Source organism: Osmerus eperlanus, chromosome 7, assembly GCF_963692335.1.
Source record: "Osmerus eperlanus chromosome 7, fOsmEpe2.1, whole genome shotgun sequence".
Taxonomy (NCBI): domain Eukaryota; kingdom Metazoa; phylum Chordata; class Actinopteri; order Osmeriformes; family Osmeridae; genus Osmerus; species Osmerus eperlanus.
In genome coordinates, this window is record NC_085024.1 from 1,850,086 (window position 1) to 1,982,127 (window position 132,042).

At 45.0% G+C, this 132,042-nt stretch overlaps 3 protein-coding genes and 1 pseudogene across 4 annotated transcripts in view; 1 reads left to right on the forward strand and 3 right to left on the reverse strand.

Moving 5' to 3' along the window:
- Positions 1-39,015: 39,015 nt before the first annotated feature.
- hamp (hepcidin antimicrobial peptide) lies at positions 39,016-40,174 on the reverse strand. Of its 2 annotated transcripts, none has more exons than XM_062466483.1 (3): positions 39,880-40,174; positions 39,617-39,685; positions 39,016-39,459 (listed from the first exon to the last, which is right to left on the reverse strand). In XM_062466483.1, the coding sequence occupies exons 1-3, from the start codon at positions 39,964-39,966 to the stop codon at positions 39,361-39,363; spliced, it is 255 nt and encodes an 84-aa protein (XP_062322467.1). In that variant the 5' UTR covers positions 39,967-40,174; the 3' UTR covers positions 39,016-39,360. The 2 variants fall into 2 exon arrangements, with proteins under 2 accessions (XP_062322467.1, XP_062322466.1); XM_062466482.1 differs by having other exon boundaries at positions 39,617-39,688; positions 39,880-40,173.
- Positions 40,175-57,183: 17,009 nt separating this feature from the next.
- LOC134024063 (uncharacterized) lies at positions 57,184-111,748 on the reverse strand. The gene is made up of 17 exons (XM_062466465.1): positions 111,103-111,748; positions 107,718-108,422; positions 102,122-102,823; positions 101,071-101,775; positions 95,582-96,286; positions 94,494-95,198; positions 93,441-94,145; positions 91,278-91,979; positions 71,339-72,034; positions 66,942-67,079; positions 66,569-66,729; positions 66,389-66,453; positions 66,092-66,306; positions 65,760-65,998; positions 65,469-65,585; positions 61,508-61,655; positions 57,184-57,806 (listed from the first exon to the last, which is right to left on the reverse strand). Exons 1-17 carry the CDS (start codon positions 111,257-111,259, stop codon positions 57,490-57,492), a joined length of 7,182 nt encoding a protein of 2,393 aa, XP_062322449.1. The 5' UTR covers positions 111,260-111,748; the 3' UTR covers positions 57,184-57,489.
- Positions 111,749-123,280: 11,532 nt separating this feature from the next.
- On the reverse strand, positions 123,281-126,015 carry LOC134023776 (GTPase IMAP family member 8-like; annotated as a pseudogene).
- Positions 126,016-127,141: 1,126 nt separating this feature from the next.
- The window catches only part of tg (thyroglobulin), a 29,602-nt gene continuing 24,701 nt past the window's right edge, over positions 127,142-132,042 (forward strand). The window contains exons 1-10 of the mRNA XM_062466139.1: positions 127,142-127,210; positions 127,302-127,392; positions 127,620-127,728; positions 128,066-128,163; positions 128,372-128,560; positions 129,103-129,262; positions 129,532-129,638; positions 130,213-130,356; positions 130,714-130,896; positions 131,870-132,042. The exon at positions 131,870-132,042 is cut by the window's right edge and continues 880 nt beyond it. Of these exons, the coding sequence (XP_062322123.1) occupies positions 127,142-127,210; positions 127,302-127,392; positions 127,620-127,728; positions 128,066-128,163; positions 128,372-128,560; positions 129,103-129,262; positions 129,532-129,638; positions 130,213-130,356; positions 130,714-130,896; positions 131,870-132,042 (1,323 nt within the window). The remainder of the gene's footprint in view (positions 127,211-127,301; positions 127,393-127,619; positions 127,729-128,065; positions 128,164-128,371; positions 128,561-129,102; positions 129,263-129,531; positions 129,639-130,212; positions 130,357-130,713; positions 130,897-131,869) is intronic.

Consider the following 132,042-nt stretch of genomic DNA (forward strand, 5'->3'; position numbering starts at 1 on the left):
GAGCAATCCTCTTATGGCAGAACAATGTAATTTGGTGTGGGGGTGCCCAGTTATAATCTCAAGCATAATTGGGTCTTCATGGAGACAGTAAGGTAGCTTGGCAGCGGTGGGAGACACATCAGGATGCGGGGGGCTGGGGGGGGGGGGCAGGGTGGCGGTCTCATGGAGGGCTGGGGACAGAAGACAGGGGGGCAGGGGGGACAGGGGGGGTCTCATGGAGGGCTGGGGACAGGGGACAGGACAGGGGGACAGAGGAGGTCTCATGGAGGGCTGGGGACAGAGGGCAGGGGGACAGAGGGGGTCTCATGGAGGGCTGGGGACAGAGGGCAGGGGGACAGAGGAGGTCTCATGGAGGGCTGGGGACAGAGGGCAGGGGGACAGAGGAGGTCTCATGGAGGGCTGGGGACAGAGGGCAGGGGGACAGGGGGGGTCTCATGGAGGGCTGGGGACAGAGGGCAGGGGGACAGAGGGGGTCTCATGGAGGGCTGGGGACAGGGGACAGGACAGGGGGACAGAGGAGGTCTCATGGAGGGCTGGGGACAGAGGGCAGGGGGACAGAGGGGGTCTCATGGAGGGCTGGGGACAGAGGGCAGGGGGACAGAGGGGGTCTCATGGAGGGCTGGGGACAGAGGGCAGGGGGACAGAGGGGGTCTCATAAAGGGCTGGGGACAGAGGACAGGGGGGTCTCATGGAGGGCTGGGGACAGAGGACAGGGGGACATGAGCAGTTAGATGTTAGTAGTTTCCTCAGGCATGTTATTGTAATTAAGGGGAGGGTCTTTATTTACTATTGATTTCCCACGTGGAAACGTGAGACTGGCTGGGCTGGTGTGGTGGAGTGGCACTGCTTTCCACAATCTAAGGGCTGTTAAATAGCAATGCAAGCTTTAAACCAAGTCTTAAATGGATATGAGGTCAGATACTGACTGCGAGAGAAAGATGGGATAGAATAAAACATGTCTTGGCTTACAAGGACACTCACTAGCATATGACAGGGCACGTGCTGTCTGTTTAGCAGTCTCCTTTGCAGTGCGCTCGCGGGATCCAGTCTAGCCCGCACAACCCTTCGCTGTGAGGCGCGCGCATCCTTAGTGCGATAAAAAAAAAATATATCTCCCAAAGAAATGGCCTGTGAATCATCCCAATGCGCGTTATTGTCAGAAACCGTTTGAATCATTAGATTTCAGAGGAGAAAACAAGAGCGAACTCATGTCTGAGGCATACACTGGGCTAGGATCTCTACTGGGCTAGGATTTCCACTGTTTGTGTTTTGTGGTTAAGATACACACTAGAATTTACACTGTTTATGTGTTTTGTGGTTAAGATACACACTAGAATTTACACTGTTTATGTGTTTTGTGGTCAAGATACAAAGGGGCACTTGCAACCCTTCTTCAACTCGGCGCGGGAAAGTGAAGGTTACACAGCACCGCGCGTGCTCTGCCGCTCCTAGACAGCTCCTGCCTCTCCCGCGGAACACGCTACGGAGAACACTTCACCACTCTGCAGCCTGTTATGAAAGTCTACAACATCATGAGCTACGGGTGCCACACCGTTCACGTCGGGATGCGCCCGCCTCCCACGGAGCCGCGGGATGTTCCAAGACGAAGCAAACCTACTCCCCGTTAAAAAAACCTGTTTACATGCAACGTTCGTGGACTGAGTGCAAGCACGCGGCGCTGCGCATACAGGACCATGCTTCACGCATTCGCCCGTCACCACGTCCTCCCTCATTCTCTCTCTTTCTTTCTCTTTCTTTCTCTCTCATTCTCTCCCTCTCTCTCTCTCTCTCTCTCTCTCTCTCTCTCTCTCCCTGTCTCTTCCTCCCTCCGTCCCTTTCTTTCTCTCTCTCTCTCTCTCTCTCTCTCTCTCTCTCTCTCTCTCTCTCTCTCTCTCTCTCTCTCTCTCTGTCTCTCTCTCTCTCCTCACCACCACAAGCAAATGAGAATCTAGTGCACTGGAGCGCGCTGGAGCATACACATGATTCATATCCAGGTAGACCCCCATCACGAATCAGACACATTAGTATTCACCTCCCGCACCGTTACAGGGAGAAGAAACGGCTGATGCGGTCTGCATTGTGACTCGGTAACGGAAACGGTCTCAAATCATAGTACCCCAGCAGAACTTACCGTTAGAGATTAGAGCAAGGAGAAAAACGGCCAAGACGGGGCAGCCCATGTTGGAGTTCTGATTGGGGATCATTGTTGTTTTTGTTCTGTAGTGTCGTCGTAGTCCGCTTGTGTGGTCTTTGAAGAGTAAAGACGACCCCAATCTTTGGTTTTCCAAAGGAGAGACTTCTTTCACGTGTGACTGCACGAAACAAGACGCACGGTTTCCTCTGATGACCCCGCTAAGGTTACCGACGAAAGGGCTGTTGATGTTTTCGTAAAGAGACACCCAGTCATCCACAACTGTATTTGCAAAAGAAAATGCTAAAATATTCCATGCACAGTATTTCTTTTAGTTTTTGTTTTTTCGGGGGAGAAAATTAGTTAAACAGCACTCGAGTGCAGATTCTCAACACTCTGCGTCTGCAGACTGATGAATCAGACAAAAACGCTCTTACCAGAAAGATTTTGAGAGTATTTCAGTACAGTTCGTCCTTAATTAGGTTACTCTTGTCTTCCTCTGTCGGTATGCAGCGCGTCCTGTCGCTCCGCACTCAGTACAACGCAGGCAAAAACACAGAATACTGAAGCGGGCACAAAAAAATAAAAAACATGACTGACAGTTCAAGGAGAACTTCTTTCTTCCAATCAGCAGCACCAAGGAAGGGGGCGGGATGCAGTGATGTTGTACCCGGAGTGGGCGGCCAAGGAGGCACTCTGGCCAATCAGAGACGCAGGGTGGGCGGGGAAAGCGCGAGGCGAAGAACGGCGGTGATATGGCTTTGTGATTTATCACTAGCTTAGTGTTGCTGCAGTACTGGGAGAAACGGTCTGGAGGGGACAGAGATAGTAACTGCACAGCAGAGTCCAGAGGAATGGAGACGCAGCTGGATGGAGAGAGGAGGAGGATGGAGGAGGAGTGAACAGGATGGAGGGAGGAGGATGGAGGGAGAGGGATGGAGAAAAGAGGGTCCAGCGGGATGGAGGGAGAGAAAGGGGGAGGATAGAGTGAGATGTATGGGGAGAGGAGGAAGATGGGTAGAGGAGTTTGGAGAGAAGGGGGGATGGAGAGTGGAGGGTCCAGCAGGATGGAGGGAAAGAGAGGGGGAGGATGGAGAGTGAGTCATGGAGAGAGGAGGATGGAGAGAGGCTGAAGAGAGGGTTGGAGAGAGGAGGATGGAAAGAGGGCAGGGAGGGAAGGATGGAGAGAGTAGGATGGAGAAAGGGCAGGGAGGGAAGGATGGAGAGAGGGTAGGGAGGGAAGGATGGAGAGAGGAGGATGGAGAGAGGGCAGGGAGGGAAGGATGGAGAGAGGAGGATGGAGAGAGGGCAGGGAGGGAAGGATGGAGAGAGGATGGAGGGAGGGCAGGGAGGGAAGGATGGAGAAAGGATGGAGAGAGGGCAGGGAGGGAAGGATGGAGAGAGGATGGAGAGAGGAGGATGGAGAGAGGGCAGGGAGGGACCCCAGCATGGTCTGCAGGAGGCTGAGGTGGTGAGGAGGTGGGAGGGGTCGAACCTGCAACCTTTTGAGCTTCAGTATGTGAGTGCATGTTTGCATTTCTGGAACCCCTCTTTGTAAGTCCTACCTTCTCACGCACCTATTGGTCAATTATAAGAAGCTTGCAGCAACTATTTGCCAAATTCCTGCCTGTCGATCTCACCGCAAACATTGTGATTGGCATCAAACCGTTGCGTAGGGCTAGCTAGCTAGCCTGGTGCCTGAGTACTCAGAGCCAGCCAGCTGTTTAGTATGCTAATGTATGGAGATGTGCACATCACTACTCCCCCCTCTCTTGAGCCCCCACATTAATTGGCATGGCAAAGCCGGATGACTTCTACTTGTAATCACTGTCCCTCGGACAACTCCGTTGAGAGGAGGGAGGAATGGAGGGAGGGATGGAGAGAGAGGAATGGAAGAAAAGAGAGAGATAGAGACTTGAGTCCCATTGGGATTACTCTAAGAAATATGGTATTCCAGGAGGACAGGGGAGGAATATGAGAGAGGGAGAGAGAGAGGGAGGGAGAGAGAAAGAGGGAGAGAAAGAGAGAGGACGAAACAGAGGCAGAGTAAGGAAGAAGAGAGAGAAAGAAAGAAAGAGGCAGAGTAATGGAGAGGAGAGAGGGAGGGTGAGAGGAAGAGAAGAGAGAACTTAAGAGGCTGCGATCTTGTCATTCCCGGAAGAAAGACCACAGATAGAAAATGAGAAAGTGGATGGAGGGATCATGTGGAGGATTATGAACCGAGATTGATAGCTGCAAGAAAGGAGAGGGAGAGTGGTAGAGGGAGGAGGAGAGAGAGAGTGGGAACGAGGGAGAGAGGGAGAGGGAAGGAGGGAAGGAAGGAGAAAAAGGGAGAGGAAGAGAGATAAAAGAAAGGAGAGGAAGAGAGAGAAGGAGGAAGATATATTTCGTGACCTACAGTAATGCCTATTGTCACCTTCCTAGTTTCTGCCTCTGGGGTTTGTTATAGAGGTGTGAGCTGGATGGTCATTTCCCAAGTGAAGTGTACAAATAGTGTACGGAAGGTACAGCAAAGCAAAAAATCAGGGATCAAAAGTGCAGAGTTCTAACAGTGTTTCAGTGGTCAGAGTCAAGGGGTGGGCTGTATTTACCAGACACAGTGTAGAGTAACATCTCAGCTACCAGGCACAGTGTACAGTAACATGTCAGCTACCAGACACAGTGTAGAGTAACATGTCAGCTACCAGACACAGTGTAGAGTAACATGTCAGCTACCAGACACAGTGTAGAGTAACATGTCAGCTACCAGACACAGTGTAGAGTAACATGTCAGCTACCAGACACAGTGTAGAGTAACATGTCAGCTACCAGACACAGTGTAGAGTAACATGTCAGCTACCAGACACAGTGTAGAGTAACATGTCAGCTACCAGACACAGTGTAGAGTAACATGTCAGCTACCAGACACAGTGTAGAGTAACATGTCAGCTACCAGACACAGTGTAGAGTAACATGTCAGCTACCAGACACAGTGTAGAGTAACATGTCAGCTACCAGACACAGTGTAAAGTAACATGTCAGCTACCAGACACAGTGTAGAGTAACATGTCAGCTACCAGACACAGTGTAGAGTAACATGTCAGCTACCAGACACAGTGTAGAGTAACATGTCAGCTACCAGACACAGTGTAGAGTAACATGTCAGCTACCAGACACAGTGTAGAGTAACATGTCAGCTACCAGACACAGTGTAAAGTAACATGTCAGCTACCAGACACAGTGTAGAGTAACATGTCAGCTACCAGACACAGTGTAAAGTTACATGTCAGCTACCAGACAGTGTAGAGTAACATGTCAGCTACCAGACACAGTGTAGAGTAACATGTCAGCTACCAGACACAGTGTAGAGTAACATGTCAGCTACCAGACACAGTGTAGAGTAACATGTCAGCTACCAGACACAGTGTAAAGTAACATGTCAGCTACCAGACACAGTGTAGAGTAACATGTCAGCTACCAGACACAGTGTAGAGTAACATGTCAGCTACCAGACACAGTGTAGAGTAACATCTCAGCTACCAGACACAGTGTAGAGTAACATGTCAGCTACCAGACACAGTGTAGAGTAACATGTCAGCTACCAGACACAGTGTAGAGTAACATGTCAGCTACCAGACACAGTGTAGAGTAACATCTCAGCTACCAGACACAGTGTAGAGTAACATGTCAGCTACCAGACACAGTGTAAAGTAACATGTCAGCTACCAGACACAGTGTAAAGTAACATGTCAGCTACCAGACACAGTGTAAAGTAACATCTCAGCTACCAGACACAGTGTAAAGTAACATGTCAGCTACCAGACACAGTGTACAGTAACATCTCAGCTACCAGACACAGTGTAAAGTAACATGTCAGCTACCAGACACAGTGTAAAGTAACATGTCAGCTACCAGACACAGTGTACAGTAACATGTCAGCTACCAGACACAGTGTACAGTAACATGTCAGCTACCAGACACAGTGTAAAGTAACATGTCAGCTACCAGACACAGTGTACAGTAACATGTCAGCTACCAGACACAGTGTAAAGTAACATGTCAGCTACCAGACACAGTGTAAAGTAACATGTCAGCTACCAGACACAGTGTAAAGTAACATGTCAGCTACCAGACACAGTGTAAAGTAACATGTCAGCTACCAGACACAGTGTAAAGTAACATCTCAGCTACCAGACACAGTGTAAAGTAACATCTCAGCTACCAGACACAGTGTAAAGTAACATCTCAGCTACCAGACACAGTGTAAAGTAACATGTCAGCTACCAGACACAGTGTACAGTAACATGTCAGCTACCAGACACAGTGTAAAGTAACATCTCAGCTACCAGACACAGTGTAAAGTAACCACATCTCAGTTACCAGACACAGTGTAAAGTAACCACATCTCAGCTACCAGACAGTGTAAAGTAACCACATCTCAGCTACCAGACACAGTGTAAAGTAACCACATCTCAGCTACCAGACAGTGTAAAGTAACCACATCTCAGCTACCAGACACAGTGTAAAGTAACCACATCTCAGCTACCAGACACAGTGTAAAGTAACCACATTTCAGCTACCAGACACAGTGTAAAGTAACATGTCAGCTACCAGACACAGTGTAAAGTAACCACATCTCAGCTACCAGACACAGTGTAAAGTAACATCTCAGCTACCAGACACAGTGTAAAGTAACCACATCTCAGCTACCAGACACAGTGTAAAGTAACCACATCTCAGCTACCAGACAGTGTAAAGTAACCACATCTCAGCTACCAGACAGTGTAAAGTAACATCTCTACTACCAGACACAGTGTAAAGTAACCACATCTCAGCTACCAGACACAGTGTAAAGTAACCACATCTCAGCTACCAGACACAGTGTAAAGTAACCACATCTCAGCTACCAGACAGTGTAAAGTAACCACATCTCAGCTACCAGACAGTGTAAAGTAACATCTCTACTACCAGACACAGTGTAAAGTAACCACATCTCAGCTACCAGACACAGTGTAAAGTAACCACATCTCAGCTACCAGACACAGTGTAAAGTAACCACATCTCAGCTACCAGACAGTGTAAAGTAACCACATCTCAGCTACCAGACAGTGTAAAGTAACATCTCAGCTACCAGACACAGTGTAAAGTAACCACATCTCAGCTACCAGACACAGTGTAAAGTAACCACATCTCAGCTACCAGACACAGTGTAAAGTAACCACATCTCAGCTACCAGACAGTGTAAAGTAACCACATCTCAGCTACCAGACAGTGTAAAGTAACCACATCTCAGCTACCAGACACAGTGTAAAGTAACCACATCTCAGCTACCAGACACAGTGTAAAGTAACCACATCTCAGCTACCAGACACAGTGTAAAGTAACCACATCTCAGCTACCAGACACAGTGTAAAGTAACCACATCTCAGCTACCAGACAGTGTAAAGTAACCACATCTCAGCTACCAGACACAGTGTAAAGTAACCACATCTCAGCTACCAGACACAGTGTAAAGTAACCACATCTCAGCTACCAGACACAGTGTAAAGTAACATCTCAGCTACCAGACACAGTGTAAAGTAACCACATCTCAGCTACCAGACACAGTGTAAAGTAACCACATCTCAGCTACCAGACACAGTGTAAAGTAACCACATCTCAGCTACCAGACACAGTGTAAAGTAACCACATCTCAGCTACCAGACACAGTGTAAAGTAACCACATCTCAGCTACCAGACACAGTGTAAAGTAACCACATCTCAGCTACCAGACACAGTGTAAAGTAACCACATCTCAGCTACCAGACACAGTGTAAAGTAACCACATCTCAGCTACCAGACACAGTGTAAAGTAACATCTCAGTACTACAAACTACAGGTACTACAAAGTACATTGCAACAATAACATCTCAACTTTCATATCACAGACAGTGCAACAATGACATGTGAACTACAGTACTGTAGACCTGTGGTTGAGATGAACTACAGGACTGTGGACCTGTGGTTGAGATGAACTACAGTACTGTGGGCCTGTGGTTGAGATGAACTACAGTACTGTGGGCCTGTGGTTGAGATGAACTACAGTACTGTGGGCCTGTGGTTGAGATGAACTACAGTACTGTAGACCTGTGGTTGAGATGAACTACAGTACTGTAGACCTGTGGTTGAGATGAACTACAGTACTGTAGACCTGTGGTTGAGATGAACTACAGCACTGTGGACCTGTGGTTGAGATGAACTACAGTACTGTAGACCTGTGGTTGAGATGAACTACAGCACTGTAGACCTGTGGTTGAGATGAACTAGAGTACTCTAGACCTGTGGTTGAGATGAACTACAGTACTGTAGACCTGTGGTTGAGATGAACTACAGTACTGTGGGCCTGTGGTTGAGATGAACTACAGTACTGTGGGCCTGTGGTTGAGATGAACTAGAGTACTGTGGACCTGTGGTTGAGATGAACTACAGTACTGTAGACCTGTGGTTGAGATGAACTACAGTACTGTAGACCTGTGGTTGAGATGAACTACAGCACTGTAGACCTGTGGTTGAGATGAACTAGAGTACTCTAGACCTGTGGTTGAGATGAACTACAGTACTGTAGACCTGTGGTTGAGATGAACTACAGCACTGTAGACCTGTGGTTGAGATGAACTAGAGTACTCTAGACCTGTGGTTGAGATGAACTACAGTACTGTAGACCTGTGGTTGAGATGAACTACAGTACTGTGGGCCTGTGGTTGAGATGAACTACAGTACTGTGGGCCTGTGGTTGAGATGAAGTACAGTACTGTAGACCTGTGGTTGAGATGAACTACAGTACTGTAGACCTGTGGTTGAAATTAACTACAATACTGTAGTCCTGTGGTTGAGATGAACTACAGTACTGTGGGCCTGTGGTTGAGATGAACAACAGTACTGTAGACCTGTGGTTGAGATGAACTACAGTACTGTAGACCTGTGGTTGAGATGAACTACAGCACTGTAGACCTGTGGTTGAGATGAACTAGAGTACTCTAGACCTGTGGTTGAGATGAACTACAGTACTGTAGACCTGTGGTTGAGATGAACTACAGTACTGTGGGCCTGTGGTTGAGATGAACTACAGTACTGTGGGCCTGTGGTTGAGATGAACTACAGTACTGTGGGCCTGTGGTTGAGATGAACTACAGTACTGTAGACCTGTGGTTGAGATGAACTACAGTACAGTGGGCCTGTGGTTGAGATTGTGGTGGCAAGCTTTTTAGCCGAACAGGTGCGAAAGGACGAACGCAGGGAGTCTGTCCAAGTTTTCAGATGCAATGGCAAGTTTATTGATCAAGTCAGAAAGGCAACATACGTTAGGTCTCTCCGAACACAAGATAGAGAGCCTACTTAACAATTGAATACAGACAGTATTTATAGTGCACAGAACGCCCCTGATCTACATGGCAGTTTAGCCTGCCATGGTGTGATTATCTTCTAAACCCCTAAAATGTCAGTTTGCCCTGCCCTCTGTTCTTCGTACAAGGTCTGAGCTCTCGTTATCTCTTGTGAGCGTTTGGTAAATATGTGATGTTCTCTCAGTTTTCTACTGAGAGGCAAAAATGTCAACCCTATATCGTGGTGTTTCAACCCTATATCGTGGTGTTTTCCGCTCAGCTTTAACCTGAGGTGTCTTATATCCAGTTTTCGGCCTACCACAAGATGAAGTACAGTACTGTAGACCTGTGGTTGAGATGAACTAGAGTACTCTAGACCTGTGGTTGAGATGAACTACAGGACTGTGGACCTGTGGTTGAGATGAACTACAGTACTGTGGGCCTGTGGTTGAGATGAACTACAGTACTGTGGGCCTGTGGTTGAGATGAACTACAGTACTGTATGCCTGTGGTTGAGATGAACTACAGTACTGTGGGCCTGTGGTTGAGATGAACTACAGTACTGTGGGCCTGTGGTTGAGATGAACTACAGCACTGTAGACCTGTGGTTGAGATGAACTACAGTACTGTAGACCTGTGGTTGAGATGAAGTACAGTACTGTAGTCCTGTGGTTGAGATGAACTACAGTACTGATGACCTGTGGTTGAGATGAACTACAGTACTGTGGACCTGTGGTTGAGATGAACTACAGTACTGTATGCCTGTGGTTGAGATGAACTACAGTACTGTGGGCCTGTGGTTGAGATGAACTACAGTACTGTGGGCCTGTGGTTGAGATGAACTACAGCACTGTAGACCTGTGGTTGAGATGAACTACAGTACTGTAGACCTGTGGTTGAGATGAAGTACAGTACTGTAGTCCTGTGGTTGAGATGAACTACAGTACTGATGACAGCACCACACAGCAGACTGGGACACCTACATGTTTAATGATTGGTAGCTGTGGATGAGTTAGTGTGTTTAATGGCGTGTTTCCCCACCTAAAGGCACCTGAAGGCACCTGAAGGCACCCGAAGGCGACCTGAAGGCACCTGAAGGCACCCGACGGCGACCTGAAGGCACCTGAAGGCGACCTGAAGGCACCCGAAGGCACCCGACGGCGACCTGAAGGCGACCTGAAGGCACCTGAAGGCGACCTGACGGCGACCTGAAGGCACCTGAAGGCACCTGAAGGCACCTGAAGGCACCTGACGGCGACCTGAAGGCACCTGACGGCGACCTGAAGGCGACCTGAAGGCACCCGAAGGCACCCGACGGTGACCTGAAGGCACCTGAAGGCACCTGAAGGCACCTGACGGCGACCTGAAGGCGACCTGAAGGCACCTGAAGGCGACCTGAAGGCGACCTGAAGGCACCTGAAGGCGACCTGAAGGCACCTGAAGGCACCTGAAGGCACCTGAAGGCGACCTGAAGGCGACCTGAAGGCGACCTGAAGGCGACCTGAAGGCACCTGAAGGCGACCTGAAGGCGACCTGAAGGCACCTGAAGGCGACCTGAAGGCACCTGAAGGCGACCTGAAGGCACCCGAAGGCACCCGACGGCGACCGAAGGCGACCCGAAGGCACCCGACGGCGACCCGAAGGCGACCCGAAGGCGACCCGAAGGCACTGAAGGCACCTGAAGGCACCTGAAGGCACCTGACGGCGACCTGAAGGCGACCTGAAGGCACCTGAAGGCGACCTGAAGGCACCTGAAGGCACCTGAAGGCACCTGACGGCGACCTGAAGGCGACCTGAAGGCACCCGAAGGCACCCGAAGGCACCCGAAGGCACCTGAAGGCAACATGAATGGTAAATGGTGACTGTATGAGATGTGTCTGGAACACAGTCACCTTTTAAGGGGCGAGAAAAGAGAGAGAGCTTGAGTGTGTGGCCATCAAAGCTGTGAGCAGAGCTGTAATAGATGTTAGAATTTACTCATGTCTCCCTCTCTCTCTCTCTCTCTCTCTCTCTCTCTCTCTCTCTCTCCTCCCTCCTCTCTGTCTGTTTCTGTTCTCTCTCTCTCTTCCCCTGTCCTCTTCTCCCCATTTCTCTCTTCATTTACTCATCTCCTCTCCTCCTCCTCCCTCTCTCTCTGTCCTCATATCCTCCTGTCTACCAGGTTACGGTACAACACAGTGGATTGGATCGTCTTCTTGAAAGCAGGATCTTTGGAGCGGCTTTAGTTGTCCCTCGGGGGAAGATGTCCTGCATGAATAACAGGATTGGGAGACAGATATATCTCAGATCACACAATGGCAAGTGCTTCACTGTTAAGTATTGAGCTGGCTAGCTTATGAGCGGCTCACTCATCACCCAGCCCTCCTCTGTTCCCTGGCTGTCGTGCGGCTCAGCTCCATTTCTCTGTCTAATTCTCTTATTACTTCCAAACCCTCTCTCTGTCTCTGTCTGTCTTTCACTCTCTCTACCCCCCTTACTCTCCTCCTCCATCCTCCCCACCTCTCCTCCTCTCCCACACCTCTCCTCCTCTCCCACACCTCTCCTCCCCTCCTCCCCTCCTCTCCTATACCTCGCGTCTCCTCTCTTACACAACTCTCCTCTCTCCTCCTCGCACCTCCTCCTTTCCTCTCCTCTCTTCTCTTTTCTCCTCTCCTCCTTTCCTCTCCTCTTCTCCTCCCTCCTCCCCTCCTCTCCTCCTCTCCTCCCCTCCTCCCCTCCCCTCCTCTCCTATACCTCGCCTCTCCTCCTCTCTTACACAACACTCCTCTCTCCTCCTCTCCTCCTTTCCTCTCATCTCTTCTCTTTTCTCCTTTTCTCCTTTCCTCCTTTTCTCCTTTCCTCCTCTCCTCCTTTCCTTTCCTCTCCTCCTCCCCTCCCCTCCTCTCCTCTTCTCCTCCTCTCCTCCTCCCGTCCTCTTCTCTCCTCTCCTCCTCTCCTCTCTCCTCTCCTCCTCTACTCTCCTCCTCTCCTCCCCTCCTCTCCTCCTCTCCATCTATCCTCCTCTCCTCTCCTCCTGGCCTCTCCTTCTGGCCTCTCCTCCTTTCCTCCTCTCCTCCTGGCCTCTCCTCCTTTCCTCCTTTCCTCCTCTCCTCTCTCAGCACTCGTGTCTTGAAATGTGTTTAGAGTTGAAACCACGTTATTGATTCAGTCTGCGTCTGTTCTGCATCTCCGAGGCTGTGGGTTTAAAGATGGCTTCTCCGTTCCCCAGCAACAGCTGGGACGCAGGCTTTGCCCTGAAGTTGTGCAGTGTTAGGTTGCTGATTGGTGGAAAAATGAAAGAGAATTGATAAGAGTTTTATTAGTCGCCAACAACTCGCAACAACCTGGGAGTTTATCCAGCTCAGACAGTTACACTGTAGCTTTACTTAACATACAATATGCAGTCCCTTTAGTAAACTTACAGTATAGTTACTTTCTTGAACCTACAGTACACAGTATCTCTATTTATCCAACAGTATACCGTAACTTTATTCATCCTACAATATAGAGTCACTTTATTCATCCTTCAATATAGAGTCACTTTATTTATCCTACAATATAGAGTCACTTTATTCATCCTACAGAATGCAGCAGTTTTCTTGACCCTATTCAGCAGCTTTCTTGAAGTCAGGTGTTTGTATGCAAATCCCCTGAGAACAAACAGCAGTCAGCTGTTTGTGCAGAATAAAGAGCAGTCTGAGAGGGGGAGAGCTCCTGCCTGGAGTAACGTCTGAGAGGGGGAGAGCTTCCCCTGTCTGGAGTAACGTCTGATAGGGGGAGAGCTCCTGCCTGGAGTAACGTCTGAGAGGGGGAGAGCTCCCCCTGACTGGAGTAACGTCTGAGAGGGGCAGAGCTTCCCCTGTCTGGAGTAACGTCTGATAGGGGGAGAGCTCCTGCCTGGAGTAACGTCTGAGAGGGGGAGAGCTGCCCCTGCCTGGAGTAACGTCTGAGAGGGGGAGAGCTCCTGCCTGGAGTAACGTCTGAGAGGGGGAGAGCTCCCCCTGACTGGAGTAACGTCTGAGAGGGGGAGAGCTGCCCCTGTCTGGAGTAACGTCTGAGAGGGGGAGAGCTCCTGACTGGAGTAACGTCTGAGAGGGGGAGAGCTCCTGCCTGGAGTAACGTCTGAGAGGGGGAGAGCTCCCACTGCCCGGAGTAACGTCTGAGAGGGGGAGAGCTCCTGCCTGGAGTAACGTCTGAGAGGGGGAGAGCTCCTGCCTGGAGTAACGTCTGAGAGGGGGAGAGCTCCTGCCTGGAGTAACGTCTGAGAGGGGGAGAGCTCCCCCTGCCTGGAGTAACGTCTGAGAGGGGCAGAGCTCCTGCCTGGAGTAACGTCTGAGAGGGGGAGAGCTCCCACTGCCTGGAGTAACGTCTGAGAGGGGCAGAGCTCCTGACTGGAGTAACGTCTGAGAGGGGGAGAGCTCCCACTGCCTGGAGTAACGTCTGAGAGGGGGAGAGCTCCTGCCTGGAGTAACGTCTGAGAGGGGGAGAGCTCCTGCCTGGAGTAACGTCTGAGAGGGGGAGAGCTCCCCCTGCCTGGAGTAACGTCTGAGAGGGGGAGAGCTCCTGACTGGAGTAACGTCTGAGAGGGGGAGAGCTCCTGACTGAAGTAACGTCTGAGAGGGGGAGAGCTCCTGACTGGAGTAACGTCTGAGAGGGGGAGAGCTCCCCCTGTCTGGAGTAACGTCTGATAGGGGGAGAGCTCCCCCTGTCTGGAGTAACGTCTGAGAGGGGGAGAGCTCCCCCTGTCTGGAGTAACGTCTGAGAGGGGGAGAGCTGCCCCTGTCTGAAGTAACGTCTGAGAGGGGGAGAGCTCCCCCTGTCTGGAGTAACGTCTGATAGGGGGAGAGCTGCCCCTGTCTGGAGTAACGTCTGAGAGGGGGAGAGCTCCCCCTGTCTGAAGTAACGTCTGAGAGGGGGAGAGCTCCCCCTGTCTGGAGTAACGTCTGAGAGGGGGAGAGCTCCCCCTGTCTGAAGTAACGTCTGAGAGGGGGAGAGCTGCCCCTGTCTGAAGTAACATCTGAGAGGGGGAGAGCTCCCCCTGTCTGGAGTAACGTCTGATAGGGGGAGAGCTCCCCCTGTCTGAAGTAACGTCTGAGAGGGGGAGAGCTCCCCCTGTCTGGAGTAACGTCTGAGAGGGGGAGAGCTCCCCCTGTCTGAAGTAACGTCTGAGAGGGGGAGAGCTGCCCCTGTCTGAAGTAACGTCTGAGAGGGGGAGAGCTCCCCCTGTCTGGAGTAACGTCTGATAGGGGGAGAGCTCCCCCTGTCTGAAGTAACGTCTGAGAGGGGGAGAGCTCCCCCTGTCTGGAGTAACGTCTGAGAGGGGGAGAGCTCCCCCTGTCTGGAGTAATGTCTGCCATGGCTGAAATCTGTGACAAGCTCTGATGCATGAACACCAAGGTGCCATCCATCCTCACCACACTCTTAAAAGAAAGAGAAAGAGAGAGAGGGGTCAGATGGGAATCGGGCTATTAATCAGAACGTTGCCGGTTCGATTCCCGGCTGTGCAAAATGATGTTGTGTGTCCTTGGGCAAGGCACTTCACTCTACTTACCTCGGGGGAATGTCCCTGTACTTACTGTAAGTCGCTCTGGATAAGAGCGTCTGTTAAATGACAAAATGTAATGTAAATGTAATGAGAGAGAGGGAGAGAGAGAGACAGGGAGAGAAAGAGACCAGGGAGGTGAAAGTGAATGAGAAGATAGAAGCTGTGTTAAAGTACTCCTGCTCCATCAGAGGTAATCACACATGGTTGAGCTACATCTCTAAGCGTCTCCAGGCTAACAGCCTCGTCACATTCACAATCCCAGACGTTTACTTCACAGCCCAGGAACCGGGCTGAGTGCTCATGTTCATGTGCTCAGGCACACTGATCTGGCCACCAAGCAAATCAAACGGATTTCCACCTGTCATTAATGCAGCACTTTTTGTGACCGGCCAATCACAACCTTTTATCTGATATGAGGCGGGTTTAATATGATAACTGTGTTTGTAAACAACCAAGATGGCGTTACTCTGATTGGTTGCATCTATCCAACTCTATCCAGTTGCATCCAGAGGCATTTTAGTCTGCGCCTGTTGATAACGCCCCTTGGAAATCTAAATTAAACTGAGAGACACACTTGTGAATTGGTCTGGCAATGCCAGGCTGTTTACTTCCTGGATTTGAAAATAGATTTTTCTTTTTCTTCCCAGGCTTGGAGTTGTTAAGTGGTGTGGAATGTATGATTAACCGTTTGATTGTTTTGGCCTTGCGCTGAGGCTCATTTATCCCCGCCTGCTAACCGTTAAGCTCCGGCAGGAAGTAACAGGTTTAAATAGCACGACCAGGATGACCCCTTTTCACGCCCTGATTGGTCCAGAGTGAAATCATTAATCCCTGATCGGCCCAGAGTGAAATCATTAATCCCTGATTGCTGTGCGATCTTAGCCATTAACACACTGGCTCCATTTATGTATCGATCCCTTCATCCCTCCTCCAGCATCCCCCCCTCTCCCTCTCTCTCTCTCTCTCTCTCTGTCTCTCTCCCTATCTCACCCTCCCTATATCCCTCTCTTTCTCCCTCTCTCACACTGCATACACACCACACACACCAAACACACCACTCACACAACACACACCACTGCCACCTCACACACACACACACTACATGTACACACACTACATACACACACACACACACACACACACACACTACACACCTCACACTACACACACACCAAACACACACTACACACACACTACACACCTCACAATACACACACTACACACTCCCCACCAGTGCTGGTGAGAGGCCTCTGCAGGTTGGTCTGAAGGTCCAGCATCTGAAGGAGACATAATGTCAGCGTCGCCATGGCGCCAGGGCTGGTGGCAGGAAAAGCTAGTTCTGTCGTCAGGGGCAACTACATGTATTTAATAACATTGACTTGAGAAGCGCGTGTGGCGCAGACACACGGAGCTGGCCCTCCTCCCAGCAGATAACCAGCTTGTCATGTCAGATGCTCGTGTCTCTCTGATTACGGAGCCTGCTCTCGGCTCCTCAGTGTGTCACACAAACATGGAGAGATGTTGTTATCGGTGAGTTATTAAGACACATTACTGTAATGTACTATCTCTGTCTTGCTGTCAGACATACATAGAGTACGCACATATTCACACACACACACACACACACACACACACACACACACACACACACACACACACAAACACAGAGGTAGCAGGGGTTAACTATGTCCCAGTTAGAAGATGTTGAAACCTGATTGAGACATGATGCAATTACATGCATTTTCCGTATTAAACCAAGAATTGGTCTGTTAATTTAACAAAGAGAAACAACGCTCTGAAATGACAGAGCATCTTAGAGGAGTCAGATGTGATTTCTGTCCTCTGTTATTTATATATTTCTCTGGCATTTTCAAATGACCACTGGGATTGTCTGTCTGATTGTCTCTGAAATGTGCAGCGCTTTGATCTGCTGCTACTTTCAGCCTCTCAGCCTCTCATCCTCTCAGCCTCTCATCCTCTCAGCCCCTCATCCTCTCAGCCTCTCAGCCTCCCATCCTCTCAGCCTCTCATCCTCTCAGCCTCTCATCCTTTCATCCTCTCAGCCCCTCATCCTCTCAGCCTCTCATCCTCTCAGCCTCTCATCCTCTCATCCTCTCAGCCTCTTAGCTTCTCAGCCTTTATTTATCTCATCCTCTCAGCCTCTCATCCTCTCATCCTCTCAGCTTCTCAGCCTCTCATCCTCTCACCCTCTCAGCCTCTCAGCCTTTCATCCTCTCAGCCTCTCAGCCTTTTATCCTCTCAGCCTTTCAGCCTCTTAGCTTCTCAGCCTCTCAGCCTCTAATTCTTTCAGCCTCTCATCCTCTCAGCCAGGACCAGAACGGGTAGCAAAGCATGATGGGAGTTTTGCTTCAGCTTGAAGAAAAATGTCTCTCACTTCTTCTAAATTCAATGTTTAGAAAGAGAGAAAGGTATGGAGAGAGGTAGGGAGAGAGAGAGAGAGACAGGGAGAGAGAGAGACAGAGAGAGAGATCGAGAACAAAAGGTAGGCAGAGCTCAATCCACACAGAACCAGATAATGACAAGGTTATGATGGGGTCATGGGGGGTCATGGGAGGTGTGCTCATAAGCCCTCAGGGCGAGCGAGCTGTGAATGAATCTGCCTCTCTCCTCCTGGAGCACTCATAAAACAGCCAGGCAGGAAGAACACTCATGGTTGTTCTGGAAGATATTTCATTTTGTGGCTTTTGACACAAAACAACCTCACTGCCTTGCTGCAACCTCCCACAGATAGCGACACTCAATAAATAACTGAGTGGGATTTCCATATTATGTTGAAAGTGTATGCTCACCCACACATGTTGAACATTTCTACACTTGTGATTGTGCAGTAAAGCCTTCCAGCCCTGCCAACCCTGCCAGCCCTGCCACACTCCTCCTGACCTCCTCTCAACCTTCTCCTGACTTCTTCTTTCTCACCTGGGACCAGACAGCCTCACCTGGCCTCACCTGGGACCAGACAGCCTCACCTGGCCTCACCTGGGACCAGACAGCCTCACCTGGGACCAGACAGCCTCACCTGGCCTCACATGGGACCAGACAGCCTCACCTGGGACCAGACAGCCTCACCTGGGACCAGACAGCCTCACCTGGCCTCACCTGGGACCAGACAGCCTCACCTGGCCTCACCTGGGACCAGACAACCTCACCTGGGACCAGACAGCTTCACCTGGCCTCACCTGGAACCACACAGCCTCACCTGGGACCAGACAGCCTCACCTGGCCTCACCTGGAACCACACAGCCTCACCTGGCCTCACCTGGAACCAGGCAGCTGGCATGGGGCTCTTGTTAAAGGCCTTTAGTATTTACAGTAATTTAGAGAGCTCTGCCATGGAGATGCATGCTCTGCTGGCGCTCATCGCCTCCTCCTCTCCCACCCTCCCAGCACCCCCGCCCGTCCCTTCTCCCAGCCTCTGCTCCAGTCCTCCCAGCACCCCCTCCCGTCCCTCTCCCAGCCTCTGCTCCAGTCCTCCCAGCACCCCCTCCCGTCCCTTCTCCCAGCCTCCCAGCACCCCCTCCCGTCCCTTCTCCCAGCCTCCCAGCACCCCCTCCCGTCCCTTCTCCCAGCCTCCCAGCACCCCCGCCCGTCCCTTCTCCCAGCCTCTGCTCCAGTCCTACCAGCCCCCCCTCAAGCGGTGTCCTGGATATCTCCCATGCTCCACTGCTTCCATGTTGGGAGCCAGCCAGCAGTAAGGCTGACAGCACCACAGCCAGCCAGCCAACCAGCCAGACAGACAGACAGACACATAGCCAGTCAGCTAGGCAGACAGGCAGACAGACAGACAGACAGACATACAGACAGACAGACAGACAGACAGACAGGCAGGCAGGCAGGCAGGCAGGCAGAGGCAGGCATTGGTGTCTGAAGCGTGTTGGTGTGAGAGGGTTCAGAGTACTAGATGATGTTTGACATGTGTCATCTTCTGTTGGCTTCATTATGTCCCTCAGATCAGTTTGTGTGCTAGTGCTGCACATGGCTCACCCAGGTTTCTGATTGGCTCTGCTGCCCCCACCCCCCTGATGCTCTCATACCCCCTGCTGCTCTTATCCTCCCTGCTGCCCTCATCCTCTCTCCTGCCCTCATCCTCCCTGCTGCCCTCATCCTCTCTCCTGCCCTCATCCTCCCTGCTGCCCTCATCCTCTCTCCTGCCCTCATCCTCCCTGCTGCCCTCATCCTCTCTCCTGCCCTCATCCTCCCTGCTGCCCTCATCCTCTCTCCTGCCCTCATCCTCCCTGCTGCCCTCATCCTCTCTCCTGCCCTCATCCTCCCTGCTGCCCTCATCCTCTCTCCTGCCCTCATCCTCCCTGCTGCCCTCATCCTCTCTCCTGCCCTCATCCTCCCTGCTGCCCTCATCCTCTCTCCTGCCCTCATCCACCCTGCTGCCCTCATCCTCTCTCCTGCCCTCATGCACCCTGCTGCCCTCATCCTCTCTCCTGCCCTCATGCACCCTGCTGCCCTCATCAACCCTGCTGCCCTCATCCTCTCTCCTGCCCTCATGCACCCTGCTGCCCTCATCAACCCTGCTTCCCTCATCCTCTCTCCTGCCCTCATGCACCCTGCTGCCCTCATCAACCCTGCTGCCCTCATCCATGACCCATGCTCTGGTGCTATCACCTAGTTAATGGGCCTTTCCCCTCTCCTGTCCTCTTCTCTTTCTGGCTCTGTGGACCCTGTCTACCCCCGACCCCCCAGGGTTACACCTAACCCCCCGTAACCCCCCCGCCTCGATCCATTTCACACCTCTCACTCTACTGGGCTCACATCTCTTTTTCCTTTTTTCTATTCCCATCTCTCCTTGGCACCCACTCTCCCTCTCAGCCCTTCTCTTCCCTCCCTACCCCTCCCTCTCCTCTGCCTTTCTGAGCCTCCCTCCCTCCCTCTCAGCCTACATGTCCTACATCACCGTACCTCTGTTCTATTTTTACTCCTTTTCTTCCCTCTCTCCTCTTTCTTGTTGTGTCTTCCCTGCATCCCCCACCAGCCCATGCACTGGCATCCTCATGCCCATCCCCGTTCTCTATATATCTGTCTCTGTCTCTCTGTCTCTGCCTCTCTGTCTCTCTGCCTCTGTCTCTCTGTCTCTGTCTCTGTCTCTCTGTCACTCTGCCTCTGTCTCTCTGTCTCTCTGTCTCTGCCTCTGTCTATCTGTCTCTCTGCCTCTCTGCCTCTCTGTCTCTGTCTCTCTGCCTCTGTCTCTCTGTCTCTGTATCTCTGCCTCTCTGTCTCTCTGGATCCTTTTTTTCCATGTGTGTCCCACATGTGTTCATTTGCTTTTCTCTTCATCCCAAAGCACCTCCCCCCTCTACTTCCCTCCCTCCCCATTTCTCTCTCTCCCCCCTCAACCAGCCCCCTCCTCCCTTGCTCCCTCCCTTTCCATCCGCCCCCCCCCCCTCCACATCCCTCCCCCCCTCTTTCTCATCCATTACATTACATTTACATTACATTTATGCATTTAGCAGACACTTTTATCCAAAGCAACTTCCAAGAGAGAGTTTTACAAAAGTGCATAGGTCACTGATCATAACAACGAGATAGCCCCAAACATTGCAGGTAGCCAAACACGAAGCATACATTGTGAAACCAAATAAGTCCCAAAGGGAAGAAACATAAGAGCATGTAGTTAGACAAGTTACAATTAAGCAGCAAGAACCTCAAAAAGTGCAAGAGTGTACCTGTGAAAAAAAAACAAAAAAAAAAACAACAATAATATATTTCACAGCGAGTACAATAATTTTAAGACAGTTACAACAAACCAACAAGGGCCGGGTTTCCCAGATTCGTTAAGCTCTTAAGCGCTAAGAGCTTCTTAGGAGCGTTCTAAGAGCGCTGTGAAAGAAGGACGTGTTTCCCAGAGTCGTTCTTAGCTTAAGAAGATCTTTCACTAAGAAGGAAATGTAAGATCAGCCTGACCCACTCTTAACAGCCTTCTTAGCGACCAAACGCTCACTGCAGCTGCATCAGGGAAAGTTATATCTGACACTCAAAGGAATACTAAAACCATGCGTGATGATAAATGTGCGCCCACAGCTGCAGAACAAGAAAAATAATAGCATAAGAAGAAAAATAAAGATATAAAAATAAATAATTGCCCATGTGTTCCTGTAGCACATAAATAAAATGAATCATCATTACTATCACTCATTACGTTTTCACACACATTCGGCATATGCATATGAGTTTACATTAGCTATAAAAACATCAACAACCCTGTGGTATTTCACAGATATCAGGGAAACTGACAGGTGTAATTGAACTCGGCTGGAACCTCATCAAGAGAGGCTCCACCTGCTAGTCTATATAAAGGCGTTGCTGAAGTCCACGCGTGTGAGACACCATGGCTGCAATACAGCATATTCTCGCTGCTAATCAACAGCGTCGCCGTGCGCGAAGCCAGACAGTTTATATAAATGTCTATGTGCGTCAGCACTTCTCCCCACTGAATGTGCTGTCAGACCGGGCTGTCCAGTCCAAGTACCGGCTTCCCCGTGTGGAGATCCAACGCCTCGTCAGAGGGCAACCCGATGCAGTTTTGCCCTCAGCCCGGAGGTGCAGCTCCTGGCCGCGCTGCGTTTTTACGCAGTGGGGAGCTTCCTGGAGGTGGTTGGGGATGGCACCGGCCTCAGCAAGGCATCGGTGTCACGGAGTGTTGCAGCCGTGACACCGATCCTCCTGCGCCATGCCCGGACACACATCAGAATGCCCACCATACGGGACGAGGTCCGCCAGGTCCACCGTGGATTTCATGCCATGGCTGGGATCCCCCGGGTGATTGTTGTCGTGGATGGCACACTGATCCCAATCCACAATCCCTCCCTGGTGGATCCGTGCTGGATTGGGAGGAAACATTACGCTGCCTTCAACATAGGGTGCCACCCCCCTACTCCCAACATTAAACCCACTACCATCACACAACCCATACCAACTATCATGTAGGCTATAGGGCTTGAAAGCTAGGAAATGACGCAAAATGATCCACAGAACACATGGTTGAAAAGGAAAAGAAGTTTATTTAAAAAAAAGAAGAGAAACAGGGTGTTGTGTGTGATTTATGCGCTGATAAAGTGGTGGGTGATCGATTTGCCTGGCATCGATTGACTTAGTTTCAGCACCACGGCGGTGGGCAGCTCCCTCTAAGAGCTTCTTAAGAAGCTTCTTTGGCGGGATCCTAAGAAGGCAGTTAAGAACGCGTCTGGGAAACACCCCTATCTTAGCGCTCCTTCTTAGCCGAACCCTTCTTAAGAGCCTTCTTAAGTCCTTAAGAACGATCGAATATGGGAAACCCGGCCAAGAGCAACAAGTCTCTCAATAAGAGTCATTGTGATCCTGGAGGAAACTAACATCAGGTCCAGCCAATCATTCCTAAGTGCCGTTGTACTCCCGGAACAAGTGCGTCTTGAGCCTTTTCTTTCCCTCCCTCCCTCTGCCCTTTCCCCCGTCGTGAGGTGTTCCTCTCCTCCTGATCCTCGTGGTGGAGTTGGGCTTTGCGACGTTCTAACCTGACACAGAACCGTCGGAACAGAAACTTAGCAGGACAGAAATGTTCATTCTCTTCTCATTTCTGTCTCTCTCTGAAAACCTATTTTTTCTCTCCCATTTTTCCCATTTTTTCAACCCAGGGTTGGGGGGGGTGGGGGTGTGAGGGAGGGGGGTGTTCAGGCCTGCCAGACACAGGAAGAGAACGTTCAGGGAGATGAAGGTGAGATATGGAGCCATGGACAGATGATGAAACATCGCCAGAATCTACTCATTGCTCCCCATTTAATATTTCACTTATCTGTCTAATTATCTCTTCTTTCCTATTCCTGCCTCAAAGGCTACAGTGTGTGAGTCATTTGTGAGAATAGGAATTACAGTCGCAAACAACGAGCTACAGTGCTACAGAGCTACAGTGCTACAGAGCTACGGAGCTACAGAGCTACAGTGCTACGGTGCCATGGTGCTACGGAGCTACGGTGCTACGGAGCTACAGAGCTACGGTGCTACGGAGCTACAGTGCTACGGAGCTACGGAGCTACGGAGCTACAGTGCTACAGTGCTACAGTGCTACGGAGCTACAGTGCTACAGAGCTACAGTGCTACAGCGCTACAGCGCTACGGAGCTACGGAGCTACGGAGCTACGGTGCTACGGAGCTACGGAGCTACAGAGCTACAGTGCTACGGAGCTATGGAGCTACAGAGCTACAGTGCTACGGAGCTACAGAGCTACAGAGCTACAGTGCTACAGAGCTACGGAGCTACAGAGCACATACCTGATTATTTACTGCTTTGGTTCCGTTTATGTAGGATTTATTTTTCTTTTTCATAATGAGGCTAAACAAAACAAAAGTTGCCGGAAATACAAAAACTCATACAAACTCTACGCCTCTCTCTCCTCTGCCTATTTAAATTCAATTCAATTCAATAATGCTTTATTGGCATGAATGAGTGAGCATTTTTGCCAAAGCCATATAATATTGAACATATAAAAATAATGCTGCCTTTCTCTTTCTGCCTCTCTACCCTCTCTCTCTCTCTCTCTCTCTCTCTCTCTCTCTCTCTCTCTCTCTCTCTCTCTCTCTCTCTCTCTCTCTCTCTCTCTCTCTAAGTGAATTTGAGTTTGTAGTACCAGGTGTTGAGATAAGCTCAGACTCATTGCTCATTTCTTCCCCCTTCTCCTCAGCCCTCCTTCCCCTCCTCCCCTCTTCTCCCCATCTCGCTCCCCCTCTTTCCCTTAACCTCCCCCTCACCTCCGCCCTCCTCCCCCTACACCCCCCTCCCAGCTCGGTCAGCCTGTCGTCTGTCTGCAGCCAGTGATCAGAGGGTGGAGGAGGGTGGAGGGACGTGTCTAGGGGGGAGGGGGAGATCAAACACTTTAATTAGCGCTGGCTTGTTGGTGGTGCTGGATCCAGGAAGCATCCATGTGAGCAGGAGGGAACAGGCACACACACACACCTCTGCCACCCCCTTCCTCCCCTGGCTGACCTTGGGTCTAAGAGAGATCTGAGACAGACAGGCTGGGGGAGGGCTGGGGGAGGGTTAGGGGGAGGCTGGCTCCCCCAGCTGGTGGAGGCTAGGGGGAGCCCTACGTTGGAACAACACCGTTTTTCATACACACACAAGCACACGCAAACACACACAAGCATACATACCTGAAGACATGGTTTTGTGTGGGTGAGAACCTGGGTACCTGTGTGGTTGTTGGGGGGTAGAAGTATGTGGAAAGTGTGTATGTGTGTGTGTGTGGGGGGGGGGGAGGGGAGGAGCGGAGTGATCCATCAAATTACCTGAGGGCTCTGGACCGTGGCCAGGGCAACACACACACACACACACCCTCTCTCTCAGACACACACGCACACCCTCTCTCTCTCTCACACACACACACACACACACACACACAACTTCTCTCTCTCTCACACACACACACACACACACACAAACACTCTCTATCACACACACTCACACAAACGCACACACATAGCGCAAGCCTCCATCCCCTCCATTTCCCCTCCCCTCCTTTCTCCCCCTCTCCAACCCTCTTTTCCCTCCCTACTCTACCCCCCTTCATCCCACCCCCTCCTCTCTGATGAACATCAAGTGTATGTTATGATTGGCTGATGAACATCAGGTGTATGTCATGATTGGCTGATGAACATCAGGTGTATGTCATGATTGGCTGATGAACATCAGGTGTATGTCATGATTGGCTGATGAACTGGTTGAGTCAGTGTGTATTCAGGTGTGTTCAGGAGTGAGTGTGTTCAGGAGTTAGTGTGTTCAGAAGTCAGTGTGTTCAGGAGTCGATGTGTGTTCAGGAGTTAGTGTGTTCAGGAGTTAGTGTGTTCAGGAGTCAGTGTGTTCAGGAGTCAGTGTGTTCAGGAGTCAGTGTGTTCAAGAGTCGATGTGTGTTCAGGACTCAATGTGATCAGGAGTTAGTGTGTTCAGGAGTCAGTGTGTTCAGGAGTCAGTGTGTTCAGGAGTCAGTGTGTTCAGGAGTGTGTTCAGGAGTCAGTGTGTTCAGGAGTCAGTGTGTTCAGGAGTGTGTTCAGGAGTGAGTGTGTTCAGGAGTCAGTGTGTTCAGGAGTCAGTGTGTTCAGGAGTCAGTGTGTTCAGGAGTCAGTGTGTTCAGGAGTGTGTTCAGGAGTCAGTGTGTTCAGGAGTCAGTGTGTTCAGGAGTGTGTTCAGGAGTCAGTGTGTTCAGGAGTCAGTGTGTTCAGGAGTGTGTTCAGGAGTGAGTGTGTTCAGGAGTCGATGTGTGTTCTCTGTCTCCAGTGTGTGTTATCCAGCAGTGTGTGTCTCCTGGGGTAATAGACTAGCAGCAGAGTTTATAGAGGAACATCTAAAGGTCATGATGGTTTACATGCCCAGCAGTCAATATTGAATGATCCCTCGTAGAACAACAGGGAGAGGGGTGCAGGGGATTGTAGAGTGGGAGGTTAGAGGCTGGGTGGGAGGTTAGAGGATATGTTGGAGGTTGGGGGCAGGGTGGGTGGTTAGAGGCTAGGGGGGAGGTTTGAGGCTGTGTTGGAGGTTAGAGGCAGTGTGGGAGGTCGGGGGCAGGGTGGGATGTTAGATGCTGGGTGGGAGGTTAAAGGCTGTATTGGAGGTTAGAGGCAGGGTAGGAGGTTAGAGGCTGTGTTGGAAGTTAAAGGTTAACTGGGAGGGTTTAGAGGACAAAATCTCTGATTGGCTGAGAGAACCGCATCTCTGATTGGCTCTGGAAGGTTTGAGTTGGGAGACAGGTGACTGGAGAAAGAAGACATGCTAATGTGTTTATCCTCCAAATGGCATTATACTACTGAGGAGGGTCGGGAGGAGGGTCTGGAGGAGGGTCTGGAGGAGGGTCTGGAGGAGGGTCGGGAGGAGGGTCTGGAGGAGGGTCTGGAGGAGGGTCTGGAGGAGGGTCGGGAGGAGGGTCTGGAGGAGGGTCTGGAGGAGGGCCGGGAGGAGGGTCTGGAGGAGGGTCTGGAGGAGGGTCGGGAGGAGAGTCGGGAGGAGGGTCTGGAGGAGGGTCTGGAGGAGGGTCTGGAGGAGGGTCTGGAGGAGGGCCGGGAGGAGGGTCTGGAGGAGGGTCTGGAGGAGGGTCTGGAGGAGGGTCTGGAGGAGGGTCGGGAGGAGGGTCTGGGGGAGGGTCTGGAGGAGGGTCGGGAGGAGGGTCTGGAGGAGGGTCTGGAGGAGGGTCTGGGGGAGGGTCTGGAGGAGGGTCTGGGGGAGGGTCTGGAGGAGGGTCTGGAGGAGGGTCTGGGGGAGGGTCTGGAGGAGGGTCTGGGGGAGGGTCTGGAGGAGGGCCGGGAGGAGGGTTGGGAGGAGGGTTGGGAGCGGGCCTCACAGAGCCACACCTAGAATGTTCATCAATTCAGCTCCACAGTCTCCCCGGACTCTGCTAGCCAGAATGTGTTCACACTTTTCTTATTTGACCGTAACCTATTTTAGAATAAAGGTTCAATCTTCAACAGTTTCAACTTTTTATTTGTATTTTTCCCAGAAGAGCAGCTCTAGACAGATCTGATGTCGTGTCTAATCCCCACCCACCAAGTCTTGAACAATGACGGCTTGTCAATGTCACTTTTTGTCAACCAACCAATCACAGTCATTTATACTATTTACACATCCAGGATGTGGATAGTACATCTGTAGTGGACAATTGTAGATTTAGCCAGAGCCAGGATCCATTGTGCAAATATGTGCTCTTTTTATCCAGCCTCCTCCTGAGAGCAACACGTTCCCCTTGTTCTATTTGACATCTGTTTTACTTAAGTTATTGTTATAAATGTTGTTCAGTAATCTTGTTAACATGAAGTGTGGCGTGGGTTGTGTGGGTGCTGCTATATGTTTAACATTTGCCAAATTCATTCATTTAGATGGTGGTTAGCTCAAGCTCACCCCAGAAAAGTATCGATCGTGGTATCGATAAAGACTCGGATCGTTTAGCAGTCTCGAAAATTGTATCGATATCGATAACAATTAACGATCCCCATCCCTATCTATCACCCCTCCTGTTTGGCCTAGCTCTGCTGCTCTATCAACCCTCTTTCACCCCTCCTGTTCAGCCTAGCTCTGCTGCTCTATCACCCCTCTGTCACCCCTCCGGTCTGGTCAAGCTATCTGCTATTTCACCCCTCCGGCATGTCCAACACCATCTCTCTGTGCTGCCACAAGACTTCTCTATTATCAGACATGTACTCATCACACACACATACATCAAACACACACATATACATCACACAACACACACTCACACACACCACACGGACACACTCTCACACACAGGCAGAAACACACAGACACACACACGCGTATGCACGCACTCCCACATACACTAACGCATGCTCACACACACAGACACTGCTGGGTAGTTGTCATGACGAGGGGCTGGAGATTGTCTGGTTGTCATATTGAGGGGCTGGAGATTGGGTGGTTGTCATAGCGAGGGAATGGAGGTTGTGGTTGTGTGGTTGTCATAGCGAGGGGCTGAAGGTTGTGTGGTTGTCATGGCGAGGGGCTGGAGGTTGAGTGGTTGTCATGGCGAGGGGCTGGAGGTTGAGTGGTTGTCATGGTGAGGGGCTGGAGGTTGAGTGGTTGTCATGGCGAGGAGCAGGAGGCTGTTTTGTTGTCATAGCGAGGGGCAGGAGGTTGAGTGGTTGTCATAGCGAGGGGCTGGAGGTTGTGTGGTTGTCATAGCGAGGTGCTGGAGGTTGTGTGGTTGTCACAGCGAGGGGCTGGAGGATGTGTGGTGTAGTGAGGTCCACAAGACCACACGGAGCCAACATCTTGCCACACCTGAAGAGTGATTCAATCACATCAGAATCAGCCCTTGTGACACCCTCAGTATGCTGATTACCCACCAAACGCCGATGCAAAGGAACCATAGAATGGGGGGGGGGGCCTCCCCAATCTACCTAATCAGCCCTCCTGCTAGCTTGCAAGCTTCAAAGGGCCTGATTTAGACAACACGTCTCCAGCGACCATTTGCTATCCGTTTCGGCGGCGATTTGAACAAAGAACATACCTTGATCAGAACTTTTGAGGAAAGTCTTGAGACTTCACCTTTACCACAAGAGTACAAGGTGGAGAATTATGAGAGGGATATTTGTGTTATGCTTGTTACTTTGTTTTAATGTTGTGTTCACTGAAATCTTGATTCTAGTAACAACTCCTTCTTCCTGAAAGATAACCACGTCATTCTTGGTATCTACACGAAGCTATCATAATAAAACAATCATTCAACTATATTTTGTAACTGTACCAAGATGTCCAGAACAATATTTGAACCATCGAATGAACCAGCCAAAGATCAGATCACACCTTTGGTAGGTGTGAAGGAAGGAGGGGGGAGTTGAGAACCCAGCTTCCCCCAATCCACATCTGACCCCAGACGGGTCCTCCCTCGAACTGTATAAAGCCCTAAGATGACCATCAATCTCTGACTCCAGCGAAACCGACCATGGCATGAACGCCATCAGGATTGGCGTTCCAAAGGACGTCGCCAAGCTTCTCCTGAGATTCAACTTCATAGTGAACGCATCACTATCGGGACGTTTCAACAGAAGGACCAAAAACGCAATTCCAAATGCGACTTCACTGAGATCCCGCAGACTCAGTCACATGACCCAGCGCAGCCGCGCTGTGACTTCAGATTCTTCAAATGGACCTTTGGCGCAAACCGCCCTCAACATCATTGATCAACCCCTGATCAAACGTAACTATGGCTAACGCTCTTTCCTCCTCGACATGGCATTGGCGTGAGCTCTGTTTATGATTTGTAAGGATGTAATCACTGACTGTACAATTTCTGCCTTTCTTTAAGTTAGACCATTTCATTCTGTTCATTGAAACCAATCTCTCATATCAAACCCATAATCCAACTTTTCATAAGATCTGTTTACCTTACTTGAATAAATTCATTGTAAAGATATTTTGACGTGCGTGTTCACTGATGTTACGATTGGCTCTACTCTTAGAACGAATTCATTCCTTAAGATTAGACTGATTATTACGAAGGCTATTATTTAAATATTATTCAATAAGGTTTCCTCTATCCCTTTAACAATAAGAGGTGGTGCCCCAAGAACTACATACTTTATTATAAATTAAGTATTTCTATCTTTAAACGAGCAAACCCCGCTACATAATGGCGCCCCGTGTGAGGCTAAGATAGATTGAAATGAGCAATCGTAACTTTTGTGAAACGAACTGTTAAAATAGAGCGAGCTCTAACTGTATGTAGCACCATGTATTTAATACTACTGTGCCTGGGCTACAGTGGCTGTGTGCGTATTCAATTGTTTTTCGTGAAATAGCTGCTAGTGTGTGTGTGGGACCAGCTAGCTCAAAGGAAGCGGCTAGGTTTGACCGGAGGTACGCGCGTGCTCAGAAACACCGCTGCCCCGACATTTACGTTGTAATCTGCCTCGGCCAGCTCTTCACGGAAAGTAGCATAAGAGCCTTTACTATAGCCTCTATTTTAATAGTGTAGCTATTTGGTTAAGTGAATTAACCAACCAACTAATACGTTGGTGCACATGTCTAGTTCAGGGAAACAGACAGTAGTGCTTAGTCCTGAAGGACTTTTGTTTAGAAGCAACTAAACAATGCAGTTTCTACACGTAACCTATTATGCCGCCACGATAGCTTGTCGAAAAGAGCATTGACTATTCCCACAGCTAACTGTGTTTTAAAATAACAGTGGTTGCCAAACTAAAGTTACATTATTAGATGCAGTTCATCAATGTGGTTTAGTTACGTTGACTTCAAGAAGCTACTTAGTAACTATAATTGTGTAAAGTATGTACTATAATTACCTTGTACCTTTATTTGTTATTTGTATACGTCTTTGGCAGTCAATTGTAACCATAACCTAAATGAGTTTATTGAAACTAGTTTGATTTAAAAAAATTGGAAAGCCGACAACTTTTCCCTCATCTAGACCCCTAGTCACAAAGCTTCAATTGCTACGGCCATTGTAAGCCACTTCAAGTGCCTCTTTTTGTTTCAATAATTTCCTCTCAACCTTTTTCCTATGTCATGTCATAGCTTAATCACTCATAGCCATGCCAATGTCTGGGGAGGGGGGGTGACATGCTGTTACGCTGCTGTGGTCTTTCTTCTCTTGTCTTCATGTCAACAGTTTCATCGACGACGGTCTATGAAAGTTGACATCCGGGGGGATGTAGTGAGGTCCACAAGACCACACGGAGCCAACATCTTGCCACACCTGAAGAGTGATTCAATCACATCAGAATCAGCCCTTGTGACACCCTCAGTATGCTGATTACCCACCAAACGCCGATGCAAAGGAACCATAGAATGGGGGGGGGGGGCCTCCCCAATCTACCTAATCAGCCCTCCTGCTAGCTTGCAAGCTTCAAAGGGCCTGATTTAGACAACACGTCTCCAGCGACCATTTGCTATCCGTTTCGGCGGCGATTTGAACAAAGAACATACCTTGATCAGAACTTTTGAGGAAAGTCTTGAGACTTCACCTTTACCACAAGAGTACAAGGTGGAGAATTATGAGAGGGATATTTGTGTTATGCTTGTTACTTTGTTTTAATGTTGTGTTCACTGAAATCTTGATTCTAGTAACAACTCCTTCTTCCTGAAAGATAACCACGTCATTCTTGGTATCTACACGAAGCTATCATAATAAAACAATCATTCAACTATATTTTGTAACTGTACCAAGATGTCCAGAACAATATTTGAACCATCGAATGAACCAGCCAAAGATCAGATCACACCTTTGGTAGGTGTGAAGGAAGGAGGGGGGAGTTGAGAACCCAGCTTCCCCCAATCCACATCTGACCCCAGACGGGTCCTCCCTCGAACTGTATAAAGCCCTAAGATGACCATCAATCTCTGACTCCAGCGAAACCGACCATGGCATGAACGCCATCAGGATTGGCGTTCCAAAGGACGTCGCCAAGCTTCTCCTGAGATTCAACTTCATAGTGAACGCGTCACTATCGGGACGTTTCAACAGAAGGACCAAAAACGCAATTCCAAATGCGACTTCACTGAGATCCCGCAGACTCAGTCACATGACCCAGCGCAGCCGCGCTGTGACTTCAGATTCTTCAAATGGACCTTTGGCGCAAACCGCCCTCAACATCATTGATCAACCCCTGATCAAACGTAACTATGGCTAACGCTCTTTCCTCCTCGACATGGCATTGGCGTGAGCTCTGTTTATGATTTGTAAGGATGTAATCACTGACTGTACAATTTCTGCCTTTCTTTAAGTTAGACCATTTCATTCTGTTCATTGAAACCAATCTCTCATATCAAACCCATAATCCAACTTTTCATAAGATCTGTTTACCTTACTTGAATAAATTCATTGTAAAGATATTTTGACGTGCGTGTTCACTGATGTTACGATTGGCTCTACTCTTAGAACGAATTCATTCCTTAAGATTAGACTGATTATTACGAAGGCTATTATTTAAATATTATTCAATAAGGTTTCCTCTATCCCTTTAACAATAAGAGGTGGTGCCCCAAGAACTACATACTTTATTATAAATTAAGTATTTCTATCTTTAAACGAGCAAACCCCGCTACAGTGGTTGTCATAGCGAGGGGCTGGATGTTGTGTGGTTGTCATGGCGAGGGGCTGGAGGTTGAGTGGTTGTCATGGCAAGGGGCTGGAGGTTGTGTGGTTGTCATAGCGAGGGGCTGGAGGTTGTGTGGTGAGGGTCTGGACGTTGGGTGGTTGTCATGGCGAGGGTCTGGAGGTTGGGTGGTTTTGTGGTGAGTGGTCTGTAAAACAATGACAAGCCATATCTGTGCAGCCCAGGCACTACTACACTGAGCTGTTAAACTGTAACAGGAGATAACAGCCCTGCACACACACACACAGTTCAGGATGATTTGGAGAGGTAGAGAGCCCTCCTCTTGTTTGGCTGACTGTGTGATGGAACAGGGGATTCTCCCTCCTGGGTAAGAGGCTACCCCTGTTCCAACGCCCCCCCTCCCAGGGGAGATAAAGCTGGATAACTCTGACGTGATTTATGGGAATCCAACATTCAGCTACGTGGAAAACAACACACCATATTTATATCCTGCTTTGGCTTGAGGTGTTGAAGGGTTTAGGCTTAACTGAGTGTATGTGTGCGTGTGCATGCATGTGTGCGTGTGCATGTCTGTGAGTGTGTGTGTGCGTGTGTGTGTGTAACTGTGCTTGCATGGTTCTAAACTGACAGGAGAATATTGTCTACACCTAGTATCAGTAGCTAGCCTCATACCCATAATGCATTTCTTCTAGAATAGCCAGCAGCTGTATGCAGCAGGATCACTAAGCTGGCTGCATCATGTGATGTAACTCTGGGCTGAGAGAGAACTGTAGATATAAGAGGATGGTTCTACGATGGTCCAAACAGCCGATTCATCACAGTTCAAACTCTCTGAGGCCCAAGAACGTCCAGACTACCCCCAGTCTGGTTATGATTTGAGCTGGAGGTTTCTGCTATGCCAGCAGACATTAACACGGGCCACAGTGCAATGTTCAAGATGTTTCTAATCATGTAGATGGCATAAATAATCAGGCCCAAACCTAAAAACTCGTTGGTTATTCCAACGAGTATTACATTATTTAAATGTAATTATTGTTGATGTGCTTCTTTATTCATTCAGCCATCGATGTGTGAGAGCCTGCTGAGAGGGGTTGGGGGGGTGAGGGAAGTGATGCATGGTGGGGGGGAAGCAGGAAGTGGAGCAGGAAGTGATGCATGGTGGCAGGGAAGCAGGAAGTGATGCATGGTGGGGGGGAAGCAGGAAGTGGAGCAGGAAGTGATGCATGGTGGGGGCGGAGCAGAAAGTGATGAGGGGAGGAGGGGAGGAGGGAGGAGAGTAAGGAGGGAGGAGGAGGAGAGGAGGGAGGGAGGAGGAAGAAGGGAGGAGGAGGGAAGAAAGGAGAGGAAGAGAGTAAGGAGGGAGGAGAGCAGAGGAGTGAGTGAGGGAGGAGGAGAGTAAGGAGGGAGGAGAGGAGTGAGTGAGGGAGGAGGAGGAAAGTAAGGACGGCGGAGAGGAGTGAGGGAAGGAGGAGGAGGAGAGTAAGGAGGGAGGAGGAGGGTAGCCTACCAGTCCCCTTGGATAATTAGAACTAAGTACTCCAGGTGGCGTAGGGAGCGGGCGCCCGCTGTGTTTGTGTTGGTGGTTGGTCTTCATTACAGTGGCAATCCATCCTCCATCCTCCAGGCTCCAGCATCGACCGGGGGCACACAGCACACACCCTGAAGGAGGGCCATCTGAATGCTGAGCACAGGAGGGGATGGAGGGGGGAGGGGGTCTGCTTCAGAAACACTTTGTTAGTATTAGTAGAGATACAATCTGGGGGCTGTAGTATTATTATTAGTAGAGATACAATCTGGGGGCTGTAGTATTATTATTAGTAGAGATACAATCTGGGGGCTGTAGTATTATTATTAGTAGAGATATGATCTGGGAGCAGTAGTATTATTAGTAGAGATACAATCTGGGGGCTGTAGTATTATTATTAGTAGAGATACAATCTGGGGGCTGTAGTATTATTATTAGTAGAGATTAGGGATGTTCGGCCGAATACCAAATCCGCTGGTTAAGATTCGGCGGAATCCGAATACCGAATCCTGCTCCCATCATCAGTCCATTAACACAGTACATTTACATTTAGTCATTTAGCAGATGCTCTTATCCAGAGCGACTTACAGTAAGTACAGGGACATTCCCCCCGAGGCAAGTAGGGTGAAGTGCCTTGCCCAAGGACACAATGTCATTTTGGCACGGCGGGGAATCGAACTGGCAACCTTCAGATTACTAGCCCGACTCCCTCACCGCTCAGCCACCTGACTCCCTCCCACAGTAAACACATTATTGAAGTAAACAACGTCCACAGCAGTGTATCTTTATTTATTTTTACTGGAAAAAAAAAGAATAGCAACATTATGCCAGGAAGACAAGTGGGAAAAACTTTTTTGACAAATACCATATGCCTACCTCAAGATCCAATCAATATCCAAAATATTAGCCTTTTAGATTTCTTGAATTTCTTTCGGATGTTTCATACGCAAATGTTTTATCAGCGTATATGTTGTGTATTGTTTAGGGTTCTTGCCACCACGACACAAATCAGCATTGCAAGTTGTACATATAGCTTGACTTGAACCGCCTTCTTTTGACTGAAAGCACTGCCAAACAACACTTTTTCTGCTCACGAGTTCCATTTTCACTTTTTCTCAGCCTACTGCATTGAACAGTCCACCTACGTAAACACCTTCCCGTAATCAACGGCGGCGTCATTATGTAGAACAGTGTAACGCGCGTAGTGCAAGCGTAGGGCTCGGGTTCGGTGGAAAATAGTGATGGGCATTCACTCACTTAAAAGAGCAGGCTCTTTTGGCTCCCGAACGTCTCTTTAAAAAAATACATGTTTTAACTATGAATTTGACTATGATAGGTGTGAAAACTATTTGAATTAAATTATTAAATAAAATCATACTCTACCTTAACCACTATGTCTTTAAAAATGCATTGATTTGTTATGGCTCTCCTCTGAGTTTCGACTACTCGTCCAACCTTCGTGTGCGCCTTTAGGCCTACAAGTTTTTTTTTTTATGTTCTTTGAATTAGTAAATTATTTTTAATACAATTAAAATTCATTATTTCATAATCATTTAATTTTTATAGGCTGTATTAATCTATTAAAAATAGAACCAGCTCCCGACGTTCACCTACAAGGCTCATTCGCGAACAACCCATCATTAGTGGAAAACAAATCTAAGGATTCTGTGCATCCCTAGTAGAATTATGATCTGGGGACTGTAGTATTAGAGATATGATCTGGGGACTGTAGTATTAGTAGTAGAGATATGATCTGGGGACTGTAGTATTAGTAGTAGAGATATGATCTGGGGACTGTAGTATTAGTAGTAGAGATATGATCTGGGGACTGTAGTATTAGAGATATGATCTGGGGACTGTAGTATTAGTAGTAGAGATATGATCTGGGGACTGTAGTATTAGTAGTAGAGATATGATCTGGGGATCTGTAGTATTAGTAGTAGAGATATGATCTGGGGACTGTAGTATTAGTAGTAGAGATATGATCTGGGGATCTGTAGTATTAGTAGTAGAGATATGATCTGGGGACTGTAGTATTAGTAGTAGAGATATGATCTGGGGATCTGTAGTATTAGTAGTAGAGATATGATCTGGGGACTGTAGTATTAGTAGTAGAGATATGATCTGGGGACTGTAGTATTAGTAGTAGAGATATGATCTGGGGACTGTAGTATTAGTAGTAGAGATATGATATGGGGACTGTAGTATTAGTAGTAGAGATATGATCTGGGGACTGTAGTATTAGTAGTAGAGATATGATCTGGGGATCTGTAGTATTAGTAGTAGAGATATGATCTGGGGACTGTAGTATTAGTAGTAGAGATATGATCTGGGGATCTGTAGTATTAGTAGTAGAGATATGATCTGGGGATCTGTAGTATTAGTAGTAGAGATATGATCTGGGGACTGTAGTATTAGTAGTAGAGATATAATCTGGGGATCTGTAGTATTAGTAGTAGAGATATGATCTGGGGACTGTAGTATTAGTAGTAGAGATATGATCTGGGCACTGTAGTATTAGTAGTAGAGATATGATCTGGGGATCTGTAGTATTAGTAGTAAAGATATGATCTGGGGACTGTAGTATTAGTAGTAGAGATATGATCTGGGGACTGTAGTATTAGTAGTAGAGATATTATCTGGGGACTGTAGTATTAGTAGTAGAGATATGATCTGGGGACTGTAGTATTAGTAGTAGAGATATGATATGGGGACTGTAGTATTAGTAGTAGAGATATGATCTGGGGACTGTAGTATTAGTAGTAGAGATATGATCTGGGGACTGTAGTATTAGTAGTAGAGATATGATCTGGGGATCTGTAGTATTAGTAGTAGAGATATGATCTGGGGACTGTAGTATTAGTAGTAGAGATATGATCTGGGGACTGTAGTATTAGTAGTAGAGATATGATCTGGGGATCTGTAGTATTAGTAGTAGAGATATGATCTGGGGACTGTAGTATTAGTAGTAGAGATATGATCTGGGGACTGTAGTATTAGTAGTAGAGATATGATCTGGGGATCTGTAGTATTAGTAGTAGAGATATGATCTGGGGATCTGTAGTATTAGTAGTAGAGATATGATCTGGGGACTGTAGTATTAGTAGTAGAGATATAATCTGGGGACTGTAGTATTAGTAGTAGAGATATGATCTGGGGATCTGTAGTATTAGTAGTAGAGATATGATCTGGGGATCTGTAGTATTAGTAGTAGAGATATGATCTGGGGACTGTAGTATTAGTAGTAGAGATATGATCTGGGGACTGTAGTATTAGTAGTAGAGATATGATCTGGGGACTGTAGTATTAGTAGTAGAGATATGATCTGGGGATCTGTAGTATTAGTAGTAGAGATATGATCTGGGGACTGTAGTATTAGTAGTAGAGATATGATCTGGGGATCTGTAGTATTAGTAGTAGAGATATGATCTGGGGATCTGTAGGTAGATGCTGCTGGATGAACATCTACCTCTGATCTCTCGTTTGTTTGGTCTCACTGGCCTCTGAGATCAATAGACCATGAGGGGTGACGGAAATAGAGAGAGAGAGAGAGAGAGAGAGAGAGAGAGAGAGAGAGAGAGAGAGAGAGAGAGAGAGAGAGAGAGAGAGAGAGAGAGAGAAAGGAGAAAGGGAGAGAGATCCGATAATGCTGTTGCTTCCCTGAAGATCCCCAGGCCTTGTTAGAACACGAAACCCTAATAGAAATATTCTAGAGCACTGCACAGCATGAGTCTATTACCACCTAGTGACGACAAATGTGTACTTCAAAATAAAATATCCAAATGCATTTGGATATTTTATTTTGCCTGTTGGGCTGAGGCTGAAGATTAGCCTGCTTTGATTAGAGGAAGGTGTTATGTTGTGGTCTTCTACTGAACTGCAGTTATGTCTAACTGCATTTGTGGAAAACTGGACGAGTGAACGCATCATTTGGTGTAATTGAAAACTTAAACTGTTGGTTGTTGTTGCGACTGTTGCGATATTGTCGGCCTGCTTGTAGCATACTGTTATAAAAGCAACAACATTAAAATGATTGGGCTATACTCTGGATATTGCAAATGCAATTATTTGTCCTGATATTGTGTAGGGTTAGCCTAACCCTAATCCAATTCTTTGTGGATTTTTTTTATCAGTACAAATTCTGTAGGCCTATTATCTGAAAGCCTACTGTCCCTATCATTCATTATGTCTTTTTCATGGCAATTAAAGAACCATTTTAACAAAAATGGTTCTTTGTTATCACAGGGTTCTATACAGAACCTGCGACTCTTTGCCTGCTCCTGTGAGGCTCTTACTGAGCGGCTGGGGGAATAAAAGGAATACAAAAAATATACTGTATATTTACATTTACATTTATTCATTTAGCAGACACTTTTATCCAAAGCGACTTCCAAGAGAGAGCTTTACAAAGTGCATAGGTCACTGATCATAACAACAAGATAGCCACAAAACATTGCGAGTAGCCAAAACATGAAGCACACATTGTGAACAACCAAAGTAAGGGAAGAACCATAAGAGCATGTAGTTAAACAAGTTACAATTAAACAGCATGAACTGCTATAAGTGCAAGTGTACCTGTGGAAAAAATCAAGCAACAATAATAAAAACAATATATCACAGCGAGTACAATTTTTTTTAAATCAGTTACCACTAACCACAAGAGCAACAAGTCTCTGAGCAAGAGTCATTGTGATCCTTGAGGAAACTAACATCGGGTCAAGCGAACCATTCCTAAGTACCGTTGTACTCCCGGAACAAGTGCGTCTTGAGCCTTTTCTTGAAGGTGGAGAGACAGTCAGTGTCTCTGATGGAGGTGGGGAGTTGATTCCACCACTGGGGGGCCAGACAGGAGAAGAGCTTGTGTTGGGACCGGGCGGTCTTGAGCGGTGGGACCACCAGGCGGTTGTCTGAAGAAGACCGTAGGTGACGGGTGGGGGTGTAAGGCTGCAGGAGAGACTTGATGTAGACGGGTGCAGTCCCGTTCACTGCTCGGAAGGTCAGTACCAGGGTCTTGAATCTGATACGGGCCATGATAGGTAGCCAGTGGAGAGAGATGAGGAGCGGGGTAACATGGGAGCATCTGGGTAGATTGTAGACCAGGCGGGCCGCTGCGTTCTGAATCCTCTGAAGAGGGCGGGTTGCACATGCTGGGAGACCAGCGAGCAGCGAGTTGCAATAGTCCAACTTGGAGAGGACAAGTGCTTGGACTAGCAGCTGGGTGGAGTGCTCAGACAGGTATCTCCTGATCTTCCGGATGTTGTAGAGGGTGAATCTACACGACCGGGAGACCGCAGCAATGTGGGCCGTGAGGGAGAGCTCGTCGTCCATGGTAACCCCAAGGTTCCTGGCAGAGGATGAAGGGGTCACCGTCGCAGATCCCAGGGTGATTCGTATCGCGTCAGTCGGTAACATCATAGTTTCAACATCATTGTTGTTGAAACTATGACTATGATTGATCTTACAACTATCATTGTAAGACTTAACCCTTGTGTTATCTTCGGGTCATTCTGACCCATCAGTCATTGAGACCCACCGTTGTATTGTGACAACTTTACCGCATACAATAACAAAGTGAAGCATTTTCTTTTAACCGTCGGGCTGTCTCAGACCCCCCACATCGCGAAGGTTAAAATAAAATGCGTTTTCTGTGTGGCTTTATGTGTGGCTCTTTCCTATGGTGCGATTTTTTTTTTTTGGGGCTCTTTATGCTGGTCTGGTTAGCCATCCCTGATATAGAACCTTTTCTTAGGGAAATTGTTCTTTGCTCGCAATTGTAGAACCCTAGGGTTCTATATAGAACCCCAAAGAACCCTTATTTTTTAGAGTGTGATTGAATCTAATGAAACCTTTATGGTGCACTCAATGGTGTTTTTTAGAGAAGAGGGATTTAATGTGTACTGTAGTCAGGGAATATGAGGTTTGTTGTGTGTAACACATTTTATTTAATTGTATTATTAGATAAACAGCTTCATTTGACAAATATCACTTTCATAAAAAAATAACTGTACAGTGTAACATTGAAACTAGTATAAAATAAATAGGAAACAATTATCCCAGTTCTTTGTACTGTGTCTCTATACAAATGCTCTACAGTCATAGTAAATGGTAAATGTTTATATACAACATTCATGGTTGTGTGTTAAGGTAATAAAAATGGTTGAAAAAAAAGAGTTCACTAATAAAGCTACAGATGGAAATGGTGGAACTTAAATAAATTAATGTTCTGACGTTCTACGGTTCTGTCGTCCTGGCGTTAGATGGTTCCGGATCAGAATCTGCAGCAGAACCCGCAGCCCTTGTTGTGGCAACAGTTGCAGCACCAGTAACACAGAGACAGGTGGCTCTGACGCTTCACCCTGGTGGAGGCCTGGGGGGTGAGGAGGGGAGGGGGGGAGGAGAAGAGGGTCAGGTTTGTTTGCGTCACCAGAAGGTTCACATCAAATACCTGTCAGCTGCCTCCAGTTACATTATATTTACAGTGTCTGATATTACTGAATGTGAGTGAAATGAGTTCCGGAACTTACAAAGAGGTTCTGTGAGTGATCCGCTGCCTGCTGGTGTTCCAGAACCAGGCTGCTCCTCTCCTGCTCTCGCTGCTATGAAGGAAACACACAGGTGGAACAAGCACACACACAGAACAGCGTTAGAACCTGAGAAACAGCATCAGAACCCAAGTATGGGTGGTATTTTCAGACCTACAATAGAAGCCTTTTGTAAAGGACCAATATGACAGTGTTCGAGGAGACCTACGGTATGATATTGTATTAGAGGTGAGAGTTCCACCTACCTCAGAGAAGGGCACAGCACAGCTGCTGAAGATGCAGGTGCAAGCCAGGATCAACACCATGGCAACAGCTACACTGAAGGCCTTCATTCTTGTGATGTTCTTGTTCAGAATCTCTTTAAAAACAGACTTGGGTTGTGGCAGTTTGCTCTCTGTCTCCTTCCTCAACCAGACGTTTCAGTTAACCAATACTAATCTTCAGTTGTTTCTTCAAGTCTTCAAAACCCCAGACGACTAGTAGATGCAGGTGACTGTCTGAGAGAGGAGATGTTGTTGGGTTCTTGTCGATCTGGGAGCAGGGAGCTGATATTTATGTCCACTTGGCAGCTGTTGCATCACCACCCCAGCTCAGCCCATTCCTGTAAACTGTCTGTTACGTCACCTTCCTCGGGGGGTTTCTGCCTGCCTAACTCCTGACTGCCTGTGTGGATGTGTTCTACTTGATACTTCTCTAATCGCGACACCATAAATATCAACGCTAGACAGAACATCACACGGCTGCTTTCCTTAGGTGTGTCTGTACGTTCTTTACTTTTACAACAACAGAAGTTATTTCTGTGTATCGTGTCTTAACATTCATGAAAATATATATTGTTCTGTGGTGACAGATTTGTGTCTATTATTTTATGGAAAATAATCTTTCAGTAAATATTTGATATTTGTACTAAATAAATGGTAAATTATTAACTTTCTAAATTCATAACAGTTTCCCAGTCATTTGGGAATTCCCAGAGTCTGAGTTGTTCATACAGAGCACCTGCCCAGGCTCCTGCTCCACTCTGACCCAGGAAACTCCACACCTCAGCACCTCCATTTAACCACTGATAGGATAATTACTCTTTCATCTCCAAAACCTTAATTCTGTGAAATAATGCCATGAAACGTTAGGTTATCCAAGTTAAGTATCTTTGAAATGAAAGACACAGTAGCTTAAGCTCGATGAAAGAGTTCATGATTTAAGTGTGATTGAAAGTAGCTCTCAGGCAGACAGGAATGATACACTGCTGTTTGTCCTTCAACTGCCCCTGAGATATATGTGTTGCATGAGAGTTCGTGTAACCTTAATGTAACGTGGTCTGTGTCTATCCATAACCTTGGAGAGACAGCTGTTCTCCAGGGGTGTGGAGAGAGAGACAGCTGTTCTCCAGGGGTGTGGAGAGAGCTGTTCTCCAGGGGTGTAGAGAGAGCTGTTCTCCAGGGGTGTAGAGAGAGACAGCTGTTCTCCAGGGGTGTGGAGAGAGACAGCTGTTCTCCAGGGGTGTGGAGAGAGAGACAGCTGTTCTCCAGGGGTGTAGAGAGAGACAGCTGTTCTCCAGGGGTGTGGAGAGAGAGACAGCTGTTCTCCAGGGGTGTGGAGAGAGACAGCTGTTCTCCAGGGGTGTGGAGAGAGAAACAGCTGTTCTCCAGGGGTGTGGAGAGAGACAGCTGTTCTCCAGGAGTGTGGAGAGAGAGACAGCTGTTCTCCAGGGGTGTGGAGAGAGAAACAGCTGTTCTCCAGGGGTGTGGAGAGAGACAGCTGTTCTCCAGGGGTGTGGAGAGAGAGACAGCTGTTCTCCAGGGGTGTGGAGAGAGAGACAGCTGTTCTCCAGGGGTGTGGAGAGAGAGACAGCTGTTCTCCAGGGTTGTGGAGAGAGAAACAGCTGTTCTCCAGGGGTGTGGAGAGAGAGACAGCTGTTCTCCAGGGGTGTGGAGAGAGAGACAGCTGTTCTCCAGGGGTGTGGAGAGAGACAGCTGTTATCCAGGGGTGTGGAGAGAAACAGCTACAGACTGAGATGTACACGTATGTTTGTTTGTATGTCTGCATACTACACAATATGTTTTGCTTTTGGTACATTTGAAAAATCTTTAAAACACTCCTTCAAAAGATTTTGGGGAAATTAAAAATCTATTATTCAATTATTCTTATTATATATTGGATTGATTTTTAGGATAGTCCATCATACGTAACTTGGCATTATTGTTTGTGATTGATAATAATGAAGTTCTATGATATGTTTATAAAAACATGTGTTGTACCATCAATGTGGACTGCTTTGACAACATTGTTTAACCTGAACATTTATGCCATTTAAGCATATTGAATTGAAATTGAATTGACAGCTGTTCTCCAGGTGTGTAGACTCCTTACAACTCCATTCCATGTCTTGTAGAAAAGTGCCAATTATTCACATGATGATTACATTTTTTCCCTTGTTAATGTAACTTTTTAAAATTTAAATTTGATGGTCCGACAATAGTCGTAGCATGTTCCCTAACCACTCACACATTGTGGTTGTAGCATGTTCCCTAACCAGTCACACATTGGGTCATCTCTCCGTCAGCCTGTCTCCTGCTCTCATAACCTGGCTGACTTCTCCTATTTGCTCTGGAGAACTAGAACATCAAAGTCAACAAATCTAACCACCAATGGCTCCTCTTTATCATCTAACCTGCATTGGCTTCTCTCAAACATCAATGTGAATGAAAGAGAAAGGGTGTGTGTGTGTGAATGTGTGAGTGTGTGTGTGAACATATGCATCGGTGTGTGTGTGAGTGTTTGTGTGTATGAGACTAGTTGCTATCATGCTATCAGGAAATATCTCCTGGTCAAACACAGCCTGGCTCCAGACACACAGACACACTCACCCCAAAAGGCGTCACTGTAGCTGTCACTGCAGGCCCCCTGTCTCTCCCTCTCTCTTTCCCCCCTTCCTTCCCCGCTCTCTCTCTCTCACCCCCTCCAGCACTCTCTCTCTCTACCTCCCTCTCTCTTTCCCCCCTTCCTTCCCCGCTCTCTCTCTCTCCCCCCCTCCAGCACCCTCTCTCTCTACCTCCCTCTCTCTTTGCCCCCTTCCTTCCCCGATCTCTCTCCCCCCTCCAGCACCCTCTCTCTCTACCTCCCTCTCTCTTTCCCCCCTTCCTTCCCCGCTCTCTCTCTCCCCCTCCAGCTCCCTCTGTCTCTACCTCCCTCTCTCTTTCCCCCCTTCCTTCCCCGCTCTCTCTCTCTCTCCCCCTCCAGCACCCTCTGTCTCTACCTCCCTCTCTCTTTCCCCCATCCTTCCCCGCTCTCTCTCTCTCCCGCTCCAGCACCCTCTGTCTCTACCTCCCTCTCTCTTTCCCCCTTCCTTCCCCGCTCTTTCTCTCTCTCCCGCTCCAGCACCCTCTGTCTCTACCTCCCTCTCTCTTTCCCCCCTTCCTTCCCCGCTCTCTCTCCCCCTCCAGCACCCTCTGTCTCTACCTCCCTCTCTCATTGTCAAACACACATTCACACACCCATAGACACACTATCTAAAACAAGCTTCATTTGGCATTGTACTTAGGACAAATCCATGCTAATCCTAACCTTAAATCTTCTATGCTAACCCTAACCCTGGATCTACCATGCAACCCTAAATCTACCATGTTAACCCGAGCCCTAAATCTAATATGCTAATTATAAATCTACTAAATCTCTTTACTATTTTGGTTGAGGTTGAAAATTCAATGCAATGCAAAATAATATTGAATCAATGTTGATAATTCACTTATTTTTCAGTGTTTAAAAGACAAACGTTGCATTTAGTGCACATTCATGCTCCTTGGAGGATGAGTCCTGTTGAATTAGAGACCTCATGAGCCTTCCCTCGAGTACCACCTACAGACACATGTTTAGCTTCTACCTGGGTTAGGGTTAACCCTAAAATCTGCTGACGGATCACCATGAAATATGTGTATACACAAACACACACATTTTATATATGTATTTATATTATAATTATAACCCTACGTATATATACTTAGCCTATATATAGGCTACAGTATATATCAGTTTCAACTGGAAATCCGTTTCCTGTTTATTAGGCAGGCTATACCAAGATAGAACTAATGCAGCCTAATACAACAGCTCTGCTATAAATCTTCCCTTTATTAGTGTATACATATAATGTCAATTTTAACTAAAGTTTAAATTGTTTAAGACAGGTTCAACTGTATGACAATTTTGGAGGAAGTACACTCATAAAACGAATGTGTTAGAAATCAACCAAAAAATTGTACAATGTTGATTTCAACAAATATTGTGATGAAGCTCAACAACTTTCAGGCGTTTCAGGTTACTTGGACGTTCTACACAATTTGTGTAAATAAATTTACCAATTAAATCACCAGATTGGCCTCGTTTCTCCCTCACCTGTGAGTTTGACAAGAGCAGCAGTCGGTGCCTTCTGTCCTAAGGTAAGTAAAAGTAGAGGTTAGAATCTTTATTATTTACGCTGCTGTGTGTTAAAAGGAAAGAGTGTACCTAAGTAAGAATTTTACTGCTAGCTAGCGTTAGCCAGTTGCCTTTTTCGAGGTGGTTGGATCTCTGGTAAACTAACGCTACTCTTTTTACGCCTTTGGCGCCATTTGTTGCCATAACCAAATCATGACAAGGCATGTCAACTGCCATGCTGACAGTTTATTGAAGTGAGGATGTGAAACTACAAGGTATATTGCTACATGCTTATATTCAATGCAATTATTTTCTTATCACAAGGTCCATTCGCAGAAGATTTCAGCTCTTTGTTTTCATGGTCATCAGCGATTGTATGTCAGTCAGACTGGTTTAAATAAAAACAGCAACAAAGGAAACAAAACTTTTTCTTGAGCCACTTCTCTTCTGAATTTATCTATTATCTACTTAATTCTTATTATTTGCCTTTTTGGTGTGGGTGTTCCCAAACTAAATCACATTGTGCTCAGGTGGTGAATGTATATATTTTAATAATTTAATTGTTTCTGTTGAATGAGGAGTAAGGCCAACCTCTTCACATCAGAAGAGAGTCTTCAGTCCTTGAAAAGCTTCAAGTCCTGAACAGGTAACTGTGCCAACGTTTCAGTCTTTTACAATGAGGTGTTTCTGTCTGTGTTTCCATTGGCCGATGCAGGTTACATTTGCTATGTTGTCATGGTATTCCAGGCTCTTCTAGATTATATAAATTCAGAATGAATGAATTCCAGTGAGAGGAACAACAGGTCTGTCAGGTGGGGGTCGGGGGGGCTGGACCGGGAAGTCCCAGTGAGAGAAACGGGGTCAGAGGTCAGACACTTCAAACAGAGCAGACGCCCGCCTGACTGGCAGTGTGTGTTTGACTGGCGACTGTCAGGCTGGCCAAGAGAGAGGGAGGGAGGGGGGGGTGTGTGAAGAAGAGGGAGGAAAGGAGGGTAGGGAGAGGAGGGTGTTTGACTGGTTGGCTGTCAGGCCGGCCAAGAGAGGAGAGGAGGGTGTGTGTTGTGTTTGTGTGAGAATCGTGTGTATACAATGACTGATGACAAAGCAAATTTTGCTCACTATATCTTTGAAATAAACAAGAAGCATGTAGGCACTATGACAGTGTGAGTCTGTAGTGTGTTGAAACATACATTGATCTCAAAACATACCCAACCCCAGAAAGGTTGAACGTGACTAATACTGCAGGGCTCTACGCTAATGTTTTCACCAAGGAGTACATGTGCTCCTAAATGAAAAAATTTAGGAGCAAACAAAGAAATTCAGGAGCACAGTGTTTTTTTTGGTGTATTTGTTTATTAAACATAACTTAACACAGGGGCGTCGTTAGACCCTTTTTACAGGGGCACGTGCCCAGTATAAATCTGCTGTGTCCCAGTAAAATCAAAAGTTTGAGTTTTAACAATTTACTTTATTAGTCAGTGCATTAATTAAGGTTGATAATCCCGAAAAAAATAAACGCAATATCCCAATCAACGCATGTAAAATCAAAGCAGTTTAACCGAAAACACAAAGCTTGCATTAACTATAGATGTCCCTGCCAAAGCTGATATCAAACTTGCATCCCTGAACTGTTATATAGTGGGTTAAGCGAGGGGAGTTTCTATAGCCTAATAGTGCATTGTGTGCAACACGCTTGGAAGAAGGGATATGAATGGGCCTGTGCCCCAGTACAGTTTTATGTCTAACAACGCCACTGACTTAACAGTTAATGCTAGACAACTAGCAACTTTCACTCTGATAGAACTAAAACAAATAGTTTAAGAAACATGTATATAGTTATAGTTAATATTTTCTTAAAATACTGGGACATTATAGACTATGTAAGCACGCCACGGATTAAAAGGCTTGGTAGTCAAAGTTAGGTAGACCCAGAGCCATATAAAAAGAGAGTTGGGACACTTCCATAGACTTCCATTGTAATCGAAGAAGGCAGAAGTAAAGCGTGTCATTTGCGACATAGTCCCAAACATTGTATTTTGCAACGTTCAACCCCATTCATGTTCAGTGTTACAAATCAAGTTAGCTATTTTGAAAATAATGCAGTAATTTGATCAATTTACCAGCTAACTTGCTTCATCACACTGAACATGAATGGCGTAATAGTTTGTGAAATACCCAGAGAAACACAAATATCCGACGAGGCAAAATCCCGGACAATTTTGGAATCCCTGCCGGACGCATTTTTTAGGTCTCGAAAAGAGGACGTATGGTCACCCAAATTTTAGCCTATATAGCCAGCTTTACTTAACGTTTATTGTAAGATATAACTTGTTAGATTCTAAATGCACATCTTATAAGGGCTAGCAACAATGAATTGCAGATTGAAGGGTCCCCAATCGTGCAGCTAGCTGTCGAAGCTCGGCAGGAATTTCAGGTCCACTCACTAAAAACAAACTTGACCCTCTCACTGGAAATATTGCATAATAAAATGTTTTATTGAATGCAATTGGTTGCCTTGTATATTCTGTTCTATTTACCAAACTCCTTTCTTGTCTTAAATTGAGCTGGTGTGTATGTTAATTAAGTATCACACATATGCATAATACAACACACCAGTAACCAATTGATATTATGTGTTACTATACCGAAAATGTCAGTAAATCAAGATGCTGCTACTGTCTGTCCCGTTGAAAACCATTCAAACAGGTTGCCAGCAGTGCACCCGACCTGTTTTTTTTGCGAGCTACTTGAACCAAGTGATAACGTGTCGGCGAGATCAGAGTGTTGTAACTCTTTTTATATGGCTCTGGCCCATTGGTTGCGAATCGTTGCTTGTGTGTCATTATGCTATGTTCACATCGTGCAATCGCGACTCCGTGACTTGCTTTCCATGTGAAATCAATGGTATGCTTCACTTCATCGCGCTGTTGTTCCGTGTATTGACAAAAACCCGTCACTCGCGCACTGTGCTCGTAAATTATTTTTCAAGTTCGCACATACATATTTCTAGGCGCAAATGCGAGTGAAATACTCGCACTGTAGAGCCCTGTACTGTGTGTTGCCGTCAGGGCTATACTAGTGTCCTTTTTGTTACTGTAAGTAACAAGTCTGTGCATGTCCGTGGTCTCCTTGCATTCTGTCATGGTGAATTTTTAAAAACAATTTGTTCAGATATAATGTGGGTTTATGGTTCCAATACTTGGGAATGTTGTGAATGTGTATGGCCAGAGCAAACTATGCCATTCTCTAGGTCAGCGGGTCCCAAACATTTTAGGCCACGCACCCCCTTCTACATCCCGACCGGGTTCACGTACCCCCACTCCCCCACACCTTAAAAAAAAGCAACAGAGCCTATTTATAGCCGCATTAAAATCGGACCAATGAGAGACCAGTTTGCTCGCGCGTGTAATTCATGTTTTAGTTTTGTGAAAAATCCCACTTTAAAAAAACATTATATTAACTACTTACTAACCGAGAGTGAGGTCATGCCGGGAAATATCAGACTGCGGCTTTAACGTATCGACCGAGTGATAGCGTATGGAGGACCAAACCTGCCATATTTACAAATGAATGAATGAATAAATGTCCACATCCATGCATTTAGACAGAAATAAACGAATATATGTATTAATTAATGCACAATTGTCAATCAATAGTTACATATATTTTACATTTATGTATGTATTTATTTTTGTATTCATTTATTTATTCATTTATTGATTGATTGATTTATTCATTCATTTATATATTCATTTATTTATTCATTTATTTATTCATTCATTCATTCATTGTTCCCAATATGATAATGAGAGGAGGCCAGTAGGCGTGGAAACTGACGTTCAGACATTGCAATCAATCCAGAGCCATAGATTCAATCAAGCTAACGCCTGGGACACACTGGCTGCGAAGCGTCCTGAAGCGCCACAATCTGCTACGAATGGCGCGATGCTGTTCACACTAGACACGCATTTCTCCACGCAGGTCACCAAGCCTTTCACCTTCTCTGAGCTTTCCTATTATACATGTAAAGCTGACATGGTACATAAACATGGCATAGGCTACAGGCTAATTAGGCAACTTGTTGCTCTAACAACCGTCGCAACAGCATCCCATTCCCAACATAATGTGGCAATGTTTGGCTTTTGTTGCCGTAGTCTTTGTAAAATACGTGCTGTGGGGCATACAACTCCATGTAGGACTAAGCTACATTTCATCTTCGATGATTAACTTTGTGTTGTCAATCTTCACAAATTTCTCTTCTGCTTGATTGGGGGTGATGACAGATCGCCTGTCTCGCTCTTATACACAGGACAAAAATGTTGGTTTGACAATCAACAATCAGGATTTTTTATTTTTAAATGTTTACATTTTGAGAATTGATCGGATATCGTTTTTATCGCGGTAAACACATGGTTGGCCGGTCAGCGTAGTGAAGTTGGGTGTTAAGTGATAGCCCACAACTGAAGTAGTCAATTCTTTATAACATGTTTGTTTATCCAAATATCATATGGTAAATTAAATCTTTGTTTTCAACGAGGTCGGCCAGCCTGGCCATGTAGGCTATGTTGTCCATAAAAACGATATCCGCTTCGCAGCCAGTGTGTCCCAGGCGTTAGCTAGATTGAATCTATGGCTCTGGATTGATTGCAATGTCTGAACGTCAGTTTCCACGCCTACTGGCCTCCTCTCATTATAATATTGGGAACAATGAATGAATGAATGAATAAATGAATGAATAAATGAATGAATAAATAAATGAATAAATAAATGAATAAATCAATAAATCAATCAATAAATAAATAAATCAATAAATGAATAAATAAATACAAAAATACGTAAATAAATGTAAAATATATGTAACTATTGATTGACAATTGTGCATTAATTAATACATATATTCGTTTATTTCTGTCTAAATGCATGGATGTGGACATTTATTCATTCATTCATTCATTTGTAAATATGGCAGGTTTGGTCCTCCATAATAGCGAGGTTGATACGCCAAAGCCAAAGTTTGGTCGAGGTTAGTAAGTTGTTTATTATATGGCATTTTTCCCTCCAATGTGGCATTGGAGGGAAGACATTTGAGATCATCAAATCTATGTACTCAGGCAACAAATGCAGCATTAAAATAGGAAACCAACACACTAATTTTTTCTCTCAAAAGAGGGGTGTCCGCCAGGGTTGTAACTTAAGCCCCACTCTATTTAATATCTTTATCAATAAGCTAGCAGAGACCCTCCAACAAGCAACTGCACCCGGCCTCCCTCTCCATGACACAGAAATCAAATCCCTGTTTTACGCAGATGATCTGGTTCTGATATCACCCGCAAAAGAAGGGCTACAACAGCAACTAGCTTTACTGGAAGAATACTGCCAAAATTGGGCCATGGAAGTCAATACAAAAAAGGCTAAAATCATGGTCATACAAAAAAGCCTAAATGTCAGGAAAAGAGGCACATATTCACACTGGGAAACAAAACTATAGAACATACAATGAGTTATACATACCTAGGCCTACAAATGACAGCCTCTGGTAGCTTCCGCTTAGCAGTGAATGCACTTAAAGAAAAAGCTTGTAGAGCTTTCTATGCAATAAAACAAAGATTTTATAAAATAACCATCCCAAGTAATATTTGGTGTAAAGTATTCGACAGCATCATCAAGCCTATTGCTCTCTACGGAAGTGAGATATGGGGCCCACTCAGCCGTCTAGACTTAAACAATTGGGAAAAGCACCCAATAGAGACTACATGCTGATTTCTGTCGAAATATATTTAATATACAAAGAAAAAAACCCACAAACGCATGTCGTGCAGAATTAGGATGATTCCCACTAACATTAGAAATCTAGAAAAGATCATTAACATTTTACACCCATTTAAAATCCAGTCCTGAGGAAACCTTCCACTCTAAAGCCCTTGCAGTCCATGAAGGTAACCCTGCGAGGAGCCCCCTGTGCCAGCTGGTTATGAGACTAACAAACCAGTTACCACCCGGCATACCTCCTTCCTCTTTACTAACACCAAACAGAATAAAACTAATCAATAAAACAGAAAACAAAAACTCCTACCTAAAACACTGGGAAAAAGAAACCAAGACACAAAACAAATTAGATTGCTATCGGGGCCTAAACAGAAACTATGAAATGGCTGAATATCTATATATTGTCAAGGACATAAAGCAAAGACAGCTGCTCACAAAATACAGAATGAGTGACCACACCCTTGCAATCGAAAAAGGAAGACATAAAAAAACATGGTTACCTAAAGAGTATAGAATCTGTGGGCACTGTACATCAGGGGAAATTGAAACAGAAAAACATTTCGTACTTAAATGTTACAAGTATAAGAGACCAATATCTGGAAAAATATAACCAGTTAATTGAATTGAATAAGCATGCAATGTATGTCAACTCATATTCAAATAAAATGTGGTGCACTTAAATTGTAACAGCAAAATTGATTTTGCAGTAGGTTATTTGTATACACTGACCCCATTGTACATCTTGCCATACAAAATACAGAATTTCCTACACACCTTCTGATTGGAAAACCTTCTCCAGAGCTGCATTTTCACTCCTCTTACGTGCTTTAGCTATATTTGTTGTGTTGGTGAAGTTACTGTAGCACCCTTGTAAAATCCAACATTACCTAGCATATGGTTCTGAGGTGCTGAATTTAAGTTGAATCTTTCCACTGTTTTTACTAGGGCTGTCCCCACTCAGTCGACTAGTCGATTTTCAGGTCGATATGCTCTTGGTCGACTAAGATTTTTTTAATAGAGCTGCCGTATGGCAGTGTGAGATCTGATTCCCGCTTGTGTCATCATTGCTGAATTAAAGAAATGTTCTACAGAAATTGTAGATTATATTATTTAAGACAAATGAAGCAAATCCAAAAAATATATAATTTAAAAGAAAAGGTGTTACTGTTTTCCCTTTCGTTAATCTGCGCTTTGTTTTTTTTGCACAGGGCACGAGCACAATTGGTTGCAGAACTACAAACTCTGCCATAGCCTACTTTGTCGGTGTTATTAGTCAAAATTGCAAAGAAATCTGTGGTATGGCAGCATTTCATTAAAGTACATTTACAAAGTACCGGGTGACTCGAAAAACGTTGAATGCAAACTCTGCCAACAACAATTTATTTTTCTAGCCTGGTCCTTATGGAAGCAAATCGTTACCAAAATTCAAATGCAAATGCATTTCCAGAAACGCATTTGCATTTTAAGAATGTGGCTGCGTTATTTGACTCATAAATGAAATTAGTAATCAATCATCCTATTTGCATTTTAATTTTCTTCTTCAAGAGTGCTCAATCTTTCACTTAATTAAAATGAAAAAAGAAATAGACATTTGAGATTTAATTTTCAAAACATGCCCCAGCAAATAGATACCAAAATTCAATTTGAAATGTAAAATTTGAAAATTAAAATGCATTTCCAGAAATGCATTTTCATTTTAAGAACGTGGCTGCAAAATCGTGACCACAATTCAAATTCAAATGCATTTCCAGAAATGCATTTTCATTTTCAAGAACGTGGCTGCAAAATCGTGACCACAATTCAAATTCAAATGCATTTCCAGAAATGCATTTTCATTTTAAGAACGTGGCTGCAAAATCGTGACCACAATTCAAATTCAAATGCATTTCCAGAAATGCATTTTCATTTTAAGAACGTGGCTGTAAAATCGTGACCACAATTCAAATTCAAATGCATTTGCAGAAATGCAAAATGAACGAAAAAGCATTCTGAGCGGCGCAGCAGAGTGACGTCAGTAGCCGCTCTTCTTCAGCTCCCTGCTGACCGAGCTATCCATCTTGTTCGGTAGGGAGCGGTGTGCACATCTGCATTGCATTACATTGCAAATGTGCCGGGAAATTGATTGAATTGCCGTCTTTAGAGCAACCGGTGCCGGTCCGTGAGTCATTTCGTACCGGGCCGCACAAAAAAGAATTAATAATATTATTTCATTTTAATTGATTATCAGAGTCTGAAAGACGTTTTATTCTGAAAAATGACCTGATTCTCTCCTTCTCAGCGGGCCTTTTCCCCTGAGCAAAAAAGCTCTGCAAAGACGTGTGTTTACTCATTTTTTAGCAAGTTTGTGGGCTTTATTGAACGGTATCATGCGCGTCTCTTACTCTTGACACATGACAAGTGATAGTTACCACTCAATGAAGCCTGTTTGAGACAACAACTCTATCGGTGTTTTGGATGAAGGCTATCCTGAGATCGCCACTAAAGCACTGAAAACCCTGCTTCCATTTCCAACATCAAGCGGGATTTTCTGCCGTGACAGCAATCAAACAACATTTTGGAATAGGCCTGAACTGGATATAAGGAACGCACTTCGGGTGTCACTGTCGTAGCTTATAGTCACACACAACAGTGGGACTGACACATCGAAAGCTAGCTAGTAACAATATAACGATGGAAAACCAGGCTAACCAGGCAATTGAAAAAACGGCTGTTTATTTTACATAAAACTCCAAAAACTATTTTTCGCTTAAATCAGCTAAACTAGGTGTGGAAGTCACTAACTAGGATCACATCAAACCCAGAATGTACATGCATTAGCAGCGCAGCTGTCCAGGGCCTATCTTTCCTCCCAGTCCGTTCTGCCGGTCCGTGAAAATATGTCTTACATGAAAGCGGTCCGTGACGCAAAAAAGGTTGGGGACCGCTGCTTTAGAGGATGCATCACAGACCATGGCGCTCCCTCAAATTGTGCAAACACTGTTAGAATTAGCTGAACAGGTAGAATCTAATAATATATCTGAGTCAGATGCCCGTGACCGAGTAGAACAAGTCATAGAGAGCTTGGCTGCATACTCTGCCGTCACAGATTTACACATTAATAGTAGCTCTGCCACTGTTTTATTCATTGTTTGACATCAAGTTGCTCAGTCTGTGATGCGTCCTCTAAAGACCCGGCAATTCAATCAATTTCCCGGCACATTTGCAATGTAATGCAATGCAGATGTGCACACCGCTCCCTACCGAACAAGATGGGTAGCTCGGTCAGCAGGGAGCTGAAGAAGAGCGGCTACTGACGTCACTCTGCTGCGCCGCTCAGAATGCTTTTTCGTTCATTTTGCATTTCTGCAAATGCATTTGAATTTGAATTGTGGTCACGATTTTACAGCCACGTTCTTAAAATGAAAATGCATTTCTGGAAATGCATTTGAATTGTGGTCACGATTTTGCAGCCACGTTCTTAAAATGAAAATGCGTTTCTGGAAATGCATTTGAATTTGAATTGTGGTCACGATTTTGCAGCCACGTTCTTGAAAATGAAAATGCATTTCTGGAAATGCATTTGAATTTGAATTGTGGTCACGATTTTGCAGCCACGTTCTTAAAATGAAAATGCATTTCTGGAAATGCATTTTAATTTTCAAATTTTACATTTCAAATTGAATTTTGGTATCTATTTGCTGGGGCATGTTTTGAAAATTAAATCTCAAATGTCTATTTCTTTTTCATTTTAATTAAGTGAAAGATTGAGCACTCTTGAAGAAGAAAATTAAAATGCAAATAGGATGATTGATTACTAATTTCATTTATGAGTCAAATAATGCAGCCACATTCTTAAAATGCAAATGCATTTCTGGAAATGCATTTTCATTAGAATTTTGGTAACAATTTGCTTCCATAGGTCCTAACCAGACTCTCGTACATTTCATTTGTACAGAGTCTGGCCTCGCTCCATTGACAAGCGTTGACTTCCTTGTAGGCGGGTACTCTGTTGAAGTTTAAAACTATTGGATCTGCCCAGAGCCACTCTGATCTGCCATAACCAATCGCTAGCGTTCGCCAATTCCTTCACCCCTACTGTAACAGAGCTAGCTGCCGTAGCAGGAAAATCAAACTGTTCCCGAACCCCGTGGGGAGGAGGGCCACAACATCATGGCCACCAACAAAACTCAGCAAAACTAGTTCTTGCTCCGGCTTTAGCTGTTGGATATTCGGCAGCGTTGCCACAACGGACCGAATGGCTTCGCTCGCATCTTTCTCCGCCTCCATTACGGAACTACAACACAAACTCGCACGACAGCCACTCCCTCTGTTCGCTGATTGACCGGTAGAAAATTAACCAGAGACATCTGACATACTTACCTCATGGCCAGACCTAGTACAGAAGCTAAATCTAAATTGAGCGGAAGTACGTAGGAGGGCAGAGCCAGGCTATTATTTTTCATAGTTCGACGTCGAATATGATGTAGCCTACCACCTGAAAAACGTAAGTTGGCCTACTTTTCTCATGCTAACGCGCTGGGTTGAAAAATGAATATGCCTAATATAAGAATCACATCCAAATCGAATGACATTATCTTCTTCGGCCAAGACAACAAAATTTTTCTCTGTTGCACCTTTCCCCACTCTGCTTCTACGTAAGTTTGCATGCTGCACGTTTTCAGGCAGTGATCAGCGCGCTCGGATGATTTGCATGTTAAACAAACAATATTTTTTATTTGTAGTACATTGTAAGAGATAATACATAATAACCAATCAGGCATTTTGTATTATATCGGCATTCGGTAACAACAGGACTGGTGACACGAGACTTATTATTAGTAATTAGCTTATTTTATAGCGGCTGAATCCAGCAGCTACATTGATAAATGTTTGTACATTTATGTTTGTTTAGTTGTCAATCTCCCTTCTTACGTATGTATTTCTTTCATATTATCTCTTAAAACAGTTAGTAAAAACATCACACAAAAGGGTTTGATAAAAAACATTGTGACATTTATAGAATAAAAAAAAGTTTCAAATTTCGATTAGTCGATTTTCAGAAGTGTTTTTTCGAGTCTTGGTCGACCAAAGAAAATCTAAGTCGGGGACAGATAGTTTTTACTGCAAGAATGCTTTCCTTGGTTTGCTACCTACATGCATACAGCATTCCATGATTGCAACTACTTGTGGCCTTGCTAGCGATACAATTAATTTTGCACGTACGTGTATTATGCTAATGAGGTTAGTTTCCAACTTGCCAAGTGTGCAGAGATGTCAATATGTATTGATAAGTGTTACTGATGTGGTATACCTACTCTTGGCTAATTATAATTACGTATGTCATTGATTCATGTCATTATTATATGTTTAGGCGACACACACTTAAAACAATACTGTACATTTATTTGAACAATGTTCTGCACATTTCATTATCACTTAACTGTTAACTTCTCTGATGACTAATAGCAGCGCAATAATTTAACAAATATGCTCACTTAAGTGGAATGTTGCAATGTTTCTTCAGAGAATACCTGAATTGCCCATTTGTTTTATTTTTTTCTCCATACATTTGAAGCCCAGTTACCCACTGACAATATACCGGCTCACCAAAATGCACATGTGAATGTTTACATCCTACTTTACTCGCCTTGAATATCGGGGTATACGATTGGTGGATTTTATGAAGGTGTCATGTACATGAGCTCTTATTGGATGCGGACCATAGTTGTCCGGAAAACAAAATGTTTGTTCCTTGAAAAATGTGCAAGAACTGGACATGCCAACACATTTTTTAAGGGTTGTAGAAAAGTTTTAAAGCGATACAGAGAAATCCAGCTCCTCCATCGCCAGGGATCGTTCAAATGCACAATGTTGAGCTTCGGCCCACCAGCTATATAGACTACAGTCACTGTTGGTCAGGGTGCACACAGTCACATCCTGAACATCATCGTGAGATCAGCTTAGCTCTTTCTCACATGTCAAGGAGCACGGCTCTAACTCTCATGGGTCACCACAAAAGGTCACCATGGTCTTGGTCTTCAAAAGGCAGGGTGTTGTACTCATCTAGCCCGTTCAGGGACATGTTCATGGTTTCCTTAGTTTGCTGCCAAAGCGTCCTTGGGTCTCAGTTTAACGATACCACTTAATTCACAATGTTTGTCGTTGTTGAAGCCTACTTCTGTGCAGGCTAGGCTGGATAGGATCCACTGGTATAGTTAAGAGGCACTGACAAAATGAATGGTTGGTTTTAAAAGCAGTATGTTCATACTCGTACTCGTCTTGTTACCCATTTTTCTCTATTGAACGAAACGTGCACCTTTTTAAAGGTCTGTGATGCTTGTCTGACATGTTGTGGCTGAATTCCAAAACCTTGAATTAGAACCTTGATAACCGTTTTAAGTTACTTCTGCCAGATGGTTTTTACACACAGACACCTGGGAAGTTATAATTTGAAACAGTTTGGAACACTGTGCCTGTTAGGCACTTTCACAATATACTGGACAGATGGATTCTCGCGTGGACGTGATCTCACAAACCCAGCTGTCTCACAAGGTTAAAACTTGTTTACCTGACAGAATACCACCATGGCAGCAGCCCACTGTTGGGACTGATAGGGAAACACTACACTGACACCTAGTGGCCAAACTGACACACTACAAGTGCAAAACTATTGGGAACCAAGAGTAGTTCCCAATAGTTTTGTAGTGTTTTTCCATTTTAATCTTTTATGTGATTTACTGTTTATTTAGACTTAAAAAACATTACAGCATGTCCACTGTAGTGAACCACAGGACCATTATAGTTTGAAAAGACAGCCAAACTTAGAAGGTAGAAAAACTGAACGTATTATGGTGTCACAATCACACGATCAAGTAATGGCCTGACTTTCCAAAAAATGTCTGTCTTTTTGGTTTCTTCTGTTTCATCCAGTGTTATGCTAGCAAGTTTCAAAAGGATTAACATTGTGTACGGTTGACAAACAGTAAATATCATTTGACAATATTTGACAAAAAGACTAGCTGGCCAGTAATGTCATTGTCCCCAAATCAATATCAAGATGTTCACAAAAAAAATAATCGGACACGTGTTGCCTACAAGTTAAAAAAATTTGGATCAAAAAGATTTTCAAAGCCATGCTGATTCTCAAGCAAGGCGTTTCTTTGTAAATATGGTACAGTAATGATACTCCACGTGCTGCTAAACTAGACAAAAGATTGCTAAAGACGGGTTATTTATACAACATCGATAGTGATTTCAAAAACAGGCTTGCTTCCCAGCAGCAGAAGAGTGCAGTTTGCTAAGAAATCACAATATTAAAATTCTCAGTTGATTGAAGTGAAACAGCGTTTACACAATCCAGGTTCTGACAGCTGTGGTCTGAATAAAAAACATCCTTTAAAAAAACGTTACATTTATTGGAGGTTTTCATTCAAAATATTGATTGTTATAAAGGGCGTATCCCAATATATGGCTGTATCCAGCGGGAAACAGTTGTAAAAAGAGTAATATTTTACGTTGTTTTATTATGTTTTATGCCAACAATATAGTTTTAACATAATTTGTTAGTATACTGCAAATTCATATTTCATTGATCTGTATTTAAATAGTAAATTAATATATTTGTACAAACTGTATTTAACAACTAGGCTGAAACACTAGTGTCATACTCATCTTAGGTCTGACACTGTTCTCTGCATGTTTTATTTGAAGCCAAGAGTTTTGTATAAAGCAGGGTCATATCTACCCAACATAGTTTTCATCACAAAACATGAGAGAGATCCTTTCCTCAGGACCATGTCAACAGTGACCCGTGCTCTGTCCTTCCTCACTGCCTCCACCTTCACTGCCTCCATCTCAGCATCGTTGATGACTTTCTCCTGAAGAAGGCCATCCAGCAGATCATCCAGGACAGGCCTGGACACTCGCTCCACAAACTTCAGTCTTGCAGAGCGCAGCTGCTCCTCTGCAGAGCCCTTCTGAGCATGCTCAGTCTGCATACCTCCCATCGATGAGGAACCTGGTTGTGTGGAGGAAACCCAGATGTGTTCAGCTGTTCAGAGATGAAGTGTTTACTGTGATAGAACAACATTGTTGAGGGAGAAGCAGCAGATCACTGCTACCTTACATTTTATACATTTAGCCAGGGCTCAACATTAAAAAAAATTGGGTTTGAAACTTACTGGCCCCAAGACAGTTTTTACTGGCCCCCCCTCCAAAAGTTGTAATTTATCATTGTTACAACAAAACCAAAGACTTATAAGTTGTGTTATTCTGTTAATATGTTTAACCATTTATTAAACACATCCTGGATATAAAAAGAACAAAAATGAAATCACATTTCTAGTGATAAAAAATTAAAGGGTAATAGTCAGCAAAACAATTGACTCTTAACCTCAAACATGACGTGCTCTCTTCCCTGCTGACAGCCATCTCTGCTCAACTCTGTCTGGCTGAAACTGAAACCTCTGGTCCCTCAATGCTAATATATAAAAGCTTCCATAGCATTTCATCAATATGATACTAAGTACCCAAGTCGACACCATTCTTCTGCTGCAGTTCAATAGCCTGGGGGAACGAGACGAACGGCTGGCCTGTCTTAATTACGTGATATGCCGTTGTTCTAAGTCGTGCAATAACACGATGGGCATCTACATTTACATTCCTGACCAGTATGGTCAAACCATGTGCTGTCTGCTAGCATGGCTGGTCAGGTATTGTTTTCGAAAAATATCCACTTTTGTCTGCTTTAGACGGGAACAGACGACACCATAAAAAAAGTTGCTTCCGTTTGAGCTCGTAGCTCTACTTTGCTGCCATCTTCACGTTATTGTTTCGCGCCAGTCTCGCGCCAGTTGTTAAATGTATCGAGATTAGAGAATTACAATTTGACAACCAGTCGTCACTCACTACTCAAGTCTTGATTTGCCAACTGTGTATGGAAGCAAATCGTTACCAAAATTCAAATGCAAATGCATTTCCAGAAATGCATTTGCATTTTAAGAATGTGGCTGCATTATTTGACTCATAAATGAATTTAGTAATCAATCATCCTATTTGCATTTTAATTTTCTTCTTCAAGAGTGCTCAATCTTTCACTTAATTAAAATGAAAAAGAAATAGACATTTGAGATTTAATTTTCAAAACATGCCCCAGCAAATAGATACCAAAATTCAATTTGAAATGTAAAATTTGAAAATTCAAATGCATTTCCAGAAATGCATTTTCATTTTAAGAATGTGGCTGCAAAATCCTGACCACAATTCAAATTCAAATGCATTTCCAGAAATGCATTTTCATTTTCAAGAACGTGGCTGCAAAATCGTGACCACAATTCAAATTCAAATGCATTTCCAGAAATGCATTTTCATTTTAAGAACGTGGCTGCAAAATCGTGACCACAATTCAAATTCAAATGCATTTCCAGAAATGCATTTTCATTTTAAGAACGTGGCTGTAAAATCGTGACCACAATTCAAATTCAAATGCATTTGCAGAAATGCAAAATGAACGAAAAAGCATTCTGAGCGGCGCAGCAGAGTGACGTCAGTATCCGCTCTTCTTCAGCTCCCTGCTGACCGAGCTACCCATCTTGTTCGGTAGGGAGCGGTGTGCACATCTGCATTGCATTACATTGCAAATGTGCCGGGAAATTGATTGAATTGCCGGGTCTTTAGAGCAGCGTTCCCCAACCGGTGCCCACCGGTCCGCGGACCGGTACCGGTCCGTGGGTCATTTCGTACCGGGCCGCACAAAAAAGAATTAATAACATTATTTCCTTTTAATTGATTATCAGAGTCTTAAAGACGTTTTATTCTGAAAAATGACCTGATTCTCTCCTTCTCCGCGGGCCTTTTCCCCTGAGCAAAAAAGCTCTGCAAAGACGTGTGTTTACTCATTTTTTAGCATGTTTGTGGGCTTTATTGAACGGTATTGTGCGTGTCTCTTCCTCTTGACACATGACAAGTGATAGTTACCACTCAATGAAGCCTGTTTGAGACAACAACTCTATCGGTGTTTTGGATGAAGGCTATCCTGAGATCGCCACTAAAGCACTGAAAACCCTGCTTCCATTTCCAACATCAAGAAGGAATAGGCCTGAACTGGATATAAGGAACGCACTTCGGGTGTCACTGTCGTAGCTTATAGTCACACACAACAGTGGGACTGACACATCGAAAGCTAGATAGTAACAATATAACGATGGAAAACCAGGCTAAGAAACTTAAAGATGGGTCAATTGAAAAAACGGCTGTTTATTTTACATAAAACTCCAAAAACTATTTTTCGCTCAAATCAGCTGAACTATTTTTCTCGCGCGCTCCGCGTGCTCGCATTAGGTGTGGAAGTCACTGACTAGGATCAAACCCAGAATGTACATGCATTAGCAGCGCAGCTGTCCAGGGCCTATCTTTCCTCCCAGTCCGTTCTGCCGGTCCGTGAAAATATGTCTTACATGAAAGCGGTCCGTGGCGCAAAAAAGGTTGGGGACCGCTGCTTTAGAGGACGCATCACAGACCATGGCGCTCCCTCAAATTGTGCAAACACTGTTAGAATTAGCTGAACAGGTAGAATCTAATAATATATCTGAGTCTGATGCCCGTGACCGAGTAGAACAAGTCATAGAGAGCTTGGCTGCATACTCTGCCGTCACAGATTTACACATTAATAGTAGCTCTGCCACTGTTTTAGTCATTGTTTGACATCAAGTTGCTCAGTCTGTGATGCGTCCTCTAAAGACCCGGCAATTCAATCAATTTCCCGGCACATTTGCAATGTAATTGCAATGCAGATGTGCACACCGCTCCCTACCGAACAAGATGGGTAGCTCGGTCAGCAGGGAGCTGAAGAAGAGCGGCTACTGACGTCACTCTGCTGCGCCGCTCAGAATGCTTTTTCGTTCATTTTGCATTTCTGCAAATGCATTTGAATTTGAATTGTGGTCACGATTTTACAGCCACGTTCTTAAAATGAAAATGCATTTCTGGAATTTTCAAATTTTACATTTCAAATTGAATTTTGGTATCTATTTGCTGGGGCATGTTTTGAAAATTAAATCTCAAATGTCTATTTCTTTTTCATTTTAATTAAGTGAAAGATTGAGCACTCTTGAAGAAGAAAATTAAAATGCAAATAGGATGATTGATTACTAAATTAATTTATGAGTCAAATAATGCAGCCACATTCTTAAAATGCAAATGCATTTCTGGAAATGCATTTGCATTTGAATTTTGGTAACGATTTGCTTCCATAACTGTGCGCCCCACGAGCTGCAAAGTTATTTATTCATTTAGCAGATAGCAAAACATATGAAGGATGTTAACTTTTACAATTCAAATTTTTTTTTCAATCGATAATTTGCAGTGGCCCGATCGGGCCAGTGAGTTGCTAGTTTAACTGTCCCGACGTTACTTTTTACTGGCCCCGGGCCATCGTTATTGTCGAGCCCTGCATTTAGCAGATGATTCTGTCCACAGTGACATACAAATAGTGCATACAGAAAGTACAGAAGATACCGCAAGTATCAGAAGTATTTTGTTCTCATCAGCTAAACCTCATCAAACAGGAATTGAGATTGGGTTGGGCTTCCTTTTATTCAGTATCTTGGTGAATGGGACCGATTCTGGCGTCCGGTTGGTGGACGTTGCTGCCAATCATGAACCTCTGTAAAGTACAGCAGAAACAGAAGCCTGAATGTGGACCCTGAGGATGTCCTGTACCTGGTAGTGGAACACGTGCCGCCCAAACCTCCTTTCCTTCTTCCCCTCTCTCCAGAAGCCTCAACCCCACCTTTTCTGTGTCGGCGCTCAGAAACACCTGGAAGGTGGGGTGGTAGTTTGGACCGTAGTTCCAGTGGACCTGAACATGCTGGAACACAGATGAGAGCATTGGGCCTCATTCACCAATATCTTCCTAAGTTATTTCTTAAATTTGTTCTTAAAGTTCCTAAGATAAATCTACGTGTGATTCATGACGTTTTCTTAAACAGCAGAATTGTTCTTAGAATGATGAATGCAAATATTTCGTAAGTTGAAAGCTTGTGCCCTGTTGCTCCTATTTAGCACAGGTAAACGCCCTGTTAATTCCCATAAAAGGGCATGATATGGCAGGGCTGTGTGCACACTCAGAGAAATGTCAAAACGACGTGGTAAAGACGGTGGAGGCCTCGATGAAAGACAGAAAAACTTTTAATAATTCTGAAGTAGAGGTACAGCTGCAAGAAGTTAGCGACAAACGACACATCATATTTAGCGTCAGCGGTGGTTACAAAGCAGTAAATAAAACCGATGCATGGAATGCAATTACTCATACAGTGAACGCTGTATCTGGAGAAGGGCGCAGAACTGATGAAGTGAAAAATAAATGGTTTAACTTTAATCTTAATTCTTAAGCAAAAAAACATCCATTGACTGTTACAAATATCCATGAGGACTGCTCTTGGTAGCCTAAAGCGTCCCAACAGGTAGCCTACTCGTCGCTCTCTGCAAATAAATCGGTATGGTCAAGGAAGATGTGTTCCCTCCTCAGGGAACGATCTGCAAAATTTTGCAGCAGCAACAAATACGCCATTGTGTGGTGTAGTCCTAGTGTACGGAATAAGCCTACTTTGGGCCTATAAATACAGTGATAAGTCACTTATTATTGGATGGCAACGTTCCCTGTTAACATAATTGATTTGAATTGAAGGCAAAGCAAGGCTAGTTTACAGTTTTTTTTACAATCGCTATGACAATCTTTTCAATACATCTAACAAGTTTCCTTAACTCTTAATGCACCAACACACCTACCACACACATTTGTTAATTTCATGCTCAAAATCACACATTGTAAACTCAACTCAAACGCTCATTTTCATAACACAAAAATACACTAAACATGACACCATGTCTACCAAACACTAACACATGTTCTCTTTCAACAGGAACATTTAATCAATCATAGCACATGTCATAAAAAAACACTAACATCAGATGAAATTACAGAAACTGCATTCTATTATACAGTATATGTGTCAGGTCTCACGGTATATGGATCATAGATTGTGTTTTGCAATTCAGTTTCTTTTGAAGCCTCTTTACATTTTTGTTTTGTTGGGTTTAGTAAATGCATGCATTTAGTTTCTTTTGTTGCAGAAATTCAGAACAAAAAATGAATGACCCATCTCAGAGTAGCTTTATAGAATGTATGGTTACTGTATTGAAAAAAAGAAGACAGAAACATAATTGCTGCAGTAAAGGCTTTGTTTGCAACAGGACATTACTGCAAGACATATGCAATATAGCTTCCATTTACAGTATTACCCTAGCTCTGGCCCTTCTCTGAGCACCACCACACATTCTAACTCCTCTCCCTTGTCCTGGTACTTGTCTTCCTCTCCCTCGTGCAGGCATTACATATTCTTTTTTTCTTCGTGTTTCTCTGTATTGTTCTTTTTCCACATAAGATCAGCCCAAATAGGTCCGCTTACTGTATACACCTGAGTGTTTCCGAGTTGGGAATCAGCTGTGATTTACAGTATTTCCATAACTTCAACCAGCTGTTTCTCAGTAGCAATAGAATAAAATACAGGGGATATGTTTGTATTTCAATTTACAATATGAACAGCTGTTCACTTTGACTTTAACCAATAAGTTAGGTTTTGAACATGATGTTATCTGTTCCGACATACAGTGTGAAAGCATTGGTAAATTGGGCAGTAAAAATCGATTGTTTTGGTCTTGGTTGAGCTTGTGTGTAAAAGAACTTCAGGCATTTAACATTTGTGTTTATTCTATGCATTTTGTGTGAGAGCAACAAGAAATGTGTTAATGGTATAGCCAATACAGACGGATGTTGTGTTAATGGTATAGCCAATACAGACGGATGTTGTGTTAATGGTATAGCCAATACAGACGGATGTTGTGCTAAGAGTTTAGGAAACTTGTTAAAAGTATTGAAAAAATTGTCATAGCGATTGTAAAATACTGTATTTACATAGGCCTAGCACAATTCATACACAATGGAAATTCAAAGTGCTTTACAAATGAGCAGAAGTGTAAGTGTAGTGTGTATTTATTAAAACAAACAAAAAGAACATGTGTAAAATTATGAAAATTATTAGTTGGAAAATTAAAAAGGAGAGAAATATTCAATTTTAAATTAGAACGGACGATAACTACTTATTTTGCACAAACATGTCAGCTCTCAATTGTGCGTAAGAGTGCTCTTGGGTGTGCGTAAATTCTGTTCTTACCTAAGAACAAATCCCAAATAAGAAAACATTGGTGAATGCCAGAATCTTCGTCAAAACTGCGTAAGTGGGGTTTGAGAACAAATTTGTTCGTAAGAACATTTGGTGAATGAGGCCCATTGTTAACAGCTAAATCGGAACCATTCAGAACCATCTGTCTGGTAGGGATGAGCCTAGGCCAGTGGATAATTAGCAGTGTTTCCCACATAATTAGATTATATTTGTTGTGGTAGGCAGGGGTGTAGCCAGATGTTGTAAACATTAGGGGTTTAGCCAAAACCTAGGTCCTAGTGTCGGTTTGATGTGAGTGCAGGTAGGGAATAACTATGAATATTAGTGTTTTTAACTTGAATGTATCCGTTTTTGACTAATTTGTGCAGAGAATTATGATACTAAGGCCCAATCCCAATGTCCCCCCTAAGCCCTGAACCCTCAGACTTAGTTGACGTCACCTAGTAAGTGAATGAGTGCAAGAGGCTACAACGGCTTAAAATACTATAAATCTAAATGGGACAGCACTTTGCTGCATTATCGGAAAAATTGTAATGTTGTTGGATCAAATCTGATGAAAGCATATTTGGAACTATAATCAAAGGACAAATTACAAACAGTTCTGTCTATATTGACCATCAGTGAGCTTTGTGTTAAAAACGCTTCTATGCTTGTTTGTTTACCATTCTTCTTCTTTCTATTCCCCAATCTCAATCTCCACCCTAAACCCTAACAGACTTTCTTTAGGCTGCAAGGGCTCAAAATACTATGAATTTGGCATACAACACTTTGGCATTGTCCCGTGACCTTGTCAACGCTGAAACACTTATTGTGGATGTAAATTTTTTTTTCTAAACATGAACTTCAGGGTTAGTTACTCCTTCCATGCTTGTTTGTTTACTGTTCTTCTTCTTTCTTACCTTATAAGGCGGGTTTGCAGGGATTTTTCTCTTGCTTCCGGGCTTCCCCTGGTAACCCTTGTGTTTCACGTCACAACGCTGTGAATTGTGGGCAATTCCCTCATTGTGGCTAAAATCTGCCAAAATGCAGGTTTACAGAAAGGGCCCAAAATGTCTGCCAAAGAGCCCTAGCACACTTACCGATTTGACAGTGGGACAGCCCTAAACCCTTACAGAGTTAGCGAGAACGCATCTCTAAGTCTGTGAGTCTGTGAGGGTCCGTTGTAGTGAGCGGGGCAAGAAGGGGCTGGGAGAATCAATGCGCTGCTCACAGCTTTACAATGAAATATTTTTAAGCCATGTTAAACAGTAAAAACAAATTTATTTATACATTTGTGGCGGTCCATTTTTTATAAATCAATGTATGGGAAACACTGATTAGGTAAGAATGTTTGATGAAAACAAATTTGTAAGAAAACCAACTCAGATAATATAAAAGTTGTTTTGAGCCTAACAGGACATAATTTGACAACATCATTATAAATTAGTATGAGAGTTTACCTTAGGTTGGATCTCATCTCCCTCCACATCACCGCGCAGACTGTAGAATTCCCAACGAGAGAGTTTACAGTCTGAACACACAGGTATGTAGGAGCTCAATCTCTGCATCCTCTCCACCTACAACAGGACAATGTATTACATATGTCAGCATGTCACTATCTTGGCATAGCTCACCAACTTACTTCTACCCTTTCTTTAACCACTTTAAATTCACACTTTTCACTGCTTGTTGGCACAACCATAGCAACCGATATACTGATTTTTGTATGAAGCATGTTGAAAGGATGGTACCTCCAGGAGTGAAACGTTGTGTGGTAAAACAACCAGGTTCAGGAGAGAGTATTGTGGTTGCAGGAAGGGCAGCACCTGCCCCCTGATGGTGAGGAAGGGTATGAACCGTCTCACCAAACCCCACAGGGACAGGTCTGTGATGTTCACCACCACATGTGTGTCAGTCACCCTCAGGGGAGGCAAAATCTCCATAGTACCAGCACTGACATGAGCCACAGACAAGGAGTCAAGACCCTCTCCTGTAAGACAGCCAGGTTCCAGTCAGCAGCAGTATTTCAGAGCTGAGAAGGGCAAGTGTAGTATTACTGAGTTGTGAGAGGTGTGGAACTCACCAGAGAGAATCTCACAGTGTGGGAGGTGCAGCTGACAGACAGAGCCCTGAGGACAGCTGATGTTGAACATGGGTCCTGCAGGGGTCTGGCCTTTGGAGAGCAGCAGACCTTCGTCCCATTGGACAGTTCTGTACAGCACCTCCCCCTCTCCCTCCATCTGAAAGACCAGACCTGTCAACCTGCACTGGAACACACCTGCATGGGGGCACTGGAGCCTGGGGGACAAAGGACAACAGTGATGATTACATTCATGGAGATGAAGAATACCTCTAAGATACTACAGAACTGCACCGTCACCTGTATGACATCTCTGAAGGTGGTGAGGTGTATTCAGGCATCACAACATATGGAACAGTTAGGCTCTGGAAACAGGAGAGAAATTCAAATAATCAAAAATGAATTATGTAACATTTTCATTTACCTGACATTTTGGAATAAAATATTGTACCTGACCAGATCATCTGGTAGTCTACGTACCGGTCCTTGTGGTTCCCTGCTGTGTGCAAGTTCAGGGTTTAATCTGGTGTGTGGAGATCTGTGTGGTTTAATCCCTGAGCTGTGATGAGAAGTACTGGACATCTGGGAGCCGTAGCCAGAGCTCCCCAGAGACATGACATCAGATCTACCATCTTCCCACTCTGTAGAGAAACACAGCAGGTCAGACCAGCTATTACTGCCTCCCCACTTTGTAAAGAAACACACCAGGTCAGACCAGCTACTGGGCTGGTTAGCTTCCTACTCAGGGACCACATCTATGGAATATTCAACTGACTGAAGGACAGAAAGGCAAACAGGTAAGTATCTAGACAGACAGCAGGTAGACAGACAGGCAGACAGACAGGCATCTTACTCTCTTGTCTCTGCAGCGATCCAGCCTCAGGTCCAGCCTCAGATCCAGCCTCAGATCCAGCCTCAGATCCAGCCTGAGGTCCAGCCTCAGACATACAATCAGAATCACTGTCTGTCTGAGCTCTGCTGTCTCCACTCACTGCACAACAACAACATACAAATAACTAAACAAGGTCTAGTATTACGCAGTGTAACATCCACAGAGAGTCAAGGCCGTCCTGGAACCCTCAGCACCAGGGACAGCAGGCTCTGCATGGACAGGTCATGGAGGGACAGCAGGCTCTGCATGGACAGGTCATGGAGGGACAGCAGGCTCTGCATGGACAGGTCATGGAGGGACAGCAGGCTCTGCATGGACAGGTCATGGAGGGACAGCAGGCTCTGCATGGACAGGTCATGGAGGGACAGCAGGCTCTGCATGGACAGGTCATGGAGGGACAGCAGGCTCTGCATGGACAGGTCATGGAGGGACACCAGGCTCTGCATGGACAGGTCATGGAGGGACAGCAGGCTCTGCATGGACAGGTCATGGAGGGACACCAGGCTCTGCATGGACAGGTCATGGAGGGACAGCAGGCTCTGCATGGACAGGTCATGGAGGGACAGCAGGCTCTGCATGGACAGGTCATGGAGGGACACCAGGCTCTGCATGGACAGGTCATGGAGGGACAGCAGGCTCTGCATGGACAGGTCATGGAGGGACAGCAGGCTCTGCATGGACAGGTCATGGAGGGACAGCAGGCTCTGCATGGACAGGTCATGGAGGGACAGCAGGCTCTGCATGGACAGGTCATGGAGGGACAGCAGGCTCTGCATGGACAGGTCATGGAGGGACACCAGGCTCTGCATGGACAGGTCATGGAGGGACACCAGGCTCTGCATGGACAGGTCATGGAGGGACAGCAGGCTCTGCATGGACAGGTCATGGAGGGACACCAGGCTCTGCATGGACAGGTCATGGAGGGACAGCAGGCTCTGCATGGACAGGTCATGGAGGGACACCAGGCTCTGCATGGACAGGTCATGGAGGGACACCAGGCTCTGCATGGACAGGTCATGGAGGGACAGCAGGCTCTGCATGGACAGGTCATGGAGGGACAGCAGGCTCTGCATGGACAGGTCATGGAGGGACAGCAGGCTCTGCATGGACAGGTCATGGAGGGACAGCAGGCTCTGCATGGACAGGTCATGGAGGGACACTAGGCTCTGCATGGACAGGTCATGGAGGGACAGCAGGCTCTGCATGGACAGGTCATGGAGGGACAGCAGGCTCTGCATGGACAGGTCATGGAGGGACAGCAGGCTCTGCATGGACAGGTCATGGAGGGACAGCAGGCTCTGCATGGACAGGTCATGGAGGGACAGCAGGCTCTGCATGGACAGGTCATGGAGGGACAGCAGGCTCTGCATGGACAGGTCATGGAGGGACAGCAGGCTCTGCATGGACAGGTCATGGAGGGACAGCAGGCTCTGCATGGACAGGTCATGGAGGGACAGCAGGCTCTGCATGGACAGGTCATGGAGGGACAGCAGGCTCTGCATGGACAGGTCATGGAGGGACACCAGGCTCTGCATGGACAGGTCATGGAGGGACAGCAGGCTCTGCATGGACAGGTCATGGAGGGACACCAGGCTCTGCATGGACAGGTCATGGAGGGACAGCAGGCTCTGCATGGACAGGTCATGGAGGGACACCAGGCTCTGCATGGACAGGTCATGGAGGGACACCAGGCTCTGCATGGACAGGTCATGGAGGGACAGCAGGCTCTGCATGGACAGGTCATGGAGGGACAGCAGGCTCTGCATGGACAGGTCATGGAGGGACAGCAGGCTCTGCATGGACAGGTCATGGAGAGACACCAGGCTCTGCATGGACAGGTCATGGAGGGACACCAGGCTCTGCATGGACAGGTCATGGAGGGACACCAGGCTCTGCATGGACAGGTCATGGAGGGACAGCAGGCTCTGCATGGACAGGTCATGGAGGGACAGCAGGCTCTGCATGGACAGGTCATGGAGGGACAGCAGGCTCTGCATGGACAGGTCATGGAGGGACAGCAGGCTCTGCATGGACAGGTCATGGAGGGACAGCAGGCTCTGCATGGACAGGTCATGGAGGGACAGCAGGCTCTGCATGGACAGGTCATGGAGGGACAGCAGGCTCTGCATGGACAGGTCATGGAGGGACACCAGGCTCTGCATGGACAGGTCATGGAGGGACAGCAGGCTCTGCATGGACAGGTCATGGAGGGACACCAGGCTCTGCATGGACAGGTCATGGAGGGACAGCAGGCTCTGCATGGACAGGTCATGGAGGGACACCAGGCTCTGCATGGACAGGTCATGGAGGGACACCAGGCTCTGCATGGACAGGTCATGGAGGGACAGCAGGCTCTGCATGGACAGGTCATGGAGGGACAGCAGGCTCTGCATGGACAGGTCATGGAGGGACAGCAGGCTCTGCATGGACAGGTCATGGAGAGACACCAGGCTCTGCATGGACAGGTCATGGAGGGACACCAGGCTCTGCATGGACAGGTCATGGAGGGACACCAGGCTCTGCATGGACAGGTCATGGAGGGACAGCAGGCTCTGCATGGACAGGTCATGGAGGGACAGCAGGCTCTGCATGGACAGGTCATGGAGGGACACCAGGCTCTGCATGGACAGGTCATGGAGAGACACCAGGCTCTGCATGGACAGGTCATGGAGGGACAGCAGGCTCTGCATGGACAGGTCATGGAGGGACACCAGGCTCTGCATGGACAGGTCATGGAGGGACAGCAGGCTCTGCATGGACAGGTCATGGAGAGACACCAGGCTCTGCATGGACAGGTCATGGAGGGACACCAGGCTCTGCATGGACAGGTCATGGAGGGACAGCAGGCTCTGCATGGACAGGTCATGGAGGGACAGCAGGCTCTGCATGGACAGGTCATGGAGGGACAGCAGGCTCTGCATGGACAGGTCATGGAGGGACAGCAGGCTCTGCATGGACAGGTCATGGAGGGACACCAGGCTCTGCATGGACAGGTCATGGAGGGACAGCAGGCTCTGCATGGACAGGTCATGGAGGGACAGCAGGCTCTGCATGGACAGGTCATGGAGGGACAGCAGGCTCTGCATGGACAGGTCATGGAGGGACACCAGGCTCTGCATGGACAGGTCAGCAGCAGGGCCCAGACGGGGGAAACGAGGGCTACAGTGGGCGAGCACCGCTCTCCAACAACCACGTATCGCTTATCAAAGTAAACACGTCTCTCTTGTGACCCGTTCAGGCCCAAGAGGAAGTGCACATGCTCAACCTCCGTTAGTCTGAACCAGTTTACATCGTACACGTCCCAGGGCCTCTGACTCTGTGAATGTTACAGTATCTTCTCAGATCCATGGACAATCACAGATAGCAATACAGATGGCAAATACACAGCAAGCTATAGCTCAGTGGTTGAGTATTTCACTGTAGCTCAAGAGGTCACTGGTTCAGATAGCCTTATGGAAAAAGTGTTTGCTAAATAAATGCAAAACATTTGTATTTATTTAGCAAACATTTATGTATTGATTAGGGCTGTCAGTTAAACGTGTTATTAACGGCGTTAACGCAAACTCATTTTAACAGCGTACTTTTTTTTATTGCAAGATTAACGTTCTTTTTGGCCTAGCAAACTTTGTCGTTTTTTTCACATGCTGTTGCAACAACTACTGATGTTAGAAAAACTACAACACCACACCGGATCTAGCTAGACCGGAAACAAAACAACAGGCATGCCGCTCTCTTGTTTGGGCTTGCAAGCCGGCTAAAGAGTAGTAGGCTAACGTTATGTTTTGAGTGGATGGCGAGCGCGAGATGCCGAAATGGATGCCAATAAGATTCTGAATGGAAAGTTTACTTTTAAAAAGTTGCCAGATGGTTCCATTGACAAGACCAAAGTGATCTGTGTGTTTTGTTGTTGTGAACTGAGCTATCATCGCAGCACGTTCAGTCTGAAATACCACTTGAAGGTTAAGCACACAGCTGATGCGAATTCTCCGCCCCGTCGTCAAAGCCAGGCGATTGCAATGTTGTTTTCAATTAAAAAAAACATTTGCACTAAGCAATCCGATCCACTTTTCCATGTTGATAAGAGCATTAAAATGAGAAAAAATAATGGGACAAAAATAAATCAAGGGACATTAAGAATAGATCAAAATGTGCGCTTAATTGCGATTAATCACAAGTTAATTATGACATTAATGCGATTAATCGCGATTAGATATTTTAATAGTTTGACAGCACTAGTATTTATTTGAAATGAAAATCTACCATTTGGAGAATGTTAATGATCAGTGTTGAATTGGTTGTACATACAATTATGTATGTACCAGCGCTGTTGTTAGTACAGTAAATAGTCAGATACTAACTGCTTGGTGGGATGAGGTCTATGCTCCTAGCTGTTTTCACAGGCAGTGGTGATGTCTGATCCTCTTCAAGACTCCAGTTCATTTCTTGACTTCCATCCATCTCAGGCTGAAACACATCTCCACTGTTTCCTGCCACCATCTCCTTCACCTTGTCCAACAGCTCAGTGACCTGAGTGTCATCACCCCTGTTATTATTGTTGAAAACATGATACCTGTTCCCACATTTCTCAACAAGCCACTGGAGGGCCTTCCCTTCTCTTTCAATGTGCTGCTCAATGGTTGTGTCTCCCAGACGGTCCCCACAGGTGAACAGCACTATAGTGTGACTCCAGACACTCTCACTGAGAAGCTGCAGGTGTCCCTCTACAGAATTGGCTTCTTCCTCTGTGAATGAGACATCCAGCCGTATGACCAGGAGGAGAGTGTGGGGTCCTGGAGGACACAGAGACACACTGCGTACTATCTCCTGTATAACCTGCTCAGTAGTCTCCTCTACAGGGAGATTACTCCTCCATCCTGGAGTGTCAACCACAGTGACCTGCCTCCCTGCTACTTCTCCCTGTCTCTTCACACACTGAGCAGCTGTCCTCAGGTCAAACTCCTCTCTGCCCAGGATGGTGTTTCCTGATGAACTCTTCCCTGCACGTTTCCCCCCCAGCAGCACAATCCTCAGCTCTGAGAGATGGAGGGAGTCACCTGTCAGAGAGGGGGGTGGGGAGAAGGATGAGTAGAGAGTCATTTCTAAATTACATACAGTATGTTGCCTAAAGATATTCCTTACTGTGTATAAAACTCATATTGCATAGCTTTATACAATATAATCAATCGCTCTATAACCAAATTCCACACTTCACAGTGTTATTAAATAAACACTTGATGTGATACCAGTGTTTCCCATATATTGATTTATTTGTGGCGGCCCGCCACAATAAAAAATTGAACGCCACAAATGTTTTTACTTGTGTTTTTGTAACATGGCAAAAAACTTTTTATTGTAGAGCTGCGCGCAGCGCATTGATGCACTCAGCCCCTTCTTGCCCCGCTTGGGCTCTCTCACCACAATGGACCTATCTGTGAATAGCCTCCTCTCTCTGTGCCCGCTCTGAATCAATGCGCCAGACAAACATTTTTCCCTCAAAGAAGACCGCCGGATAATCAATCCATAGTGTACGAACGGTTAGTAGGCCTATCATAATTCTCTGCACAAATGTGTCCAAAACTGATACATTCAAGTTAAATCTAATAATTTTCATAGTTAAATACATTCGGCAAATATAACAATATGAATCCAACGTAATGTTTAAATTACATAAAAATCAAAACTGTTTTGCGCTCAAATTAATTACAAAATAATTTGCTTGCTCGTATTACTTGTCGAAGTCCCTATCTACACTCTCATCTAACTGATACTAGGACATGGCTTTGGGCTGAGCACCTCATGTTTACGACGTCTGGCTCCACCCCTGCCTACCGCCACAAATATAATCACATTCTGTGGGAAACACCGGATACAATAGGTGCGTTCGACATGGACTGCGGCTGCGACCGGCGAGAGTAGCCGCTTGCAGTCGGGGAGGAGTTAAAAACGGCTCTGTGAAGTCGGACATTCCAGCTTCTCCTGGTTTGCTGCGTTGACGTCAGTCATGGCCGATCAAGCGGTGTTTGCGTACTTTACTTTATTTATAACTAGAGAGGATACAATTTCTGGAGAAATTGTAGGGTGTGCTTGCTTGGGTCGGTTGCACAGGGGTCCGTTTTTTAATGACATTTTTACAACTGATATTTCTGTATATTTTATATAAAAATGCATACTTATTATTTATAAAGATTACATAGATTTAAAAGCATTTTTTGCTGCTTATTTACAACTCAAAATACGAGTTAAGTGTAGAATGAAATATGATGTCTTCTTATTTCCCCTGCAAGAGCCTCATAGCTGAATCAAAACGAATAAATTTGGCAGACCGGTGTAAAAATTGACCTAATCTCTATGACTTAAACGTCCCTTTTAAGTTTTCCCTTCTCGTGATATTTTCAGGCATTTAGCCTACTCATATTGCATTCATTCATTAATAAAGAACCCCCTTTGAAGATTATTCTACGACGTTACCGGCAGTAGAAGATGGAATCGCGATTCAAACAGTACCATCTGCTACCTGAAAATATGCCCCCAAAAACTTAAATAAGCTTGACATTTATGTAGTGGAAAATCGCTCATTCATAAAAAGCTCACTGGTAGCGATCATTGTCAGTAACAACACAAAATGCGATATAGCCCTGTGTGGAGAAGCTGCCCCGGTAAATTGTACTACTACGGTACAGTACTAGTAGACTACTGCTGTGTTCGTCTTGGTAGCGATTGCGTTGGTTGAATTGGATTTAACGTTCCGTTGTACGGTTTAATTAATTATTTTCATGAACAGATTGACAACGTTTAGGCTGTGGCAATGAAGTTCAGGTTAGTAGTTAGATAGTTTCACCTATTGAAAGACTTGATTTAAGTAAGGGGAGTGCCGAACATGTTCTGTCGCCGTTTGACTTCCTACAGCTGTGTAGATGTTTTTGTCGTGTGTCTCGCGTAGGCTACAGCGTTGCAGTGATACACCGGATTGAAACCACAGGTAATGATAATTTCACCCACAAATCGTTTACTTGTAATCTAATGTCATAATAAATCCTACAACGAAAATGTATATGTGAGGAATGTTTATTTTAACGATTGAAAACAGATACATCATAGACCACTGTAGTATGTGTTGCCCGGGCAACAGAGGCTAATGTCATGATGCTAATATTTCAGTGAAATAGTAGACTACCGTTTCCGAAAGTAGATGTGGGCTTACTTCCTTAATAATATCAGCTAATATTGTACATTACACATCACAATTGTGTGTCATATCACAAAGTAAATTGAGTAAATAGTTATCACCCTGGCCTCTTTGCTTGTGGCATTCCTGCAGCTGCCTTGCAGTAAAGCTATAGTTAGCCTAGCTATCCCCCAAGTTAACAGATGCGAAACGAATGTTCTGCTACAGTTAGTCACGCGTGTTTTCGTGACGTTAGTGACGTAGTTAACGTCAGTGACTGTGGCTAGCAAATTAGCCACCGTTAGCTTCACTTTTCGCCACAAAAACTTAACTTAAGCCCAAACCATGCAACGGAACGTAAATTCCAATAGAAGCAACGCAATCGCTACCAAGACGAACCTTTTGACACCGCCGTTGTGTATGTTGGCCAAATATTGACTGAGTTTTAGGGGGGCGAAAATAAACAATAAATAATAAATAAATATATATGTGAGAGAACAAAGGTTGTGCTCTCGCAGAAGGCTTGAGCACACCCAATAATAATAATAAATATAGCTGCAAGCAGCGATGCGGGTTCCTCCGCAAAATGGCAAAATATTACGTACACTGCAGAAGATCGAGAGTTGGACAACAAGGGAGCAAAACGACTTCATGTTTGGCCAACAACAGGCTGAATGGGGATTTGAACTCATGAGCATACGGTTACAAGTCAGTCTCTCTATCCTCTCTGCTACACACCAACCGTTGAGATTGTATGAATAGAAAGGGCAGAGTATTAGCTTTGGTCAGCTTTTGGACAAAGGTTAAGAAACGGTTGACATTTCAAGGTGAAATTGCATGAAATTGTGCATCGTATTTCAGAATGATGTCATCCTGTTGAACTAAACAGATAATCAAAATTATGACAGGCCAAAAGACTATGGCTGGATTCCAACCTATGACCTTATACTTATCAGGTCACCATCCCAGCCCATTGAGCTAGTCTCAGTGTTGAATATTGTCATGTTCAGTTACTGTGTAAAAAAGTAAGCTGTTTCTCCTGTGGTAAGCGTTGTTAGATTCAGCCTAAGTTGAAACTGCTTGTACATTTCCTATAAAAACGGGACAACGGGATGACTGGGTTGCTGCTGTAAAGAATAACTTTCTCATCGTTTTTTTAAACAGGTTGTTTGGAGTGCCATAACTTGTCATGGAAGGGAATTTTAAATCATGCCTAGCATCAGTGGGAATGTGTCCTGGCTTAAGTTACTGAAATGAATTTGTGCAACAGGCAAGGGATCCACCTGAACAGAGTTATCTCTACCATGCGTAGACTACAAGTAGCTAGCTACTGTGGTGAACCTGGCTTGTTTTGCAGTGGTTTACACAGTCTCGCTTAACAGATGATCAGAGTGTTGTGATGGGCTCAAATAAACACGCATTGCTATGTTTTTACAACCGGAGGATTGATCGGAAGACTAGAAACCGTTTTGTCAGAATAAAAAAATAAAAACTATGCCTCTGACTGGTATTGAACCTTGATTACCAGCACAACATCTCAGCCAATTGAGCCATTCCCAGGCATGGAATACACAAAGTTCAATAACTGGATAATTAAAAAAAGCTGTTTCTCCAATGGCGAGCATTGTCAGATTTGGTCCAAGTTCAAACAGCTCTAATTCAATCATATTTTGACATATCAAGGTGAAACTTTGCATGGTACTTCAGAGGCATGTCATCTTAAAGCTTATTAGGTTTGAACCATCCTTCAAAAATACATTTGATTTAGTGACACAAACATATTGAGGCAATGTGGACATTTACATAAATACACCCATTTCAGCCATTTTGTACTTGATTCAATTGCCTTAAGTAACGTTTTTAAATACGTCAATGATACATATCTGTACCAAATTTAAAGTCAATTTCACATTTGGTTCAAGAGAAGAGGAATTTTGAAGGTTTTCCCAAATTATCACAGTACAGGAAAATCCATCATGGCGGACCTTATGGGTCCTTGAGGCTTTTTTGTTCCTCATGAAAAATGAGGCATGCACACCAAGTTTCAGAAGAATTGGAGCAATGGGGTGGAAATGCCATCACTTTGAAAATAGGACATTTGGGCGTGGCCTGTGGCGCCCCCTATGGTCCGCTGTGGCCCATATTTGGTGTGGGGGTACCCACTTGGATGTAGTATCAATGTGCCAAATTAGAAAATTTATGACAAGGGACTTTTTGAGATATTGGGGCGCAAGGAGAAGAAAAATAATAAATATAGCTGCAAGCAGCGATGCGGGTTCCTCCGCAAAATGGCAAAATATTATAAACATGTACACTGTAGAAGATCGAGACTTGGACAACAAGAGAGCAAAACTATTTCATGTTTGGCCAACAATAATAGGCTGAACGGGGATTTGAACTCATGAGCAGAAGGTTACTAGTCAGTCTCTCTAGCCTCTCTGCTACACACCAACTGCTGAGATTTTATGATTAGTAAGGGCTGAGTATTAACTTTTTATAGGATACTGAAACTCTTCTTGTGTTGATCTCTTTCCAGACTCTTAGTCAATGCACAACAAACAATAGTCATGTGGGCAACTGGGCTAGGGCAGCGCTAATATTCAGCTTCTTGCGAGAATAGCCTGTGACAGTACAGCAGCCGACTCTCTGGTCCCATTAAACTACACAACATGCAAAATCAGGGTGACCAACAAGATTATATTAACTAACAAACAATAACATTACAAACATCTAACTGAACGAACACAACAACTGAAATCCCTTGCACGGCTGTTGTAACCAACTATTTTCCACAAGTCTTTGCGTTTTTTGATATGCCGCACTGCATGCTGGGTACCCAAGGGTGCTGACGCTGATTATCTAGCTGTGCTCCGACTGCGTGATATGAGTATTAGTTTTTGGTCAGCTTCGGGACAAAGGTTAAGAAATGGTTGACATTTCAAGGTGAAATTGCGCATGGTATTTCAGAATGATGTCTGCCTGTTTAACTAAACAAGTAATCAAAATTATGACAGGCCAATAGACTGTGCCTGGATACGAAACTGTGACCTTGCACTTTATAGGACACCGTTTCAACCCATTGAGCTACCCTCAAGGCTGAGTATACGTGGTCAGTTACTGTTCAAAAAAAGGAAGCCGTTTCTCCTGAAGCACGGATTGTTCGATTTGGCCAAAGTTTAAACAGCTGTAATTCAATGATCTTTTGACATATCAAGGTGAAATTGCGCATGGTACTTCAGAACGATGTCATCCTGTTCAACTAAACAGATATTTAAATTTAAGACAGGATCAAACACTGTGGCTGGATTCAAACCTACGACCTTATACTCTGCAGGTCACCGTCCCAGCCCATTGAGCTATTCTCAGTGTTAAATATTGTCATGTTCAGTTACTGTATGAAAAAGTAAGCTGTTTCTCCTGTGGTAGGCGTTGTTAGATTCAGCCAAGGTTGAAACAGCTCTAATTCAATCATATTTTGACATATCAAGGTGAAACTTTGCATGGTACTTCAGAGGCATGTCACCTTAAAGCTTATTAGGTTTGAACCATCCTTCAAAAATACATTTGATTTAGTGACACAAACATATTGAGGCAATGTGGACATTTACATAAATACACCCATTTCAGCCATTTTGTACTTGATTCAATTGCCTTAAGTAACGTTTTTAAATACGTCAATGATACATATCTGTACCAAATTTCAAGTCAATTTCACCTTTGGTTCAAGAGAAGAGGAATTTTGAAGGTTTTCCCAAATTATCACAGTACAGGAAAATCCATCATGGCGGACCTTATGGGTCCTTGAGGCTTTTTTGTTCCTCATGAAAAATGAGGCATGCACATCAAGTTTCAGAAGAATTGGAGCAATGGGGTGGAAATGCCATCACTTTGAAAATCGGACTTTTGGGCGTGGCCTGTGGCGCCCCCTATGGTCCGATGTGGCCCATATTTGGTGTGGGGGTACCCACTTGGATGTAGTATCAATTTGCCAAATTAGAACATTTATGACAAGGGACTTTTTGAGATATTGGGGCGCAAGGAGAAGAAAAATAATAATAAGAATACCAACAAATATAGCTGCAAGCAGCGATGCGGGTTCCTCCGCAAAATGGCAAAATATTATGTACACTGCAGAAGATCGAGAGTTGGACAACAAGGGAGCAAAACTACTTCATGTTTGGCCAACAACAGGCTGAATGGGGATTTGAACTCATGAGCATAAGGTTACAAGTCAGTCTCTCTATCCTCTCTGCTACACACCAACTGTTGAGATTGTATGAATAGAAAGGGCAGAGTATTAGCTTTGGTCAACATTGGGACAAAGGTTAAGAAACAGTTGACATTTCAAGGTGAAATTGCATGAAATTGTGCATGGTATTTCAGAATGATGTCATCCTGTTTAGCTAAACAGATAATCAAAATTATGACAGGCCAAAAGATAATGGCTGGATTCCAACCTACTACCTTATACTTTACAGATCACCATCCCAGCCCATTGAGCTATTCTCAGTGTTAAATATTATCATGTTCAGTTACTGTATAAAAAAGTAAGCTGTTTCTCCTGTGGAAAAGCGTTGTTAGATTCAGCCAACGTTGAAACTGCTCTAATTCAATCATATTTTCACATACCAAGGTGAAATTGTTTGTGGTACTTCAGAATGATGTCATCCTGTTGAACTGAACAGATAATCAAAATTATGACAGGCCAAAAGACTATGGCTTGATTCCAACCTACGACCTTATACTTTACAGGTCACCATCCCAGCCCATTGAGATATTCTCAGTGCTGAATATTGTCATGTTCAGTTACTGTATAAAAAAATAAGCTGTTTCTCTTGTGGTAAGCATTGTAAGATTCGTCCAAAGTTGAAACTGCTTTTACATTTCCTATAAAAACGGGACAACGGAATGACTGGGTTGCTGCTGTAAAGAATAACTTACTCATAGTTTTTTTAAAAAGGTTGTTAGGAGTGCCATAACTTGTCAAATTTAAAATCATGCCTAGCATCAGTGGGGATGTGTCCTGGCTCAGGTTACTGAAATGAATTTGTGCAACAGGCAAGGGATCCACCTGAACAATTAATTGACTTCATTAGAGATAACCATTAGAGTTATCTCTACCATGCGTAGACTACAAGTAGCTAGCTACTGTGGTGAACCTGGCTTCTTTTGCAGTGGTTTACACAGTCTCGCTAAACAGATGATCGGAGTGTTGTGATGGGCTCAAATAAACATGCATTGCTATGTTTTACAACCGGAGGATTTATCGTGAGACTAGAAACCGTTTGGTCAGAATAAAAAATTAAAAACTATGCCTCTGACTGGTATTGAACCTTGATTACCAGCACAACATCTCAGCCAATTGAGCCATTCCCAGGCATGGAATACACAAAGTTCAATAACTGGATAATTAAAAAAAGCTGTTTCTCCAATGGCGAGGATTGTCAGATTTGGTCCAAGTTCAAACAGCTCTAATTCAGTCATATTTTGACATATCAAGGTGAAACTTTGCATGGTACTTCAGAGGCATGTCACCTTAAAGCTTATTAGGTTTGAACCATCCTTCAAAAATACATTTGATTTAGTGACACAAACATATTGAGGCAATGTGTACATTTACATAAATACACCCATTTCAGCCATTTTGTACTTGATTCAATTGCCTTAAGTAAAGTTTTTAAATACGTCAATGATACATATCTGTACCAAATTTCAAGTCAATTTCACCTTTGGATCAAGAGAAGAGGAATTTTGAAGGTTTTCCCAAATTATCACAGTACAGGAAAATCCATCATGGCGGACCTTATGGGTCCTTGAGGCTTTTTTGTTCCTCATGAAAAATGAGGCATGCACACCAAGTTTCAGAAGAATTGGAGCAATGGGGTGGAAATGCCATCACTTTGAAAATCGGACATTTGGGCGTGGCCTGTGGCGCCCCCTATGGTCCGCTGTGGCCCATATTTGGTGTGGGGGTACCCACTTGGATGTAGTATTAATGTGCCAAATTAGAAAATTTATGACAGGGGACTTTTTGAGATATTGGGGCGCAAGGAGAAGAAAAATAATAATAAGAATACCAACAATAACAATAGGTTCCTTTCTACCGGAGGAACCTTATAAGAAGAATACCAACAATAACAATAGGTTCCCTCCTACCGGAGGAACCTAATAATAATCAGACTACCAACAATAACACTAGGTTCCCTCCTACCGGAGGAACCTAATAATAAGAATACCAACAATAACACTAGGTTCCCTCCTACCGGAGGAACCTAAATATAGCTGCAAGCAGCGATGCGGGTTCCTCCGCAAAATGGCAAAATATTATAAACATGTACACTGTAGAAGATCGAGACTTGGACAACAAGAGAGCAAAACTACTTCATGTTTGGCCAACAATAATAGGCTGAACGGGGATTTGAACTCATGAGCATAAGGTCACTAGTCAGTCTCTCTAGCCTCTCTGCTACACACCAACTGCTGAGATTTTATGATTAGTAAGGGCTGATTATTAACTTTTTATAGGATACTGAAACTCTTCTTGAGTTGATCTCCTTCCAGACTCTTAGTCAATGCACAACAAACAATAGTCATGTGGGCAACTGGGCTAGGGCAGCACTCATGTTCAGCTCCTTGCGAGAATAGCCTGTGACAGTACAGCAGCCGACTCTCTGGTCCCATTAAACTACACAACATGCACAATCAGGGTGACCAACAAGATTATATTAACTAACAAACAATAACATTACAAACATCTAACTGAACGAACACAACAACTGAAATCCCTTGCACGGCTGTTGTAACCAACTATTTTCCACAAGTCTTTGCGTTTTTTGATATGCCGCACTGCATGCTGGGTACCCAAGGGTGCTGACGCTGATTATCTAGCTGTGCTCCGACTGCGTGATATGAGTATTAGTTTTTGGTCAGCTTTGGGACAAAGGTTAAGAAACGGTTGACATTTCAAGGTGAAATTGCGCATGGTATTTCAGAATGATGTCTGCCTGTTTAACTAAACAAGTAATCAAAATTATGACAGGCCAAAAGACTGTGCCTCGAAACGAACCTGTGGCCTTATGCTTTGCAGTACAACGCTTCAACCCATTGAGCTACCCGCAAGGCTGAGAAATTCTTATCAGTTTCTGTCCCCCGAAAAAAAGATGTATATCCTGTAGCATGGCTTGTTCGATTCGGCCAAAGCTTAAACAGCTGTAATTCAATGATATTTTGACATATCAAGGTGAAATTGTGCATGGTACTTTAGAACGATGTCATCCTGTTTAACTAAACATGTATTCAAATTAAGATAGACTCAGTGTTGCTGGATTTGAACCTACGACCTTGTACTTTGCAGGTCACCGTTCCAGCTCGTTGAGCTATTCTCAGTGTTGAGTATTGGCATGTTCAGTTAATCTACAAAAAAAAGCTGTTTCTCCAATGGCGAGCATTGTCAGATTTGGTCCAAGTTCAAACAGCTGTAATTCAGTCATATTTTGACATATCAAGGTGAAATTGTTTAGGGTACTTCATGGGCGTGTCACCTTAAAGCCTATTAGGTTTGAAAACCCATCATTCAAAATGAACTTTGATTTAGTGACACAAACATATTGAGGTAATGTGGAAATTTACATAAATACACCCCTTTCAGCTATTTAGTATTTTATTCAATTGCTATAAGTAACGTTTTTAAATACGTCAATGATACATATCTGTACAAAATCTCAAGTTAATTAGACCTTTGGTTCAAGAGAAGAGGAATTTTGAAGTTTTTCCCAAATTATCACTCTACAGGAAAATCGATCAGGCGGACCTTATGGGTCCTTGAGGCTTTTTTGTTCGCCATGAGAAATAAGGCATGCACACCAAGTTTCAGAAGAATTTGAGCAATGGGGTGGAAATGCTATCACTTTGAAAATCTGACATTTGGGCGTCGCCTGTGGCGCCCCCTATGATCTGATGTGGGCCAGTCTGTGTTTGGGCCGTAGTTGTGGCATGTTGTATCAATATGCCAAATTTCAAAACTTTTTACCAATGTGTTCATGAGATAAATTACTAGAATAATAATAAATATAGCTGCAAGCAGCGATGCGGGTTCCTCCGCAAAATGGCAAAATATTATAAACATGTACACTGCAGAAGATCGAGAGTTGGACAACAAGGGAGCAAAACTACTTCATGTTTGGCCAACAACCGGGCTGAATGGGAATTTGAACTCATGAGCATAAGGTTACAAGTCAGTCTCTCTATCCTCTCTGCTACACACCAACTGTTGAGATTGTAAGAATAGAAAGGGCAGAGTATTAGCTTTGGTCAGCTTTTGGACAAAGGTTAAGAAACGGTTGACATTTCAAGGTGAAATTGCATGAAATTGTGCATCGTATTTCAGAATGATGTCATCCTGTTGAACTAAACAGATAATCAAAATTATGACAGGCCAAAAGACTATGGCTGGATTCCAACCTACAACCTTATACTTTACAGGTCACCATCCCAGCCCTATTCTCAGTGTTGAATATTGTCATGTTCAGTTACTGTATAAAAAAGTAAGCTGTTTCTCCTGTGGTAAGTGTTGTTAGATTCAGCCTAAGTTGAAACTGCTTGTACATTTCCTATAAAAACGGGATGACTGGGTTGCTGCTGTAAAGAATAACTTTCTCATCGTTTTTTTAACAGGTTGTTTGGAGTGCCATAACTTGTCATGGAAGGGAATTTTAAATCATGCCTAGCATCAGTGGGAATGTGTCCTGGCTTAGGTTACTGAAATGAATTTGTGCAACAGGCAAGGGATCCACCTGAACAATCAATTGACTTCATTAGAGAAAACCATTAGAGTTATCTCTACCATGCGTAGACTACAAGTAGCTAGCTACTGTGGTGAACCTGGCTTGTTTTGCAGTGGTTTACACAGTCTCGCTAAACAGATGATCAGAGTGTTGTGATGGGCTCAAATAAACACGCATTGCTATGTTTTTACAACCGGAGGATTGATCGGAAGACTAGAAACCGTTTTGCCAGAATAAAAAATTAAAAACTATGCTTCTGACTGGTTTTGAACCTACAACCATTTGCTTACCAGCCAATTGAGCCATTCCCAGACATGGATTACACAAAACTGGATAATAAAAAAAGCTGTTTCTCCAATGGCGAGCATTGTCAGATTTGGTCCAAGGTCAAACTGCTGTAATTCAGTCATATTTTGACATATCAAGGTGAAACTTTGCATGGTACTTCAGAGGCATGTCACCTTAAAGCTTATTAGGTTTGAACCATCCTTCAAAAATACATTTGATTTAGTGACACAAACATATTGAGGCAATGTGGACATTTACATAAATACACCCATTTCAGCCATTTTGTACTTGATTCAATTGCCTTAAGTAACGTTTTTAAATACGTCAATGATACATATCTGTACCAAATTTCAAGTCAATTTCACCTTTGGTTCAAGAGAAGAGGAATTTTGAAGGTTTTCCCAAATTATCACAGTACAGGAAAATCCATCATGGCGGACCTTATGGGTCCTTGAGGCTTTTTTGTTCCTCATGAAAAATGAGGCATGCACATCAAGTTTCAGAAGAATTGGAGCAATGGGGTGGAAATGCCATCACTTTGAAAATCGGACTTTTGGGCGTGGCCTGTGGCGCCCCCTATGGACCGATGTGGCCCATATTTGGTGTGGGGGTACCCACTTGGATGTAGTATCAATTTGCCAAATTAGAACATTTATGACAAGGGACTTTTTGAGATATTGGGGCGCAAGGAGAAGAAAAATAATAATAAGAATACCAACAAATATAGCTGCAAGCAGCGATGCGGGTTCCTCCGCAAAATGGCAAAATATTATGTACACTGCAGAAGATCGAGAGTTGGACAACAAGGGAGCAAAACTACTTCATGTTTGGCCAACAACAGGCTGAATGGGGATTTGAACTCATGAGCATAAGGTTACAAGTCAGTCTCTCTATCCTCTCTGCTACACACCAACTGTTGAGATTGTATGAATAGAAAGGGCAGAGTATTAGCTTTGGTCAACATTGGGACAAAGGTTAAGAAACAGTTGACATTTCAAGGTGAAATTGCATGAAATTGTGCATGGTATTTCAGAATGATGTCATCCTGTTTAGCTAAACAGATAATCAAAATTATGACAGGCCAAAAGATAATGGCTGGATTCCAACCTACTACCTTATACTTTACAGATCACCATCCCAGCCCATTGAGCTATTCTCAGTGTTAAATATTATCATGTTCAGTTACTGTATAAAAAAGTAAGCTGTTTCTCCTGTGGAAAAGCGTTGTTAGATTCAGCCAACGTTGAAACTGCTCTAATTCAATCATATTTTCACATACCAAGGTGAAATTGTTTGTGGTACTTCAGAATGATGTCATCCTGTTGAACTGAACAGATAATCAAAATTATGACAGGCCAAAAGACTATGGCTTGATTCCAACCTACGACCTTATACTTTACAGGTCACCATCCCAGCCCATTGAGATATTCTCAGTGCTGAATATTGTCATGTTCAGTTACTGTATAAAAAAATAAGCTGTTTCTCTTGTGGTAAGCATTGTAAGATTCGTCCAAAGTTGAAACTGCTTTTACATTTCCTATAAAAACGGGACAACGGAATGACTGGGTTGCTGCTGTAAAGAATAACTTACTCATAGTTTTTTTAAAAAGGTTGTTAGGAGTGCCATAACTTGTCAAATTTAAAATCATGCCTAGCATCAGTGGGGATGTGTCCTGGCTCAGGTTACTGAAATGAATTTGTGCAACAGGCAAGGGATCCACCTGAACAATTAATTGACTTCATTAGAGATAACCATTAGAGTTATCTCTACCATGCGTAGACTACAAGTAGCTAGCTACTGTGGTGAACCTGGCTTCTTTTGCAGTGGTTTACACAGTCTCGCTAAACAGATGATCGGAGTGTTGTGATGGGCTCAAATAAACATGCATTGCTATGTTTTACAACCGGAGGATTTATCGTGAGACTAGAAACCGTTTGGTCAGAATAAAAAATTAAAAACTATGCCTCTGACTGGTATTGAACCTTGATTACCAGCACAACATCTCAGCCAATTGAGCCATTCCCAGGCATGGAATACACAAAGTTCAATAACTGGATAATTAAAAAAAGCTGTTTCTCCAATGGCGAGGATTGTCAGATTTGGTCCAAGTTCAAACAGCTCTAATTCAGTCATATTTTGACATATCAAGGTGAAACTTTGCATGGTACTTCAGAGGCATGTCACCTTAAAGCTTATTAGGTTTGAACCATCCTTCAAAAATACATTTGATTTAGTGACACAAACATATTGAGGCAATGTGTACATTTACATAAATACACCCATTTCAGCCATTTTGTACTTGATTCAATTGCCTTAAGTAAAGTTTTTAAATACGTCAATGATACATATCTGTACCAAATTTCAAGTCAATTTCACCTTTGGATCAAGAGAAGAGGAATTTTGAAGGTTTTCCCAAATTATCACAGTACAGGAAAATCCATCATGGCGGACCTTATGGGTCCTTGAGGCTTTTTTGTTCCTCATGAAAAATGAGGCATGCACACCAAGTTTCAGAAGAATTGGAGCAATGGGGTGGAAATGCCATCACTTTGAAAATCGGACATTTGGGCGTGGCCTGTGGCGCCCCCTATGGTCCGCTGTGGCCCATATTTGGTGTGGGGGTACCCACTTGGATGTAGTATTAATGTGCCAAATTAGAAAATTTATGACAGGGGACTTTTTGAGATATTGGGGCGCAAGGAGAAGAAAAATAATAATAAGAATACCAACAATAACAATAGGTTCCTTTCTACCGGAGGAACCTTATAAGAAGAATACCAACAATAACAATAGGTTCCCTCCTACCGGAGGAACCTAATAATAATCAGACTACCAACAATAACACTAGGTTCCCTCCTACCGGAGGAACCTAATAATAAGAATACCAACAATAACACTAGGTTCCCTCCTACCGGAGGAACCTAAATATAGCTGCAAGCAGCGATGCGGGTTCCTCCGCAAAATGGCAAAATATTATAAACATGTACACTGTAGAAGATCGAGACTTGGACAACAAGAGAGCAAAACTACTTCATGTTTGGCCAACAATAATAGGCTGAACGGGGATTTGAACTCATGAGCATAAGGTCACTAGTCAGTCTCTCTAGCCTCTCTGCTACACACCAACTGCTGAGATTTTATGATTAGTAAGGGCTGATTATTAACTTTTTATAGGATACTGAAACTCTTCTTGAGTTGATCTCCTTCCAGACTCTTAGTCAATGCACAACAAACAATAGTCATGTGGGCAACTGGGCTAGGGCAGCACTCATGTTCAGCTCCTTGCGAGAATAGCCTGTGACAGTACAGCAGCCGACTCTCTGGTCCCATTAAACTACACAACATGCACAATCAGGGTGACCAACAAGATTATATTAACTAACAAACAATAACATTACAAACATCTAACTGAACGAACACAACAACTGAAATCCCTTGCACGGCTGTTGTAACCAACTATTTTCCACAAGTCTTTGCGTTTTTTGATATGCCGCACTGCATGCTGGGTACCCAAGGGTGCTGACGCTGATTATCTAGCTGTGCTCCGACTGCGTGATATGAGTATTAGTTTTTGGTCAGCTTTGGGACAAAGGTTAAGAAACGGTTGACATTTCAAGGTGAAATTGCGCATGGTATTTCAGAATGATGTCTGCCTGTTTAACTAAACAAGTAATCAAAATTATGACAGGCCAAAAGACTGTGCCTCGAAACGAACCTGTGGCCTTATGCTTTGCAGTACAACGCTTCAACCCATTGAGCTACCCGCAAGGCTGAGAAATTCTTATCAGTTTCTGTCCCCCGAAAAAAAGATGTATATCCTGTAGCATGGCTTGTTCGATTCGGCCAAAGCTTAAACAGCTGTAATTCAATGATATTTTGACATATCAAGGTGAAATTGTGCATGGTACTTTAGAACGATGTCATCCTGTTTAACTAAACATGTATTCAAATTAAGATAGACTCAGTGTTGCTGGATTTGAACCTACGACCTTGTACTTTGCAGGTCACCGTTCCAGCTCGTTGAGCTATTCTCAGTGTTGAGTATTGGCATGTTCAGTTAATCTACAAAAAAAAGCTGTTTCTCCAATGGCGAGCATTGTCAGATTTGGTCCAAGTTCAAACAGCTGTAATTCAGTCATATTTTGACATATCAAGGTGAAATTGTTTAGGGTACTTCATGGGCGTGTCACCTTAAAGCCTATTAGGTTTGAAAACCCATCATTCAAAATGAACTTTGATTTAGTGACACAAACATATTGAGGTAATGTGGAAATTTACATAAATACACCCCTTTCAGCTATTTAGTATTTTATTCAATTGCTATAAGTAACGTTTTTAAATACGTCAATGATACATATCTGTACAAAATCTCAAGTTAATTAGACCTTTGGTTCAAGAGAAGAGGAATTTTGAAGTTTTTCCCAAATTATCACTCTACAGGAAAATCGATCAGGCGGACCTTATGGGTCCTTGAGGCTTTTTTGTTCGCCATGAGAAATAAGGCATGCACACCAAGTTTCAGAAGAATTTGAGCAATGGGGTGGAAATGCTATCACTTTGAAAATCTGACATTTGGGCGTCGCCTGTGGCGCCCCCTATGATCTGATGTGGGCCAGTCTGTGTTTGGGCCGTAGTTGTGGCATGTTGTATCAATATGCCAAATTTCAAAACTTTTTACCAATGTGTTCATGAGATAAATTACTAGAATAATAATAAATATAGCTGCAAGCAGCGATGCGGGTTCCTCCGCAAAATGGCAAAATATTATAAACATGTACACTGCAGAAGATCGAGAGTTGGACAACAAGGGAGCAAAACTACTTCATGTTTGGCCAACAACCGGGCTGAATGGGAATTTGAACTCATGAGCATAAGGTTACAAGTCAGTCTCTCTATCCTCTCTGCTACACACCAACTGTTGAGATTGTAAGAATAGAAAGGGCAGAGTATTAGCTTTGGTCAGCTTTTGGACAAAGGTTAAGAAACGGTTGACATTTCAAGGTGAAATTGCATGAAATTGTGCATCGTATTTCAGAATGATGTCATCCTGTTGAACTAAACAGATAATCAAAATTATGACAGGCCAAAAGACTATGGCTGGATTCCAACCTACAACCTTATACTTTACAGGTCACCATCCCAGCCCTATTCTCAGTGTTGAATATTGTCATGTTCAGTTACTGTATAAAAAAGTAAGCTGTTTCTCCTGTGGTAAGTGTTGTTAGATTCAGCCTAAGTTGAAACTGCTTGTACATTTCCTATAAAAACGGGATGACTGGGTTGCTGCTGTAAAGAATAACTTTCTCATCGTTTTTTTAACAGGTTGTTTGGAGTGCCATAACTTGTCATGGAAGGGAATTTTAAATCATGCCTAGCATCAGTGGGAATGTGTCCTGGCTTAGGTTACTGAAATGAATTTGTGCAACAGGCAAGGGATCCACCTGAACAATCAATTGACTTCATTAGAGAAAACCATTAGAGTTATCTCTACCATGCGTAGACTACAAGTAGCTAGCTACTGTGGTGAACCTGGCTTGTTTTGCAGTGGTTTACACAGTCTCGCTAAACAGATGATCAGAGTGTTGTGATGGGCTCAAATAAACACGCATTGCTATGTTTTTACAACCGGAGGATTGATCGGAAGACTAGAAACCGTTTTGCCAGAATAAAAAATTAAAAACTATGCTTCTGACTGGTTTTGAACCTACAACCATTTGCTTACCAGCCAATTGAGCCATTCCCAGACATGGATTACACAAAACTGGATAATAAAAAAAGCTGTTTCTCCAATGGCGAGCATTGTCAGATTTGGTCCAAGGTCAAACTGCTGTAATTCAGTCATATTTTGACATATCAAGGTGAAACTTTGCATGGTACTTCAGAGGCATGTCACCTTAAAGCTTATTAGGTTTGAACCATCCTTCAAAAATACATTTGATTTAGTGACACAAACATATTGAGGCAATGTGGACATTTACATAAATACACCCATTTCAGCCATTTTGTACTTGATTCAATTGCCTTAAGTAACGTTTTTAAATACGTCAATGATACATATCTGTACCAAATTTCAAGTCAATTTCACCTTTGGTTCAAGAGAAGAGGAATTTTGAAGGTTTTCCCAAATTATCACAGTACAGGAAAATCCATCATGGCGGACCTTATGGGTCTTTGAGGCTTTTTTGTTCCTCATGAAAAATGAGGCATGCACACCAAGTTTCAGAAGAATTGGAGCAATGGGGTGGAAATGCCATCACTTTGAAAATCGGACATTTGGGCGTGGCCTGTGGCGCCCCCTATGGTCCGATGTGGCCCATATTTGGTGTGGGGGTACCCACTTGGATGTAGTATCAATGTGCCAAATTAGAAAATTTATTACCAGGGACTTTTTGAGATATTGGGGCGCAAGGAGAAGAAAAATAATAATAATAATAAGAATACCAACAATAACAATAGGTTCCCTCCTACCGGAGGAACCTAATAATAAGAATACCAACAATAACAATAGGTTCCCTCCTACCGGAGGAACCTAATAAGAATACCAACAATAACAATAGGTTCCCTCCTACCGGAGGAACCTAATAAGAATACCAACAATAACAATAGGTTCCCTCCTACCGGAGGAACCTAATAATAAGAATACCAACAATAACAATAGGTTCCCTCCTACCGGAGGAACCTAATAAGAATACCAACAATAACAATAGGTTCCTTCCTACCGGAGGAACCTAATAATAAGAATACCAACAATAACAATAGGTTCCCTCCTACCGGAGGAACCTAATAATAATAATACCAACAAACACAATAGGGTCCTCCTGACGGAGGAACCCTAATAATACCAACAAACACAAAAGGGTCCTCCTGACGGAGGAACCCTAATTATTACTTGTGAACGAATATCATTCACGTCTTACTAAACCTAGTCACGCGAAAGTGAACGAGGTAAACAAATCCTTTCTGTTTCCTTATTTGAGCCTATGCAGGTCACGTGAAAAATGATCCAAAGACTCGTACCCGAAAGAAGGAATGAATCGTTCACCTCCTGACCGTGTCTTCGGATCAATGACTCGTTCATCTGCTGACCGTGTGTTCGGGTACAAGTCTTTGGATAATTTTTCACGTGATCTGCATAGGCTCAGAAGAGGAAACAGAAAGGATTTGATTACCTTATTCACTTTTGCGCGACTGCTAGGTTTAGTATAGTAAGATGTGAATGAGATTTGTTCACAATTGATAAATACTGGTTTTGTTATTTTTACTTTTTTTAAATCTCGGCCAAGCGAAAATCTGAGAGTCTCTGAGACTACTCGTTACTCCCGAGTCATACTAATGATTCATTCAAAATGAACGAATTGTTCAGGAACGGCACATCACTAAGCATTACTTCTGTCTCTGAAGACCCTTAGGGCTGGTGGGACAAACGCTCTTTGTATAATCTGAGCACCTTCATTCACAGGGTTGAAGAACATTCATTGACAAAACTTGTCAAGAAGCATTGCTTAGTTTAGGCCTTATTTTATGTCAATTAACCAATGGCTTTTGAAAACAGTGAAAGTGACATTATTTGTTAACTTGTTGTTTCTTTTGTGAGAAAAAAAGTATGCACTTCTGTTTCAGAACACGGACGGAACAAAAATGCTTTGCGGGCTGGAATTCACTCGATGGAACTGTCTTTTGACATTCTGTTTCCGCCTGTTTAAAATGATTTGTAACACATCTCAATGTAGCTCGACTTTTAGCCTGACACGGAGGCTAGTTCAGAGGTATAAATTAACTTGGTTACTTATCTAAAACTCTAATAAGCCACCTTAATGGAACGGAACTCTCGCTGAAGTAAGTGAGACTTGTCGAAATAAGCCTGGCTTTTCCTTAATCTACGTTGATGGAACACCCCCTAGGGGTGAATACCACTGCTTTATGCACTAGGTTGTAGGACTAACTGTTGCAGACATAGTGAAATACTTTCACACCGTCCCTGAATTCAGGTCTGGAGAACACTGAACACTGTCTCGTCATGTACCAATGAACACATTGCATAGGTAGCAGAGATAACTTACTGAATGATCTGAGGATCTCTCTCCGCTTCTTCACCTTAGCCTCCCTCTGTTTCACACGTGTTTCTTTTGTGGTTCTCCATATTTGTATCTTCTCCAGGATCTCTCTGTCCATCTCATAGTGGCCTCCTCTGTTTCCTGCCACTATCTCCTCCATCTTGTCCAGCAGCTCAGTGACCTGAGTGTCATCACCCCTGTTCATTTTGTTGAGGACATGATACCTGTTCCCACATTTCTCAACAAGCCACTGGAGGGCCTTCCCTTCTGTCTCAATGTGCTGCTCAATGGTTGTGTCTCCCAGACGGTCCCCATGAGTGAACAGCACTATAGTGTGACTCCAGACTCTCTCTCTGAGAAGCTGCAGGTGTCCCTCTACTGATCTTCTGTGCTCCTTTGTGAATGAGACATCCAGCGGTATGACCAGGAGGATAGTGTGGGGTCCTGGAGGACACAGAGACACACTGTGTACTATCTCCTGTTTAACCAGCTCAGTAGTCCTCTCTACTGGAAGATTCCTCCACCATCCTAGAGAGTCGACCACAGTGACCTGCCTCCCAGCTACTTCTCCCTGTCTCTTCACACACTGAGCAGCTGTCCTCAGGTCAAACTCCTCTCTGCCCAGGATGGTGTTTCCTGATGAACTTTTCCCTGAAACTCTCCCCCCCAGCAGCACAATCCTCAGCTCTGAGAGATGGAGGGAGTCACCTGTCAGAGAGAGAGAGAGAGAGAGAGAGAGAGGGGGGGGGGGGGGGAGATAGATGCACAAGAAAGTGAGATTGAGAAATTAAGTGGAGAGTAGGGTTGCCAACCGTTCCAAATTGTCCGGGACATCCCGAATAATGGGTGATTTTGATTTGTCCCATCAGGGACAGCTCCAGTCCCGTATTCCAATCACAGCCTCGCCGGACAATAATAGGCTACTGTAAACGCGCCAAAACTCACGCAAACGTTGCTATGGGACACGGTTGTTGCTTGTTGGTGACAGTGTGTGTGAACTGGCCACTGGTGAGGTGAGCGTTATCATGTGTCAAAATGAGAGACTTGTAATAATTGTCTTGACTATTACTATGAACAATACATCCACGCGAGCAGCTATTAGCGGTTTACCAAAATTACACTGAAATGAGTAGGTTTATGGTATGGCTAATGAAAGCTTGGGATTTCTGTTATTGTTGGTCAGCTGTTGGCGTGCGCACCTGGAAGAAAGTGTCCCTCATTTGGGGAAGTTGGCAACCCTGGTGGAGAGTGATAGAGAGATTGCATTTTATAGAGGAAGTTCACAATGGTCTGTTTTTGAAGATTGTGGTGAGTTACATGTTGACACCAACTGGTAATAATGTAAGTTGCAGCCATGTTCTCTGGTCACATGAACATATCCAAAAAAAAAAATGTGTGTACTGGATACACATTTTGCACAGTATTGCTCAACCATTATTGAACTGATGTTTTCTCATACTATAACCAATCCCTAAATATCCAGCATACTAGATGGAAATTGAGAAACAGAAAGTTGAGAGTGAATAAGAGAAAATTGCATTTTCTTTGTAAATTCACAATGATGTGAGTTTAAAGGTTGTGTTGAGTGAAGTGTCAGCACCACATGGTAATAATGTAAGTTGCAGACATGATCTCTGTTTGCATGAATGTATCCTACTTTTTTTTTTTTACTGGATACACATTATGGAGTTAGGTTAACGACCGAACCTCGAATTCTCCGTTTTCAATTACAAGTTCTATATGAAGTCTCTCCCGTACCTCTGGTCCTTATGCTATTATGTTGTTGTCACCCTCTCGCCCTTCCCTTCTTTGCTTCTCCCTGTCGTCTATCCAGGCTTCCCGGGGGTTCTGCTCGAGCTGCTGCTCGGCCGTGACCCATTAGGACTCTCTGCCACACCCCGAGTTCAATGCCTGGTAACTATGCATGCACCCTTCACATCATCATTCATTCATTCATTCCTGTGCATCCCAGTAATCACACTCTTGTCCCCTCAGGACCCCAGGCTTGGCTCTGCTACCAGCCTCCACCAGCCGCACCAGGCTCGGCTCTGCTACCAGCCCGACTGCTGGTGTGTTATTGAACTTGTGAAATGTACTAAATATCCAGAATACTGCAGTTAAATAGCTTAATAACACCAGGACTCTGGGTCGACACTGAAATAAACTCACCCATTAGTGATCTGAGAGTCTCTCTTTGTTCCTGCACCTTCATCAGCCTCTGTTGTGCTCTCTCTTCCTCTGCCCTCCTTCTCTCCACTATCTTCTTCATGATCTCTCTGTCTATCTCATAGTGGCCTCCACTGTTTCCTGCCACCATCTCCTCCACCTTGTCCAGCAGCTCAGTGACCTGAGTGTCATCACCCCTGTTATTATTGTTGAGGACATGATACCTGTTCCCGCATTTCTCAACAAGCCACTGGAGGGCCTTCCCTTCTCTCTCAATGTGCTGCTCAATGGTTGTGTCTCCCAGACGGTCCCGACAGGTGAACAGCACTATAGTGTGACTCCAGACTCTCTCACTGAGAAGATGCAGGTGTCCCTCTACTGATCTTCTGCATTCCTCTTTGAATAAGACATCCAGCCGTATGACCAGGAGGAGAGTGTGGGGTCCTGGAGGACACAGAGACACACTGCGTACTATCTCCTGTTTAACCAACTCAGTAGTCTCCTCTACACGGACATTCTTACACCATCCCAGAGTGTCGACCACAATGACCTGCCTCCCTGCTACTTCTCCCTGTCTCTTCACACACTGAGCAGCTGTCCTCAGGTCAAAGTCCTCTCTGCCCAGGATGGTGTTTCCTGATGAACTCTTCCCTTCATATCTCTCCCCCAGCAGCACAATCCTCAGCTCTGAGAGATGGAAGGAGTCACCTGTCAGGGAGAGAGATGCACGAGAAAGTGAGATTGAGAAATTAAGTGGAGAGTGATAGAAAGATTGCATTTTATATAGGAAGTTCACAATGGTCTGTTTTTAAAGATTGTGGTGAGTTACATGTTGACACCACATGGTAATAATGTAAGTTGCAGCCATGTTCTCTGGTCACATGAACATATCCCCAAAAAATTAAATGTACTGGATACACATTTTGCACAGTATTGCTCAACCATTATTGAACTGATGTTTTCTCATACTATAACCAATCCCTAAATATCCAGCATACTGCATGTTACATAGCTTAATAACACCAGGACTCTGAGTGGACACTGAAATAAACTCACCCATTAGTGATCTGAGAGTCTCTCTCTGTTTCTGCACCTTCATCAGCCTTTGTTGTGCTCTCTCTTCCTCTGCCCTCCTTCTCTCCTCTATCTTGTCCAGGATCTTTCTGTCCATCTCATAGTGGCCTCCTCTGTTTCCTGCCACTATCTCCTCCATCTTGTCCAGCAGCTCAGTGACCTGAGTGTCATCACCCCTGTTCTTATTGTTGAGGACATGATACCTGTTCCCACATTTCTCAACAAGCCACTGGAGGGCCTTCCCTTCTGTCTCAATGTGCTGCTCAATGGTTGTGTCTCCCAGACAGTCCCCACGAGTGAACAGCACTATAGTGTGACTCCAGACTCTCTCACTGAGAAGCTTCAGATGTCCCTCTACTGATCTTCTCTCTTTCTCTGTGAATGAGACACCCAGCCGTATGACAAGAAGGAGAGTGTGGGGTCCTGGAGGACACAGAAACACACTGTGTACTATCTCCTGTATAACCTGCTCAGTAGTGTTCTCTACACGGAGATTCCTCCACCATCCTGGAGTGTCAACCACAGTGACCTGCCTCCCTGCTACTTCTCCCTGTCTCTTCACACACTGAGCATCTGCCCTCGGGTCAAACTCCTCTCTGCCCAGGATGGTATTTCCTGATGAACTCTTCCCTTCACGTTTCCCCCCCAGCAGCACAATCCTTAGCTCTGAGAGATGGGGGGAGTCACCTGTCAGAGAGAGAGAGAGAGAGAGAGAGAGAGATAAAGATAGGGAGAAAAACATGCATTAGAGAGAAACTGAGATTGAAAAACAGAAAGTTGAGCGTAAAAGAGATTGCATTTTGTAAGTTCACAATGGTCTGGGTTTAAAGGTTATGTTGAGTGAAGTGTCTACACCACATGATAATAATGTACGTTGCAGACATGTCCTCTGTTCACATGAATGTATCCTAAAAAATACAATTTATTGGATGCACATTATGTACAATATTGCTCAACCAATACTGAACTGACATTTTCTCATAATAAATCCAGTCCCTCAATATCCAGAATACTGCAGTTACATAGCTTAATAACACCAGGACTCGGGGTGGACACTGAAATAAACTCACCCATTAGTGATCTGAGAGTCTCTCTCTGTTTCTGCACCTTCATCAGCCTCTGTTGTGCTCTCTCTTCCTCTGCCCTCCTTCTCTCCTGTATCTTGTCCAGGATCTCTCTGTCCATCTCATAGTGGCCTCCTCTGTTTCCTGCCACCATCTCTTCCACCTTGTCCAGCAGCTCAGTGACCTGAGTGTCATCAGCCCTGTTCTTATTGTTGAGGACATGATACCTGTTCCCACATTTCTCAACAAGCCACTGGAGGGCCTTCCCTTCTCTCTCAATGTGCTGCTCAATGGTTGTGTCTCCCAGACAGTCACCATAGGTGAACAGCACTATAGTGTGACTCCAGACTCTCTTACTGAGAAGCTGCAGGTGTTCCTCTACTGATCTTCTCTCTTCCTCTGTGAATGAGACATCCAGCCATATGACAAGAAGGAGAGTGTGGGGTCCTGGAGGACACAGAGACACACTGCGTACTATTTCCTGTTTAACCAGCTCAGTAGTCCTCTCTACAGGCAGATTCCTCCACCATCCTGGAGTGTCGACCACAGTGACCTGCCTCCCTGCTACTTCTCCCTGTCTCTTCACACACTGAGCAGCTGTCCTTAAGTCAAACTCCTCTCTGCCCAGGATGGTGTTTTCTGATGAACTCTTCCCTTCACCTCTCCCCCCCAGCAGCACAATCCTCAGCTCTGAGAGATGGAAGGAGTCACCTGTCAGAGAGAGAGAGAGAGAGAGAGAGAGGGAGAGAGAGAGAGAGGAAACGATGGAAGAATAAGAGAAAATGACAGAGAAACAGAAAGTGGAGAGTGAAAGAGAGATTGCATTTTATATATGAAGTTCTCAATATTCTGAGTTTAAAGGTTGTGTTAAGGAAAACGTCTATACCCCAGTAATAATGTGAGTTGTAGAAATGTTCTCTTTTTATAACAGCACCATTTATTCTACAATGTATTGGAAATACATGTTCACAATATCAACAATAATTGACATACAATTGTGTGTGCTTGACTTTGGCAAGGACGCAACCTTTGTAATCTATTTATTATTATTTTCCCACCCCTAGACTCCCTCAATATTTGTACTACATAGACAACGTCTGTGTCAAAATGTTCGTCTTGGTAGCGATTGCTTGTATAGGAATTGAGTTTCCGTTGCACGGTTTAGGCTTAAATTACTTTTTTTGTGGCGAAAAGTGAAGCTAACATTTCCTAACTAGCTAGCCACAGTCACTAACGCGTCACTAACGTACGCGTGACTACCTGTAGCAGAACATTAGCATAGCAGCTCGTTAACTTCTGGGAGATAACTGCTAACTACCTAAAACAGCAAGACAGCTGCAGAAAGAGGGCAGGGCGATAAATGTAAAGTACAATATGTTATACGCTGATATTATTGAGCAAGTACATCTACTTTCGGAAACAGTAGTTTGCTATTTCACTGAGGCGTTAGCGTCATGACATTAGCCTCTGTTGCCCGACACATATGACAGCGGTCTTTGATACATCTGTTTTCAATCGTAAAAATAAACATTCCTCACACATAAATGTTTGTTTTAGGATTTATTATGACATTAGATTACAAGTAAACGATTTGTTGGTGAAATGATCATTACCTGTGGTTTTAAAGCAGTGTACCTCACTGCAACGCTGTACGCGAGACACTGGTAAGAAAAACTATTCCACTGCTGTTTAAAGATCCTGTAAAGCAAATTCATGATTTGCTTCTATATTATATACGTGTGAAATGAATTCCTGAAAGCATGTGCAAAGCGCGAAAACTTTGTTGCACTGAAATGTGGAGTTAAACCGTAGAACAGTTTCTCTTCCATTTTAAGATCATCATTCGTCATCATTCGATCATCACAAGATCGTCATTTTGACCCATCTACGTCAGATCACTGAATGGTTCCTCCTGCTGTACTGTTATTGTAGCCTACATCAGCTAGCTAGCTAGCTTCAGGATGTCTCCCACCACCCGCAACTGCATCTTCCCTGGATGCAAGAACTTCAGCTGCAACGCTATTTAATTTCCCTATTGATGAGGAAAGGAAAAATAGGTGGATAGATTTTGTGAAGAGCCACGCTGATGGAGAGCTTCGGATAAACTCCAACAGCCGCCTCTGCAGTGACCATTTGGCGGATAGTTTTAACATGGACCAGAGACAGACGGGGTTTAGGGACACACGGCTTCTCTTGCAGCGCGGAGCCGTACCGAGCATCGCCCTCCCGGCCGTTCCTCCTCCGGTCGCACCTGGACCATCCACCGCCGCCAGCAGTTCATCACTCAGTTCTGTGTGCTTGTTATAATTATACTAGATAACTTTTCTAGAGGTATCTCTGCTATGAGTTAGTGCAAACCGCTAACTTTTGGTATTTCGGTGAAATGGTAGCTAATGTGCTAGAAGTAGTTTGAGAGCTCACTGTCTGCTGTCTCTGGTGTCCATTTTTACTCCTGTGTTACAGCTCAGGGGAACAATTAATTTATATGCATCTGTATGTTTCACTCATTGAACAAATACATTCTAATTCTAGACTGTTTTGTTCGGCTTCACGTAGTCCATTATCTGGGTCGTAGGTAGGCAGCGAGGGGCGGAGCTTCAGCTCCTTCAGGCGACACGCCCTCCCAGTCTTAAGCAGAGAAGAGTGCTGATTTTCTCACTATTTCAAAGCCTAATGTAAAGATCCTGGAAAGTGGAATTGAAAACGAGTTTCAATTTCACCACACCACAGAAGAATGTGTTATTAACTACCCATCCAAATTCGAATGAAAAAAAACATAGACAAGTATGTTAAATTAGGCTTTGAAATAGTAGTACAGCAGGAGGAACCATTCAGTGATCTGACGTAGATGGGTCAAAATGATGTAGATAGGTAATTTTTTGGCTCCGCCCATTAAAACCTGATCTTAAAACGGAAGAGAAACTGTTCTACTGTCTAACTTCAGTGCAACAAAGTTTTCGCGCTTTGCACATGCTTTCAGGAACTCATTTCACACGTATATAATGTACTGAGAAGCAAATCATGGAATTTGCTTTACAGGGTCTTTAACATACTTGTCTGTTTTTTTTTCATTCGAATTTGGATGGGTAGTTAATAACACATTCTTCTGTGGTGTGGTGAACTTAAAACTCGTTTTCAATTCCACTTTACAGGATCTTTAACAAACAGACAGAACATTTTCGGCACGCTCCTTATTTAAATCAAAAGTCTCCATTGTTTTTTCGATGTCACTGTCAAAAGGGGAGGGGGGCCTACGTGCGTGTTTCAAGAGCTATTTGTGTGTGGATCGCAAAAGACCGAAAATAATGTCTCAAAATTACGTCATTGGAAGAAGGATTGAACGCGTATATTTGGCGATCCACAAATGCAAATTTAACACTTCAACTGCAGAATGTTAACTATTTTAAGAAATTGCAAACGAAATATTTACGAATATACATTTATGTAAATGCCAACTTACAAATCAGGATTAAGAATTTAGTTTTTGTGGATCGCAAAACACATTTGTAAATCGTGGAACATTTGTGGATCATGGTACTTGCATTTACGAATAATTTTGAGACATCTCTCTCCATACGATTCCATCCGAAATACTGCCGGTGACAACGTTGCTAGAATAAGCGTGTGTCAAAGGGGGTTCAGCTTGTTTCAAAGGTCCTTTATTCATGAATGAATGCAAAATGAGCAGGCTAAATGCTTGAAAATATCACTGGAAGGGAAAAACTTAAAGGACGTTTAAGTCATAGAGGTTATGACCATTTTTACAACGGATTGCACAATTTCTTCGTTTTGATGCAACTTTTCAACTGAGGCTGCTATATAGCCGATCATCATTCCCTCTTGCAGGGGAAATTAGATGGCAACCGTTTCATTCTACACTACACTCTTAGTATTTTGAGTTATAAATGAGCAGCAACAAATGTATGCATTTAAATCTATGCAATATTGATAAATAATAAATATGCATTTTTATATAAAATATACAGAATTATCAGTTTAAGGGATGTTTAGACAATGTTACCCATGAATGTTATCATTCACACTTATACTTTTTAGGTATTAAAAAGGTGTTATAAATTGGGATGCCCAAATATAACTCATTATTTCATTGCTCAGAAGTCCAGTATGATGTAGGCCTAGTACAGCTCCATAAAACCTAAACCAATTACCTACATATATATATATATATATTTGGTGGGGGGGGGGGGGGGGTTCAGTGTCCCTACCAAAGCTGAGACCAAACCTACGCCCTTGGGTACAACGGAGGGAAAAGCAAAACAAACCAGGTTCCTCTACAAGTGAATACGGGCGCTTTGAAGATTTACATTTATGCATTTAGCAGACGCTTTTATCCAAAGCGACTTCCAAGAGAGAGCTTTACAAAAGAGCGTAGGTCACTGATCATAACAACGAGATAGCCCCAAACATTGCGAGCAGCCAAAACATGAAGCATACATTGTGGAAAACCAAATAAGTGCCAAAGGGAAGAACCATAAGAGCATGCAGTTAAACAAGTTACAATTGAACAACTTGAAACTCCCCACAAGTGTGCAAGAGTGTACCTGTAGAAAAAAACAATCAACAGTAAAAATATTTCAGTGCGAGTACAAGAATTTGAAACCGTTACAACTAACCAACAAGATCAACAAGTCTCTCAATACGAGTCATTGTGATCCTGGAGGAAACTAACATCAGGTCCAGCCAAGCATTCCTAAGTGCCGTTGTAATCCCGGAACAAGTGCGTCTTGAGCCTTTTCTTGAAGGTGGGGAGACAGTCAGTGTCCCTGACGGAGGTGGGGAGTTGATTCCACCATTGGGGGGCCAGACAGGAGAAGAGCTTGTGTTGGGACCCAACACAAGAAGATGAAGATGACAGATTTAAGATTTTTTTGGCCCTATTTGTATGTGTATATAAAGGCTGGTTGAGCACTGTAGGGAGAAGTTAGACAGTTTTTTTTGTCTCGTTACAGTGATTGGCACACCTGGGTGATGGCGTTGGATATTTTTTGTCATTTAACACACGCCAGATGTGTTATATGCGTTAGCATGTTAGATGTAGCCTATTTCCACTCACCCCACACAACTGCTGAACAACGCCGACACACAGTGCTTGTCTTATCCACCACTCTCTCGCCTGTACTACTGTAACTGAATGGGAAAGTTTTCCCAATCTTCCGATCTTAAAGAGGCCGGAGGGTCCTCTATCTTTCGTGGGTCGCCACCACTCGCCATACTTGTCCTTAAGCGGGGCAACAGATTAGGTGTCCCTAAAGAACACGAGTATCTAACAGTAGTTCCGCATTACATTACTTAATTTGCAGCAACTTTTATTTATTTTTATACTGTGTATTCTCCGTGTAATTTCATGCACCGAATCGTGACGCCCGTACCGTTTCGGTTCAATACGAATACATGTACCGTTCCACCCCTACTGCATAGTCAGTAAACTGCATGTTACATAGTTTAATAACACCAGGACACTGAAATAAACTCACCCATTAGTGATCTGAGAGTCTCTCTCTGTTTCTGCACCTTCATCAGCCGCTGTTGTGCTCTCTCTTCCTTTGCCCTCCTCCTCTCCTCCATCTTCTCCAGGACCTCTTTGTCCATCTCATAGAGGCCTCCTCTGTTTCCTGCCACCATCTCCTCCACCTTGTCCAGCAGTTCAGTGATCTGAGTGTCATCAGCCCTGTTCTTATTGTTTAGGACATGATACCTGTTCCTACATTTCTCAACAAGCCACTGGAGGGCCTTCCCTTCTCTTTCAATGTGCTGCTCAATGGTTGTGTCTCCCAGACGGTCCCCACGAGTGAACAGCACTATAGTGTGACTCCAGACTCTATCACTGAGAAGCTGCATGTGTCCCTCGACTGATCTTCTGTGTTTCTCTGTGAATGAGACATCCTGCCGTATGACCAGGAGGAGAGTGTGGGGTCCTGGAGGACACAGAGACACACTGTGTACTATCTCCTGTTTAACCAGATCAGTAGTGTCCTCTACAGGGAAATCCCTCCGCCATCCTGGAGTGTCGACCACAGTTACCTGCCTCCCTGCTACTTCTCCCTGTCTCTTTACACACTGAGCAGCTGTCCTCAGGTCAAACTCCTCTCTGCCCAGGATGGTGTTTCCTGACAAACTCTTCCCTGCAACTCTCACCCCCAGCAGCACAATCCTCAGCTCTGAGAGATGGAGGGAGTCACCTGTCAGAGGGAGAGAGATAAAGATCGGGAGAAAAAGATGCATGAGAGAGAAAGGGAGATTGGGAAACAGAAAGTTGAGAGTGAAAGAGATTGCATTTTCTTTGTAAGTTCACAATGATCTAAGTTTAAAGGTTATGTTGAGTGAAGTGTCTACACCACATGATAATAATGTACGTTGCAGACATGATCTCTGTTCACATGAATGTATCCAAAATGTACAAAATTGCTCAACCATTATTGAACTGATGTTTTCTCATACTATAACCAGTCCCTAAATATCCAGCATACTGCATGTTACATAGCTTAATAACACCAGGACTCTGGGTGGACACTGAAATAAACTCACCCATTAGTGACCTGAGAGTCTCTCGTTGTTTTTGCACCTTCATCAGCCTCTGTTGTGCTCTCTCTTCCTCTGCCCTCCTTCTCTCCTCTATCTTCTCCAGGATCTCTCTGTCCATCTCATAGTGGCCTCCTCTGTTTCTTGCCACCATCTCCTCCACCTTGTCCAGCAGCTCAGTGACCTGAGTGTCATCACCCCTGTTCTTATTGTTGAGGACATGATACCTGTTCCCACATTTCTCAACAAGCCACTGGATGGCCTTCCCTTCTCTCTCAATGTGCTGCTCAATGGTTGCGTCTCCCAGACAGTCCCCACCAGTGAACAGCACTATAGTGTGACTCCAGACTCTCTCACTGAAAAGCTGCATGTGTCCCTCGACTGATCTTCTCTCTACCCCTGTGAACGGGACATCCAGCGTTATGACCAGGAGGAGAGTGTGGGGTCCTGGAGGACACAGAGACACACTGTGTACTATCTCCTGTTTAACCAGCTCAGTAGTGTCCTCTACAGGGAGATTACTCCACCATCCTGGAGTGTCGACCACAATGACCTGCCTCCCTGCTATTTCTTCTTGTCTCTTCACACACTGAGCAGCTGTCCTGTCAAACTCCTCTCTGCCCAGGATGGTGTTTCCTGATGAACTCTTCCCAGCACGTCTTCCCCCCAGCAGCACAACCCTCAGCTCTGAGAGATGGAGGGAGTCACCTGTCAGAGAGAGAGAGAGAGTTTTACGTCTCTCGCCCTGTTTGCATGTGTGTTCTGTCTTGCTGTGTTTTGTCCCTCTGTGTTTTCCCCTCTCTCTCGACCACCCATGTAGTTTGTTCGTCCGCCTTTGGCCCGTTATCCATCATCCGAATCGCCATCTGCTGCAAATCACCATACTGCCTGTTCAAAGTCTCACCTGTCCTTCGTTCGAGAGCCAGAGCAGGGCGTGAGCAGAGATTTTCTGTTCCTGAGTGTTGTGATGTACCTGTTTGGTGTTACCAGTTTTTTTTACCTATCCGTAAACCTACGCAGTATAGTGTTTTACGTTTGGATATTCTTATGTTTCTACGGCAGGGACAAGGGGACAGGTTAGCTGCCCATGGGCCTACATCCCCATCACGTACCTGTTAACATCATTAGGTAAGGAACGGGCGCAACCCAATGTACTTTTGACTAGAGAGGCATTAGTTTGGGTAGGCAGGATAGTCTGGAGGTTTTTTTCTTGTTTGATTCTTTGGCATGGTTCATGGTTCTCTTGTTCCCTGCGTCGTCTATTTGTGTTAAGAAACAAACAAACCTTTCATATGTACCCCGGTGTCTCGGTTTTCCTGTTAGTCACCTGTTCGGGAAGCTCAATTAATGTTACATCCTTTCCCATAGAAGACAGATCGTAAGAAAGAAGAAAATATGGATGGATGCACGAGAGAGAAAATGAGATTGAGAAACAGAAAAAGTGAAAAATATTGCATTTTCTTTGTAAGTTCACAATGATCTGAGTTTAAAGGTTGTGTTGAGTGAAGTGTGGACACCACCTGGTAATAATGTAAGTTGCAGACATGTTCTCTGTTTACATGAATGTATAAAAAAAATACATTTTACTAAATACACCGTTGGGCCCACCACCCATGGGAGAAACCGTGGGAGTAGGGTGCGCTGCCACATGGGTGGCAGTGAAGGCCAGAGGTTGCGATGGACCAAACCTGGGCGGCAAGGCTTGCTCTGGGGACGTGGAACGTCAGCTCGCTGGGGGGGAAAGAGCCGTAACTGGTGTGGGAGGTGGAGCGCTACCAGTTGGATCTGGTAGGGCTTACCTCTACGCACAGTTGTGGCTCTGGATCCTTACTCCTTGATAGGGGAGGGATGTTATTCTTCTCTGGAATTGACCAGGGTGTGAGGCGACGGGCGGGTGTGGGGATACCCACAAGCCACCGGCTGAGCGCCGCTATGCTGGAGTTTACCCCGGTGGACGAGTTTACCCAACGCCTACGGGTTGTGGGGCAGAAACCTCTGACTGTTGTCTGTACATATGCCCCTAACAGCAGTTCGAAGTATTCTGCCTTTTTGGAGACCCTGAATGGAGTCCTGTATAGGGCCCCAGTAGGGGATTCCATAGTGCTGCTGGGAGACTTCAACGCACACATGGGAAATGACAGGGACACCTGGAGAGGCATGATTGGGAGTAACGGTCGCCCCGATCTGAACCCGAGTGGATGTTTTTTTGTTGGATCCTGGCATCCTATGCCAGGATCCTGTTTGTGGACTTCAGCTCTGCCTTCAACACCATCATCCCTGCCCTGCTTCAGGACAAGCTCTCCCAGCTGAACGTGCCCGACTCCACCTGCAGGTGGATCACAGACTTCCTGTCTGACAGGAAGCAGTGCGTTAAGCTGGGAACACAAGCCTCTGACTCCCGGTCCATCAGCACCGGATCTCCTCAGGGTTGCGTCCTTTCCCCTTTGCTCTTCTCCCTGTACACCAACAGCTGCACCTCCAGTCATCCGTCTGTCAAACTTCTGAAGTTTGCGGACGACACCACCCTCATTGGGCTCATCTCTGACGGGGATGAGTCTGACTATAGGTGGGAAGCTGACAACCTGGTGACCTGGTGTAGCCAGAACAACATGGAGCTCAATGCTCTTAAGACAGTGGAGATGGTTGTGGACTTCAGGAAGAATACAGCCCCACTCACCCCCATCACCCTGTGTGACTCCCCAGTCAACACTGTGGAGTCCTTCCGCTTCCTGGGCACCATCCTCTCCCAGGACCTCAAGTGGGAACTGAACATTAGCTCCCTCACCAAAAAAGCACAACAGAGGATGTACTTCCTACGGCAGCTGAAGAAATTCAACCTGCCAAAGACAATGATGGTGCACTTCTACACAACCATCATTGAGTCCATCCTCACCTCTTCCATCACCGTCTGGTACGCTGCTGCCACTGCCAAGGACAAGAGCAGACTGCAGCGTATCATCCGCACTGCTGAGAAGGTGATCGGCTGCAATCTGCCTACCCTCGAGGACCTGCACACCTCGAGGACCCTGAGGCGTGCGAGGAAGATTGTGGCCAACCCCTCCCACCCTGGTCACTCCCTGTTCCAGCTACTCCCCTCTGGCAGAAGGCTGCGGTCCATCAGGACCAAAACCTCACGCCATAAGAACATTTTCTTTCCATCTGCTACTGGCCTCTTCAACAAGGCCAAGGACTCCCATTGACATTCATTCACTTATTTAACTATTATAAGTCCATCTAATGGCAATTCAGTATGCATAAGCCACTTTATCTCAGTATCCAATGTTGACCATTCACGCTGCTCATTATTCTTATTTTTATATATATTTTATTTTATATTTAAATTGTTGTATTCTTAGATTGTTTAGTTCTTAGAAATAGTTAAACTTTTGCACTTTTACTTAATTTAAGATCTGTATATGTTTAGTGTTTTGCACCTCCCTGCCACAGTAAATTCCGTGTTTGTATAACATACATGGCGAATAAACCGAATTCTGATTTCTGTGCTAGTCATGTTTTATCTATAACAAACACCATGTTAAGACATAAGGATGCTCATAAGTGTACATGGTACCAGAGCACCCTACACTGAAGGATTTCATCGCTGCTTTTTGCAGATGATGTGGTCTTCCTGTCATTCGTGACCTTCAGCACTCACTGGATCGTTTTGCAGTCGAGTGTGAAGCGGCTGGGATGAGGATCAGCACCTAAATTTGAGGCCACGGTTCTCAGCAGGAAACCGATGGAGTGCTCACTCCCGGTAGGGAATGAGTACTTACCCCAAGTGAAGGAGTTAATTTGACTCTGGGTCTTGTTTGTGAGTGAGGGGAGAATGGAGCGAGAGGTTGGCCGGAGAATCGAGGTAGCGGGGGCGGTATTGCATTCGCTTTATCGCACCGTTGAGCCGCAGGGCTCGACAATAACGATGGCCAAGTAAAAAGTAACGTCGGGACAGTTAAACTAGCAACTCACTGGCCCGATCGGGCCACTGCAAATTATTGATTGAAAAAAAAAATTGCATTGTAAAAGTTAACATCCTTCATATGTTTTGCTATCTGCTAAATGCATAAATAACTTTGCAGCTCGTGGGGCGCACAGTTGGCAAATCAAGAGTTGAGGAGTGACGAGTGGTTGTCAAATTGTAATTCTCTAATCTCGATACATTTAACAACTGGCGCGAGAGTGAAGATGGCAGCAAAGTAGAGCTACGAGCTCAAACGGAAGCAACTTTTTTATGGAACGAAGATGCACTGTGTCGTTTGTCGTATGTTCCCGTCTAAAGCAGACAAAAGTGGATATTTTTACATTTTACAGAGGCACCGACAATTTTCGAAAACAATACCTGACCAGCCATGCTAGCAGTAGCAGACAGCACCTGGTTTGCGTGACAGCTAAGCGGATGGTTGACAATCCATCTTCCAGGCCGTTGACTATGCTGGTCAGGAATTTAAATGTAGATGCCCATCGTGTTATTGCACGATTTATAACAACGGCATATCACGTAATTAAGACGGACTAGCCGTTCGCCTCGTTCCCCCAGGCTATTGAACTGCAGCAGAAGAATGGTGTCGACTTGGGTACTTAGTATCATACTGATGAAATGCTATGGAAGCTTTTATATATTAACATTGAGGGACCAGAGGTTTCAGTTGTGCAGAGAGATGGCTGTCAGCAGGGAAGAGAGCACATCACGTTTGAGGTTAAAAGTCAATTGTTTTGCTGACTATTACCTTTTTATTTTTTATCACTAGAAATGTGATTTCATTTTTGTTCTTTTTATATCCAGGATGTGTTTAATAAATGGTTAAACATGTTAACAGAATAACACAACTTATAAGTCTTTGGTTTTGTTGTAACAATGATAAATTACAACTTTTGGAGGGGGGGCCAGTAAAAATTGTCTTGGGGCCAGTAAGTTTCAAACCCACTGGCCCGGTGGGGCCAGTGCCAAAAAATGTTAATGTTGAGCCCTGAGCCGGAAGGAAAAGCTCTCAATCTACCGGTCAATTTTCCTTCCTACCCTCACCTATGGTCATGAAGGTTGTGTCATGACCAAAAAAACGAGGTCGCGAGTACAAGCAGCCTAAATGGTTTTCCTCAGGAGGATGGCTGGCGTCTCCCTTAGAGATAGGGTGAGGAGCTCAGTCATCTGTGAGGAGCTCAGAGTAGAGGCGCTGTTCCTTTGCGTTGAAAGGAGCCAGTTGAGGTGGTTTGGGCACCTAGTAAGGATGCCTCCTGGGCGCCTCCCTAGGGAGGTGTTCCAGGCACATCCAGCTGGAAGGAGGCCTCGGGAAAGACCCAGGAATAGGTGGAGAGATGATATCTCCACACTGGCCTGGGAACGCCTTGGGGTCCCCCAGTCAGAAAAGGTCAATGTAGCTTGAGATAAGGACGTTTGGGGCCCCCTGCTGGAGCTGCTGCCCCCTTATGACTCCGGATAAGCGGTTGGTGATGGATGGATGGATACACATTATGTACAATATTGTTCAACCATTATAAAACTGATGTTTTCTCATGCTATAACCAGTCCCTAAATATCCAGCATACTGCATGTTACATAGCTTAATAACACAAGGACTCTGGGTGGACACTGAAATAAACTCACCCTTTAGTGATCTGAGAGTCTCTCTTTGTTCCTGCACCTTCATCAGCCTCTGTTGTGCTCTCTCTTCCTCTACCCTCCTTCTCTCCTGTATCTTCTCCAGGATCTCTCTGTCCATCTCATAGTGGCCTCCTCTGTTTCCTGCCACCATCTCCTCAATCTTGTCCAGCAGCTCAGTGACCTGAGTGTCATCACCCCTGTTCTCATTGTTGAGGACATGATACCTGTTCCTACATTTCTCAACAAGCCACTGGAGGGCCTTCCCTTCTCTCTCAATGTGCTGCTCAATGGTTGTGTCTCCCAGACGGTCCCCACGAGTGAACAGCACTATAGTGTGACTCCAGACTCTCTCTCTGAGAAGCTGCATGTGTCCCTCTACTGATCTTCTCTCTTCCTCTGTGAATGAGACACCCAGTCGTATGACCAGGAGGACAGTGTGGGGTCCTGGAGGACACAGAGACACACTGTGTACTATATCCTGTTTAACCAGCTCAGCAGTCTGCTCTAAAGGGAAATTCTTCCACCATCCTAGAGTCTCGACCACAGTGACCTGCCTCCCTGCTACTTCTCCCTGTCTCTTCACACACTGAGCAGCTGTCCTCAGGTCAAACTCCTCTCTGCCCAGGATGGTGTTTCCTGATGAACTCTTCCCTTCACGTTTCCCCCCCAGCAGCACAATCCTCAGCTCTGAGAGATGGGGGGAATCACCTGTCAGAGAGAGACAGATAAAGATAGGGAGAAAAGATAGATGCATTAGAGAGAAAGTGAGATTGAGAAACAGAAAGTTGAGAATAAAAGCGATTGCATTTTCATTGTAAATTCACAATAATCTAAGTTTAAAGCAGGGGTGTCAAACCCTGGTCCTCGAGGGCCAATGTCCTGCATGTTTTAGATGTTTCCTTTATCCAGCTCACCTGATTCAATTAAATCGATTGTTATAACGACCATTCATTCGAATCAGGTGAGCTGGATGAGGGAAACATCTAAAACATGCAGGACAGCGGCCCTCGAGGACCAGGGTTTGACACCCCTGGTTTAAAGGTTATGTTGAGTGAGGCGTCTACACCACATGGTAATAATGTAACTTGCACACATGATTTCTGTTTACATGAATGTATCCTAAAAAATACAATTTACTGGATACACATTATGTACAATATTGCTCACCCATTATTGAACTGATGTTTTCTCATACTATAACCAGTTCCTAAATATCCAGCATACTGCATGTTACATAGCTTGTGGCACAACAGCTCACTGAGCACCTCTCCTCAAATCAGCTTTATGAACCTCTCCAGTCTGGATTTCGTCTCCACCACAGCACTGAAACTGCATTAGCCAAGGTAGTCAATGATCTACTGTTAGCCTCTGACGCGGGTTCTATCTCTGTCCTGGTTCTTGTAGACCTAAGTGCAGCTTTTGACACGGTGGATCATGAGATTCTCTTGGAACGTATGGAGAACTATGTTGGGATTTCTGGTACGTCACTTCAGTGGTTTAAATCGTATCTATCTGATAGATCACAATATGTCCACTATGATGGCTGCTCATCCAGGAGCTCCACTGTAAAATACGGAGTACCACAGGGTTCAGTTCTAGGCCCTCTGTTATTTTCACTCTATATGCTGCCTTTAGGAAACATAATTAGAAGCTCTGGGGTAAGTTTTCACTGTTATGCAGATTATACTTAGCTATATATGTCTATATAGTCTGGAGAATTTCCACATGCTATGGAAAAATGTGTTTCTCGGTTGAGAGCTTGGATGACTGCAAATTTCCTTCTTCTAAATTTGGATAAAACCGAGGTTCAAATTTTCGGTCCTAAAAAATATAGAAATAAATTTTCCAATCTGACCTTAGACCTAGACGGCGTCAAAATCTCTCAAAGCCAGCTGGTAAAAAATTTAGGAGTCACAATGGACCCAGACCTTTCGTTTGAGTACCATATTAAGCAAATTACCAGAACTGCATTTTTCCATCTACGTAATATTGCCAAAATAAAAAAAATTCTCTCAAAGGATGATGCTGAAAAACTAATACATGCATTTGTTACGTCCCGATTGGACTATTGCAATGTGTTGTTCTCTGGCCTCCCAATTACCCACCTAAAAAATTTACAGCGGGTGCAAAATGCTGCTGCTAGACTATTGACCAGAACAAGAAAGTTTGATCACATAACATCTACTCTTGTCTCTCTACACTGGCTCCCTATCCAAGCCAGAGCTGACTTCAAAGTTCTACTACTAACCTACAAATCTCTGCATGGATTGGCACCACTGTACCTCTCCGGTCTCCTTGCACCCTATTGCCCCGCAAGGACACTTAGATCTCAAGATGCCGGCTATCTGGTGGTTCCCAAAATTAAGAAAAAAACTGCTGGAGGTAGGGCGTTCTCATATAGAGCACCTCTTCTCTGGAACAAATTACCTGTCTCAATTAAGGAGTCTGATACTGTTTCGACATTTAAAATTAGGTTAAAAACGTTATTGTTTAGTCAATTCTACGACTGTTAAAGGTAAGTATGTTACTAGTTGGAGGCAACGGGGGACGGGTTGTTTCCATCCTTATTCTATAAGTATAACTTATTTTAGAGTTCTCTTCCCCTGGAACAGATTTCATGTTCCAACCGAGGGGGGCTGTCGCTGTCTTGGTGTGTGGGGCTGCATCAAATACCCCTTTTTTGCTCTGTTAAATTGCTGCACCAGTCCACACTTGACCGGTGGGAATCTCATTCTATTATGACTGTAACTGTTAGCTGCTCTTGGCATTCTCTAATCCCTGCTCTCCTCTCTCTGTCCCCCCCCACATACATCCCTTGTGGTGTGGGGGGTTTGAGTTGTCAGCACCTGCCTGGTCGTCGGTCGGCCAGCGCTGGACCTGGTCGCGAGTCTCCCGGTCCTGTCCTACATCTATAAAGTTGAACAATGGATTTTGGTGTTTCAAAACCCATCGACACTGTATGACTATGTTTAGCCTGTGTTCTGCTCCTCTCTCTCACCAACCGTCTCTGGAGGAGGGGATCCCTCTCTGAATTGCTCCTCCCAAGGTTTCTTCCATTTTTTCTCCTGTTGAGAGTTTTTATGGGAGTTTTTCCTTGTCTTCCTTGAGGGTTTAGGTTGGTTGAGGGGCAGTTCTATGGGCGTATGTGAAGCCCTCTGTGACATGCTTGCGTGTAAAAAGGGCTATACAAATAAATTTGATTTGAGCTTAATAACACCAGACACAACATGCTAGCAGACACACTTTGTAGCACAATGGCGTGTGATGTTTTTATCCCCTTGTGGGCCGGCTGCAAGCAATAAAGATTTCTTAAACTTGTTCACCGACTGACTGTGCAATGCTTGATAGATTAATATTTCCCACAGGGTGGACACTGACATAAACTCACCCATTAGTGATCTGAGAATCTCTCTCCGTTTCTGCACCTTCATCAGCCTCTGTTGTGCTCTCTCTTCCTCTGCCCTCCTTCTCTGCTCTATCTTCTTCAGGATCTCTCTGTCCATCTCATAGTGGCCTCCTCTGTTTCCTGCCACCATCTCCTCCATCTGGCCCAGCAGCTCAGTGACCTGAGTGTCATCACCCCTGTTCTTATTGTTGAGGACATGATACCTGTTCCCACATTTCTCAACAAGCCACTGGAGGGCCTTCCCTTCTCTTTCAATGTGCTGCTCAATGGTTGTGTCTCCCAGACAGTCCCCACCAGTGAACAGCACTATAGTGTGACTCCAGACTATCTTACTGAAAAGCTGCAGGTGTCCCTCTACTGATCTTCTGTGTTCCTCTTGGAATGACACACCCAGATTGATGACCAGGAGGAGAGTGTGGGGTCCTGGAGGACACAGAGACACACTGTGTACTGTCTCCTGTTTAACGAGCTCAGTAGTGTTAACTACAAGGAGATTCTTCAACCATCCTGGAGTGTCAACCACAGTGACCTGCCTCCCTGCTACTTCTCCCTGTCTCTTCACACACTGAGTGGCTGTCCTCAGATCAAACTCCTCTCTGCCCAGGATGGTGTTTCCTGATGAACTCTTCCCTTCATATCTCCCCCCCAGCAGCACAATCCTCAGCTCTGAGAGATGGAGGGAGTCACCTGTCAGAGAGAGAGAGATAGGGAGAAAAAGATGCATGAGAGAGAAAGTGAGATTGGGAAACAGAACCTTGAGAGTAAAAGAGAGATTGCATTTTATTTATGTTGTTCCCAATGGTCTAAGTTTAAAGGTAGTGTTGAGGAAAGCATCTATACCACAGTAATAATGTCAGTTGTAGACATTTTCTCTGTTTATAACAGCACCATTCATTCTACAATGTGCTGGAAATACATTTGCAAAATATTGTTCAACAATAATTTAAATATAATGTTCTCATACTATAACTTGTCTCTGCATCGTCAGTAAACTGCAAATTACATAGCTTAATAACACCAGGACTCGGGGTGGACACTGAAATAAACTCACCCATTAGTGACCTGAGAGTCTCTCTCCGTTTCTGCACCTTCATCAGCCTCTGTTGTGCTCTCTCTTCCTCTGCCCTCCTTTTCTCCTCCATCTTCTCCAGGATCTCTCTGTCCATCTCATAGTGGCCTCCTCTGTTTCCTGCCACCATCTCCTCAATCTTGTCCAGCAGCTCAGTGACCTGAGTGTCATCACCCCTGTTCTTATTGTTGAGGACATGATACCTGTTCCCACATTTCTCAACAAGCCACTGGAGGGCCTTCCCTTCTCTCTCAATGTGCTGCTCAATGGTTGTGTCTCTCAGACAGTCCCCATTGGTGAACAGCACTATAGTGTGACTCCAGACTCTCTCACTGAGAAGCTGCAGGTGTTCCTCTACTGATCTTCTGTGCTCCTTTGTGAATGAGACATCCAGCCGTATGACCAGGAGGAGAGTGTGGGGTCCTGGAGGACACAGAGACACACTGTGTACTATCTCCTGTTTAACCAGCTCAGTAGTGTCCTCTACAGGGAGATTCCTCCACCATCCTGGAGTGTCAACCACAGTGACCTGCCTCCCAGCTACTTCTCCCTGTCTCTTCACACACTGAGCAGCTGTCCTCAGGTCAAACTCCTCTCTGCCCAGGATGGTGTTTCCTGATGAACTTTTCCCTGAAACTCTCCCCCCCAGCAGCACAATCCTCAGCTCTGAGAGATGGAGGGAGTCACCTGTCAGAGAGAGCGAGAGAGAGAGAGAGAGAGAGAGAGAGAGAGAGAGAGAGAGAGAGAGGAAATGATGGAAGAATGAGAGAGAAAATGACAGAGAAACAGAAAGTGGAGAGTGAAAGAGAGATTGCATTTTATATATGAAGTTCACAATAGTTTAAAGGTTGCGTTAAGGAAAGCGTCTATACCCCAGTAATAATGTGAGTTGTAGAAATGTTCTCTGTTTATAACAGCACCATTTATTCTACAATGTATTGGAAATACATGTTCACAATATCAACAATAATTGACATATAATTGGGTGTGCTTGTCAGGAATATTAATCTATCAAGCATTGCACAGTCAGTCGGTGAACAAGTTTATGAAAGCTTTATTGCTTGCGGCCGGCCCACAAGAAAACAAAAACATCACACGCCATTGTGCTACAAAGTTTGTCTGGTTCACAAGTCTTCAGGTAAGACCATTTATTGGTGAGAAGTCTCCTCCCCTGCATATCAGCTGTCAATAAGATCGATCCCAGAGACAGAGTGCGCGTGCACGTGGAAACTTACAGAGTTCTCCGACCCTAGGCTTGACCATATGATTCACTCAACACAGATACGGTTTATTGCACCTCTAGTATGATAATGTTCAACCTAGATCAGTTTGTTTACGTAAGCCTAGTGTCATCTATAGGTCATGTGGGGAGAGGGCTCTCTACTGACAAAGGAATGCTAGCACCAGTATTTTCAGAATATAACCTTACATTCTAAATTTCTCCGACAGTGCTTGCCTTTGGCAAGGACGCAACCTTTGTAATCTCACATATATATTTAGAAATAATAATAAATCCAAAATATTACTACATAGACAACGTCGGTGTCAAAATATTCGTCTTGGTAGCGATTGCTTGTATTGGGATTTACGTTCCGTTGCACGGTTTAGGCTTAATTTTTTTTTTGTGGCGAAAAGTGAAACTAACGGTGGCTAACTCTCTAGCCACAGTCACTAATGTCACTAACGTCAATAACGTCACGAACGCATGCGTGACTACCTATAGTACAACATCTTTGCTTGTGGCGTTTTTGCAGCTGTCTTGCTGTTTTAGGTAGCTAGTTAGCAGCTATCTGCCAGAAGTTAACGAGTTGCTATGCTTATGTTCTGCAAGCTGTACATGTACCCAGAAACTCTGCCTTACAGTTAGTGACTGTGGCTAGCTAGTTAGGAACTGTTAGCTTCACTTTTCGCCACAAAAACGTAAATTAAGCCTAAACTAAATTTAATTAAGCCTGAAATGTGCAACGGAACGTAAAATCTATTACAAGCAACACAATCGTGACCAAGGCGAACATTTTGACACCAACGTTGTCTAGGTAGTGCAAACATTTACGGAGTATTAGGGGTGGGAAAATAAATTATAATAAATAAATATATATGTGAGATAACAATAGGTTGTGTTGACAAAATCTAGCACACCTAATTATTGATCAGATAGCACCATGTAATTCATTATTTTTACACCTAAGATGGTGCAATGAAACCTTCGTATGTAACCGAACAAATGCTAACATGATTTTCTTCCAGTTCATGGTGAAGTAACGTGTTTTAGGACTAAAACACTGGAATGAAGAAGTTTACCTGAAGCCATTGTTGATAGTCAGCAGCTTGTCTCCTCTCTTTACTCCTGAAGAGAACAGAGAAGGTCAAAAACAAGTATTACATTTGCCAAGATAAGCCAAGTTACCGTGGTGCCACTCCAACCTGCTCGTGTACTTGGAATACATGTCACAGTATCTGCTAAGATCAGGCATCTTGTACTGTGTTTATATTTATTGTTGCCATTAATCTGGTTAACTATTACATTGTTAATCAATGCCTGCACGAAACAGTCAAAGCCTTGCAGACGAAGGCAAGGTGTTTTTCTGTGAAGTGAAAGAGAAAGACACTTCAACTTGTTCAACTTGTTCAACTTGTTCAACTTCTGTCTATAGACCGAAGTTTAAGCGAGGACAGTAGTTTTTAACTTCTGTGGAAATACAGTTGTCTCTCAACAAATGTGTTCAACTTTTAATAGCCAATTCCCCAAATATGTCAACTACTGCAAACATTTATCATTCGGAAGGAATAAATCTCAAGGCATGTAAACCAGTCAGTCTAAGGTGATTTCTGATCATCTAAGACCATTTTACTTCAATGGTACAATGTAATATTTTAAAAGAAAATGTCATGCATTAGTTTGTGTGATTTAAATAGTCATTTATTATCACACGCATGGCATGTCAAGGCAAACAATTACACTGCACTGAACTGTTAGAGGTACAGCGATAATAACAAAAGATCCAAAGTGATTGTGCACGTGAACAAATGATCCACATCTTCAATGGTAAACCTAGCAGTCACATGAAAAATGAACGAAAGACCCTCTTACCTGACCTCTCTGGGGTCCTAAGCAGCATTCTGCTGAGGGGCCCTCTTACCTGACCTCTCTGGGGTCCTAAGCAGCATTCTGCTGAGGGGCCCTCTTCCCTGACCTCTCTGGGGTCCTAAGCAGCATTCTGCTCAGGGGCCCTCTTACCTGACCTCTCTGGGGTCCTAAGCAGCATTCTGCTGAGGGGCCCTCTTACCTGACCTCTCTGGGGTCCTAAGCAGCATTCTGCTGAGGGGCCCTCTTACCTGACCTCTCTGGGGTCCTAAGCAGCATTCTGCTGAGGGGCCCTCCTACCTGACCTCTCTGGGGTCCTAAGCAGCATTCTGCTGAGGGGCCCTCTTACCTGACCTCTCTGGGGTCCTAAGCAGCATTCTGCTGAGGGGCCCTCTTACCTGACCTCTCTGGGGTCCTAAGCAGCATTCTGCTGAGGGGCCCTCTTACCTGACCTCTCTGGGGTCCTAAGCAGCATTCTGCTGAGGGGCCCTCTTACCTGACCTCTCTGGGGTCCTAAGCAGCATTCTGCTGAGGGGCCCTCTTACCTGACCACTCTGGGGTCCTAAGCAGCATTCTGCTCAGGGGCCCTCTTACCTGACCTCTCTGGGGTCCTAAGCAGCATTCTGCTGAGGGGCCCTCTTACCTGACCTCTCTGGGGCCCTAAGCAGCATTCTGCTCAGGGGCCCTCTTCCCTGACCTCTCTGGGGTCCTAAGCAGCATTCTGCTCTGGGGCCCTCTTACCTGACCTCTCTGGGGTCCTAAGCAGCATTCTGCTCAGGGGCCCTCTTACCTGACCTCTCTGGGGTCCTAAGCAGCATTCTGCTGAGGGGCCCTCTTACCTGACCTCTCTGGTGCCCTAAGCAGCATTCTGCTCTGGGGCCCTCTTACCTGCCCCGTAAGCCATGGAAACCATTTGCCACACAATCACACCCGACACCCCAGTGCTCTCATTACAAACCTCCCTCCTTTCAGAGGTAGCAGGTTCAAATCTCAAATCTCAGGCTCAAATCTCCCCCTTTACTGTATGTTGATTTGGATAAATACCAGTATTTAAGAACCATGTGAGAGACACCCTTGAAACCAACCTGAGAGAGAGCGAGAGAGAGACAGTTAGAGAGAGAGAGAGAGAGAGAGAGAGAGAGAGAGAGAGAGAGAGAGAAAGAGAGAGGCGGGTGTGTGTGGCGTGTGTATGCAGAGAGATAAAGAGAGAGAGATGGACAGAGACAGAGGGAGAGAGAGGCAGGCATGTTTGAGATGGATGAGTAGACCAAGAGAGAGTGTAAAGGCGGACATTCAAGCGGCACTGTGTAGATCTGAGTAGTCAAGAGATGTGGGTTTATTACAATTTATTTTGCTTATACAGATCATGATTTAACAAAGTACTTTGTGATCAGTCATAACGAAGGAGGTGCTAGCCACAGGTCGTTCGCCAGAGTGATGAAGAACAATCATAAAACCCTGCCTTATATAAACTTTAGATCAAATGATTCCTCTGAACTCTGTTGATTGGTCAGCACTGCTCAGTGACAGTTTGAAACAATACATCTCTGGTGACAGTTTGACTTCATATCAAGTTCCCACGGTTCTTTAATGTGGCCTCTCTCCCCAAACCAGTAGATAGTAAAACCACAGGGGTTCACCAGTCAAATTGTCAACTGTCCTTTGTGTGGGCACTTCAAACAAGTATTTGATTAACCCCACCCAATGCAACAGGAAGGGTCAGAGCAGCAGATCACAATAACAATACAGTTGAATCCACATTGTCTCCAGACCAGCCGTTTCTTCCCCCCAGGTGTCATAAACTGCAAATGGCATCTCTACCAAATGGAGTTGACTCTTCTTAGACTTACGTTCCTCATATATGAAACACACACATTATAACTGTATTCCAAAATGTCCACGACAAGAGTCAGAAGGGGAGGGACTGTCAGAGCTGCTGGTAGAGGTGTTCATACTGGGAAACATCACCAAATCTAACTGCAATATCAACATTGGATTAGATTCTATTATTTAACACATTATCACTTTCAACAACCTAACCTCAAGAGACATAGTATATATATATATAGATAGTAAAAAAAAAAAAACATTATTTCCATTCATCTAAGATAAATCAATTGGCAAAACTTTAAGTAAACATTTGTAAGAACATGGCAACAAATCAATTTAGGTTTTTAATGAGAATGTCTATTTGTACGTATGCCAGCTTAAAACAGCATGAAAAGAGTAAAGACCATTTAAAGATTATATTATACATTTTCTTTATGGTGCCAACAATATAGTTCCAATATAGTTTTGAAAAAAAAATATTTGTTAGTATACTCAAATTAATATTTCAAGTATCTGTATTTAAATTGTACATACAGTATATTCACTTCTAGGCTGAAAAAGTGGTGTTGTACACTCATCCTAGGTCTGACACTGTTCTCTGAATGTTTTATTTGAAGCCAAGAGTTTTGTATAAAGCAGGGTCATAATTACCCAACATAGTTTTCATCACAAAACATGAGGGAGATCCTTTCCTCAGGACCATGTCAATAGTGACCTGTGCTCTGGTCTTCCTTACTGCCTCCATCTTCACTGCCTCCATCTTCACTGCTTTCACCTTCACTGCCTCCACCTTCACTGCCTCCATCTCAGCATCGTTGATCACTCCCTCCTGCAGAAGTCCATCCAGCAGATCATCCAGGACAGGCATCTTCACGCGCTCCACAAACGCCAGTCTTGCAGAACGCAGCTGCTTTTCTGCAAAGCCAGTCCGAGTATGCTCAGATCTCAGGTCAGACCAGCTACTACCACCTCCCCTCTCTGTATAGAAACACAGCAGGTCAGACCAGCTACTACCACCTCCCCACTCTGTATAGAAACACAGCAGGTCAGACAAGCTACTACCACCTCCCCTCTCTGTAGAGAAACACAGCAGGTCAGACCAGCTACTACCACCTCCCCTCTCTGTATAGAAACACAGCAGGTCAGACCAGCTATCACCTCCCCTCTCTGTATAAAAACACAGCAGGTCAGACCAGCTACTACCACCTCCCCTCTCTGTAGAGAAACACAGCAGGTCAGACCAGCTACTACCACCTCCCCTCTCTGTAGAGAAACACAGCAGGTCAGACCAGCTACTACCACCTCCCCTCTCTGTATAAAAACACAGCAGGTCAGACCAGCTACTACCACCTCCCCTCTCTGTAGAGAAACACAGCAGGTCAGACCAGCTACTACCACCTCCCCTCTCTGTAGAGAAACACAGCAGGTCAGACCAGCTACTACCACCTCCCCTCTCTGTAGAGAAACACAGCAGGTCAGACCAGCTACTACCACCTCCCCTCTCTGTAGAGAAACACAGCAGGTCAGACCAGCTACTACCACCTCCCCTCTCTGTATAGAAACACAGCAGGTCAGACCAGCTACTACCACCTCCCCACTCTGTATAGAAATACAGCAGGTCAGACCAGCTACTACCACCTCCCCACTCTGTAGAGAAACACAGCAGGTCAGACCAGCTACTACCACCTCCCCTCTCTGTAGAGAAACACAGCAGGTCAGACCAGCTACTACCACCTCCCCTCTCTGTAGAGAAACACAGCAGGTCAGACCAGCTACTAACACCTCCCCTCTCTGTATAAAAACACAGCAGGTCAGACCAGCTACTACCACCTCCCCTCTCTGTAGAGAAACACAGCAGGTCAGACCAGCTACTACCACCTCCCCTCTCTGTAGAGAAACACAGCAGGTCAGACCAGCTACTACCACCTCCCCTCTCTGTAGAGAAACACAGCAGGTCAGACCAGCTACTACCACCTCCCCTCTCTGTAGAGAAACACAGCAGGTCAGACCAGCTACTACCACCTCCCCTCTCTGTATAGAAACACAGCAGGTCAGACCAGCTACTACCACCTCCCCACTCTGTATAGAAATACAGCAGGTCAGACCAGCTACTACCACCTCCCCACTTTGTAGAGAAACACAGCAGGTCAGACCAGCTACTACCACCTCCCCACTCTGTAGAGAAACACAGCAGGTCAGACCAGCTACTACCACCTCCTCACTCTGTAGAGTGTATCCGATTTTTCAGTTCTCTCATTTTTGTTTGAAAATCTACAAAAATCTTCTTCTCATGAACCATTGCTCCAATAGACTTGAATCATGGACTATCATGTGTAAAATACATGCCTTCCTGTAGAATGATAGGGAATAATGAATTAAATACAAACTGGCTGCATGGTATGCATTTATGTACATTTCCATATGGTCTCAACTATAGCTGGCCAGTAATGTCATTGTCCCCAGATCAATATCAAGATCTTCACAAATCAAATAAAATGTGTTGCCTACAAGTAAAGAAAAATTGGGTCAAAAAGATTTATAAAGCCATGTAGAGATTTTCAAGTAAGGCGTATTTTTGTAAATACGGTACAGTGATGATACTCCACGTGCTGCTAAACTACACAAAATATTGCTAACCATGGGTTATTCACGTGGTATCAATAGTGATTTCAATGCAGGCTTGCTTCCCAGCAGCAGCTAGCCTGGCTTTAACCTGCTGCTATGGTTGAAGAGTGCAGTTAGCTAGTTTGCTAAGAAATCACAATATTTAAATTCTCAATTAATTGAACTGAAACGATCTGAAACAGGTCTGACAGCTGTGGCCTGAATAAAGAAACATCCTTTAAAAACACCTTACATTTATTGGAGGTTTTTATTAAAAACATACATACAAAGTTATACAAAGTGTATCCCCGTATAGGATTGTATCCAATTATACATCTTTATCTATCCAGAATCAGAATTAGAAACCGGTTTATAGCCATGTATGTTTTCACATAAGGAATGTAATTTACCCTTATATAACTTTCGGATTTACACATTCATTTGTATGATATTGACATGTTGTTTTGATTATAAAACATAATAGTAAAAAAAAAAAAACATTATTTCCATTCATCTAAGATAAATCAATTGGCAAAACTTTAAGTAAACATTTGTAAGAACATGGCAACAAATCAATTTAGGTTTTTAATGAGAATGTCTATTTGTACGTATGCCAGCTTAAAACAGCATGAAAAGAGTAAAGACCTTTTAAAGATTATATTATACATTTTCTTTATGATGCCAACAATATAGTTCCAATATAGTTTTGAAAAAAAAATATTTGTTAGTATACTCAAATTAATATTTCATGTATCTGTATTTAAATTGTACATACAGTATATTCACTTCTAGGCTGAAAAAGTGGTGTTGTACACTCATCCTAGGTCTGACACTGTTCTCTGAATGTTTTATTTGAAGCCAAGAGTTTTGTATAAAGCAGGGTCATAATTACCCAACATAGTTTTCATCACAAAACATGAGGGAGATCCTTTCCTCAGGACCATGTCAATAGTGACCTGTGCTCTGGTCTTCCTTACTGCCTCCATCTTCACTGCCTCCATCTTCACTGCTTTCACCTTCACTGCCTCCACCTTCACTGCCTCCATCTCAGCATCGTTGATCACTCCCTCCTGCAGAAGTTATCCAGCAGATCATCCAGGACAGGCATCTTCACGCGCTCCACAAACGCCAGTCTTGCAGAACGCAGCTGCTTTTCTGCAAAGCCAGTCCGAGTATGCTCAGATCTCAGGTCAGACCAGCTACTACCACCTCCCCTCTCTGTATAGAAACACAGCAGGTCAGACCAGCTACTACCACCTCCCCACTCTGTAGAGAAACACAGCAGGTCAGACCAGCTACTACCACCTCCCCTCTCTGTATAGAAACACAGCAGGTCAGACCAGCTACTACCACCTCCCCACTCTGTAGAGAAACACAGCAGGTCAGACCAGCTACTACCACCTCCCCTCTCTGTATAGAAACACAGCAGGTCAGACCAGCTACTACCACCTCCCCTCTCTGTAGAGAAACACAGCAGGTCAGACCAGCTCCTACCACCTCCCCACTCTGTAGAGAAACACAGCAGGTCAGACCAGCTCCTACCACCTCCCCACTCTGTAGAGAAACACAGCAGGTCAGACCAGCTACTGGGCTGGGGTGCGTTTCCCGAAAGCGTCGTAAGCCTAAGTTGATCGTAGAATCCATCGTAGGACGAAACTTCGTATCTCTTGAAAGTGCATAGATTAGCCTACTCCTTACGAGCATGTTTGGGAAACGCACGTAAGAAATATCGATGGTTTCGTTTTTTGCTCGATCGTTGCTACGATCCATCGTTATCGGGAAACGCAGCCCTGGTTAGCTTCCTACTCAGGGACCACATCTATGGAACATAAAACTGACTGAAGGACAGACATACAGGCAGGTAAAGTATCTAGACAGACAGCAGGTAGGCAGACAGACAGACAGGCATCCTACTCTCTGTTCTTCGCAGCGATCCAGCCTCAGATCCAGCCTCAGATATCCAACCAGAATCCTCGTCTGTCTCAGCTCTCCTGTCTCCACTCACTGCACAACAACAACAACAACATACAAATAACTAAACAAGGTCCAGTATTACACAGTGTAACATCCACGGAGAGTCAAGGCCATCCTGGTGCCCTCAGCACCAGGGACACCAGGCTCTGCATGGACAGGTCATGGAGGGACAGCAGGCTCTGCATGGACAGGTCATGGAGGGACAGCAGGCTCTGCATGGACAGGTCATGGAGGGACAGCAGGCTCTGCATGGACAGGTCATGGAGGGACAGCAGGCTCTGCATGGACAGGTCATGGAGGGACAGCAGGCTCTGCATGGACAGGTCATGGAGGGACAGCAGGCTCTGCATGGACAGGTCATGGAGGGACACCAGGCTCTGCATGGACAGGTCATGGAGGGACAGCAGGCTCTGCATGGACAGGTCATGGAGGGACACCAGGCTCTGCATGGACAGGTCATGGAGGGACAGCAGGCTCTGTATGGACAGGTCATGGAGGGACAGCAGGCTCTGCATGGACAGGTCATGGAGGGACAGCAGGCTCTGCATGGACAGGTCATGGAGGGACAGCAGGCTCTGCATGGACAGGTCATGGAGGGACAGCAGGCTCTGCATGGACAGGTCATGGAGGGACAGCAGGCTCTGCATGGACAGGTCATGGAGGGACACCAGGCTCTGTATGGACAGGTCATGGAGGGACAGCAGGCTCTGCATGGACAGGTCATGGAGGGACACCAGGCTCTGCATGGACAGGTCATGGAGGGACACCAGGCTCTGCATGGACAGGTCATGGAGGGACAGCAGGCTCTGCATGGACAGGTCATGGAGGGACAGCAGGCTCTGCATGGACAGGTCATGGAGGGACAGCAGGCTCTGCATGGACAGGTCATGGAGGGACACCAGGCTCTGTATGGACAGGTCATGGAGGGACAGCAGGCTCTGCATGGACAGGTCATGGAGGGACACCAGGCTCTGCATGGACAGGTCATGGAGGGACACCAGGCTCTGCATGGACAGGTCATGGAGGGACACCAGGCTCTGTATGGACAGGTCATGGAGGGACAGCAGGCTCTGCATGGACAGGTCATGGAGGGACAGCAGGCTCTGCATGGACAGGTCATGGAGAGACACCAGGCTCTGCATGGACAGGTCATGGAGGGACAGCAGGCTCTGCATGGACAGGTCAGCAGCAGGGCCCAGACGGGGGAAACGAGGGCTACAGTGGGCGAGCACCGCTCTCCAACAACCAAGTATCGTTTATCAAAGTAAACATGTCTTTCTTGTGACCCGTTCAGGCCCTAGAGGAAGTGCACGTGCTCAACCTCTGTTAGTCTGAACCAGTTTACATTGTACAAGTACCAGGGCCTCGACTCTGTGAATGTTACAGTATCTTCTCAGATCCATGGACAATCACAGATAACAATACAGACCAGTAAATACACAGACAGCTTTCACTGATGCTCAAGAGGTCACTGGTATAAACACCCCTGTTGCTTTGGTTAAAAGTGTTTGCTAGACAAATGCAAAACGTGTATTTATTTGAAATGAAATTGTAACATGGAAAACTAAAATGATGGGTGTTGAATTGGTTCTACTTACAATTATTTACGAACCATAGCTGCTGTTAGTACAGTAAATAGTCAGATACTCACAGCATGGTGGGATGAGGTCCATGCTCCTGGTTGTTTTCACAGGCAGTGATGGTGTCTGATCCTCTTCAGGATTCCAGTTAATTTCTTGACCTCCATCCATCTCAGGCTGAAACACATCTCCACTGTTTGCTGCCACCATCTCCTCCACCTTGTCCAGCAGCCCAGTGACCTGAGTGTCATCAACCCTGTTCTCATTGTTGAGGACATGATACCTGTTCCCACATTTCTCAACAAGCCACTGGAGGGCCTTCCCTTCTGTCTCAATGTGCTGCTCAATGGTTGTGTCTCCCAGACAGTCCCCACCAGTGAACAGTATTATATTGTGACTCCAGACTCTCTCACTGAGAAGCTGCAGGTGTCCCTCTACAGAATTGGCTTCTTCCTCGGTGAATGAGACATCCAGCCGTATGACCAGGAGGAGAGTGTGGGGTCCTGGAGGACACAGAGACACACTGTGTACTATCTCCTGTTTAACCAGCTCAGCAGTCCTCTCTACAGGGAGATTACTCCACCATCCTGGAGTGTTGACCACAGTGACCTGCCTCCCTGCTACTTCTCCCTGTCTCTTCACACAATGAGTAGCTTCCCTGTCAAACTCCTCTCTGCCCAGGATGATGTTTCCTGATGAACTCTTCCCAGCACGTCTTCCCCCCAGCAGCACAACCCTCAGCTCTGAGAGATGGAGGGAGTCACCTGTCAGAGAGAGAGAGAGAGAGAGAGAGAGGTGGGGAGAAGGATGAGTAGAGAGTCATTTCTAAACTACATACAGTATGTTGCCTACAAATATTCCTTACTGTGTATAAAAATCATTTTGCATAGCTTTATATAATATAATCACTCTATAATCAATCGCTATATAGCCAAATTCCACGCTTCACAGTGTTATTACATAAACACTTGATGTGATGTGTTTCCCATACATTGATTTATGTGTGGCGGCCCGCCACAAGAACAAATGTATTTACTCGTTTTTTTATTGTTTAACATGACAAAAAAAGTTTTTTATTGTAGAGCTGCATGCAGCGCTCGTGTTCTCTCTCTCTCATTACAACGGACCCATCTGTGAATAGCCCTCTCTCTCCATGCACGCTCAGTTAAATACATTTGGCAAATATAACAATATGAGTCCAACGTAATGTTTATATTAAGTAAAGCTCAAAATTGTTTTGCGCTCAAATTAATATAAAAAGAATTTGCTCGCTCATATTACTTGTTGAAGTCCATATCTACACTTTCATCTAACTGCTACTAGGACATGGCTTTGGGCTGAGCACCTCATGTTTACAACGTCTGGCTCCGCCCCTGCCTACCGCCACAAATATAATCACATTCTGTGGGAAACACTGGATACAATGCCTAGATTGACAGTTCACCAGTGTCTAGTCACAAACCGCTTGTTATTTGGGGACTATGAGGGCTACTGTATGTTTTATCTCAGTGGTCTTCAACCCTGGTCCTCAGGACCCTCTGCCCTGCATGTTTACATGTTTCCCCTTTCCAGCACACCTGATTCAAATGATTCTGTAGAGGCCAGATAATGAACCATTCATTTGAATCAGGTGTGTTAGTAGAGAGAAACATGTAAAACATTCAGGACAGTGGGCCCTGAGGACCAGGGCTGAATACCACTGCTTTATGTACTAGGTTGTAGGACTAATTGTTGCAGACATAGTGAAATACTTTCACACCCTCCCTGAATTCATGTCTGGACAACACTGTGCACACTGTCTCATCATGTACCAACGAACACATTGCATAGGTAGCAGAGATAACTTACTGAATGATCAGAGGATCTCTCTCTGCTTCTTCACCTTAGACTTCCTCTGATTCACACGCTTTTCTTTTGCTGTTCTCCATACTTCCATCTTGTCCAGCAGCTCAATGACCTGAGTGTCATCAGCCCTGTTATTATTGTTGAGGACATGATACCTGTTCCCACATTTCTCAACAAGCCACTGGAGGGCCTTCCCTTCTGTCTCAATGTGCTGCTCAATGGTTGTGTCTCCCAGACAGTCCCCACCAGTGAACAGTATTATATTGTGACTCCAGACTCTCTCTCTGAGAAGCTGCAGGTGTCCCTCTACAGAATTGGCTTCTTCCTCGGTGAATGAGACATCCAGCCGTATGACCAGGAGGAGAGTGTGGGGTCCTGGAGGACACAGAGACACACTGTGTACTATCTCCTGTTTAACCAGCTCAGCAGTCCTCTCTACAGGGAGATTACTCCACCATCCTGGAGTGTCGACCACAGTGACCTGCCTCCCTGCTACTTCTCCCTGTCTCTTCACACAATGAGCAGCTGTCCTCAGGTCGAAACTCCTCTCTGCCCAGGATGGTGTTTCCTGATGAACTCTTCTCTGCATGTCTCCCCCCCAGCAGCACAATCCTCAGCTCTGAGATATGGAGGGAGTCACCTGTCAGAGAGAGAGAGAGAGGTGAGGAGAAAGAGAGAGAGGGAGAAATAGAGAAAGAACAGAAAAATAGAGAAAAGAGAAACAGAGTGAAATAGAGATGTGTCGGGGGGAGGGGGGGATAACTGCAGAAGCATAGTTGTCTCACAACGCTATGGTTCCAGCAGTAGGACTTCCAGTTGTACCAGTTGTTCCAGTTATGGAACCTCAAGGTACTACTTCCTACCCGCTTGTGCTGGTAGCAGGAGTTATCTAACCAGCACTTCTGCATTTGCAATGCCCACTTCGTTTTGCCAGTTGATCTGCACAGTACAGTTGGAGACTACAGACAGCTGGAAGGCCGCAAACACGCTTCACAATTTCTACAAAAATTGTTGGTTCTCCCTGTCTAGTGTGTAGTTCCATCTTGTAATTTGACAGCATACTAGAATGCCAGTAATCTCTGTGCGTCTGTCTGTGGCTCGATTATCTTGCAAACGGGGCATTGCATCATGTTGAAATATGGTGTATAGATAAGGACCCAAGGACGGGCAGTGAAGCATGTGAAGTTGTTTGGTTGCAACAAATAGGAATAAAAGTGTATTTGTGGCGATACAAAAGGTGCATCTAGGCAAGGTAGGCCACTGCCCTTCCCCAGGTAAGACAAACTGGGAGTTAACATTAGCCAGAACCATGTAGAGACTAGATACTTACTAAAGTCACGCATTTGGTTAATAATATACGATTGCCATACAATAGTTTCGGCAACCTTTGTTGAGATTTGGACGTTTGTGAAGACTCAATCAACTTTTTGTATCAAACTCTGCTGAGATTCCTGACCAGTTTTTAACTCAGAATTTGAAAAAAACCTGAATAAAAATTACGCTCCACTGTTCCGGAGTGTGGACGCGAGAGTTGTCTTCCTCTGCGTCAGATCCCTGTCAAAGGTCACATGAACTACACTTAGACATGTTTGTGGATGGTTAATCACATTTGTGGATCGTGTTTTACATTTGAGGAAAGTGATTTACATTTGTGGATTGGCACTTATTTGTATTTATAATACGGGTGGATGAAATCAAGCATTCTGATTGGTTGAGAGGGAGTTCCGGGGTGTGCATTATTGAGCCATAAAGTATGGCTTAATTATCAAGATACACACATTTACAAAAGTTTCGGTGAGATTTAGAACCCACAGTTGAGGGAGCCACAATAATCTCCCTGCACACCACTGACTGACGCACATTCACGTTGACTGCATCCATCACCAACTCACATGGAGGACACTTATATACCCACACCAGGAGGAAACCCTTTCATTCTGCAATCAGAGAGGTTTTACAAAACCCACCTGTTCTCCTGAACGACCCTCAGCTCCAGACACGCCTGGCTGGCCTGGTTAGGACGCTGTCTCGAGGATGCTCAAGAGGCTCTCAGGACATGGAGTGGTCCACGAGTCCGTCACAGCCCTCCCGCTGTGCGGCCAGGTGTGACTGCACTCACCTGGGGATGACAAGGCAGATTTGCCAGCAGGTATAAATACCGGCGGAGGGGTCAGGTCTCTCTCACAGTAGACAGGCTCACAGGGAGAACATGGAGAAGATAGGCTTGATGTGCTTCAGCTGTCTGCTACTCTGTGGTCTCCATCAGGCTCAGGGGAAGATCTCAGGTACCGCTCTTCTGATCCTCTCTCATTCTCTCTCTTTCTATCTCTCTACCTCTCTTCTCTGTCTCTCTGTATCTCTCTCTTCCTTTATTCTGTCTTTCTTTGTATCGCTCATTCTCTCTCTACTCCTCTCGCTATCTCTCTTCTCTCCCTTTCTCCCTCTCTCTGTACTAATGGTGATGTACAAAGCATTGTGGGTACTGTAGTCCTTCATGCCGGTCTTCTTTCAGAGTATCAGATAGAGTCTGAGAGCTTGAGTCGATGTGAGTCTCTTCGAGGCGTGGCTGTAGCTGGACAACACAACCACATCCCACACTGCTTTGAGGATGGCAGGTTCAGGTAACTAGCACTGTGTGTGTGTCTGTGTGTGGTAATGTGTCTGTGTGTGTGTGTGTGTGTCTGTGTGTGGGAATGTGTGTGTGAGAGAATTATGTGTATGTAAGAGAGAGTGTGTCTGAGTGATAGATTATTTGTGTGTATATGTCTGGTTGTGTGTGTCTGTTGTGTGTTTCTGCGAGTGTGTGTGTGTGTGCTGTCAGTAACAGCAGTGTGTGTGGGTGTGTGTGTGTGTGTGGGTGTGTGTATGTGTGTGTGTGGGTGTGTGTGTATGTACGTGGGTGTGTGTATGTACGTGGGTGCGTGTGTGTGTGTGCTGACAGTAACAGCTGTGTCTCAGGCAGGTGCAGTGCCGTGCAGGGGGAGAGGAGTGCTGGTGTGTCTCCCCAGATGGAGAAGAGATCCCTGGAAGCAGAACCACAGGCTCACCTGTGACCTGTGAGGCCTTTACTACTGACTGATCATCCTCATCATTATCATCCTCATCATCCTCATCATCCTCATCATCCTCCTCATCATCCTCATCACCATCCTAACCCTAAACCTAATCGTAAACATCCCTATAACCCCTGTGCACCTGAACCACCAGTGTTAACATCCTCCTTCCCTCTGCGTCCTGTCCTTCCTCCGCCCTGTGTGCCTTCAGGCCTGACCTCCTGCCAGCTGCAGAGACAGAGGGCCCAGCTGGAGGGCGCAGGTGCTGCTGGGCCCCAGTGCCAGGCGTCCGGGGAGTTCCAGCCCGTCCAGTGTGGCCCAGCCCGGGGGCAGTGCTGGTGTGTGGACCTGGACGGCATGGAGCTCTATGGGACCAGGCAGGATGGATCCCCCTCCCTCTGTGAGTTCACATCCTCACCATGGACATCCTGACTGGAGCGCTAGAGTGGAGTTACTCACTCTAGACAGACCCAGACAGACCCAGACAGACCCAGACCAGACAGACCCAGACCCAGACAAACCCAGACCCAGAGCCAGACAGACCCAGACAGACCAAGACCAGACAGACCCAGACCAGACAGACCCAGAGCCAGACAGACCCAGACAGACCCAGACCAGACAGACCCAGACCAGACAGACCCAGACCTAGACAGACCCAGACCTAGACAGACCCAGACAGACCCAGACCCAGACAGACCCAGACAAAGCAAGACAGACCCAGACCTAGACAGACCCAGACAGACCCAGACAGACCTAGACAAACCCAGAACAGACCAGACTATTAGATTAGATTGGACTAGACTACACTACACTACTTTAAATCAGTCTAATGGAAAACATTTGGTCAATATGAACATATGTAAGTGGTACATATGAGTAGAGTGTCCGTCATGACTGTGTTGATCAGGATAGTAACCTTGACCTTTAACCTCTGCCCCTCAGGTCCTGGCAGCTGTGAGGTGCGGGCGCGGCGCGTCCTCCACGGCAGCAGGGGGCGCTCTCCTCCTCAGTGTTCAGAGCAGGGCAGCTTCCTGCCTGTGCAGTGCCAGTTCGTCAACATGACGGACATGCAGGTGTTTGATCTGCTGGCTAACTTCAACAGGTGGGGAAACACCCTGTGGTCAGTCTGTTGTTAGTTTATCTGTTGAATGATGTTTGGTGTCAAAGGGGAAATGTGGATTTTAATACTTTAACCCTAACCTTAACCCTAGACCCACCCTAGCTGGGATGCTTCTCTCTGACCCTAGACCCACCCTAGCTGGGATGCTTCTCTCTGACCCTAGACCCACCCTAGCTGGGATGCTTCTCTCTAACCCTAGACCCACCCTAGCTGGGATGCTTCTCTCTGACCATCTCTGTGGTTGTTGTCAGGTTTCCAGAGGACTTCCAGACCTTCAGCAGGTTCAGAAGATCCTTCCCTGAGGTCTCCTCTTTCTGTTCCTGCTCTGACAGCCGTGGCAGGGAGATCCCCAGCACAGGTGACACACACACACACACACAGCTACCCAGCACAGGTGACACACACACACAGCTACCCAGCACAGGTGACACACACACACACAGCTCCCCAGCACAGGTGACACACACACACAGCTACCCAGCACAGGTGACACACACACACACAGCTACCCAGCACAGGTGACACACACACACAGCTACCCAGCACAGGTGACACACACACACACACAGCTCCCCAGCACAGGTGACACACACACACAGCTACCCAGCACAGGTGACACACACACACACAGCTACCCAGCACAGGTGACACACACACACAGCTACCCAGCACAGGCGACACACACACACACACACACACACACAGCTACCCAGCACAGGTGACACACACAACACACACACACACACACATAAAAAGTCTCATTAAATTAAACTCTTGCTCAACCAGCACATTCTGAAACCAACATTTTTTCTCATCACATTCTCTTTATTTCGTTTTCTGTTACACATTAGTTTGTTGTCATCTGTGTGTGTGTACGTGCCTGCCTGTGTGTGTGTGTGTGTACGTGCCTGCTCATGTGTGTGTGTGTGCAGGGGTGGAGCTGCTGCTTGACGAGGTGTACGACACGGTGTTCTCTGGGCCAGTCCTGGGACGCTCGTTCTCCCAGACCAACATGTACCGCATCCTGAGCCGGAGGTTCCTGGCCCTGCTCACCGCTCTGACCGGCAGCTTCAGATGTACTCTACACACATTATCATACAGTGCTGCTAACCGCTAACCGCTAACTGAACTAGGATCCTATGTGTTTAAGTGTTGCTAACTGCTAACCGCTAATTGCTAACCGGTATCTCATCCAGGATCCTATCTGTTTAAGTACTGCTAAATGTTAAACGTTAACTGCTAACCCCTAACTCAACCAGGATCCTATATATTTAAGTGCTGCCAACTGCTAAGCCCCCTCTCTCATTCACTCTTACTCTATCTCCCTTCCTCTCCCTCCCTCCCCTCATCTCCTTCCCTCCTCCCCCCCTCTCTCCCTCCCTCCCCTCATCTCCTTCCCTCCTCCCCCCCTCTCTCCCTCCCTCCCCCTGAAGGCCCCACCCCATGCGACAGGGAGCGGTCTGCAGCTCTGCAGTCGTCCAGCGTGTTTGTGCCATCCTGCGACGCCGCTGGAGCGTACCTGCCGGGGCAGTGCCAGGCGGGGGGCCAGTGCTGGTGTGTCGACCCCAGCGGCAGGGAGGTCTACGGGACCCGTCAGCAAGGAACCCCACCAGACTGTTAGCTACATCACCCTTACATTACCCTTACACCAGTCAGCTACATCACTCTTACATTACTCTTAAAGCTGTTAGCTACATTACCCTTACAACTGTTAGCTACATCACCCTTACATTACCCTTACATCAGTTAGCTACATCACTCTTACATTACTCTTACAGCTGTTAGCTACATTACCCTTACAACTGTTAGCTACATCACCCTTACATTACCCTTACACCAGTTAGCTACATCACTCTTACATTACTCTTACAGCTGTTAGCTACATTACCCTTACAGCTGTTAGCTACATTACCCTTACAGCTGTTAGCTACATTACCCTTACAGCTGTCTGCTACATTACCCTTACAGCTGTCTGCTACATTACTCTTACAGCTGTTAGCTACATTACCCTTACATTACCCTTACACCAGTTAGCTACATCACTCTTACATTACTCTTACAGCTGTTAGTTACATTACCCTTACAGCTGTTAGCTACATTACCCTTACAGCTGTTAGCTACATTACCCTTACAGCTGTCTGCTACATTACCCTTACAGCTGTCTGCTACATTACTCTTACAGCTGTTAGCTACATTACCCTTACAACTGTTAGCTACATCACCCTTACATTACCCTTACACCAGTCAGCTACATCACTCTTACATTACTCTTACAGCTGTTATCTACATTACCCTTACAACTGCAATAACCTCTAAATTCCTCTACTGCAGTCTTACAAAAACTGTAGTTCAGGAATTGAGATGCATCGGTACGCCTTTGTGGAACTCACCTTGTTGCTAAGTATCCAGAGTTAGGCTTGTGGTGGTCATCAGAATTTCTGTCTTTAGTTTTGAGTCTTTTGTTCCAGTTTGATACTGCGTGTTATCTGTTAACTGGGTAGAACGTGTAAAAAGGGAATTCAGTTTGAAAAAAATGCAATATAGGTGCAGCGGAGAGCGACTGTAATGTCTGTCTGCTCGGTGTTACAGGTGCAGCGGAGAGCGACTGTCCATCAGCGCGTCGCGTCGCCCTCTCCAGACTCCTCTCTGGGCCCCAGGCTCCCGCCGCCTCTTCCCAGCAGACGGAGGCCTCCCCTGGGGGCGAGCCGGCCCGTCTGGCCCCCTGCAGCCCCCGCCTCCAGCAGCTCCAGCAGGCGCTGTGG

Excerpts from the sequence above, each read along its gene's own strand:
- LOC134024063 (XM_062466465.1), bottom strand. The coding sequence starts at position 111,259 with ATGGAGGAGATGGTGGCAGGAAACAGAGGAGGCCACTATGAGATGGAC. Across the intron at positions 66,730-66,941 it reads ATCGCTGCAGAGACAAGAGA|AGTGGGAAGATGGTAGATCT; the intron begins GTAAGATGCCTG and ends GTTTCTCTACAG. Across the intron at positions 61,656-65,468 it reads GAGATGAGATCCAACCTAAG|CATGTTCAGGTCCACTGGAA; the intron begins GTAAACTCTCAT and ends TCTGTGTTCCAG.
- hamp (XM_062466482.1), bottom strand. The coding sequence starts at position 39,966 with ATGAAGGCCTTCAGTGTAGCTGTTGCCATGGTGTTGATCCTGGCTTGC. Across the intron at positions 39,689-39,879 it reads GTGCTGTGCCCTTCTCTGAG|CAGCGAGAGCAGGAGAGGAG; the intron begins GTAGGTGGAACT and ends TTTCCTTCATAG. Across the intron at positions 39,460-39,616 it reads ATCACTCACAGAACCTCTTT|GCCTCCACCAGGGTGAAGCG; the intron begins GTAAGTTCCGGA and ends CTCACCCCCCAG.